At 40.7% G+C, this 118663-nt stretch overlaps 6 protein-coding genes and 1 non-coding gene across 9 annotated transcripts; 3 read left to right on the top strand and 4 right to left on the bottom strand.

Moving 5' to 3' along the window:
* Window positions 1–16494: 16494 nt before the first annotated feature.
* b3glctb (beta 3-glucosyltransferase b) lies at window positions 16495–44484 on the bottom strand. Of its 3 annotated transcripts, none has more exons than XM_049592388.1 (15): window positions 44311–44484; window positions 42568–42605; window positions 42430–42469; window positions 41927–42036; window positions 36765–36841; window positions 36524–36635; window positions 36231–36367; window positions 34916–34979; window positions 33265–33381; window positions 30818–30887; window positions 27963–28076; window positions 25755–25854; window positions 23922–24041; window positions 22587–22731; window positions 16495–16614 (listed from the first exon to the last, which is right to left on the bottom strand). In XM_049592388.1, the coding sequence occupies exons 1-15, from the start codon at window positions 44369–44371 to the stop codon at window positions 16591–16593; spliced, it is 1329 nt and encodes a 442-aa protein (XP_049448345.1). In that variant the 5' UTR covers window positions 44372–44484; the 3' UTR covers window positions 16495–16590. The 3 variants fall into 3 exon arrangements, with proteins under 3 accessions (XP_049448345.1, XP_049448344.1, XP_049448346.1); XM_049592387.1 differs by lacking the exon at window positions 16495–16614 and adding an exon at window positions 19421–21683; XM_049592389.1 differs by lacking the exons at window positions 16495–16614; window positions 25755–25854 and adding an exon at window positions 19421–21683.
* A 4295-nt stretch (window positions 44485–48779) lies between these two features.
* Window positions 48780–50840, top strand: LOC125898554 (mesenteric estrogen-dependent adipogenesis protein-like). Its single transcript, XM_049592390.1, has 5 exons — window positions 48780–49055; window positions 49141–49277; window positions 49595–49710; window positions 50117–50290; window positions 50383–50840. The coding sequence occupies exons 1-5, from the start codon at window positions 48853–48855 to the stop codon at window positions 50395–50397; spliced, it is 645 nt and encodes a 214-aa protein (XP_049448347.1). The 5' UTR covers window positions 48780–48852; the 3' UTR covers window positions 50398–50840.
* LOC125898555 (arachidonate 5-lipoxygenase-activating protein) lies at window positions 50780–57298 on the bottom strand. The gene is made up of 6 exons (XM_049592391.1): window positions 57066–57298; window positions 54433–54579; window positions 54253–54334; window positions 52609–52679; window positions 51177–51258; window positions 50780–51093 (listed from the first exon to the last, which is right to left on the bottom strand). The coding sequence occupies exons 2-6, from the start codon at window positions 54500–54502 to the stop codon at window positions 50931–50933; spliced, it is 468 nt and encodes a 155-aa protein (XP_049448348.1). The 5' UTR covers window positions 54503–54579; window positions 57066–57298; the 3' UTR covers window positions 50780–50930.
* A 25-nt stretch (window positions 57299–57323) lies between these two features.
* On the top strand, window positions 57324–57395 carry trnae-uuc (transfer RNA glutamic acid (anticodon UUC)). Its single transcript has one exon. It is a non-coding gene; the product is annotated as a tRNA-Glu (tRNA).
* Window positions 57396–58202: 807 nt separating this feature from the next.
* Window positions 58203–75660, bottom strand: uspl1 (ubiquitin specific peptidase like 1). Its single transcript, XM_049591663.1, has 9 exons — window positions 75504–75660; window positions 72820–72965; window positions 71884–72006; window positions 70806–71772; window positions 68829–68939; window positions 66695–66824; window positions 63888–64013; window positions 62979–63139; window positions 58203–60952 (listed from the first exon to the last, which is right to left on the bottom strand). The coding sequence occupies exons 2-9, from the start codon at window positions 72943–72945 to the stop codon at window positions 59127–59129; spliced, it is 3570 nt and encodes a 1189-aa protein (XP_049447620.1). The 5' UTR covers window positions 72946–72965; window positions 75504–75660; the 3' UTR covers window positions 58203–59126.
* Window positions 75661–79305: 3645 nt separating this feature from the next.
* On the top strand, window positions 79306–83414 carry LOC125898058 (high mobility group protein B1-like). The gene is made up of 5 exons (XM_049591664.1): window positions 79306–79456; window positions 81790–81950; window positions 82167–82312; window positions 82406–82580; window positions 82713–83414. The coding sequence occupies exons 2-5, from the start codon at window positions 81804–81806 to the stop codon at window positions 82872–82874; spliced, it is 630 nt and encodes a 209-aa protein (XP_049447621.1). The 5' UTR covers window positions 79306–79456; window positions 81790–81803; the 3' UTR covers window positions 82875–83414.
* Window positions 83415–92953: 9539 nt separating this feature from the next.
* LOC125898623 (serine/threonine-protein kinase pim-2-like) lies at window positions 92954–95931 on the bottom strand. Its single transcript, XM_049592468.1, has 9 exons — window positions 95925–95931; window positions 95366–95649; window positions 95227–95260; window positions 94868–94962; window positions 94729–94776; window positions 94357–94575; window positions 93446–93623; window positions 93150–93317; window positions 92954–93045 (listed from the first exon to the last, which is right to left on the bottom strand). The coding sequence occupies exons 1-9, from the start codon at window positions 95929–95931 to the stop codon at window positions 92954–92956; spliced, it is 1125 nt and encodes a 374-aa protein (XP_049448425.1).
* Window positions 95932–118663: the final 22732 nt, after the last annotated feature.

Genomic DNA, 118663 nt, shown 5'->3' on the forward strand with positions numbered 1-118663 from the left:
TGCAGCGAGTGAATCTACCTGCAGTGAAACCAGGGCTAACAGGTGCTTCCTCCTCAGGCTCCACTTCACTCAGCTGCCCGACAGACCCGCTGCTTCTTCCCACTTTAGCCTGAATAGCGTTAGCCACAGCATGACAGGAGGGAAACACAGCCAGTTAGCCTCCGCTAGCCTCTGAGCAAGCTGCGGCTCTCTGGGGCTAGCTGGGAGCGGCTAGCGGAGCGTTAGCTGCAGCATGACTGGAGGGAAGCACAGCCAGTTAGCCTCCACTAGTGTCCCAGCTAGTCCCAGCTCTCCGTTTGGATCCAACCGGAGCACCGAGCCCTGTTTTTTTATTCAGGTTAAAGTGGGAAGAAGCAGTGGGTTTATTGGGCAGCTGAGTGAAGTGGAGCCTGCGGAGGAACACCGGGACTGTCTGAATGTAATAGCCAGTGGAGGTACTGCGGTGCTCGGCTGCACCGATAGGAAACCCCTCGGCTGTCAGGATGTACCACTCACTCTCTCACTCTGCTCTCTCCCACGCAGGCGCAGAACGTACTACGTGCTACTTGGCTGTTGGATGTAGTCCGTGTAGTGTGTTCGAATGCAACTGACACAGGGCGACTTGAGGCGACGTAGACAACTCAACATTTGGCTTGTCGGTTTGGTGTGTGCGCACCCTTACAGTGTCAAAACAGACGGTGTGGCCGACAGCAGCACACAGGTTTACCACCGGTGCCATCTCTTTATCTCATATTTGACCCCAGACACTGACATGAATGACTTAAAAGTACCAATTCTCACTGAAAATGTTTCATTTTTCTACAACCAAATACTAACCTTCAAAGTGGTTTGAAGCTGTGCTCATTAGTATTCACACCACATGCCGTCAATCTTCATTCTGCCACTGCTGAGTTGTGTTGTGGTCCCAGTGTTCTGTGTGGACTGTTGAGTAGCCTACTGCAGGTTAATTCAACTCAGGTGGGGCACCAAGAAGATGAGATTAGTTTGACCAGAGAGGTCTCATCATCCTGCGCTGTGAAGCTTTTACTGCAAGATGCTAATAAAGTTCATAATGTGAGTCCACATGAGGCTGCTTTATGCTCTATGACTGTTTGCATGGATCCAAGCTGTCTCCTTCAGTCGGATAGTATCTCTGCAGCCTGTGTGAGCTTTTATGAGATCTGTTTCTCCGTGATCCTGTAAAACGGTAATAGCTTTTGTTAATCATCAACTCAACTGTGAGAAGTCTTCTGTCGGCAGAGCAGGAGGCAGTGACAAACAACTAGAGGAAGAGCAGGAGGGGGAAGAACACAAGTAAGGAATGCGGGACACGCTGCACCGATGCTGTGATAATGAGACTCCACAGTAGGTTACATGAAAGTGGAGCCAAGCCAGCTCTTTGACAAAGAATAACACGCAATTCTGTTGTGGCTCATGGGGCCGCACTATCCTTGGGAATAGTAGATAATATATAAGGTAAAAGAGAGGAGTAGAGGCCAGAGCAGTATACCTCCACTGCCACCTTATGTTTATCCGTAAATTTACAGTATTTTAAACAGCATATGATGAGGTACCTGTCAGAAAGTATATGAAAAAAAGATGTTTCAAATGTGCAAATTTAATTCCTCAGATTTGATGTGACATTGTCATCACATCAGATCATAGGGGGGGTCTGGGTCAGCTCATGGGGCAGCTACACTTAGGGAGAGATTTGCAGTAGTGGGAGCTAGTCAATGGCACAGACAGGCTGAACAAGCTGAGAAGCTCAGTTTTGAAGCTACTTTTTAGATCTGTAAAACATCTTGGAAGCGAGAGACTTTCACGGCGGGGTCAAAGCTATTGGGAAGGGGTTTTATGTTAGCCAATGATGGAGCAGACAACAAATGGATGTGTGATTAGTCCAGGGCACAGGAGTGGCTTCAGCAAAGGGACAACTGAATGACAGACACCATTGAAAATGAAATATTAGAAGGTTTGGCACATGCAGTCCTGAAAGAAATTGTGTCTGTGGTGTTGGAGCGCACATTATTTTGACTAACAGCTGATGTAACCACCAATGTAAGAACATCTGAGCAGTTTTTCTGTGGCTCCTGTAAGCCCGATCACATACATAGTCACTCAGCGAAATTATGTTCAAGCACACATGCTGCTGAGTCATCTGAAGCTCCCACAGTGCTCATCCCGTGTTGTATACATGAGCAGGTCCAGTTGCGGTGATGGCAAATGATCAGACTGCCAAAAAGCACAGCAACAATAGCTGCTGTAGGGCCAGCGTCATTTATATTTTTGCCTGATTGCATAAATCACAGATGGGATTAGGTTTGTTTGACAATTTAAGCTTCCTAGGGTTAGAGCAAAGAGTTGGAATTAAAAAGACAATATCTCTGATTCTGCTGCATCAATTTATATCCTTTGTTACTGTCCATCACAAGTCTCACAATGTTATAGGAGTGCTAAGATAAAATGTTGGAGTGCTCGTTTTAATATAATTTGACATGACAGTAACTGAGCAGTTAGACCACTTATCAGCCATTGAGTATGTAACCCAAATTATGGGACTACTAAGCCCATGGATAATCAGTTGGTCTCCAAAATATGAAAACCATGCTCTCATGCAGTTAAAGTAGTCCGACCATTCAAATTGCACTTTTAGGCAAAGCAGATAAGCACTGAGCTGATAGTGGGTCATTAGATCAGATGGGACATTAGCTGAGCTCCAGATAACTCTTCTATATGACGCAGTAAAACCCTTAAAGATAAGAACATCCTGATCCTTTTTTCTCCTCTGTCCATTCACTCCCTCCGCTCCTTTCTCTCCCTCAGACAGTTCACACTGCTTCTCTATTTCCCTCTGCCTCACACCTTTTTTCCACCACCTGCTTCGCTCATGCTCAGTGGCATTCTCTCTCCAGCTTTAATTTTATCTTTCCTATTTTAAGCTTGCTTTGTTTTTCAACACAAACCTCAAGCATTTTCAGATTCATGGCGCTGATGGTACTATGATTCAGTGGGATTTAAATGCTAATCACAGAAGTGTCAAATATAGATGTCTGGGATTCTGGGATAAAGCAAAGAATGGAAAATCCTCAAATACAGCGTAATCTTAGTCATTCAACCAAAGCACTTCTAAATTCTGTCATTGAAAAGCCTGGTCTTGTGTAACACATATTCCTTCAAACACTGTATTAAGAGTGCAGCTGTACATATGGGCTGTGCCATCATACATGTCATGCCAAACATGACATGAAACTGAGAAACAGCTCATTTTTTTTGTTGCCCATGTGACATTCAAATGTTTGTCCTCCCAGTGACGTAATCTCCGAGCTGTGGGGAGTATTCCCTGTGCATTTACATAGAGTGAAGGGACCTCATCACGAGTGCTTAGCCCCCTCCCAACAATACGGCGCTCTGCTCCTGAAAGAAAAAGACTAAATACAAAAAAAAGGTCAGAAACAAATAACCAAATAAACAGGCAAAGGAAATACAATACGGCAACGACGGCAATCCAGTAATCAATTAAACAATTAATGTAATAAAGTAATAGAATAAAGTAATCAAAATAGTCAAAATGAATTAAGGTATTCAAATAACTGGATACAATAACCCAGTAAAGTAAACAAAGGACCCAACCAAATCAGTAAACAAAGAAACAAAGAAATAAACTAACCAGGAAATAAACCAATGAACAATGTAATATAACCCAGTTGATTGTAACAGATATTTAAAGAGGATAACCCAGGAAACTGAACCTTAAAGAAAAACAAAGAAACCCCACTAAATTAAACCCTAACAAAACAAGAAAAATAAGGTAACTAAAGGGACTCAATTAATGAACACAAAAGGGGACAAAGCAGCAGTAGGCAGGGCAGGAGAGCCTGGAAGAAGAACAAACTATTAACCAGGCCCAAATTGCATTAAAAATTATTAAAACTGTGCTCCTACTCACCACCTCTAGCTAGGGCATTAAGTCACTTTAAGGGCAGGGAGCATACAGGGGGTTCCCAAGGTTGCAGCAAACACTCTAAACACAAACAAATCAACCTTTAAAAAAAAATGCAAATTAACATGGGAATTATGAGGGTTTCTTTACTAATCATACCTTGGGCACAGGACACCAGCCACAGCAGGGACAGAGCAGAAGACCAACTGACTGAACAATGGCACACAGGTGCCTCATATAGCCTGGCCTGATTAGGGATTTGGTTGGGGGAAGGAGACAGCCTCAGGCTGCGTTCACAATCGCCACACACACATACCAACACTAGGGGAGTATTCCCCACCACATTTGCATATCAAAAGGTGTTTTGATAGTCTTTACAGAACTGTGTGGAAAATGTGTACAGAGCAAACTTAGTAAGTGGCTCTGTTAACACCACATTTGGCATGGTTTATTGTCAAATCTGAATCTGAATCTTCTACCCATTAATATGTTTATATAAGTGTATAATCGCTATAAAATTAAATTCATTTGGTTTTCGCAGCCTTATAATTATGCTTTTATATATATATATATATAGCAAGGGCCTTGCTTTAGAGAGGTCGCCATCTTGTGCCGCCATATATGTACGGCAGCCCGAGCAGACAATCCAGCCAGCCAGAGAACGCGTTTCGCGTGTATAAATAAACCAACGAAGAAGACAGCGGAAGGAAGGAAGAAGGAGGAGGAAACAGCAGAGTGTTAGTAGTTCGTCGATAGAGAGTAATGAAAAGTTTTTTTAGTTATAAAGTTTGCGAATGGACCACACTTACCACGCAACAGGAGAGAATGAACCTGAACCGTCATCTGCGACGAAAAGAAGACGCAAAGAGGGGCAAAGAAAACGGGACAAGCGGCGGCAGAGAATAAACATCTGTGATGTTTTTCAGCGATGGAGGGGGTTCATGAAGGACAAAGAGCTTCAGTATGACGCTGAAGTGGCATGTTTTCTGCTGGACAGATAAACTACTAAAATAAACGCTACTATTTGTCAGCACGTAGTATAACAGCGTTACGTGTCGGACTCGACAAGTAGGGAGTGAGGAGGAGAGTTCGTAACGTTACATCATCTCCAGGTAGAGCAAATGCTGTAAAACACTTGAGAAAATTTTAGTCTTATGTCAAAGGCATAACAGACAATAGGATAGCAGTAATGTTACTCCTGTGTACCCTGCTGATTGGATTCAGGACAGCTCCAGCCTATTTCAAATCACCTGTGCTGTGGACTGTGTCACAAACCTCATGAAGCCATGGGCGAAATGCGTTGTTTTGTAGACTGATTAATAAAGTAGGAAGCAATTCAGCCATGTGCGGTGAATCCACTTTTGTTATCCTCGGAGGCCACCGTACCTTTGCCGACGGGAGGGGTGAGCACAGGTGAGCGAGTGAGCGCTGCAATCTAGAATCTAAACACTACATGTCACTGTTTTCAACCCATTTTACACACTGGCCCTTTAATAGAAAAGAAGTTTAGTTTGGAGAATAACTTTTCTCTCATCTCTAAAAATTAGCATTACAGTGTGGTGCCAGTTTCACGATGCACCCACAGACTTTTGTGTTAGACTATGTGTCATACTGTATTTCTAAAAAGACAAACATCACACTCTGCAGCATATTTATTGCTTCATTAGCTGTTGAATACAACACGTCTGTTTGTTTACCAATGCAACACGGTCATATTTTCAGCGTTGCACTTATAAATATTTATTCATAATATTACTGTGAAGCATATCATGCAATGTGTAATGTCACTGTTGTTATCACACAGTTATTGTTTAAGAAGAAATCTGTCTCAACATTTAATCACTTCAAAAGCTCTTCTCTGAACTATTGAGATAAAAACACAAAGTTCTATCAGTTCACAGGCAAAAGAGTAAATGAAGCGCCTCAAAAGACTTTACTGGTTTGCGTTCCTACATGGTTCTAATGTGGTAGACATAATACAAATCGGCAGGGTAATCCAGAGAAAAGACACTGATAAGCGTGTCTAATTATCAAGCGTATGAATACTGCCTGTGAATAAATAAAAAGAGCATCATGTTCCACTTTCAACTGAATGAGTAGTCCAATAATTATAATATGTGGCAGATGAGAGGCTCAGGGTGAGTTGAATTTGTTCCTCAATTTCTTTAGACGGTCACAATTTCAGAGGACAGTGTGTCTTTGATTTGTCAACATGAGTTTTTGTGCTGGTGAAACACTCCTGAGACTGAAATAACAAGTGGTTCAAACTCTGGGAATATGTCTGACAGAGAAGCAGAAAGAGAAAGAAGTCGCCTGGGAGAGATGACAGCTGGGGCTTGATTATTTTCCAGATGTATCCTATAAGTAATCAACCAAAAGTCTGCAGGGCAAGCTGAAGAACACGCGGATGTCGTCCATCCTTTTATCCATTCATGGAGTTGTCAAAGCCGTTTCCAACATCAGACATGTCTGACTTAATCAAAGCACAAACTTGCAGCTCAGCTGTGATTCAGTCTCTATAAATAACAACCATGGCGATTATTTAAATTATACAGCAGCGGGAAGTGGACACGGAGTCTCAGGCAGGATAAGACTGACTGATTCAATAAACCAGCAGTTGACAGAACAGATTATGCAAATAAAATGACGTAGATATATCACTGGAAGTTTTGTGTACTTTGGTCTGTGCTTGATGGTTTTTAGCCGTTCTGTTTAGTTCTTATGAAGGAAAATCTTAATGCTGTCACAGTCCTGCGTCTGGACCACCGAGAGGCCTTCAGACTTTTCCTTTATAGACTGGCATTATATCTTAGTTGGTATCTGTCTTTGTTTTCTCACGCTCAGTTGTCATGACAAGTTTGTTTTCTAGGTTTTGGGTTTTCCGTGTTTCCTGGGCGTTCAGTTGTTTTGCATCATTGCTTCCTGTTATATTTTGTTATATTCACCTCATGTGTCATGTCTTGCTTATCGTTCTGCCTGTTTTCTACCAAAGAGGTTAGTCTAGGTGGTTCAGGCATCTGATTAGGATGCCCCCTGAGGTGCTCTGGGCAACTTCCATTGGTAGGAGGGAGGGAGGGATTACATATCTCATCTGGCCTGGGAACACCTTGGGGTACCCCAGGAGGAACTGGAAAGTGTCACTGGGGAAAGGGACGTCTGGGGTGTTTTTTGCTTAGCCTGCTGCCTCTGCGACCCGGCCCTGGATAAGTGGATGGATCCACTGTATCCAATTTGATGAGCTGCAACGTTACATAAATGCCATCGAACGTAGCCGTGCAATTACAGTAGCGCTTACTGTAATGAAAGTGTCATGTTTTTTTGGGGGGGGGGGGGGGGGTTAACCACCCTAGTGGTATCCCTTATCTCTAAAGCCAGTCTGGCTCTGCTGAACTGGCTTCGTGCTACAGCCTTCTGGTACCATGAAGTCTTGTCTGTTTCCTTGCTTGCTTGCTTCCTAGCTTGCTGTTTATTTTCTGAACATTAAATCACCCAAATCATCCTGCTGCCTCATCTATTCATTCTGTGTTTGGGTCCAAACCTGCCATCCCCAGCATACACTGATATTTCAGACAAAAGTTTCAACATAACAATGTCCTTGTTTGCACAAAGTCAGGCCCATAAAGAAATTGTTTTATAAGTTTGGTGTGAAAGAACTTGACAGGCCTGCACAAAGCCCCGACCGCAACCTCATCTAACACCTTTGGGATGAACTGGAACACTGCTCAGAGGCAGGCTTTACAGTACATCCAAATGTCAGTGCCTGACCTTTCAAGGACTCCTGCCAGGTTCCAGTAAATTGGAGACTGTCACAGCAGCAGGTTAATGCAGCAGGGTTTTTGTTCAACTTTCACATGTGGGAATGTTTAAGTGTCTAAAAACTTTTTGGTCATGAGGTAAAAAATACACAGAAAGAGACAAAATGTTGTGCTGTAATAAGCCAGCAGATGACCATCAGTGCATGGATATAAGCTTATGTTTGGCTGTGAATAAGGCACAAAACAATGTTAACAACCTGTGAGAGAATATGCCACAAAAGGAGTTTAACCCATCATTTCTGAAATATCATACTCAAACATGAGGGTTTACATTTTACCACCATGTAAAGCAGCAGCATGAAAGCATCATCATGCACAAGCCAAACAACAACCAAAAAGCAAATACGCTCAGAAACAACAAGCACAATTAGCAATGCAAATACCCCACAGAGAGAGATGACAGCAGCCTTAGAGCAGAAAGCGTGAAGCCAACAGAATGACAAACAGATCAACAGTGACTTGTCGGAAGTGTCGGCTGTAAAAATTTGGTTACAATTTTCTCGCTGATGTATTTTGAATATTCAATTCACTTTCCTCCTATTTAAGATGGAAACTCATGTAAAACAACATGTTACATGTAACTGTGAACAGTATGTGTATATGTAAAACATAAATATTAAATTTAAATCTAAATGATTAATCTAAATGTTTAGAAAACATGCAAATATCCCACACTGGGTCTATCGTTTCTCCAACCTACTTTAGATGAAAACACGCCCACTTCCATATGACAAAAGTGTATTCTAGCAAGCCAGCACACCTCACAGTCTTCCTGGACTACTCCCCACAGCTCGGAGATTACCTCACTGGGAAGAGAGTAGGGCAGCATCTCCGGAGACAGACTTTAAGTTGACCCCAGACCACCCTGATTCCCAGATCAGCAAACTTTCTGTTGCTGCTGTTACACCTAACGACAACCAAAGAAAGTTTGCTGATGTTGGCTGTGCTAGCTAATTCTTGTCTCTGGTATTAGGATGAAACCCTTGCTGTGGTGGCGACAGCAAGTCATGCGACCATAGTGGTTCGTGGTTCGTTTGTCGCCTAATGTTAGCTTTTTACTTCTGGCGAATGTATTCAGGCTTCAAAAAGCATAAAAGTGATGTTCATTTGTGAGGATTATCTTGCTCAACATAAAGGTCTAATTATCAGCCTTTTGTTTGACACATAGAGCTTTTTTTTTAATAATCTAAAACACAGTGGAAAATCCCATTGGCTTTTTGATGAGGGAACCAGGGCAATGAAAAAAAAGAAGTGATCCCTGCAGCGCTCCATGGAAACGTAGCTGTCGAGGCTGCTTGTCATACAGTGGTGGGTGTGGTTCCATCTGTAGTAGGTTGGAGAAACGACAGAAGCAGCATGGGTTATATGCATGAATCTTTGTCTCAAATGTGAGGAATAAGCTAGATATTCCAAATATATCAGCAAGAAATCTGTAACTGAATTTTTACCTTCTGTGCCGCATAGTCACCGGCCATATTGCCAAGGACACAAACACAGAATGACAAGTTCAGCAAGAGCAGGAAGCACTTAGCTTGGTGAAGTGAAGCAGAGATCTCCATAAAGAGCAAATCAAACCTTTGGATGTACGATGGAAACGTGATTTTATTCCTCCACCAAGCCTCCTTAAAGTGACCATTGGCAGCTGTAATGCTTCCTTGAGCCGTAGCAAGTGTATGTTTTGACACTGTTACAGCAGAGTAGCAAATGAGCAGCAGAGCAGAAACACAGCAGAGCAAAGGGTAAGGTGTAAGAGACACATTCAGGTCTGCGTACGCCCTCCCGTCTGCCATCTTTCCTGTTTGTGTCTCTCTGTTTATCTCTTGGACTGAGTGTCTCCATCTGTATGACATTCATATGCTGCTGTCTCATTTGTCTCAGAGCCATATCTGAACTGGAGCGCTCTTTGGCCCCAGTTTTGTGCCCACAAAAAAAGGAAGTGCCAAGAAAGCTGCTAGTGGCGCCTCATTTTTAATGCAGGCCAGCCAAAGAGAGCAGACGGCTTAGCGAGTCTCAAGTACTTCAGATGTGACACCAACACTGACTGACGAGTGCTGTGTTTGCTTAGTAAACTGAGGAGTGTGCTGTGCTCCCTTCTGTCTTCTCTCATGTCAGTGGATTTCAATGAAACAACAGAAACGTGCACGTCGGCTTCTCTGAACCTGGGCCAGCTGATCTAAAAGACTCTGTGGATGTGCAGTGAGTACAGAACAGGACCATCTCTCTTCATGAAATCAGTTGTGAACTGGTCAATGCAGGTCATTTTTTAATTAGTTAATCCCACCCTTCCTCATAATGATCTCTGACAGCCTCTAGGGAACATATCTAAGCATTTTAAAGGATAACTTCGGTATTTTTCAACCTGGGCCTTATTTCCCCATGTGTATGTGTGTGTATGATTCATAGGTACAACTCATTTTAAAATTGGTTCAGTATTGAGGGAGGCGGATGCAGCCGGCAGCCACGAAACGAGCTAAAACGGTAACGGGGGCAAATGCGTCCCGTATAAGTTTGCGCATTAGAAGTGCTTTTTTTTTTTGCCACTGACCGGTTCAGATCGCCAGTGCTATCTCTGTAAATAGCATACCAAGCGTTTCCCTGACCCTTCACCTCCTCTTGGCTGTGGCGTCATCTCGCGAGAGCTTTGCTTGTTGACGGAAGAAAACAGGGTATGATATATACGAGGGCAAACTATGCAACAGTAAATGTGCGTCTCGGAAACAGTTCTAGGTATCAGTATTACATGCATAAAGACATATTAGTTATACTTACTCGATGGATAGTTGACCATTTTGGTCAACCATTTTTGTGCAGCGCTCCACATGGCTCCTCTGTTTTCTTCTGGCAACAAGCTAACTACGTTAGAGGATTTCCCCCCTCTGATCAACAGGGCAGTGCTGGATACCTTTTTTCATGTGCCCAAAATAAATTGGAGGAGGCGGACAAAACCACAGGGACCAAATGGTCAACTATCCATCGAGTAAGTATAACTAGTATGTCTTTATGCATGTAATACTGATACTTAGTACTGTCTCCGAGACGCACATTTACTGTTGCATAGTTTGCTCCCGTATATATCGTACCCTGTTTCCTCCCGTCAACAAGCAAAGCTCTCACGAGATGACGTCACGGCCAGGAAGAGGACAGGGAAACTCTTAGTATGCTATTTAGCACTGGCGATCTGAACCGGTCAGTGGCGAAAAAAAGCACTTTTAATGCGCAAACTTATACGGGACACATTTGCCCCCATATCTACCTCACGGCTGCCGGCTCCCGCAATACTGAACCAATTTTAGAACGAGTTGTACTATGAATCATACACACACATACACATGGGGAGAGAGAGTCCAGGTTGAAAAATACCGAAGTTGTCCTTTAAGTGTGGTTTAATTGATGTGGATGTCAAGAGAAATGAAAATTTCACAATTCTTTGCGCATGGATATATTTGGAGTTGGAAAAATATTTCATTCAATGAGATTAACATCTACAGGCGTTTTTATCATACAAGCATGAAAAAATATGGATAGAAACCTTATATTCTACACTCTGAAATGTGTTCAGTGCCAAATAACATGATTTTTCAAATTAATGTGTCACAGCAGAGACGGAGCGCATGTTTTTTTTAAAGTATTCTCCAGAAATACATTCTTCCAAAAAGTCACGTGACCCTGAAAATACTGCCACACAATGACACATAATGACACACACCTGGGCGCATGCACTAGCCTGTTCCAGTGTATGTTCATTGAATGCTAGGAAGGAGTCTTGCCTTGCCTCTGTAGGACCCAACTTGGAAGGATGCTTTGAGAAGCACCAGTTGCGTGTTTCTCTTGCTTAGGACCAAACTAAAAGCAACAAGCACCAAGAATGAGCAATAAGTGAAGATTGACAGAAGCCTGGCAGAGAAGCACCAGAGAAGCATCTGCTGATGTCTGTAAGCCAGTTAGTGTTTCCAAAAAAATCCGACCCTTTTTTTTTTTTGGTGTGTGTGCACAGCTCTTTAGCGTCCACTATTTTCTGCCTATCATAATACACACATTATTCACAGACAGCCACTGATCTGCTCAGTCACTCATAGTTGGCTGGGAAGAAAGGAACCAGGAAGCACTCTGACTGGGCTAATCTGTTTATGCCTGTTATTATGACTCCCAGCATGACAGGAACAAATACATTTTCAAGACTATTGCAACAGGAATAATGTGGTCTGCTGAGATAGGAAACTTAAAATATATCACACTGTTTCAGGGCGAGAATAAGCCAAAAATATACAAAAGCTTAAAAGACTGCCTTCTCAGAAGGTGCCAGAAAAATCACGCGTTTGTTTTTTTGTTTGCTAAAAACAAAAACATGAATAAATGAATGAGCCCGTCAGCAACTGAGCCCTGCAGTTATAAAAGTGAGCTGGAAATAAGTGTTATCAGTCAGTCTGTGGGTTAGGATCTATGAGGGGATCTGTGTGTGCTTTGAGAGCAAAAAAATTATCCCTCTGTTACCCATTTCAGCACTGTAAAAATAATGATAAGAATTTTAGACAAGCATCTTTCAAATTGATGTTTGCGGGTACAAATGTGTTTCCATGTCCTTTTAAAGCAGTTACAGCACTAAATGAATCATCTGAAAGGATTGATAACAGCTTCCTCACTTCTGTTCCAAAACTAGGCCAGATAAGTGACTGATGGTTGTTGATTATAATGCAGAAAGACAACTTCAGCTTGTTTTCCCATGTATAGAAATTAAGACAGACATTGAAGCTTTACATTTCAACAACACTTCGGGTAAAGTGCGTTTAGGTTAAGGCACAAAAACCACTTAGATATGGTCAGCCAAAAACATCTTGTTTTTGCATTGAAATATCCCGTTTGGGGGCAAAATCCACTCAGGAAAAGCAGCAATGTCTCGGTAGAAAATCAACCACTGTTCCAATCCAACACATTCTCACTCCAATCTCGTCACACATGGAAGTTTGGTCATTGACCTTCCATGTCCAGATACGACGTGCAAGGTACCCTGGGTGCATTGGTTGTTGAGGTTCTGGGATGCTGTGTCAAGTTCTGCCTGTTACATGCATTGTCCTCTTTCAAAATACATTTCCATTTTCACAAGAAATTTAGTTTTTCCATACAGTCTCTTTCAAAATAAAAGACGATGGAAATTGACTTTTTTTCCTCTCCAACAACTAACACTTTATAACCAGGAAATGTGTACCTACAGAAACAGCAAGCTCCGCGTCCATGGCGACCGCTCCACCCAAAACACTGTCTCGTCAACGTGGAAAAAAAAAAAAAAGGACAACAGCACGACTTACAAGCATTGTGCATCCACCAGCACACCTTCCACTCCTCACGACAGGAAAAAAAGGGCATAAGCTGCAACGTTTTTACCGCCGTTTGGTTCGAGTTGCAGGTAGGTGTGTAACACTGGGGGCACCGCCGGAAGTGAAGGGGGTGAGCGATCCCCGAGGCCCCTGCACTTCCGTTAATCGAAAAACTATGGGCAGTGCCTCCAGAGGTAAAGGAAGAATTTTTTTTTTTTTTTTTTTACAGATGGATTTCCAGATTGCTGTTTGTTGCCTTAACTTTTGTTCTTGTCCTGCTGCGTTTCCCTCTGATGGCCATGTCTAAGGCGGCTTTTTTCAATGACTTTGGAGTGAGACCGGGCTCACTTTTCTTGCAACAATCCTGGGAGGAAAAGAAGGGATGCATGGGTGAAACAACTACTGCTTTTCTTGACTAGAATGGAGCTGGAAAGACACTGACAAGTTGCTACAAAACTCAAGTTTGGTACCTAAAAAGCTGCTGGGACCACAGCAATGACTCACAAAAATCACAACTGTTTTTTTTTTTGTTGTTGGTCTTGAACAGCAGTCTGCAGCTTGGCAGGTGTCTCACCTAGGTGCCACACTATCGACAATTCGCTCAAATTCCTGAGGACAAAGTCAGCTCATATATGACGTGACTTTATTAACGTTGATATGATACGTATGAAGAGTAAAAGTGAAATGTGTGTGTGGTTAGCATTTTCTTCTGCTGACTGGGCATATTACAACTATACTTAACACAGACTTGACATTGGAGTCGTGGGAAAATGTAGTTATAGTATAAGCTATTATCATACAAAACACCACAAAAAGTCTGGAAACAATAAACAAAAGGTCAGAAATCCAATATCTAAACATGTGCTAGAGCTCGATGATAAACGGACAGTTGAAAAGGTCCCTGAAATCTCTCCAAGTGCAATGGTGAAGAATAAAGCTCATTTAGTCACACCTGGGAAAAGAAGCAAACAAAATCTGATTATCATGGGCGAGCGGTTCATAAAACGTGTGCAGCAAGAATATCATCATGAAATGTGCAAGGTGCTTTGAGAATATGAATTACACAGTGAGGCACAGTGCTTTGAAAAGAACAAGTCAGGCTCTGTACTTTCATTTTCCTGAACCATCCTTGAATGGCAAATTTAATATGAAGACATAAAATGTGATGTTTTTTAATATGATCAGGTCTGAAATTGAGCATTTGCTAAATCCCTTTCCTGAACAGCTGTGATAAGGGTTTTAAATGTGACCTGATGAGACAAACTGGATGTTGTAAACATGGTGATGATGTGTCTGTATGGTTTTTGTGTGAATGTATGTTGCAGATCACGCTCCTGCACCACAAAACCCACTGTACAATCTTTAAAAATATGCCAGCCTACACGCCCTGTGGCTCCTTCTTTTCCTGTAAAATTAGAATATTTATAATTTGCATCCACTAAGTCTTACAAAGCTTGTTGGAGGTCAGAGTATCTACCCGTGATTAAAGAAAATGGAGGGAGAGATGCATATTTAAAAACGCATTATAAAGTGAGCTGAGATCCCCACTCAAGGAAAGAGAGGACATTTTAGTCTAGAGGCTCAACAAAACATTCAGGTAACAGCCAATGGATCCACAAAAATCCACAGCGAAGCTTTCTAAATACCTCGGCTTTGATTAAAACATTGGTCAAGATGGGGCGTCGGGTGGGTAGAGCAGGTGCCCCATGTACAAGGCTGTTGCAACAGCGGCCTGGGTTTGAGTCCAGCCTGTCGCCCTTTGCTGCATGTCACCCCCCCATCTCTCTCTCGCTCTCTCCGAAAATCCGAGTATGAAATCATCCATCATTCAACTTGTGGGTGATGGCAAGCTCCAGTCCTATGTTTGCATCACAGATGGTATCTTAAAGGAGCAAAAAGCGAAATCGTTTCACCGCTAGGTTCGCTGTTGTGCACTGCCTGTAGACCAAAACAAAGTGTGTCATGAGCGACTCCTCCCTCTACCTCTGCTCTCCACCCTCCACCCCACTCGCCTCGTCTGTGCAGCCAAGCACCGCAGCATCTCCACGGACTATTACATCCAGATGGTCCCAGTGTTTCTTCTGCAGGCTCCACTTCACTCAACTGCCTGATAAACCCGCTGCTTCTTCCCACATTAACCCGAATAACAAACCAGGGCTCGGTACTCCAGTTGGATCCAACATTAGCTGGGAAGCTAGCAGAGGCTAACTGGCTGTGCTGGCAGCTGAGTGAAGTGGAGCCTGAGGAGGAAGCACTGGTTAACCCCAGTTTCACTACAGGCAGATTCACTCACCACAGGGGCGAGGAAATAAAACCTAAACAGCCAACTTAGTTTGGCTTAGTTTAGCAGTTAGCGATGTCTTTCACTCACTCTCGGTCTCTGCTGTGTTTAGCTATTTCCCTGCTTTCCTGTTAGCGTTAGCACTACTCGGCTGCCACGCTAACATCCCTACTCTTCTCCGTGAACCGGAGCTCACGGGCTCACGGCTCCGGCTCATGGAGAAGAGTAGGGACGTTAGCGTTAGCTTCTGGAGTTAGCACTAGAGCTACTATGGCTACTTGAGTAACTTAAAGCTATGGAGCGCTTCTACCAGCTCTTCTAGTCACTGAGCCTCGCCTCCATCTCAGCAAATATTTTACATTTATTACAGGTACCATCATCATTGAAGGGGTCCATGTCATTGGTTCGACAGCCCATTGGTTCGACATCCCAGTAGTCCGACTGTCCGCGGTGCTGAACGGCTCGCGGCGGGCGTATGGTGCGGCGCGACCGGCTTGAGGCGGAGCAGGCTCACGGCTTATGTGTTTGTCACTTTCTTTTTCATTTTAACCCACACCATGATCTTTTCCTGACCCTAACCAAGCGGTTTTTGTGCCTAAACCTAACCAGACCTTAACCACAGGGCATCATGATGATTTCGGAACGGACTTCGGAACAATGGGTTTAATATGGTCGGAACAATGGGATGTCGAACCAATGGGCTGTTGAACCAATGGGCAGTTCCCCATTGAAGTAGGCAGGGGAATAGCTAAACACAGCCACCAGGCTGCCCGCCGGGCTACATTTTACAATGCTAATTGCAAATGTTAGCTGGGCTGCCGGGCTACTCACCTAACACAACCGTAATGCCTGACCCATTGCTGGGACTGAGCCGCTAATAACTCAAGCTCCGGACATTAACCCATGCTACGATTGTAACATTAAATTTAAGTGAATCAACATAGCGACATGTGCCTAACGTTACTGTAACACTAATTAAAACAGACATTTGACTTTATGTTGTACCTGTCCATGAGAAGAAGAGCTGGCTCCGAGTCAGATTGTAGCCCCTTTAGCTCTCGCAGTGCTCTCCACCTTGGAAATGCAAGGCCAATGTTAATCTGAGTTCTGTCCCTTTCTTTATCCGACAACTTCTTCGCCAGCAACCGTTGTTTCTTAAGAGGTAATGTTGGATCCTCATCGTCTTCAGGTGAACATTTCATTCCACTCTCTGCCATTTCGCTTCGAAAATACACGCTGCCATTGCTCACTGGCTGTAGCCTTTTATAGGGAGGGAGGGCCAAGGGGCTGGAGGTCAACACAGAGAGAGGGTGTGTGAGGTCATGCTATACTCCAGATGAAATTACACCTCTAGTTCTACACATATCAATTTTTTAATTCCTTCAATCTAGAAATGATGAATTTCGCTTATTGCTCCTTTAAACAGTCAATAAGAAATGATAAAAGATCAGTGGTTAAAGAAGTGCTGGTCGATATTCTGGCTCTAAATCATTTCTGATACACTGAAAATTCCTCACAACCATCCAAAGATTGTATTTTTTGGCACGCTACTGGATGCAGCGTTGATTAACTGCGTCCATTCTCTGTCTCTTTAAAAGGTAAGAAAAATATTTAATCAAAGATGTAATAAAAGTTACGTAAACAAACGCCGGGAGTGACATGAGAACAGGAAGCCCAACAGAGTACGGAACATTTGACACGCAGTAACAGTTGACAGACTGAACGCGACCACAACTAAATCTTATTTATAATTTATGAGATGTCCAAAGTAGGCTGATAAGAACCATCTGTGTGTTTACTGGATCAGATTGATTTCCTGCTCATTAATGGAACTTGGACAAAGAGGGAGCACTGGAGGGAGTGTTATTTAGACTCAAAGGAACACAAGCAACAGTTTTCAGATAGTTTGTTTGTCCAGAGCTGGAAACATTGCGAGTGTGTCAATAAGAGGGAGAGCGCTCTGCAGTTTTTACAGTCGCACTGCATTAATGATGGCGGTGTGTGTGTGTCTGTGAATGAAAGAGAAACGGAGTGATGTCTTTTGTGAAGGTTGCACAGACATTTAACCATGAAAAATTGACAATTCATCTTCTAAGAGTCGGGGAGTGCAGAGAAGGAGAGTAAACTGAAAAACGGTATCAGTTACTTAAAGCAATTTATCTCCTTGTCGTGCTTACGAGACACCAGTAATAATTCAAGCGATGATTCCCGAGTGTTATAAATAATGCGACAGTGATGAATTTATTCTTTCTGCACGGACGCATACATGCTTCTTACAATATGTAATCTACCAAGCATCATGCAAAGCCTTCAAAAAAAAGACTGTCACTACTGGTAATGTCACTATGGACATTCAACGTCCCTGTTGCTGTAATGTCACAGTGACATGGCACTAAGGCACTTCAGGATTTGTTGGATTCTTGCTTCAATGAGAACAAAAAGTCTGGAAAAAATGAAAGACACACTGGCTGAGGCTGAGAAAAGAAAAAGTAATGTCATTGAGGAGTGGTGTCCCCAGCAGGGCAATGAATCAGTGACCTATAAGCTTCCTATTTACAACTTTAATTACATCAGACACTATGTCAGTCCGTTTTGGAGCTGTGCCGAGACAGACTAAAGAAATGAGAACAGTGTGACACAGTACCTCCACACTCCCCCCCAAATCCCTTTACGACTGCTGATTGGGTATTAAATCTTGGCTTTCATGCAACATCTTCAAATTTAACAGTGACTTAACTGATTTTCTCCTCATAGGTACTAAATCTACTCTGGCTAAACCGCAGTTTCTCTCTAACCACTGACAAGTGGTTAGAGTGCTGCTAGCCTCGTTCATTCTTTGGTTACATCTTGTATTGATTATTGCAATTCTGCTCTCTCAAGTGTCTCCATAACTCCAGTTGGTCCAGAATTCAGCCGCCCGTATCATCACCAGAACACCCTCCATAGATCATATCACTCCTAATCTCCAGCAGCTTCACTGGCTTCCTGTTAAATTATCACATCGACTTCAAGTTTCTGCTTCTCCCCTTCAAGCTCCTTCCTACCTGTCTGAACTCTGTCATATCTACACACTCTCCCACGCTTAGATCCTCTTCTGCAATCCCCCTCACATCACCATTTGTCTGTCTAACTACCATGGTATCTAGAGCCTTCAGCTGTTCTGCCCCTCCGCCTCTGGAACTCTCTCCAACATCCATCCATCCATTTTCGTAACCACTTATCCTCTTGAGGGTCCCAGCTGAGGGTCCAAGCTGACCCCAGCTAACACTGGGTGAGAGGCAGGGTACACCCTGGACAGGTCACCAGACTATCACAGGGCTGACACATAGAGACAGACAACTATTCACACTCACATTCACACCTACGGGCAATTTAGAGTCACCAATTGACCTGCATGTCTTTGGACTGTGGGAGGAAGCTGGAGTACCCAAAGAAAAAGGAGAGAACATGAAAACTCCGCACAGAAGGGCTCCCTCCTGGGATCGAATCAGGAACCCTCTTGCTGTGAGGCAACAGTGCTAACCACCACACCACTGTGCCACCAACATGAGTGCAGCAATATTGACCCCCTTTCCACTTTCAAGTCCCATCGGAAAACACACTTGTTCAGGCTGGCATATTCCGTCTAATTTAATGGAGACACACACGATGACGATGATTTTATAACTAATATTTATAATTAGGATTTTTGTCATTTTATTAACTTTTATTTTATATTACGGAATTGTGATACATTGCTACTTGTTTTTTAACTCTGCCTTGCGAGGTGTCCTTGAGTGCTTTGAAAGGTGCCTAAAAATAATATGAACTATTATTAGTAGTATTTTGGTCTCTTGAGATGTAATTTATTCTTTAAAAGAATCTTTGCCAAAATAGCAGCAGGGTTTTATTTACTACAACTTTGTGTAGCATTTGGTAGTGATTCATTGAAGTGCATCATTATTTTGAAGATAAGAGAGAAAAGTGGAGCATTTCTCTGTGTGTGATTGTGTATGAGTGCAGGTCCTACAACAGCATATGATTCTCACTTCCAGTAAACAATCTAGTCATGTGTCATGAAGCAAAAAACACACACACAAAAAGTTTTGTTCAACTCAATGAATACTTTATTTTCAAATCATTTAAAAAGATGTAATTTTCAGGTTTTCAACAAGCAAGCAAGTACAAGCATATCTTTCATTATCAAAACAGCTGCAAAAAGGCATTTTAGCACAGCTGTGGCTGTAATTACTTTTACACCAGTCCACACTGACTAACCCACAAACACACCGTTCTGCCGTTCACAGATAAAAAACAAAATTCTACAAAACTCGGCTGAAAATTCCCCCGTTTGAGATTCAGTCACATCATCATATTCCAGTAGTAGAAGTTCACATACAAACAGGAAATTCATAAAAATACTCACTACACTCACTCAACTCCTCACGCGGAAATTTGTTTCAAAGATAAAAAATATTACTGAAATAAATGGATTATGTTCATGTTATTAATAAGACTATTGTAAGTTTTTTGGTGAGTGATTTTTTTTGTTAATTATCTCTGTGCGCTTAACTTCCAGTATTTTAGCTGTGTTAGTATTGTTACCTGTTTTTATTAGTATTTTATTAAAGCTTTTGCTTGATTTTGTTTTGTCAGAAACTGTTCAGGCTGCCGTCATGGCCATGTCTCCCTTGTAGCAGTTTCCAAACTCTACGGGATGTATTTAGCTAAATAAATAAAATAAAACAAATAAACAATGGATGTCTCTTCACCAATACAACACAGAACATTCATATTCTCACCTTTCTTACTGTAACACTCAAGTACTCAAAAATGAGGAGGACATTTTAACTAATATATTAACATAATCTTTATTTTATAAATTAAACAGCTTGGTTCAAAGTTAAAATTTTGTTCGGGAGTAAAGTGATAGCAGTGTGGAAACTTGCAGGCTGGGCCAGCAGGAGAAACACTATTGCACATATTCAGTGGGACGTACACGGCGGAATTAAACCTGGAGGCGAGAAAACTTTTTTGGTGTATGGCCAGGCAGGCAACTCCACTGGAATGAGTAGGAGCCATCTTGGCGTCCAGTATCTAGACTATTACACTCTATGGGCTAAACTAAGATACTGACCATAGTAAAAGTACCAGCTACACATCGGCATGTTAGCACTGACATTTGGTGGATGTTAGCATGCTAGTGTTAGCATCATAGCTCAAAACACTGCTGTGCCCTAGTACAGCCTCACAGAGCAACTAGCACTGTTGAAGAAGCTTTTTCACCAGCTACTTTTACAGTTTTGAAAAAGTATCGTAAAGCTGCATTACAGTGATCAATATTTGGTCACAAGGGGGCACCAGTCGACAAACACACAGTCACCCTCATATGGCTTACACACTTGCTTATATCCATCCAGCAGAGACAAAGAAACATTTGCATCCACTTAGGTTGTTTATTTGCTGTTTGGTTTTATGTAACTTTTTTGCTTTGGCAGTTATGCCCTGGTCACACTGCCTAAGTAAGCAGCGCAGTGTGCGACAGCAAAAATGGTCTTTTGATAATCATATTGATGTTACATCACCATTCACTATAGTTTCAATGTTTATATCTGTCACAGACGTGATAAAATTATGATGATAAAAATGTTTCCATTTTAAAATAAAAGCCCTCTGACAATGTTTCTGTTGACAGAATCCCTTCATCTGTCAACAAAAGGCTTTTTATTGTGAAATATTGTTATGACCATGTTGTTGACAATGCAGTGGCTTGCACAGCTCAATAAATGATTGCCGGCATTTAATTGAGGAAATACAGTTGTTTTAGCAGCAGGCAGCTCTGCAGCAGCGGTGCAACAACAACACTGTATGTGATCACCGCACATGGGCAAGCCACAGCAGTTCAGCAAAGTCACCGTCATGCACTGTTCGCACAGGCAATGTGGTCTGGGTGTTTCTGTGAAGGCCATCAAACCAAAATGATGAGCTAAATTAAGCTAAAAACCTCTGTAGGTGAAAATTAAACAAACATTCCGACATTAAACAAAGTCTTTTGATTTAATATTGATCAATGCAGGCATTAAGGCTTGTAAGAACTATGTTTTAGGGCACGCTTGAAGAATTTTTGTGGACATCAAAGTCACTGTCGTGGTTGGTGATTGTTCTATCATCATTAGCTCTACGCTGTTGTGCAAATTATGATTCACTGTTAGTCTACAGTCCAGTACACATACTGTATACACACAGTGTTTCTACAGTTCATCTCTTGGGTGTGTGTCCTGCAGCCAGTGTTTGTAGACGTAGATGGGATCTATGTTCCAGTGCTTGTGGAAGGAGATGGCCTGCTCCAGTGTCTCAGAGTAGTCATACGGTCGGGCCTAAAATATCAAGAACAAATGGTTTGTCTGTATGCGGGTATGTGTGTGTGAGCGCATGTAAGTGTCTGCTTGAAAAATTATTTCACTGCTGGAGAGATGGTCTTTTTATAAAACTGGGCTGTCTGTGCACCAAAAAAAGCTAATACTTTTTAAATTGGTGCTACATAACCAACCAAAACAGAGAAAAAGCGATGTGGCATTTGCCTAATTCAAGAGGTAAAAAAAAAACTACAATATGAGCATAAGGAGATCTGGGCTCTGATATGACTGAGGGAAGTTGACCACAATTCATTTACATACACGACTCACACTATCATTAAACCAAGCTTGCTGAAAATCGGCACAGTATCCCTTTAATGATTTATGTTTCATTATATCAGAGGATTCCCAAGTTGGCTAACAATGTGACTATTGCTCCAGGGTAGTTAATTTAATATTCTGCGATTATAGCCTGCATTGACCAAAAAGCAGTCTTCCCTTCTTTTCCCACATTTAGTGATAACAAATATAAAGAGAGGGTCAAACAGAGCCTCATCTGACACTGGATTAAAGATTGATGCCCAAGTTGGGCTCTAAGAAACTGTTTTTGAATGTTTTGTTTATCTTATTTATTGGTTTCTGTGCAACACAGTTAGAACATTAACACTATGTGTGCTGTCCTGAATTACTAAACGATCAGATTTTTAATTTGTCGTTATGGAAGCTGATTTTTAAACGAACCTGGTGACATACACGTCATCAAACCTTGTTCTTATTGAATATTTTGTAACATTCAGGGGTTGAAAAGCAAAAGTAGCTAAGGGAGGTTTTTACAATTATATTAAGAACACGTTTGTGTGTGTGTGTGTGTGTGTGTGTGTGTGTGTGTGTGTGTGTGTGTGTGTGTGTGTGTTTTGTCCCTACCTGGTGGAACAGTGGACTGTGTGTGATGGGAACACCCAGGGAAGTGAAGCACCTGCCGAGCACCATGTCATCGGGAGCATCATCACTGTAGCAGCGACACCCACTGGAGAGTAGCCTGGACACCGCCACCCGACTGAGCACCATTCTACACACAGAAAACACATATTTAAAAAAGAAAGGGAATTCACAAAAATATATGTATATGATATAAGAGAAAAACTTGTGTTGTTTTTGTTTCAAATCACATACTCATTGCAATGAAAGTTTTTGAGGCAGTGTTCATTGAATTTTGGAGTGAATATATCCTTTTCTGCATGTATAGCATTCAGACTGTCCATGCATGAGGAACACCTGCTGTGTGTCAGTGTCAGTGCTCCCAACACTGTTTTTCAATAACATCATATGTAACCAGAAAAAAAGAATTAGCTGGAGAACATAGTGGGGCATTTAGCCATTAAAGAGCCAGATATTAACCTCAGGAGTCGGTAGAGACCAAAAACAGATCTAAAAGAGAGTGAATACTGGACAGAGACACAGCTCCCAATGAATAATGTTGCTCTGTGTGTGTACATAAGCTTCTAAGGAGTTGTCATAGCAGCACACAAGTAGCCAGTTGATCCATGATTATTAAATACATATGGATTATAGCAACTTTAACTTATTGCCATTGCTGTTTGACAAAATTACTAGATATGTCAAATGTGCAAAATTCTTTGTTCACTGTCCAAACATTTCAAACATTTTCAGGGTGCACTGAATAAAAACGGCTCTAAAACTTAGAATGTTTCAGTATTTGCTGGAAAGCAGCTGCAATGTAGTTTTGGGACAGACAGACACAGAATGTACTGTAAAATATAAGTAACGCTGTCATACTATATTGAGTTTTGTTTTACTGATGCACTGTTAAAAGCTTGCATAGCAGCTTCATTTCCCATAAGTGTGTGTTCAGACACAAAGCCAATTTGAGAGGTGGCACGGTTGGACACAAAGTCAATGGAAAGACACATATAGAAATTTGAGAATGTTTTAACTTGTGTAAAACATTTGGATCCTGGAGGTTAATCAATCAGATTTATACACATATATACATGAGAAGAAAAAGCTGGGAGGCTGGAGGGAAATAACAGAGACAACCAGAGTTCTTGGTTCAGTATGAGAGACGCAGACACATTCCCACAGAAATTGTCAGTGTGTCCATTGACAAGTTACAGTCTGAAGGTGAATACAGACAAACAGCCCAAGGGTCAAAATCAGGACGAAAACTTGATTGTTTTTTCGGTCTGAACACACCTTAACACCAACGGCACCAACACATACCCTGCACCACAGCCTTACCCCCCTCCTCCTGTGGTGTAGCTGTATCCGTTCTGTAGCAGACTGTAGCCGTATCTCTCCCCCAGGCACACCGCTTCCTTTGGGTCATAGCAACGCAGCAGTCGCCGCAGCCTGGGCAAACTAAAGATGGGCAATAATACAATGGACAATAAGAGACAGGAAGACAGAGGCATGCATGCATTGTTCCCAAACACAAACACAAACCATAACCTGTACAGACTGTGTGAAGACAAGCACAATAACATCCGAGATACATCAAATATCTGTCCTAAGAGACTTCACAGGATTGTTAGAGGAAAAAAACATTTATAAAGTTGTTTTTGTACTGCACAATAACAACTTTAAAAATGGTTTTGAGGCTTTGAGCTTTTCTCTTGGGCTTGTAGAGATATGTGATATCTCTCACATCCTGCTGCCAGCTCACAGTAGACGTCAGTAAGTTACAACTTTAGAATTCTTACTGGTCTCTGAACCCGAGCAGAATGATTAGCCAGTGTGTCACCTGTGTGTGCAGAATCTTCACATATATCACATCTTTAAAAGAGATGTAACACAGGAAGAAATTATTTATTTACTGTCTGTTGATGCTTTAAATTATTAGAATCAAAGGCCTTTATACACTGGGGGTGTTTTTTCATGCGATTATTACATGCACATCTTAATATTTGCACATTTTAATATCTTACTTTCACATAGAATGAGCGTTTGCACCTTGAGTAGAGGGATCAACCAATCACTTTGCGTGTAATGGATATATCACATCATGTCACATCGTGACAATGGCCGACCCACTGCAATTAATCTTTCGCTAAGCCCCGTCCCTTTGTGATGGTCCATATGGATTATTAGAGTAAGCATTGAGCCTACACTGTCACTAACTGCACTCCCTGCACATGAAACAGTGATTCCAGAGAGAAGCAGACAGAGGGGTCTACAGTCTGTGTTTGAAGGATATATCCAGGACGTCAAACTGACTCAGCAGCAACAACAGGTTAAAAAGACAAAGATAGTTAAAAGCTAAAGCCGAACTATAGGCTACAGATCACAGTGTAAAAGTGAACCACCACATCACTGCTGATCGCCACACAAGACAATGAATATAAAGGGAAACTTTGCTGATATTGAACCAGCTGTGTGGCATCGTAGTGTGTGCAGATGAACGGTGTTTGGCTTTGCCCCCGTGCTGCTGCCAGCACCTGGACCTCCGCCACCGGACAGGCAGGCATCTCCATGGGAGTCAAACAATGTTCATCTGCACACAATGTGATGACACAGAGCTGGTTGAATATGAGCAACGTTCCCTGCGTCCCTTCACTGGTTCCTGTACAGCAGGGTCGGTCTTTGTTTCACTGTTATAATCATTATAAAGCAAAGCAGCATGTGTATACATTCCGTAGACCTATATCTTCAGTAGCTAGCTAACCCTACACTTTTCAGGGTTTGACTTTGGTTTTGGAACAGGGAAGAAACGTATATCTTTTTCCAACCTCTCCAGGTAACGAGTATCAGCTTCAAATTCCTCAAAACCAGCCTGAAAATGAAGGAAATCTGAAATGACTGCATTAGGGTCAATGGATCACAGCTGTGTTGTTGTTGTACCCTGGTCTGAGCTGGCCTGATGTTACGTTATGATTGGCCAGTCTGCATCTGGGGGCAGGAGTTAGCAAAGGGTCAGTTGTCACAAATGTGCATCACAGCTGGTTGTGTATATTTTAGATGTGAAATATTCACAGGTGAGTATTTCACATTTTTTGTGTTGTTTATTCATCCATCTCCCGCCATGTAGAGGCCTTAACAGTAGTAAGTTAAAACAAAAACTTTTCTCTAAGTTACCTGATGAGCGTATCATCATCAACAATGAGTAGCCAATTAGCCTTTGGCACATCTTTGCTCAGGAACCGCCTCAAGATGGCAAATGTCTTCCCACAATGCCCTGCAGGGAGAGGACGCATCGACAAACAGTGCGAAAAAGTTGAAGCATGAGACCTCATCAGTCCCCCTGAAAGATTTATATCAGCGGTCTGTTTGTGACAGCTAGAATAAATGTATTTATGAAGTGGATTTGTGCTCATGCTGAAGAGATCAAGTAATGTGTGGGTGTAAAATGCAACAATGCTGATATTACTATTCATAGCAGTTTTGTCAGTATGTTTCTCATGCATGATCATAAGCTGTGAGATTTAAACCACAATGCTGGCACTGCACATATGGCAAAACATGATCTGTATCTACTGATAACATCAGGCATAAAAAATGCTGTTGACTGTCGCAAACATTGACACAGAATATATTTACATCAAGATAAAGTCCCTAGAATAGTCTGTAAACATCACAGTGAAAAGACAAACACAAGAACAGAAACAGAAAAAAGATGTGGTAGAAAAATGAAATGTCTGAGCCGATATACTGTACACAAGTATTCATAAGTGACAAAAAGAAAAGGAAGGTCAGACACTCCTGGGTGCTATAAAAAGGGCGAAAAAGAAAAGATCACACTACAGAAAGAGAGAAAAACCTTTTCCTAGAATGAAAAAATGAGAAAATGAACCAAAGCTTGGGTTTGTAAAGTATTAAAGAGTGTGGCTCAGAGCACATGAGAGGCAGTGTGATACTTCCATCAGCCTGAGAACAAGAGAAATATAAGAATGGATGCAAAGAAGAGATGGAGGTGTCATTGTACCTCTCCCCCTGCTGTGTGAATGGATTTCACAGCTCATTCGAGGGAGTGAAACAGACAGACCGGTGCTATAATCAGGGGTATCTCACACAAGAATGCAGGTAATACACAGATAAAAATAGGTGTCCTCCTCTCGCTGAAGCTGCTCAGTGCCGTTATTGTTTCTGGCTCTATCTATCACCTCCTCACTGGGGAGAAGACAGCTTTGTGGTTACAGTTATAATTTAGTTGGACTCTCCAGTCTTTTGATTTGTCTGTCCATACACTGACTCATCCGTCTGTGGTGTGTGAGGACAGGAAGTCTGCAGAGTTACAGTCCTCAATCTCCCTTTAACAACGATCTCACATCAAGAACAAACAAATGAAAATAAAAGCTTTAGTTTGAACTGGACGATCATGGACCTGCTAACGATGTCAAGATTCTGCACATGAAACAAAGGACAATAAGTCAAAGCCATGCTTGGCTAATGTGAGTTTTTACAGTTCCTTATGATGATGATGAATTGTCTTTCACCAAGTCAGTAATTCAGTTCATGTAAGCCAAACACACATTTATCTACTGAGCGTCCAGCAGTGATTGTAGCCTGAATATCAAGATTCTAATTAACTGGGGACAAAATTTAATTTTCTACAACACGTATCATAATGTATGTATGCACGTATGTGTATGGTCTTGCACTAAAAAACTAACCCTGAGTACTGCCAATGTTACAGTGGCCGGACATCTTCATACACCTTGTGGAAAAACCCAGCGTCTATACAAAAGAATAACTCAAGACATAGAAATCTCGCGATGCATACAGTTTTTTACATTGTGGTCACGTCCAGGATGTTAAATAACAAGATGTGTCAAATGATTTTTGTTTATTACGGACAGACGTGCTGCCGAGCCAGCAACAAGGACGAAAAACGAAGCTGTATAAGACAAAAAAAAAGTAAAATAACTATATACTGGCGACAAGAGGACATTTTCATTCAGGTATCTCAACTGTTTCTCTCCGGTGTCCGCTGTTTTTCTGCCACCAGTACAGGCGTGCAACTGCTGTGACGTAACTGTGACGTCCACTCAAAATTGGACTGATCCTCTATGAATGACCAGAATGTTGAGATATATCAGTCTGGACCAAGGTGGTGGACCAACAGACCTACATTACCATCCCAAGAGCAAACCACAAGAGTGTACCCATTAAGTTTCTGCACATCATCTTGTGTATCAACATCAATCCATGTGGCATTTTTCAGCATCCTATTCTGGTCAGGCCTGCAGGCTGGCTACACCTCCAACTTCTCCTGGTGTATTCCCCCAAGTGCTTCCAGGACAACTCTGTGATTCAATTCCTCCCACATATCCTACATCAGCTCACCTCTCTCAGTGTTGGGCACTCCCAGACTGATTGTGGGTATGGAGGCATCAGCGACGTCACTGTAATACTCTATAAACACAGCATCTTTCTCCCAGGTTGCCCTCACCACCGGTACTGTGAGGAGACAGAGGAATACAAAGAGACCAGGTGGGGGAGACACAATTAAACCTCAAACATTATTCTCTCTGAACCACACAGGGCTCATAATTAAAACTATCTCTGAGTCCCTACTGGAAACATGTAAACTCCACAGGAATCAAATGATGAATGACGTCTACGACATGTGACAGGACGGAGAGAAAACAATTAACCTGTCTTTGTATAAGACACTGGATAACTACAGGCTCACTCACTGCATGCTGATCTGGACAAGAGCACCATTTGCTCGCTACTGCAAAATGATACCTGCCAGTTGTAATCACACACAATTGATTTTTTATTAATGACAAGAATTCATTCTCAATCAAATCCACTAACTGATTGATTGTGGAGTAAATCACAGTGACAGCTCACTCTGCAATTCTAATAGCCTGAATTTAAAGTAATGGCCAACTTAATTGCTTTAAAATAGTCGGTCTATAACTGTTGGCTCATATTGACCCTAAAAACACACATCAGTGTTTTGGATAATTACACAAACTGATGCAATTTCAGCCGACAGCCTGGATGAGGTTGTGGATTTAAATGAGTAGTTTTCACCTGACAGGTTAACTGGAACTGAAGGACCAGCAAACTGTTCAGCGAGTGGCAGTGAACAAAAAAGGGCCATGAAAAAATACTTCTGCAGCTAAATGTTGTGGAATTTCCATTTAATTTACACTTCATCCTGTGACAAACATAAACTGGAAGGATTCATTTTGGCAATGACAAATGAAAGTTTTGCACCAGATGTACAGCACAATCAACATTTTAGCAGCGTAGAGTTCACAGATTTGGTTTTGGAACAATTTCTGCTCACAAAAAACTGGTAAGCAGACACAGTGATACATTTTTGCATGTCATCTAATACATACAGTGGTTCCCAACTGGTCCAGCCACAGGGTCCAGATTTCTCCTTAGTCCTTAGTTCAAGGTCCACACAGTTTAATACATTAGGCGTCATATTTGTGTTTGGCCATGACTCAAGCTAGTTTGCGTCTCTGTTAAGTAGCTGTCTGTTATTCACTCACTCTACAGCAGGAAACGGCACTTCAAAATAAAAGCTCTCTGCTGGAAATTCACTGTACTTAAAGCTGCAGTAGGTAGAAAGCCTGAAAACGGTTGATTTTTGAGTCTCATCTGAGTTAGGTCTCGTTCGTCTCCGCCCTGAGCCCCTCCTACCAGACGAGCACGCGAGTATTTTATCCTACTTAGTTCTATTTCTCCTTCTCTGGGAGCCTCGGCTCTCCCTCACCGCGCAGCAGCCCACCCCATCCCTCCCTCGCGGCCCCGCACATATACCCCCAAGGCTCAGCTCTCCCTCTCCGCGGAGAGCCCTCGGCTCCGCTCCCACGGCCGACCCTCGCGCCCTCCGGCCGGGCCCGGCCCCACCCCACCCTTCCCCTCCCTCCAGGGTTCCGGGGAACCGAGTTCTGTCTTCCTTTTTTTGGGTTGTTTAGCTGTGTAGGCAGTTGCTGTGCTGGAATAGATATTTTACCTGGTGCACTGTTCACCATTGCCGCTTGCTCTCCCCTTCTGCTGCCGGCACGGGATCGCGCATATGCAGTAGAACAGACAATAGGAACACAGTGGTCTGAGCTGACCTTTGATTGGTTGATGCACATCGGCACAATACTGATTCTTTAGAGGCTGAACACAAAGCCATTGTTTGTCTCAGACCACTTGATTTACATTATGCTTAGAGGATATTATAAAATTTTTACTCAGTTATACCAAAACAATGTTGCCTACTGGAGCTTTAAAATAAAGTGTGTTTTTTACAAATCTGACACGTTTGCAAGTTATTTGTGGTCCATTCAGAATGGACCAGTGACCCACTTTTGGACTGCGACCCACCAGTTGGGAACCACTGATCTAGTAGGTGTGCTGCATTGCTTAATTAAAAAAAAAAAATCTCTTCACTGCATCTTTACAATGGACAAAAACATGTAATATTATATTTAAAGCTGTATTTGGTAAGAATAAGAAAAAATAACTTTTTTCATATTTGCTGAAACTGTCACTGTATTCACACAGCACTACATGAGTCGGATAATCTATGAAAAAAATTATACTCCGCTGCCTTTGCCTTGTGGCATTTCTAATGGCCTTACAGCACCTGAATGAAAACAACCAATGGGAGCCAAGGAGTCTCCATCATGTCACTGCTTGTGAGCTGCGGTCAAACTGTTGTTAATTTCTTGCCTCAAATGTTTTCAGAAGCATATTTTTGTGAACTGTTGAGCTGTAAAATGAGAGAGTCGGTCTGGCTGATGAGTGGTGCTTGGATCAACTAATATGTATCAGAATGTCAGTGCAGTAAAGTCATTACACATTTATTCTTGAGGACTGTACTTCAGTAAAATTTTGAGGTACTTTATTCTTCAACTCCACTACATGTCAGGGGAAATGTTGTACTTCTTACTCAGCTACATTCATTTGACAGATATAGTTGCCTGATACTTTTCAGATTAAGATCCGTTACAGGTACCTGTTTTTCTGCAGAGCGAGTACTTTTACGTTTGATACTTTAAGCATATTTTGCCAATAATACTTTAAATTAAGCAGGATTTAGATGCAGGGCTTTTTTAAGTCAACATATTGGAACTTTTACTTAAAGTAAAGGCTCTGAAAATTTCATCTACCACTGCAGAATCTAAATTGTTTAATGAATAAATTTTGTCCTTTAAAAAGAGTTGGGAACAAGACACACCTACCTCGCTCTGAGTGGAATTTATGGCAAGTTTTCACAGCAACAAATACATCTTCCTTTGGCACTGGATCTCCCTAGAAAATAGACAAACCAGTTTGATTAATTGCTATAAAATGGAAAAAAGTACACAGGTGAGAACAAACACAGTCTGAGGTAAACCGTGTATGAGCTTTAATGGACTAGAAATTGAGTCGTAATGGCAAAATGAGGCACATTAGGTCCCAACAGTCATCATATGTTATCATCTGGCCAGACATGTCAACAATAATATCTCTTTTGCACTGCATCCTCATTTGTGTCATTTCTTATTCCAGAAAATTACCAACAGTAATCTGGATGTTATTACTTATTTACAGCTGTCATTTCTGATCTGCTCCCTTTGCAGAATATTCAGTATGAACACCAGACATTTCCTGTGATGCATGACAGTGATTAAAAAAGCTCGGGATAAATGCTGCATTATTCATGAATTCTTTGTGACAGGTGCTCTTTAAATTTATGTACATTTCAGGCACATTGGCCAAAGAATCTGGAGACAGAAGATTTACTTCATACAAAAGGCATAGTGTAATGTGTATTTTTATATATTTGTATATATTACATGCAGATAAATTAAAGGATCACAGAAGCAAAAGGAAAGAAAACACATGCAAAGTATGGGAAATAGAACTGTGTAAACGCGCATTAGTGTGCATGTAAACGCGCTCAGTAAGCGCATTTACAAGCACACTAATAAACCGATCATTATCTGATTTCTGGAGCTACCTGATTATTCAAGTGGTCATGTAAACAGCATAATCCGATAGGCTTTATCAGATAAAAGCCATTATCTGATTATGAGAAATCAGATAAACACACCTAGCTTTTTCCCCAATAGTCAGATTATTCGGTGCATGTATACCCTTTAATCTGGTTTCTTTCAGATTTTGCTATTTTATACTCACACTCCACTGCATTTTAGAGGGAAATATTGTACTTTCTACTCCACTACGTTAATCTGACAGCTTCTGTTTCCTTTCAGACAAAGATTCTACATAAAATAATATATTTTTATATTCTCAGTGTTTAAATTGTCACTTTTATTTTATCTTACTTATATGTTATGCACTTTGTGTGACAAGTTTATATACAATACACTTGTATATTGCACTTTGCAGTACTTTTACTCCGAATCTACCCAAAGTATGTAAAATTGGCTCCACATTGATAAACTACACATTAGAATGCTCTCACATGTATTTGTTAATGATAAAAACAAACAGTACTGTAAGAATATAAGCTGTCAGCATGATGAGTGCTTCATTTTGCAAATATATGACATGCGTACTTTGAGGTTTTTCAAAGATATGAGTACCTACTGTAACAGGAAGTTTGAGTTTTATGTCATGTACTTGGGGAGAAATCCAACTGATCATGTAAACCAGGTTTTTCTGATTATCAGATTATTGAAGTGCACGTAAACGCGTCAAATCGGATTATTACCATTACCCGATTATTCCCAGTTATGTGATTATTGTGCGCATGTAACCGTGCTCAGTGTCACTATACTGTTTCCAGCTACAGGGACATTGCAGAGATGCCGAGATATGCCATACCAAAAAATGCTGACCAATTTGAGTGGAAAGGGTTTTTTGGGGAATGGTGCTAAACACGGGTGTTACAGCACAGACAGTTAGAGGAAAATAAAGTGTTTATTGACCATCAAAGCATGTAAACATGTTCTAGTAGAAACCCAAAATACAAGTATGAGCCTGAAAATGAGCATAACAAGTCCCCTTTAAGATTTTATGAGTGCTGTCTTGAAGACGAACATTGTTTTGTGTACCGCCTTTCTTCTTCAGCCTTATATCAAACAAATGCTGCAGTGCTTCCTCATCCAGCACAGTGCAGTTAGCTGTGTGCTTAGTTTCCGTTTAGCACTGAGAGTGACTCTGCTCACTCATCCTTGCAGTCTGATGGGACTTGTCTATTTGTATTCCTGTGGAATAGGTCTTGGCAGTGGTAATGTGTGTAATGTGCTCACTGTTTGACATTTAAATAAGCTGGACAGCTGAGTTGTAAATGTGATTTAAAGTGATGGATCGTAAAAGCTACCATTAGAGGTGTCCTTTACGTCCTCTTCTTGATAATTACCTCAATCAGAACCTAGTCATGCCCATATGAGCTGTGCGTATTCAGTCTAGCGCAGTAACACCTGTCACAACAGTGTTAACTGTGTTTACCTACGAAATAATTAATGCTCCTCTGGGTTGTTACTTTTTATGTTCTGTCTGTAATCATTTCCAAAAGTAAACTTGTCCATACCACATACAAGTACACTTTTATCCACATACACCCATATCCATATCACTAATGCACGCTCTGGAATATTCACACACACATACAGGCACACTCTTGAAGAACTTACTGCAAATTTTGATGTCAACATTACTAAATAAGAACTGTACATACACAGTTGGGCAAGTAGGTTGTGAATGTCGTAGCACAGTTGTCTCTCGACTCTGTACAGAACTCTGGAACTGCTGTCAGCTTTGGACCTTTTCCCTCCTCCCAAATGTACAACGCAATCTAGAAAAACAGAGACAGACATGAAGATTAAAGTTGACCTAATGGAGTTATTTGCTGTGATAGGTACAACAGCTCAGTCTGGGTCGTCAAACAGTAAGTGAATTTATTTTTCTGGCAGCTTTGGACATCTTAATAACGCCATAAGCCATAAGCACTTACATACCTGGTAAATTATTTATTCTGTATTACCCAAAAGTCATTTGAGAATTCTTAAAGGGGACACACAGCTCACGGTTTAGGACTCAGACTTTGCATTTCAATATAAGAAGGAGTAACATTATGAATCAGCGTCTTTGATGTAAAGCAAAACACAACTTTACCTCAACTCTCATATAAGGACTAATTTAAAATTCTTCCATAATGTTATTTCAACCAATGCTAAAGAAAGATTTACCCAAGAAATACTGACAAAGCGGTATAATTGTCACAAGGTTGATGTGCACACAAAAACACACATTCAGAATTGTATCTTTTGTATTAATAATACGAGAGTAGATCTACCAAAAGCTGCAGGCACAGAAAGCTGCGGGGGCCTTTTCAACAAAAGGTTAGCCATTCAGCGGAGGGATACTGTCTATCATCATTATATGTCTAAGCTTTTAAGCTCAGCAGGCAGCCTGAAAGATGACATAGATGACACTTTTCACAGCAGTTGTTGAGGCTTGAAGTAGAATTAAGTCTTTACAATAATTATCCTATTAAAGTAATGCTTGTGGCAGTCCATCGACTTCGATGATGACATTGCTCCAAAATTTAAGTTTTTGTTATTGATTAAAAGATTAAAAGATTAACGTTCCACTGATTGTCACACACCTGAGTGTGTGAAATTTGTTCTCCGCATTTGACCCGTCCCCTGAGGGAGCGGTGAGCAGCAGCGGTGCCGTGCTCGGGAATCATGTGGTGATGTAACCCCAAACTCCAACCCTTGATGCTGAGTGCCAAGCAGGGAGGCAGTGGGTCCCATTTTTATGGTCTTTGGTATGACCTGGCCGGGGCACGAACCCACGACCTCCCAGTCTCAGGGCGGACACTCTACCACTAGGCCACTGAGCTGGTCCTGGGGTGCTTTCTGCCTATGCATAGCCATGAGGCTGTGCAGGCCAATGCGAGATCCGCAGATTTTGCCACAAGACAGGCGGAGATATCAGCACCAGCAGTGGGAGGCCCTGTGGTACGTTGGTGCCTCTGTGCACGCCACTGAATCCTCCTCTCTGTGGCTTGCTCCTGAAGATGAGCCAGGTGTTGCGGGGAGCCGCAAGGGGCTCAAGTGCGGATGGACTGATGTTGCACTTCTTCAGGAGAAAAGGAGGTGATCCTTGAAGCGCTTCTTCTGGCCACCAGCAGACCTGTGGCCTTCTAAAAGCTGGCCATAAAAGATCTGTCTGGGGAGGCGATGGGCAGGCATATGGATCACATACCCAACCCAGCAGAGATGTTTGCGTGCAAGGAATACTACAAAAAAGCATTGCATTAAAGTAACAGGCAGGAGACGACACACAGATTCACATAACTGCAGGAAATCATTTTACAGTACCTCATGTTTCAAGTCGATGGTAAAATCTGACTTCAGGTGATTGTGTTGGATCCGCTTGGCGAGTCTGAAATACATGAAAAGTAAAGATGTTGAAAGAAGAGACATCAGAATAGAAGTGGGAACTTCATTTTAAAGATTGGATTTTTTTGGGGGGGGGCTTTTATGGGCCAACATAAAAATCAGTGGAGTGCCTGTTTAAAATTCAGACAAAAATGTGATTGTGACTGACATCTTTTCTTTTTTTGTAGTTTGTCTCCGTTTTTTTTTTAAGGTCACTCCTCATGTGTCATATCTTGTTTTACTTCCTGCCTGTGCCACTGTCCCACCGCCCCACCCTCATTTTTTTCCACCTGTCCCTCGCTAACACCTTCCTTCGCTTGTGTATTTATGCTGCATTCAGGTGCTCCTCCTCCTTTCATTTAATTTGGCAAGTCATTCTTCCGATGTTGGTGTGTTCATAAGCATTAAATCATAATGTGGAAACAACATGAGTGCAAAGATGTGCTGTATTTTATTGCTCAGAGTTTAAACAACATGTTGATAACAGTTTGAAGCTTTATTTGATTGACTTTGTCCCAGACTTGTTGCTGCAGCAGTAAATCCCCGAAGATGACTGAAATATTGCTCTACCCGACTAAAGCTAATCAATAACTTTTCTAACTAATCTAGGTCACTCTGCGGTCAACGGTTGCGACTTAAAGCCATATTAAAAATTAAATGTGAGTAAAATATTGACATGCAATGTGAGAATTAATAAAAGTTTATTACTATCAACTGAACATTTACTTTTGTCCGCCATGTGTTTGACAGTTCTCACTGACTTTCCAGGTTGTTTTGATCTGAAGGGGTGTTCATGAAAATGTTCCCAGTAGGGAAGTATTTTTTTCAATTATTCTGACACCACATGAATGCAGGATTAGTCTGTGTGTTCACACTGTTTCAGTGTCAGATCATCTCTGTTTATTGCTGCTGTCCCTTTTGTTCCTTGAGTCATCCTGTTTTTTCCCCATTTTGTTTTTTGTATTTTTTTCCTTGTACTTTGATCTTATTTAGCCTCTTCCTTTAGTTTTTGTTCTCTGGAACCTGCTTGCCATTAAGGCTTGCTTTTGTTCAGTCATCATTCCTGCTTCATGTTCTGCATTTGGATCCTCCTCTGAACTGTGAATTGTGACAAGATGATGATAAGGCTTTCTTGTTGCCGCGGACCAACCCTCTCTAAAAGTCAATTATAAACATTAATGTCAACAAAGCAGAAAGGAAAGAAACATATCAGTGAGACATTCATGCTCACACATCTGCACACACACACACACACCTCTTAAGCAGTGGCGTGCTGAGAGCCCAGCCTGCTGCTGGGTCAGGGTAACTGAAGGAAGTGGGGTCTTCAGAGAAGGCATAGTGGTGGATAATGGAGGCCTCGTTGTCATGGAGACGCTTACCCAAAAACCATTCCTGTAAGGTGCAAAAAGACAAGAAAGCTGCTCAGTTATTTTCTCAGTATTGCTTGTTTAATATGTGCACCAGTGCAGTAAAGTAACTCACTGTGGAGATACTCAGACAGCACACAGGGTTGAAGACTGTATATATGTAAGTGTGTGTGCATCTCACCTCTTGGGCTTGATATCTGGAGAGGACCTGCAGCAGAACAGGCAGTGTGATGCTGGTTTCCTCCTCGATGAAGAAAAACCAGGATGCTAAGTGACTGTAAGTGGCAGAGAGGCTGAAAAGATCCACACACAGCCGTTAACTTTATGCACTTATTTGCCCCGTAGGAACCATCAAAGCTAAATTCAATTAAACCTGATTTAAATCATTGGTTTATATCTCTATATGTGAGTTTAACACTCACTGAGGAAGCGCAGGGAGGATACTCCAGTCCCCTTCATACTGCGACAGCTCATGGAGAAGAAGAAGAACTGGAACTGCCTGCATAAAACAAAATGACTTGAAAATGAGAACAAACTCTCTTTGTTTGTGTATGTTTGTGTGCACGCCCCTGAGGGATTTGAGATAAGAGTAAAACTAATTTTAATTTATTACACTTGATGAAAAGCTGGGGTTTACCAAAGTTATTCCAATTCAACCTGAGGTTACTGGAGTATCTGTGCAAAATGTGTTGGCAATCCATCCTCAGCATCCAGTGGCTGTTGAGATATTTCAGTCAGGACCAAAGTGTTGGACTGAACAACAGACTAACTTAACCATCACTAGAGCCTCGCCGCTTAAGACTCTGAATGTTTCAACTGTCACATATGTCCATGTTAAGCTACAATTAAGACAAAATAGAATACTTGATTACAATATATGTCATACCCACAGTTATCCACAGTTACTTAATGTCCACACATTGAAAGTTGACATGCAAGCAGCCCTCTTTTCAGTTGCACTTTAGATTCTGAGGGTGTGAGATGGGGTTATTACAATCTCTGCTGTAAGTGTTGTGGTGAGCTGTGGGTGAAAGGTGCTGAGAGAGCAGCATCCAAATGAGGTGACTCTATAATGAGGCTGGATGATGAGGCCGAAAAGATGCAGTACAGACACTGACGTCTTGGATTAAACGCCGTGTGACAGCTGTCACAGTGTTTATCTGTCCCCATGAAGTCAGGACGTGGATATGAATATGTGTAAACAGAGCACTAACATAAAACTGAAAACTGTATGACAAACCCTTCAAGCTTCAGCAAATAAACGAGAACACTCAGACACTCAGACAACTTCCTGTCAGGGTCTGAGTGTTTGGCACCTTTACTCTCTGCCACCAGTCGAAATAAACACCTGTTTATGCGTCAGTCAAAAAAAGCATGACGCACAACCTGACCTCATTCAAACAGCTCGATACAATCAAAGTCTATCTCGCTGTGATAAACATCAAATCTAGAGAAAGGTTTCACTTAGACAACACACACACTTCAGCACAAGCACACATGCAGTTGTTCACAGCACGTAAATCTGATTTCATTTTGACTTGACGCTATCGCTCTACTCCCACAAAAAAAATATACATTCATTCAGCTGAGCGACAGCTGCTTCTGTGAATTATATTTTAATGAATACAAGCAGCAGGAGAAATATAGCATGCCTCTAGTCACATAAATTATCTGTTGAATACTGTGGATGTCTCTTTTCTAAAACTTAACTTTTTACAGCAGAGTAAAGTTCCCCCACCCCCACCAAAAAAAAAAAACTTTACTTACATGGTATCAATAATCTGGCACAGTAACAGGAAATGCTATACACATAAATCTCTGCATTGTTAATGCTGCTTAAAATCACTCTTAGTTTTATTAATCTGGGCACTTAATTATTGATCATATTGCATTTACATCTTTGCTACAACACCCCTGTACATCAGTGCTTTATCTGTTATTCATGATTTAGTCCAGCAGCGTCCTATGAAGAACACTGAGATCAAAATATAAATTAAATTTTTCAAGAAAACTTTCAGAGAAGGCGGCAGTACTTTTTCAGCCCTGTAAGACGTCAGCAGACTTTAAAACCTTCTCCAATCTGCGTTGTATATCCTCAGAGACAGAACTGGGGGCGACTAGGTCCACACGGTGAATTATTTATAAAGCCTCTTACTTTAAAAAGTAAAAACCAATAACACTAGATGACATCTGGACCGTTATGAATAAAACTGACTTCTGAGACAGTCCAACAATTCTTGTTCAACAGTAAACTTTGAGGTTCAAGTTTTTTAGTGTCACATGCTCAATAGAGCAGTGAAAAAGTTTTTGTTCTTAAAAGCTTTGTATGAAGAGGATTAAAGTAAATTTCAGGAGCAAAGGTGTCATGATGGTATCACAGTTTCATGCACACTTGACATGATTAACATGTGTACATTGAAGCATGGAAGAAGAAAGCTTATTCAAGATATTTCCCCTAAAGTTATGTTGCCAATATGCTATTTGGGATAATATTAATAGAAGTCTTCAAGGTCTAAATTAAGGATATAGTAACCCTTTGAGGAGAGAACCATCTAATGTGGCCAGAGTTTTTATAGTTTTATATTTTCTATTAGTTTTTATTTTCCCAGAGTGGGGTTTGCTAGTTTTAGTTTAGTTTTTATTAGTTTCAGTTAGTTTTTCTCTTCGTTGTAATATGAGGGGTATTTTTCTGAGTCAATTAAGACATTTAGAATAGGTCCATAGGGCGCCTCCCATTAGAGGAGTGTCAGCCACGTCCCACTGGTAGGAGGCCCCGAGGCAGACCCAGAACACGCTGGAGGGATTACATATCTCATCTGGCCTGGGAACACCTTGGGGTCCCCCAAGAGAGGGATGTCAGGTGCTTTGATTGGCCTGTTTTTAACACCTACTTTTAGTGTTTAGTTAAATTTTAGTTAACTTTAACAACCTTGATGGGAGCCATATTTGTATGATATGATGATATGATAATCAAAAATCAAGAATTTTGTGGTTGTCATAAAAAATTGACCATTTCATTTATAACTTTATTGGTAAGTTTATTTTTTCAGAATTAGTTAAATCTGACATTTGATTTAACAAGTTATAAATGACAGAGTGGAGTTTGTTGACAACAGAAGGCTCATTTATTTTTGTGACTATTTTATGACCCAGGAACTAAACTTCAACCTTATTTATATAGCTAAACCTCTCATTTAAACATGAATCATGATGTTCTTCACTTCATAATAAACTGATGTTCCTCAACATTCTCACTAACTGCATTTTCTTTCCGTCTCTCAGGGAGAAATTGGTGCGGAAACACCCCAGACTGCCACTGCCAACACACGGCTTCAAAACAAAACAATCATAGAGATGTCAAATTCAATCACCGATCCCACTCTGTTCTTGGCCAATCGTTCACTGATGCGTTCACAAAGCATATACGCTTCAAGTTTTGCAGCTGTTTCACCACATTTGTTTGTTTACAGGCTGCAGTGTGATGGCAGAGGTCGCTTCAAAAAGAAGACAGACTCAGAGAGAGGTTGAAAGACGATCATTATCAAATCACTGCGAATGGAAAAACAGCTGAAACTTCTTGGATCGACCACATCCCCACAAAAACTAATGAAATTTGAAAAGTAAGACATTTTCAGTAGTCTAGGGAAATAAAGATTTCATAACAGTTTTATCAGCTCTGTAAAGGAGGTTGTGATTTCAGTTTGGTTTGTTTGTCAGCAGGAGCATGAAACTTGGTGGAAGGTGTAGCACGGGCCAAGGAGGAGAGGAAGCCATTAAATTTTGGAGCGGGACAAACACACAAATGACTTCTCACTTTGGTTCACACTGCAAGACACAGCATTCGGTCTGCTCTCTCCAAGTGCCCTTCTAGTTTCTAATACACTACTCCAGAAATGATTCCTCAGAGCCCCTGCTGACTGCCTTCTGACATTTTTTTCTGTCTGAACTGAACATGAGATTATATACCGCATGACTGTCTCTTTTTGTTTCACAGTAGCTGCTCCCATCTAAGGAAAATCAACAGTTCTGTATCTCTTCTGTAGGCTGTCTTGTCCATATGCCTGTCACCTCATTTCACAGAGCTCAATAACAGCTTCGTTTTCACAGCAACCCCACAGGCACATATTAGTAAATAATTACAATGTGAGAGTGGAGAGCTTGGTGCCTGTCAGCTCTGTTAGGAGAGCTCTATGGCAAGGAGGACACCTATTGGTGCCAGTGTAAAACCACAGTAACACATAAGCTCCAAAAGTCACGTGACGGCTTAAACTGCTTGCAGCATCATTCTCCTCCTTCTCTTCACTTAGCATATACGCAACATGAGCTCTTATTGTGATTACAATATTTGTTGTTCCATGCCATAAACAAAAGTGCTGTCTATAAACACACCGAAAGTACTAAGATAAGTTTGATGGAGCTAGGAGGACCACGTCATCCGCAAAAAGCAGGGATGAGATCCTCCCGTCACCGAACCTGACACCCTCCACCACTCCACTGGTGGCGGAGGGTTATTATAGTTGTCTGATAAAATTATGGTAACGATCCCTACAGAGATAAACCTTCTTGTAGATCATTTTTCTTTACCAGAAACAGCCCCAAAAGCGTTACACCAAACTCACCAGACTGCTAAATAAACAATAATTTTAGCGTATATAGAGCAGTACATTTTCACATCTAACTGTGTGAATTAAGGGTTTATTTTGGCCAAACCAGACTTGGTGATTGTTTGAGAGTTTTATTTTGTTTCTGTCGACTTGGAATAAAGTGTGTTTTACGATGATAAATAAGAGTTATTCAAATGGAATCTGGTGGGTTTCATGATTGTGATCTTGAGGCCGTTTTTTGTTCATCAAAAAGGATCATGTGGTCTATCGCTGTAGGAATGCTTTCCATAAATTGTCAGACACCTAAAATGATAATCAGAGCATGTCAGTGGCAAAAACAAGCACTTTTAGTGAACATAAATTGATGGTTCAAACATGCCCCGAGTGGTTGCATTGCAGCCTCAAGCCTCAGCCTCTCTCTCAATGCTGGACCAGTTTCAAAGATTGTTGTTCCCATTAGCGAGTTAGACACAAAAACATGAGAGAACATGATCCTGGTTGAATAGTACTGAACTTACCCTTATATTATATATATATATATATTTATTTCACTTAAAACCACAAATGTCATCCTCCAGGTGGTGCTAACAAAGAAGTCAGGGGATCACCAGCATCAATCCGATTCATCCTGTGGGCACCATGACTGTTTGTACAAAATTTCATGACAATTCATCAAAACAGTTCTTGAGGTTTTTCAATCAGGACCATCTGTGGTCCCCAGAGCAACACCGCTAGCATAGCATAAAAGCAGAATCAAATAAATTAACCAATGTATTAAGAATTTTAGATTAGATTTTTTTAATTTAGATTATTAAAATTTTACTAATTATTTTGAAAGGTTATGGTACTCCTCTTATTTTCATTGTGAGAGTTTTACTGGAGTTAATTTTCCCTATGGATACAATAACAGCACACAAGAAAGACCAGAGCTAAGATCTAAACCCAGTAACAGTGCTCGTCCACTGCCTGCCACATATTACCTGTCCCAGTTCAGCTGCCTGCTGCAGTATCTCCACCTTCCTCTGAGCACCTCGACGGGCATGGAAGGAGTTCCTCTGACTCTGGATCACTAACACCACCTCCTCCAATCCTGAAAAACATGCACAAAAAAGTAAGTAAGTAAAATGTATTCATAGAGCGCTTTTTGCAGACATAGGTCACAAAGTGCTGCACAAGGGCAATATACATTAAGAAAGGAAACACAGAAGACAAAGTGACTACGAAAGTCACATACTTAAAGTTGCTCAATTAGCAAAACTATTTGCACAAAAAAAAAAAAAAAAATCACAATACACAATGACACAGATGAATTTATTATAACCAACAATCTTAAAGATTTTGCTGTCTGGGTTGAGCTTTTCACTCACACTCTGTGAATCAAGTCAAACCTCCTTAAATGCACCACATATTCAATTTGCTTTCCCAAACAGTGCTACAGTGTGGACAAAACATCAGAGAATCTGCAGTGAAATCCCTCACTCACCAACAGAGCTGTGTGCCGTGTGCTCCTGGAGCTCTGCTGCCTGCGGGGAGTCAGAGGGATTCTCGTTAAGTCTGACACAAACTGCTGAGCCACATGATGAAGCCATAATCACAGCAAGAATCTGGGGGCAGCACTTACATGAGCACCACCTGTGTGATGGTCTCCAGCAGAGGCACCTTGCGGCAGCGAGAAAAGAAGCAGGAGCGTCATTATAGCATTAAAATGCATTAAATAGTTGTGCTGACATGAGTGGCCAATTAATCATTTAGTCAATTTGATGATCGGTGGATCAAAAGAAAATCAATTTACAGCAGATGCAATATATCAACAAAAATGGCTGTATCACTGTATCGTTGTACATTTAAAAAAAAAAAAAAAAAACTATTTGGGATGTGGACTGTTTATCAAACAAAACAAGGTCACAGATTATGTAACCTTGGGCTCTGTGAAATTGTGATGACACTATTTCCTAGCACCCTGAAAGGGCCAAATGTCCCCTTAAATGTTAGTGCAAAAAGTCTAAAACACGTATATGAACACAGAACAGGAATCACTTTCACCAACAACACATCATAGTATGACATGAATTGATGGTGCAAGCACAGCCTGAGCAGTAGCAGACCCAGCAGCAGTAAAGCAGTTGATTTCTTGTGCACAAACACCTCTTATCAGTAATTTAACAAGATAAAACAGAGACTTTGAATCCAAGAAAACTCCAAACAGACTTTGACACCACAACAGCTATAGTTGCTACCGCTCAGTGTGTGGGGTGCGTGGCAGTAAACAGTATAATGTGTAAGCAGGTCAATGCCAAGGGTACAGATAGGGCTGGAAAACATTTTTGGGCCATTCTTCGTGGGCAGTTTAAATAGGTATTTGATATCTAAGGTAATTAATACCCAATATATTTCCAAACACATCAGCCAAAAGGCCTCCTTCAAGGCAGACATTTTTAGTATTTATGGAAGTAAAAGCACAGGTGTAATTATTAAGATTAATGATTCAGTAACCCAGAAAGCCTGATAGTGGATGGAATGCAGCATCTTATACTTTACAAGTGTCTCTTTTAAAGGCCCTGCACAGCCATGTCACCCACACAGGTGTTTTCATTTTGCCTAATTAGGCCTCTCCTTAGGGCTGTTTGATTGACCTCACTCTCCTATTACATTTGTGGCACCTGTTAGGTGTGGACAACCTGCCCAGAGGTCTAACTGGGCAGAGTAACTGGGAGTGCAGGGCTTTTCACTTTTTATCATGCCTGCTGCAGTTTAAGAAATGGTTACAGTTGAAGCACGACGTTACAGACAAATGTGTAGTTCCATTTCACTCCAAATAAAATGAGCATGGGCTGTACCTTGCTTCACAATCACCTTAATTCTTCCCAGGAAAGCTTCTGTGTAATTTAATGTGTGCATACTTTTCCATGAAGTATATTTACAGATAAAAAAAATTATCTTTTACATGATATCTTTGATTACATTGACGTGCACCACTGTACTTTGAACAGCCTCTTGTTTGCAAACCCCATGGGACCACCTGCATTTGACTGTGGTGCGACAAGCTAGCCACTATAAAATCACCAGTTCCTGTTTTGAATGTCAAAATAAAACAAAATAGCCGACATTTTGTGGCAAAGCCACAACCATGGTATCACTAACTAATAAATTAAATAGTTAATGTAATATCCAAGACATCTTTTCATACATGTTACCACTGTAATACACCTCATGTCCTGTTATAGTACGCTAATAACTTTACTTTGAAGGCTATATCGAGTCAACTTCCGGTATCTCTCAGCCGGCCTGACGCAGTGTATTCTGCTTTGTGCTAGCGGTTTAGCTAACACATTAGCCGTCACAGCAGGGCATAGACCCCACTTACCAAGCCAGAGAAGGAGCACGGCGACCAGTTTGCATCCGTTCACCACATTATGGCGTGACATGGTTCCCGTGGCTGCAGTTTTTCGGTTGAAATCACCGTCTTCTCATGGCGGAGTGGAGAAATTGGTTAGCTGTTGGCTACATTCCTCAACTGGCAGAACTCGACTGTAGTGACTGTTAGTGCGGAGCATTAGCGACCTCTAGCGGTCAGTAGATTATTATGTTACTACAAGACATGCTGTTCATAAATACACCAGAATAAAACTGTGCCCTGGTCTTCTCTAATATAATATATCAAATATATCATGTAAGTTATATTAAAAGGTACTTTTTTCATGCTTAGCTACATTAAATTGTCATCAACTAAGACAGTTAAATTTACTATAGGTGGTACTTCATTAGAGTATTGTTAATTTCTTTATATTTCGACTTCACTTCATTTCAAAGAGAAATACTGTTATGTTTACTACCCTACAGTTTCCAGAAGATAATGATTTTACTCACAAATATGATGGCTTATAAATCTATGTTAGACTACCCAGCAGTTTGTAATATAAAGTAGTTACAATGATCTCCACCATGACCACATACAGCAGTAAAATGCTGCTCAGATACTGGTGTATAGGCGCATTCAAGGGTATCAAAATCATTTCAGTTTATAGGACACAAACAGCGGGCCGGACCAGTCCAACCATTGCATAATAACCTATGAATCACAACACCCACAAACTGTTTATTTTCTTTTAGTGTAAAGAAGTACAAGTACATTCATCCATTCACAAAACAGGTGATGAACATAAGTGCAATTTTCCATACGTTTCCACTCCTGTGTAGTAATGCTGGCATCACCACACCAAACTAAAGTGGATGCTAATGAGGAAGGACGCTAAGTTATACCCTCCCTTACAACCATTTACAAATACATTTTCTGGCAGTGCCTTGGCAATAGGGTTCCATTAATGTTGTTATGAGATACTGATACAGTCTGACACAGGTTTATTTGTACTGAAGCTGCTGATTGACACAAACACTTTGCACAGTATCCAGTATCTCTAAATATGACCACAATAAGTATTTATCATTATTTCAGAGAGCTGTATTTGGTCAGAATGGAAAAGCCTCTGAAGCAACATTTTACTGGACATTCCCTGTAGCGACTGCAGGGAACAAACTAAAGGCTGCAGAGAGGCTGAGGCTGGGCCTGGTTAACTTGTCATCCAAAAAATATGTTAAATAAATGTATTAACGAAAAGGAATCAACTTATTATAAGGCACAGAAACTTATAATCAAAATGATTACAAACAAAAAAAGCCTCTCTATCCAACCATAAAAGCACACAGGTGAACATGAGATGCTCATACAGATCATTAGTGTCACCGCCCATATCCATGTGACCCGACTCTCCTAGTAAAACATCCCAAAAGACTAACACATTTAACATACTAAAATATAAACCATTCCAAAACGTATTAATCTTACAAGATTTATTCTTTTCTTAATTAATTAACGGCTCCTACACTCACTGTTTAACTTGCTCCTGAAACCTAGCACCTCTTAGCCTTCGTAGTGCATCAGTATTAGGTGTGCAGAGTCATCCAGTGTGCCGGTTTGGAGCCATTGGTGGGCCAGTTTTGGTCAGCAGCCTGTATGTTTGACACCCCTTGCCTTAGTTATAATAACCCAGTATCCGGTATGATAAATGCTCTGGCCATTGTACTGCCTAATGAGTACTTTAAGTACACAGTGTTGTTAACACTGCGTTTATAATGAGCAACATTTTTAATAAATTGGATTTTTAAAGTAGTTAATCTGCTAAGAAGTAAATTAAATCATTACCTGTCTTGTTTACAAGCAGTAAGGAACCTAACTTTGTCTGCACATGACTGATACACACACACACACACACACACACACACACTTACAATCAAATTAAAGTAGTTATTATGATGGCTCGCTACCTCTCAATCCTGCCCTTTAATCCCTGGACTGATCTGAGAGCAGCTACTGGTCCATAGAAGCTTCACTGTCTGTCTCAGTCTGTGCCCTCCACAGGGAGGTCAGAGGTTAGCCACAAAACAGAAATGTACAAGTTTTACAAAGGTTGTGTTTGTCAGGAAAATTGTGTTTTGTTCCCAATACAGGGCGGGTATAGTATAGTCTCATATGAGGAAGACGTAGGCTATCCAGCGAGGAGGCTGAGAGCATGATTTCTGCTGTAGGCCGTGCAGACTGGTGGGGACATCCAGAACAAATGAGTCAACGGTCTGCTGACCACTGAGTCTGCTTCTTGGCCACAAAATTTAAACAGGCGGCTTGTGCTTGTGCTGTGAAACCACAGCTGTGAGTGTTCACATTTTTGTGCGACCAACTTTGAACTTTACGGAAAGAGATCTGAACAAAAGAGCTGTGCTGTATAGCTGCTTGGAAGGAGAACCGTGTAAATACTATATTTTCAGAGGGTTAACGCTGCTATGATTCACTCCAACACAACTGGGACACTTGATCAAACACTTATAGGCTGCAATAAAACCAGAGCTGTGATTTATGGATCTGTTTTGGACTGTCTGATGTGTTATTTGCTGAGGGAGGCTATAGTCAGTAAATGTCGGCCAAGTCATCTGAAAGGTCTGAGCAAACATTGCTTATGAATAAAAACTGCAACGTGATCAGAAAAGGTCGCACGGGGAATTAGGTTTGTTGATATGAAACACAAATATGAAGCACACTGATGTTGTCAGTGCACCACAAAGGCTCTCAGGTGACTCATGATGTTTGAATTAAGGTGCTGTACTTTTCCTGCTGCTGCTGTTTCTCAGCACAAGGCCAAATGCTGCCTTCAAGTGGCTTCTCGTAAAGTCTGAATGCACGGCTTTATGAGAAGCCATTAGTCTTTTTAAGTCTCAATAAACATTTAGGTTTTTTATTTGTTTGATGTTCTCACTGATTTATTTGTATAATAACGGTGTATTTTTGATCATCATTTACTTTATTTGCTCACTTACATATATACAGATATAGATATATACACATACACATATACCTGTTTAAATGAAGGAACGCTCTTGACATGAGTCTTGATAAATTATAAAGTCCTCAGAAGTATCTTTGGAAGAGCCGTGTCATAAATCCACACAGCTGTGTCCCTACAGGTCATGATACACATCATAAAACAGGAAGTTAATACATTTGCCTTCAAAATAAAGTTACCTTTAGGGAAATATTGATAGAAAATCTATTTATGATGTAACTTGTTTGTCTTCAATTACGTGCATGCTCTTATGTGTAGTTTTGCTGCCTCCACGGAGTACCACTTTGGAATTAGGTGTTTTTAGTGATGCTTTTAAGTGCTGTCCTCTGGGATTTTTTATGTCATGATACTCCTGTGAATCATGTGCTGTAAAATTCCATGTTAAAATCAATCATTAAAGCCTGAACATTATCAATAAATATGCTTATGTATATCTTTCTGAGACTCTGCGTCCGCATATTAGGACATCGCATTTTAGGTTTTCAGCACCTTATACTTTATTCTGCTTAACTTAGACCTGTTGTCCTAATTTTTGGACACTTTTATGCTCAGTGTGCAGCTGATCCCAACACAAAAGTGGACAGGGTACAAAACCTGATCACATTTTTATGCATGAAACTTGTTTATTTGTGCTAAATAAACAAGTTTGTAGTTAGATTTGGCATACACATTTGACAAGTATTAGCAACAGTAAGGAGCTAAAATGCTGTAATGATTAAGGAAGTACTTTTTGGAAGAAAAAAAAAACCTGTCTTCATATGGAGACAATGGGTTTATATTTAAAAGTCACAAGTGTGTGATAAAATATAAAACTGTTGATTTCAACACCTGAACACTGATGTGCAAAAACAAAATTACAAACAATGCAACAATTGTTTAATGTGTTGTAACTCTGTGGGTTAGAGGTCACTGCTCGAGTCTAAAACTGTTCATAACTGTTCATTTCAATGCCTGGACAGGGCAGTGCAAAAACAAAACTGCACATAATGCAACATATATAAAAGCCTTGTGATATATTTTTTTGTTTGTTTGTTTGTTTTGTACTAAATTTTCCCTGCTCCGTCCTCCAAATGTCAAATGTCCTTTTTGTCTGTAGGAACAGCATTTTAGCTCGTTACTGTTAAAAAAAAAAAAAAGGTCAAAATTGAATGCCAGATCAAACTACAAACTTGTTTATTTGCACTAATGAACAAGTTGCGTGCATAAAATGTGATCAGGTTTTGTACCCTGTCCACTTCTGTGTTGGGATCAGCTGCACACTGAGCATAAAAGTGTCCAAAAGTGTTTATATAATATATTATATTATATTATATTATATTATATTATATTATATTATATTATATTGCATGGGCGTTTTGGCCAGCGCAGACCGGAAGTGCTGTTGTGTCAACACATCCAACTTGACGGTGGTTAATAAAGTTGCGTGCCTGAGGCAGGGATTATAAACAGCAGCAGCCGCAGCAGCAGCAGCAGCAAGAGGAAGAGGAGGACGCACAGGAGAAATCTGAGGCATCATGACGATAAACAAAGTGTCCAACAACAGCAGGATGAAGGTGACAGAGGTGGAAGAGTTCCTGAGAAAACCTCCGGCAGGTTTCTCCGTGGAGGCTCTCACATCGGGTTACAGAGTCCACAGCGACCCGGAGACAAGCCTGGTGCTCATCGATGACTTCGACTCCTGCAGAGGGAGAATAGTTTTCCACAAGTCGCTGGGAAGGTGAGGAAAAATAAGACTGGATGGGATGATGCACGGCTCTTTAAATACACTTATTTACTTAAAAAACGGTCTGGTTTTATCACAGGAAAGTTAAAATGCACAATCTGTGGGAGTACACCAGCATGAGAAAGAGTCTGCTGTCCAAGAGGATCTATCTGCTCATGTCTGCCTGCGAAGAAAACCTCTCAGTGGCCAACAAGAAGGCAGCAACTGAACCCAAAGGTAACTGAAACTGCACCCTACCATTTCCCATAAGACCTCAGCATGACTCAAATCACACAAAGTGTAATTACACTGGAATAATGAAACAGTAAAAACAGTAAATGGGCCTTAAAGGCACCACTTGCATTGCCCTGCTAAGTGGGTCATGCAGTTTGGTGGCAGGGGTGACTCATGCTGGCTCCCTAACTTGGGATTGTTGCACTGGGTGGAGTGGGTAAATTACACTGGCAGCACAGTACTTGTGGCACATGACAGCATGTTTTTCTGCACTCTTTCCTCGCTCTTTTTCTCATGAGTTATCTTCGACTGTGTTTCAGTGCTGAAGCAGTTTGTGGTGTCTTTCGACGGCAGGGATCCTTTCATCAAGTGGCAGATGGAGAGAGGCCTGGACTGGACCATCTCCTCTGTTGCTGGGGAGAGCTACAGAGTGGATGTAAGCAGGGTTTTATGGTCCTTCTGTCACTTTTATGTTGTGCGTTGGAGCAGTAGTTCCCAACTGGTGCAGCCACAGGTCCAGATTTCTCCTTAGACATTAAAGGTCCACACAGTTTAATACATTCAGCATCATACTTGTGTTTGGCCTTGTCATCGAGCAAGCTTTCTGCCTCAGTGCAGTAGCTCTCCATTATTTAAGCACTCTACAGCAGGAAACAGCACCTCAAAATAAAACCTCTGTGTTGGAAATTCACTGTACTTCAAAATAAAGTGTGTTTTTGACTAACTTAAATTTTTGCAAGTCACTTTCGGACCTTAACCCACCAGTTGGGAACCACTGCATCAGACTCCAGGAGCTGCTGTGTTTGTATTCTTGTACTGAACATGACTTTTCCCCATGTCAGATTGACTTGACTGAAGTACTAGAGAGCTGGGCAGCCAAAAACATCATCATCATCACTGACGAACAAAAGAAAGTCCAACCTGTTTGGAGAGACGCCGCCTTCACCCTCAAATACTACTCTGATGCCCTGTTTGACTTCCCACACTGGTTTGGGTTCAGCAAAAGAAGATTTAACGTAAGTTTCCTCTTAACATAGTAACCATAACATTTTCTGTATGTTAGCGAACACCTGTCTAACCTGTCTTCTCTGCTCTGTTACTATTAAAGTTGAGACTAACATGAGCCAGCGGTGGATGGAGAGAACGAAAAAAATGGAGTTTACTGATGGAGTCTGCTTCCTCAAGAAAGTCTTGATCAGCAGACGTATGGTTGTAACCTGCCACGTGAAGGACCAGCCTACCTCTTGGGACTGCAGAAACTACTTTACAGTCATTTTGGGTCCAGATATTTTGCATGATCAGTGGGTGAAAACCACTGACAAGGACTGAGAATGAAATTCTGAATGCCATGAAGTTTATTTAAGCAACTTTTGTGTATAAACTGATTTTTTTTTTCAAGTGTTTTTTGCTAATAAACACGCATGTACCTCAGTTGATTTACATATGTTGTATGAGGGGTTGAAGGCATCAAATCTGTGTCAGACTTTTGTACAAAAGAATCAGCGTTTCTTTATGAGAAGTTTTTATTTTTTACCAAACTCAAACACAATAAATGTTCTTTTACAACAAAAAAAATCGAGTACAGAGTTTTAATTGAGTTCTCATAAGTTAAAAGATAAATGTGGGGTTGCCATTATGTGACACACACCAACTGGACTAAGGGATGAGGAGAAGAGCAGATGCAGCGTTGGCGATGGTCTCTACGTATTCCTTATAGCCGTTGCCGTAGTAGCGCACTAGCAGGTAGCTGGAGATGCCCACGATGCACATCAGGGACAGGAAGCCGAGGACGCGTTTTCCAAACAGGTAGCCCGGAGTGCTACAAGGAAATATGAAAATATATCCATTAGATACGTGCCTGTGAACACACACTCACAGCACAGATCACTTGTGTTAGTTTACCTTTGAGAGGTTTGTCCCATGTATCCAACAAAGTACTTCTGCCTGACTACAAGATAGATGATCCCGGCAAAGGCAGCAGGCGCTTCAAACACACGACAGAAAAAGATTTTAAGAGATATATCCTGTGCATGTGGTTTCATAATGCTCTACGTGACCAAAAGTCTACGCGCACCCATTTCCACTTTTGCCCAGGAGCTGCGTTTCACAGTTTGGACAAGGCCCCTTTTTTCACAGAGTGCAGTCATGTTTTTGTTTATGTATTTATCTTATCAGTGAAGCCAATGAAGCTGTTGGCAGAGGGCGAGCGCGGACATGACGACTGACTGTTTGCATTGTTTGTGCAGGAAATTCCTGCTCCCACTTCAGACGGTCAAACTGTAAGACTAAGAGGCTCCCTGTTAATTGTTTTATAATGTGTTTTATATGCTGGATTAATGTGTTGAGACACGGGCACTGGTGAAGCTTTCAGACAAGGGTGAGTAAGCCTTCCTTTGCAAGTAGAAAAGTCTCTTGTAAAAGTTGGTAACAAAAAAGTGGATTAAATAAGTGTTTAAAGAGCTGCTGACAGACTGTGGTGTATGAAGAAAATAAAATATGGATTACTGGGTGAACGCTGGGTTTCATATACATGTTGTAGTGTACATGTAAACTTATTTCTTTATGGCAAATCCGCTAAAGCAGCCTCACTACTTCCCACCCCACATAAAATATCTTTTACCGTACCTGGATGGCTTTTGCCTTTTCGTTTTCTCTTATTCTAACACTCTACACATACACTCCAATCCACCACTGCCTTTGCTGTTCTTAGTATTACTGGTTGAATATCTGTTGATCTTAAGAGAGTCTTCATGTGTCAAAGTTGCAGATGAAATAGGATACAGTGAGTTTAAACGTGAATTCACTATGTCAATAAATTCTGCCAAAAGCAACCCGTCTGACAGGAGGAGGAGGTTTATGAAGAACTGGTTTTCCCCAGTTACCTGACCTGCACAGATCCCTGACCTCAACCCCACACTTTTGGGATGAAGTGGGACTCCAACGGAGAGCTGTGCCAGATCGACCTCATCAGTGCCTTAAATCTCTCATGCTCACGTGGCTGAATGGGAGCAAATCCCTGCAGCCAGGCTCCAAAATCTTGTGGAAAGCTTTTTCTGAAGAGTGGAGGCTGTTATAGCAGCACAGTAATGTGCATGGTTTTGGCATGAGATGTATGCGCATGTGAGTGTCCACATATTTTTGGCCATATAGGGTAAGTGTTACTAATTTTACTATTGGTGCAGTTGGCTTTCAAACATAGGTTAAGAAGTGCAAACATAAAATGATATTTACAGAATATCAAGTGCTTTTTCTCAGCTGTATTGACTCTTTGGGGTGTGTTCTGATTACAGGGCAAAAATGTGACACTCTCATATGGTAACTGACTAATGATTACCTTGACTGAGACACAGACCGGCACACCACATCACTGCCAGGAAAGTGGGATAAGCATCCATGCAGTTGCGACTGAAAGAAGCGCAAACAAGAGGTGTCATTAGCACATCTCAAGGAAGTCACCTGCAAGACGAAACTATGAAGCAATCTGCAAACTGTTAACAGACAGCGTGGCCCATTTTCTTTGGCTGTTAGGAAATGTTTTAAAACTGCAGAGCAGAAGTGGCTGTTAAAAAAAGAAAAAAAAAAATCAACGGGATAAAACAGTGCATGAGCTAGAAACCCCAGTGAGGCTGTCTGGAGGAACAGAGTTGAAACGGGAAGCCAGGAAAAGTTGAGCCCACTCTCCCAGTCAGCACGCGCTGGCTGTTGCAACACATTGCAATAATCAGTACAGTGTGTTGCGCAGAGCCGTGTCCCTCAAACGTTTTCCAATCGCACGCATGTCAGGAGAGTCATCCAAAAAACATTAACACTCAGAGCAGGGGTTCTCAACCTGTTGGAGGGGACCCTAGAAGGGGTCAAGCTGAGTTTCTTGTAAAACACTGGACACTTAAACCTCTTTACACCTCAAAAACTATTTAACAAGAGACATGACATAAACAGGTAATTTTTAAACTGTCACCGAACGTTTGCATCATATTTTAAAGGCTAACGTTTGAGATCCTCACATAACCTTCAAGACAGGATGTGGCTCAGATGTTTCCTTGTAAAAACAAGAAGTGCATTGCTGCCTGTGGACTAACAGAGCTAATGGATTAAAGACTGAGATACTGTGTCAGTCATAAATATTAGATTTGAATTTCAAGCTTTAGCCCAATCTTTCAAACACATGTAAGTGACGCAGTGTGTGCTGCACCATGCTTTAACATCTCTAGTGCTGCAACTTATAATCATTTTCATTATGAATCGTTTTTGTTGACTATTTTTTTGATTAACTGATTATTGTGTGGTTTATAAAATGTCAGAAAAAGATGAAATAATTGTCAGATTGTCCGATCAGTGGTCCAAAACACCATCACATTCAATTTACTATGATAACAAACAGAAAAAATTTGAAAATCCTGACTGAAATAAGAGAATGTTTGGCTTTTTTGATCAATTTACTGACAAAATAGTTGACAAAATTCATCAGTTAATTGTTTGTTTGACTGTTGAAATAAGGAATCTCAGAAATTGGGTAAATTTGCTCTTCCTTTATGTGTCAAGTGGTTTTGCAACAAGCGTAAAAGTCACATTTTTTGAGAAACAATCTTGCTTTCATGCTGCACGTGATCCCTGGATGGTAATTTGACAGCCTAACCCAGGCCGCAGACTGCAAATACACGAGCAGTATTCACTCCTTTAACTCAAACACAGGATGATGAGTCACCTAACTGAGAGGCTGGAAGAATAAATGTTTTCCTAATGGCTATTGTTGCCTTCCAACATTCAAATGAGCTCTGTACCAGTTTTTTCCCCCCTATCTGGGAGCGCTCAGGCAAATGAGGGCTGCCTCGCACTGGAGGTGATATTAGGGGGAATGTAAAACCAAATGGAAAGTTCCTGGGTGTTATAGCAGGAAACAAAAATAGCACAATCCCCCATTGTTGTTCCTGGTACATGTTATGTTAGATTGACAGAGTATTGATGAAGGGTCACTTACTTGGCACAAGAGACTCGTTCAAAAGCAGCTGTGTTGACATTTTGAGTTTTGCACTCCTTCTCTACCTTCAGGGCGAAGAATGCTTAAAACACAGAGAATTAACATCATCACTACATTAGTTTAATTTCTTTACTGATTATTAATTAAAACAGATGATTGATGCTTTTTTCTGTTTCTCACCATTCTGAAGTACGCTGATGAGGGTGACAATGACCAGGAGGTAGATGTTTTCCACCACTACGAGGTTCATGATGACCTTGCGAGTCACGGGAGCAGGTGGATGGAGAGGTCGAGCTTCACGTCCAGAAGTGCGTCTATGCTGTGCAGCTTGCAGAACATAAACCTGATCTGTCCTGCTGTGACGTCACATGCTCCCCCCATCCCACCTCCATCCCACATACACACTCATTTGCGGCTTCCTCTTTATGTAAATGATGCTCTGGCTTAATACAGAGAGGTGCCAGCAAGCTGCCTGAAACTTCCTGTGCGTGTGTGTGTGTGGAGTGATACTCACCAGGTTGCACACACATGCATGAACACAGTTTCACACAACAAAATTTGCATCAATGTTACTCTATGATTTGGCGTTCGTCAAAGGGCCCTGTATAGAGTATCACTGGCAAATGAGCAGGACCTATGCGTGGGAAATCTGTAAATGTTATTTATATGACAAGATGTGTCCTCAGACAGGTTCGAACTTTTTCACAGCATACAGTTTTGACTTGTCATTGCAAAGGAAACCACAGTGTTCAATGGCTCGTTAATGTTATGAATTACACGAGTGGTGTTCTTCCTATGACAGGTCAAAGTCTCTGCTGCAGTAGTGAAGGAAGTATATTGAGATCTTTTACTTGAGTAAAATTTGTAATTCCAAACTGTAAAAATATTCCATCACAGATTAAAGTCCGTCATTCATAATTTTACTTCAGTAGAAGATATGGGCAGCATAATACCACCATCTGGGGTACCACAGGCCACACAGGTAAACTTTTTATCATATCTCATGGGTGCTTTATTGTCTCATGACTTAGAAAGATAGATAGATAGATAGATAGATAGATAGTTTACTTTATTATCATTGGGCATCGTAGCAGCCCAATACATTAAAATGTTTGCCATAGGTCCTAATTTAAAGTATATCACGCTGTCATGGGGGGTTAGGGGTGATCAGTAAGTCATTTTAAAGGATACAGACACAAATTTCCTCATGTGCTCTATTGACGGCCATAAATATTGCTCTTCCTAAGGCAGGATGATGTTCAAACTAATTTAGAAAAATAACACACACCAAGTTTTGTAGTGAGGTGCTATAACTGGCAGTCGACTAGAAAGTAGGAAACAAGTGTCACACACTCCAACCACATACAGCCCAATTTGATCCCAGATGATCCGGAGCAATAAAACCATTGCACAATAACCTATAGGTACAATCAGCTCTAATATTTTCCCTTTTTTTCTGTAAAGAATTACATGTACATTATGTAGACATTCTTCTTTCGCAAAACAGATGAACAGCCTGAGATGTCTACTGTCAGTCAGTCTGCTTCTCACTGTCATTACATGTGCATTTATCCAGACATTTCCTGATGCATCTTTAAACATGGTCACAGTGAGTATTCATTGTTATATCAGAGAACTGTATTCTGGTCAGGGTGGAAAAGCCTCTGAAGCAGAATTTTACATGAAGTACGCACTGTTTAACTTGCTCCTGAAACCTGCCACGTCTTAGTAATAATGGCCAGACTGGACCCTTTGGCAGGCCAGTTCTGGCCCATGTACTGTATGTTTGACACCCCTGATTTGGATCATGTTTCGGTCCTCTGCTGTCTTCAAGGTCAACAATCAAGCTAACAGCAGCTGATCTTAAGAGGGCCTGGGGGCCGAAACTCTCACCTAGATAAATGAGAAAAGCAGATGAAGCCAGAGTGTGCAAAACTTGTCCTATCAAGATGATGCTCAAAGTCAGATAACTGTATCTTAACTGTTCCAATCCTAAAATAATAATAATACGTTCCAGATGACATTAATTACATAACTAATAATGTTTTGAGAAGAATTATATTATTAATAATAATTATATTCTAATGTAAATTCTGTGTAAGTTCTTTGTAAGTATCTAGGAGGGTATCATATAAATGTAGTCAAGTGAAGCATAAGTGGCTCTACAGTGTGTCCAAGTACAGTACTTGAGTTAATAGTGCCCTCCACCACCTGTGAAACAAGGCCTTGGATGTATAAAGACTGTGGTGTGTAACTATGCACAGGCTGTCTCAATGACTTGGCCTATCAACAGTCAAACAGCACCTGCATGTGCTGTTCAATGGTAATGCAGCTGCTTTTACCTCCAGTGATTGTTTAGTTGAACTGTAATTTCTCCACCACAGATTTTGTAGCCTATACATTAATAGCTGCAAAATATTTATTATTACTTTTGAATGCATGAATCCCATTAGAGCCACTGCCCCCTCTCCAAAATACAGTGTTAGGATCAGTTATTGAGATGAACATTTAACAAAGATCATATCAATTAATTAATTTAATCGACCAGCGACAGATGGCATAGAGGAAAGAGAAAAAGTTAAGTGTAAATTGTTTGAAAATAAATAAATAAATAAACATTTAATCACTTTCAAAGTCAAGTCAAATTAGTAACTGAAGAACTGAATCATCTTTTCATGATTAAATTATAAAATTATATTAGAATACAGTGCAATCTGCATTACGTATGTCACAAGTTAACTTAATTAATGCATTAATTAATATGATTAAACACTGTAAAAACCCTTATAATTACTCTGGCATAAGATACTTACCAATACACGTGAGAGGATACACAGGAACGTTAAGCTAACTGAGGTGCTAGCTTAATTAAAGGCCGTGTTGGTACAGTATTTAAGCTAACTAGCATCAGTGCTAACATTACTATCAAAAACTAAATAAACGTGATGGTACTGAATGTAAACGGTTCTTGTGAAACAACCTGAGGTCTGCTGGTGTAACCCATGAAATAAGTGTAACGATATTTGTCGCTTATTAATTTAAAATAGCTGCTAATTAAGTAAGCGAACATGTCCCATATGGTCTAGCGGTTAGGATTCCTGGTTTTCACCCAGGCGGCCCGGGTTCGACTCCCGGTATGGGAACATCTGTTTTGACTGTACTGTTCTTGAAGTCCGTACATCCTGGTCTGATACGTGTTTCTATCTATGTAGTGTGGAGCTACTAGCTTGATATAACAAAGCTTGTGGTTATCATTATCACACAGGGGCAGTTAAGGTGGCTTGCTGGCACCTGTGTAGATCTCTGTATCTGTTGGTTATGTAAGCATCATGGACTAATACTGGGTGCTATTTTGGTTAAACAAACTACTATAAGATTACTCAGCAGGTGCACTGTAAGGAGGACTAAATGCAGCTTGTTTATTAATAGACTGCCCATGTCTCATTTAATGTTTGTTTACATGGCTGTGACGAATTAACACCTGAAAATTACACCAAGGCTGTATTTATTACTTTAAAAGTAATTGCTTACAGGTCCTAAATGGGAGACATTTTGTTTGCCTTCCAGCCATTAAAGGTAGATTTCTATTATTTATTTGTTCTAGGTTGTAATTTTGCTAGGTATTCAAAGCCACTTTAAAAGATTTGCTGGTTTTAATTTTTGTCTTCTATGTTGCATTTTGTTTTCAACTTTCATTTTAACCACAGAAATAACGTTTTTTTTTTTAAATTTAATAAAGGGTCTGACAGTCAATCATCTGAATTTTTATCCACACTTTTCAATATCTTTCTCCTGTTGTCACAGATGTCAACACATTAGAGCAGTGATTCCCAACTGGTGGGTCGCAGTACATTCTGAATGGACTCTGAAACATGTCAAGTTTGTAAAAAAAAAAAAAAAAAAACACTTTATTTTTAAGTACAGTGAATTTCTGGCACAGAGCTTTTATTTTGAAGTGCTGTTTCCTGCTGTAGAGTGAGTGACTAATAAACAGCTACTTATGAAAGCAGCAAACTAGCTCGATGACTTGGCCAAACACCAGCAGGACGCTAAATGTATTAAACTGTATGGACCTTGAACTAATGATGAAGGAGATATTTGGCTTGACCAGTTGGGAACCAATGCATGTTTGATGTCTGATTAAATGTACCCTAAATTATGCTGAATTTTGTTAATATTCCTCATACTTTAAAACATTCACAAGATTATTCATCTTTCACTTACAGTACATTAACAGGCTAATCAGTACTTAGACTTTTAGTGATCTATAATATGTGCAAAACTTTGACTCACAAATAACTTGGTCTTTGAACGACTTCAAACATGTGACTTTCGAAAAACAGAAAATATAAATATTTTATTCTCTCACTGAGAAAGCTGAAACAAAACTGCACACATTTTCTACAATTTGTACAACACAGACGCTAGAGTCACCTAAAGTATTTATTAAATGACATTTTAAAAAATTAGATTCCATGAGAATGTTCAAGTAGTTTTTCAAAATAACAAAACAGAGCAAACAAACAGTGCTGGCTGTAAACATACAGCCCATTTACATACAAAATATACACAACTAAGTGCCAAACTTACACAAAAGAATTTTAGGGTTTCCAAATGTTCCACATAAATAATACTAAACAATCATATAACCTTCATTAATTCATCGAAATTAGTAACAGCTACACAGAGATTCAATAACCATAAACTACATGTTCATGTGGGAAAGGCTGCTCAGGACATGTCTGAGTGACAGATGAGGTGTACAGTCAATTTCATATAATTTCTGTCATGATTCTAACTCATAGAAGTTATGGTTCATGATATTTGTGATTGGAGATCGCAAAAAACACCCATTCCCCCCCCCCCCCGACAGCTCACATGAAAAGTTCAAGTGCAGTGAGTGCCTCTGTCTCCATCTCCGTCGGTCTCTGCGCCACAGCCTGCGAGAGATACTCCTCCAGGAAGTTTTCAGTGTTGTGCACGTTCGTCTGTGACACCACACCAACTGCACTGACTCCACAGTCCAACTGCTCTGCTCCATCTTGCCCGTTGGCGATCATCTCAAGGAAGCCTGTGCTGTCTGGTGAAAGGTTGCTGGCCGTCGTTGCCGGAGAGAGCAGGTCCGAGAGGATGTCATCGCAGACAGAGCTATCGTAAGTGCTGGAGGTGACGGAGTTTGGGGAGCCCAGGGCGGTGCTGTCCGGTCGGAGATGGGCTCCCCCCTGATGACCCAACAGTTGATTGAGCTCAGCGAGCTTCTTCTTCTTTGCCCTCAGTTTCTTCATCAGCTTGTACCTGAGGACTTCTGTTTCGCTGAGACCTGGAGGAATCTTTGAGGAGTGGCTGCGGTGTTTCTTTGAAGAGGATATTTCAGGTAGCCACTTCGCTCCAGGCACAGGAAGCGTTGTACCAGGCACCACTGTAGTGTTTGTGAGGGGTTTATGGTGGTTAGAAGGTGAGGGCTGAACCAGCTTTGATCTGCCATTGAGAAGTGAAGGAGATGGGAGCGGACTCGGGGTGTTTGAGCTCTTTGTACCGAATCCTCCGTACATTTCTGCAGCTTTAAGCGGGAGACCTCCGTCCTCCTCTGTCCTGAGTTTTGGTTTAGGGAAGAGTCCTGCAGATGTCTGCTGTCTTCTCACGGGGTTGGGCGTAGAGTGAGTGGGAGGCGTGGGCTTTACTGTGGTGGCAGAGGTAGGTGTGTCGGTGGTGGCAAGTTTAGCATTCGACTTGTGAAGTGGGTTTAGTGGGTGTTTGCTGAGCAGGAAGGACCAGCTTGATTTCTGATAGGGCACTGTGAGAGTTTTCTGAGCAGTGGCGACGGGTGAGGTATCTGTGGAGGAGACGGGGGATACTTGCTGTGTAGTTTCAACAGGCGGTGGCTTATCCTCAGCAGCAGCAGTAGCAGCAGCAGTTTCAGTTTCACTACCGACTGCTTTGGAGGGCTCTGAAGATGCAGGTGGTGAAATATGTGCTGCTGCTTTTGGCGCTGCTTTCCTTTTACCCGTTTGTCTGCTGACTGTTTTGCCTCTGCCAGCTCGTCTTCCCTTCCTTTGTCCCCTCGTGCCACCAGGCACAAATGTAGGATCACTGGACGAGCCATCCCCAGAATCCGATAAAGAGGAGGTGGAGGGGAGCTCATCAACAGGGCAGCGAGACATTTCACTCCCTATTACAGCAGAGGAGCTATCCGGTGTAGAGTCAATTATTTCATTCTTGTTGGGAACACTCAAATCCTCAGTTTGTTCTTTTTCATTTAAAGGCTGCATCTCTGAATCGGGATTTATTTCCACCAGTGTGAGTGTGATGATGTCATCATGGGAAAGGCCCTCGAAGGTGTCGAGCAGCGTTGTGGAGCCTATCGATGTGTCAACAGCTGCTCTGACAGTTGTGTCCATGTTGTCTTCAGATGGTGAAAGTGCACAGACGATGTCGGTGTCGTTGTGAGACATGAGTAGAGAATGATCTGAGGTGTGATCCAACAGTTCATCTGCTGTTAAGCCTTCATCACCCAGACTGGGGTTTGTTTCATTTTTGGATGTGGGAGCTTCAGCAAATGTGCTGGAGGGAGAGCAGGCACAAGGCTCTTTATCTTCCTCCACCTCCCAGAAGATGACGTGTATCTCCTGAGCAGGGACCGGGAGCTTCTGATGGGTCTGACAGTCTGGATGTTTCAAGTCGTCATATTCCAGCCATGATCCTGCAAGGAACAGGTATGACATCACATGTTTAGAGAACAAAAAACAGCATGAAAATGCCTCACTAAGACAAATAATCTCTTTAACACCAGCCAAGACAGCAGCAATACATAGAAAAGAACATACATATTGCAAAACAAAATGCAGACTATTAATTGAACAAATAAAATGTGGAAAGAATAATTAAAAATTGGTAAAAACCTTAACCGACAAGAAGAAACGATCTGTGAATGACTAAAACAATCCTAAATGTCTGGAGTCTCCTGCAGTTTAACATTGCATGAACTGACCAGCAGAATGTGCTGTTTGCAAACTACAACAGAGAGGAAGAAAAATATCAACATCCAGTGACTCAGCTCTGAGTTCAAGTGTTTATGGTTTCACACCAAGGATAAAGCATCTTACAGATTGATAAAGAGAGGCTAAAAAACAAAAACAAACAAGTTCTGATTCAGTTCAGTGATTCATGGAAAAAAATACTGTAACAAAGACATCCCCTCAGGATGGTTTAGTAATTAAACATATTCTAAAAATAAAAATACAATCTTATTGATCTACCTACATTTTGTCATGTCATAATGACGTGGCCAGTGAGTAGGGCTGGGTGTCATTTAAAAAAATACAATACTAGTAGCAACTACATAAAGTACACTCAGTAGAGTGCAGATCTCCACAGAGCTGATTGTGGCCACTCTACACAATTAATGTAATTTCAGCAGACACGGTGCAGCACATTGCAAAACCTAATAAAAATACATGCTTCATCTATTTTTGACAAAAAAACAAAACAAAACAACAACAAAAAAAAAACAAAACAGGCGTATTACAGAGCAGATTGAGTTTTCCATCTTACAGGAAGTGAAGTGTCAATAGAATATGATTATGAGGATAAAATGTATTTTTAATAACTAAAACACAGTCGGAGATCTTTGATCTGTGTCACACAACAACATTTAATTACATAACCTACTTACTTATTAATGGTAGAAGCACAAATATCAAGGAAAAATGACCAAATCAACAAAATCTGTCACGGGAAGATAGAACAAAACCTCCTAACAGCTGCGCCTGAAGGAACTGTCCCTCCTGGCTTCCTTACAGTCAAGATGGAAGTGAAGGTAACATAAAGGAGACTATTTCATCTTGTAATGTGCCTAACTTTTCTGGGTTGTAACATATCGAGTATGAAAATAATCTGCAGATGCTCTGGTTCAAAATGAGACCAAACTTTTCGATGAATGACAGTTTTCGAGCCATGCTGAAGGCCAAAATGTGGCCTGCAACAGATGGTAAGGACTGTTGTTTTTAGCTGAGATTATTTCTAGAAAACTTGCAGCCCCTTCTAGCCGGTTAGGAAGAGTGAGGAGTCGGGAATCAATGACATTATAAAACACTCAAAAAAACAGGTTTATCAACAACTGTGACTCCTGGCAACAACGTGAGACGCTTAACCATACAGTCATAAATGTACACACAAAATATGAGGCTGATTGGTCCGGTAGTTTGCAAGATTAGCTGCCGACAGACAGATACACACACTAGCAGAAGCACACACAGAATCAAACGCATGATCCCCTACAGGCTTATGGTCGTAGAGATAATGACAGTACCCTTAGTGATACTGATACCGATAGAGAACTTCATTTGACACCTTTTTTCCTATTTCATTCGATATTCATCGTGTGAACTGAAGCACTCAGCTGACCAAAATGCCACAACTCATCTGGTGGCATCTCACCATGCTGAATCGCCAACTCTATCAAACACACCACGCTTGACTTCTCAACACCAGACTGTATCGGCTGTAGCTGCTGTGGTTGTGGGCCAATCACACGTCACATTAAACTGAAGAGTGCTTGCAGTGATAGGCTGCAAGCAATACCACATGAAGAGTTGTTTTTCTACATCAGGTTACAAAAAGGACTGAAACCAGGTATCGTCTGACAGAAGGAGTTTTGAAGGTATTGAGCATTGACACCCAGCCCTAGAGGTGAGTGTATATACTGTATATAATAACGGATCACTTACCATCAGGATTACAAATCCAGGTGACAAAGTGCTTGAGTTGTTGGTTGTACTGTATGACAGTGGTGACTGAGTAGCGTTTCCCCTTGAAGGTGAAGGTGTAGGTTCTGACATCGTTGTGTGGAAGCCCCTCTACAAAGTGCAGCTCAAACACCGGAGGCACACTAAACAAAACACAAACCACAAGTCTGGTTAGACTGATGGAAAAGTTAATGCCTAGGAGGGACTTTATTAAAACAACATGTCGTTCTTACTTCTGCTAACACACAGACATGTTATCATCAGAGTATATTTTCTATTATAAGATGGGTACTTTAAATATTTGATTGCAGAGTGCTGAGTTAGAATTACCTGGTTAATTTTATTTGCCCTGAGAATCACTGACAGTAACCTTAGGGTGCTGTAGGGAGACAATTAAAGATAACTAGCTGTAGATGTGGAGGTCCACGTACAACAGAGAGGGTTTTTTGTTATTCTGACAACCTGCACATTTCTGCTGAACCCTCCAATAAATCTTTGTATTTTTTACCCTCATACAACTGAATTTGTTGGAGATAATCTGGAGAATACGAGATAGCCATTTAGCTCCTTCATAATAATTAATCATTTGAACAAACATTGTTTGTCAAAAGGACATCCTTTGTTGACACAGTAATCAATTAACCCTCTGTGCTTTTACAACTGCAGGATAATCACTTTCTAACAGTGGATATAATTACTTTGCAAATGCAAATTTGAAATTAAAATCACACCACTGAAATACAATGGTCTTAATTTCCAATTGTGCAGTTTGCTTACACATATACACCAATCAAATTATTAATTCCAAAAGAGCTAGTGATTGTAAAACCTTTGTTATAATACAACATTTTTAAGACCAAAAGGAAGATGCAGTAACAGTTTATTTCTTACTTCTCCAGCATCATAGTCCTCCTCTGATTCTGCTTGCAGCACACATTGCACGGGGCCAAGTGGACTGCATCAAGTGGACTCCAGTCAGGCAAAACTTTTGTGAAGGTGGGGAGAGTGTTCATAACCCTGAAAGCACAGCATTAAATACAATTAGGATTTATACACTTGCACAAAAGAGGAGTGGGTATAATAGGACAATTACATTTCCATTACAATGTGGTGTTCAAATGTCAACACTGAATATTAGTTGTTGTATCTTGTATATACACAATGACCACTAGCGGAGCTTGTACCACCTTTTGATTTACCGTAAAACTTCTGTTAATAAGCAGGGCAATTATTAGCTTAAATCAACTGGCCACTGCTGGGGAGGCAGATGGAAATACTACCAACCAACCAAGTTGCCTTACAGCCCCTCTCTCTGTCTTCTTTCCGTCTCTCTCTTACGTATATATGCTCTTTCTCTCCCCTGGTTCTCAACTAGGCCTATATTAGTCCTTTACTCCATCACTTCACCTGTCTTTAGCACGAGACCTGCCAGTTTCATTGAGAAACAAACAAACAAAAAAAGCTAAACTGGCAAGGACCCGATTCAATTCAACACAGGGGGCATTTATGAGAAATTACAGCTCAGCCCAGTTTGACCCCGGCCAAACCTTTGGGTCGGGCAAAGAATCAGAGCTCTGGTGTCGTCAAGAGTTTCTCATAAACAGAAGATTAATGAAGACTAACAATGTACCACTGTAAACAATCCATCAGAGCCATCTACCAGATTACTGCTGAACTGTTTAGTGCCTTAATCATTTAGTCAACAGACAAAAAATAATGCAGTCATTTTGATTGATTCAAGAGAAAATTAATTCACTTTGGGCTCTGTAAAACTGTGATGGGCATTTTCCCACTGTTGTCTGGCAATTTTTTGGACGTAATGAAAAAAGATAACTGACAGAATAATTAATTTGAAAAACTGTTAGTTGCAGCCCCTACACTTGATTCTCCCAAAATATTTTACCACAACTGAAGGGGTTAAGTTTGCACAGACACAGAACCACAGTTGACTTGTTGCATTAAGTCATGACCATGCACTGGGGTGTATTCCAGAAAGCAGGTTTGGTAAAAAAAAAAAAAAAAAATCAGTGCAAATTTACCCTGACATAAGGTTAACTCTGGGTTTTCTGTTCAGAAAGAGGGTCATTCACTGTGGTAAGTGACTCTGTGGACCTAACCTACTCCCTGACAGGTTTTCTACACCAAGCCCTGAGTTTCTCTCCGTCTCCTCCCACTGACAGAGCCAGACCTGCCGTTTTATTTCTTTATTGCTTCAGTGTGTATCAAAGGGCATTATTTAGCAGAGGTTTACTGTGTGTCAGAATCAAAATCCTGGTTGGATATTAGTTTGTTACTTGGGACGATCTAAAGTTACTGCTCCTATGCACTGTCAGTCCTTTCTTTGAACAGTGGTTTTCACACACTCTCATTTAAATATTACGCACCATCAAGTTGCCCTCAGCTCAGAGTCAAACCTCTGCATGTCCTTTTTCATAAAACTGCAGACAGCTGTCAGTGGAGCAGCACCAGTAAACTGTTTAGTGCACACAATGAGTAATCTAGGGTTAAGTTGTTGAAGTCAATATGAAGCTTTAGAAAAGTAGGATCAGTGAATAATTATCTATATCACTCATGATGTGATTTGTTGCACCAGTGGAAAATAATTCCTATAAAATTGGGAATTATACGTTAATGTTTCAGAGTTAAAGGGATCATTATGCAACTGCAGAATAGTTTTAAATAGACTATACATAGTCTGAATGTTTTTAAAAGCATTTCACTGACAATGTTTAAATTTACTACATTTATTGAGGTAGCTAAAATAAAGCTACTGAACACTGTTGAAACAAAATCCAAAACATATGGGATGTTTTTTTAATCTATTGGATTTTAATATAAATTATAAGTGTAAATCACCAACCACATTATTAGTGGATCAGATTGTGAATGTACAGTCATGCCTCTATTTGTTGAGCTATACATTGTTTTTAACCATTTTTCATCCTCAGTTGCTGGCCATGTTTTATTCTCATCAGATTAAAGATGAAGAAATAATCTAAAATATAATGTAAATTACAGCCTGGTACACAATCAGAATTCACTTTAATTAATCTTTTGTCCGACTTACATTTCATTAGGCCTAATAGATGATAGAAGACAACCCTGAATAAAACTTTATTGTAGGGCTTAATTTATTAATTTTGTTAATTTATTATGTTGATCTGTTCTGTACGACATCTATTGCACGTCTGTCCGTCCTGGAAGAGGGATCCCTCCTCAGTTGCTCTTCCTGAGGTTTCTACCATACCTGTGGTCTGGAATAGACCCCTGTTCTGTACTGGTTTCACATAGCTTTCCTGGACACATTTTTTCCCTTTAAAACTGTCGCTAGTAACCAAAAGTTAATAAACTGAGAGATTTCAGCAAGCACTTAAGTTCAGCCCACTAATGACAATCCCTTGTGGATAAATGAGCCAATGTGTAAAAAGATTAAAGAAAAAAGCCACTTATTACAAGGAATGTATACCAACTTGTCTTCAGTGATTCATTAATCTACATATATTCCCTCTCCAAAACAAACCAGAGGCAGAGTGGGCCCTAATCCAACTGCTATGGTGAGCGATGAATCAAATCCCAGCATGATTACTTTCAACAAAATTACTTTCTCCGTGCTTTCAATCTCTGAAGTTTAAAAAAGACAAAACACTCCAGTCAATCAAGTAATATCTATTATATTTATCATGTATTTCATCATCTACCTTTCTTTCGTGGTGGTTTTGCATCCGCTGCATTTGAACTCCCATGAAAAGGTTGACTGGAAGAGAGGCTCCACCCAAGAGTCCATCTTTAGCAGAAGCGGCATGGCAAATACAGGAGTTTCCATCTGACCTGGAAAGTACAAACATGCAGCAGTTAGAGCATTGTTATGGGCGGCAGTGCTAACAGAAGCTGCGGTTCACGCTCCACTTCCAGGTGATTTCAAAGAACTACTTCTGTGGGTGAGATATGGGCTAAACGTTGGTGACCACATGTGGCCGCATGCCTGAAAATGAATAGTGTCTCTCTTCTGCCTGTATCTAAACTATGTATGCATCGCTCCCCCCCCCCACTATCTCACCCCAACCCTTTGTATTTTCAGAATGCAAAGAGTGACAACCAGTAAGCAAGTTTTCCCACTTCAATATAAAGCCGAGCAAAATCCAAGGTTTGCGTGTCTGAACTTGTCACTTTGTGTTATCAGGTGATAATGGTCGCTTTGAAATCGCAAGATTAACTTTTGCCTTGGATTCTAAACAGGGCCCCGCGCCAAATATCTGAAGCACAATACATCAAGGTGGGAAAAACTAAAACACTGATGGTAATTAAGCAATTTAGCTGTTCAAAAATCTAACATGGAGCGTTTGACGCTGTGCCAAAGCTATGTGATTACATTTAGCAGAATCAACTTGCCAAAACAAGACGGACTCCTTTATATACTTCTTTTTGTCACTGCAATCTGTTTGGCAAAAAAGTGGCATTAGGCAATGTGACATCTAATATTCATGAACAGAAGGCTTGAGGGGCCCTGGGAGCACTGTGTTGCTGAGTTTGAAAAACATTCGCTCAGACATCTCTCCCTTGCTCTCAGTCGCTTGGCATAATTTGCATATAGTTGATCTAGCACTGGTTTCCTATCAGTGCTGGTGGCTCCAGAAACACAGTCCAAAGAAAAACTTTATTTATTTATATTTATTAACTTTTTGTTGTGTCTATAAATGTCTATAAACTTTTCCACAGCTGTGTGGGACAGTCTGGTCTTACCTCTTCCACCTCAGAAAGTGAAACTACAGATTCGTGAAACGGAGTCCAAAAATTACCCTAAGCCAACCTCCGATCTAATTTCAATATTAACCTCTTTGCAGTTTCACCAGTGTATACTCATATGGGGAGAACAGGTGACTGGGAAATTACTAATCTGCTACTTTGTGCACTTTGTGCAAGAGAAGAACAATGCAGCAACGCTCAACAACTTAAATTTCTTCTCTTGCCTTTCTCACTACAAGTAATAAAAATTTATTTTTATTATGACGAGTGCACACTGTGAATAAATCTCAGGTATGACACATAGCCTTTCAGAATACATTTCTTAATTGATTTCTGGGTGGTAGTATCATCAGCTACAACAAACACACAGATTTTGGTCACACCACTGTCACTGGCCTGAATTGGTAAGAACACTGAAACCACACAGGGTCACATGATGACTGTGAAAACCTGCACTAACAGTTTAAAAGTCGAGACCAGCATCTAGGCATCATGGAGACAGACACTAAGAATGTCCAAAATCGTCACTTTTTCACACTCAACTCATTTCAGCTTGGCTGATGCAGGGTTTCCCATATATTGATTTATTTATGGCCGCTTGCCACAATTTTAACATTCACCGCCACATATTGACTCTTTTTTTTTTCTATCTAAAATGGGTAAAATCTTATTTCATTATAGAGCTACAAGCTGCACATTGATACGCTCAGCCCCTCCTTGCCCCGCTCTTTCGATTTCTATTCATCAGACCACAAATGAGAACAGAATTAACTAGTGTAGCCAGCGGTCCCACTGCACCACTTCCCGCCACTAGGAGACTACTTTGCAGAAGGAGAGAGGGTGGCAGTGCCGGTGACTGACTCTCAGTTAGCGGCTGTAGCAACTCTAATTCATTAATCTGTTTAAGGACAGCAACAGAAAGTTTGCTGATCAGGGAATCCTGGGGGGCACACCCCTGGAGCTGGGGTTTACACTGGCTGAATTTGAGCTGTTTTAGCCAACTGAAGGTCCGCCTTACCCCAAGTGACCAACAATACTAAAATGCAGTTCTTTGGGAAACACTGGTATGTCCTCAGTGACTGAGCTTACCCAGTTGGCAATGCAGCTTGGGCTGAAGTAGTTTGAAGGTTGACATCCTGAGGTTCTGTAGATCTGCATTGGCTTTTTGGAGCACATGACTTGGCACCCTCACAACACCATCTGGACACAAACAACACACATAAAAGGCATTTCAATATATTATTAAAACCTATTAACAAGTAAATTAACCTTTATCGTGAATGGGATTTGCATATTTTCATTGATGGCAGCAAAATATTTACAGTCTGATCTGTATGAGTCTGAAATAACTTTCATTTCATGCAAACACGTCAGGGTCCGCCACCCAAATCACACACAAAAACATTTTCTCACTGAACCCTCGTGGTATGTAGCAATGCAGACTGTTTCAGTTTAATGCGCCCAGATTTTGATGTCTCCACCTCTGCCACCATCCAAATAAACAGTAGTCTGAGTGGGCGGAAGTTCACTGCAGAGATCAGCCTCTCATTGGGCGGAACGAGCCACCCGCTGAAGTCCCGCCCTACCACCTCCGGTTGTGTAGCAGTTTTCAACCGTTTTCAACACGTCCTTTACTAACTTTTGAGGTGTTTGATCTTGCGGGGATGTAGCCATTTTTCTGCCATGGTTCGTGTCCTGTAGGCGATATTTTTGTGGGCGTGTTACACCAAAACCTGTTTCCCCCCGGCAATATTTTTGCAAGCACACCGTTGCTGTGGCACCGCCCAGAACGACTGTGATTGGTTGAAAGAAGTACAAGCAGCTGGGCGTTTTTTCTCCAATCTCAAAGTGAGAATCGGCCCAGCCAGACCTTTCTTTTCTTGAGAAAAGTCTGGTGAGCGAGACTAAATAAACAGAGACATGTCAAACTGCTGTAATATTTCATGTTCAATGTTATGTTTCAGCAAAAACAACCCCACCAACTGAGGACACAGAAGGAAACTCAGAGACGGATATATTATAACCTGGAAAACTCAAACCAAAACAATCTGCAAGACTACTTGCCACTGGCAGGGCTAAAAATACCAAGTGCATATGCATGGTAGTGCATGTAAAATCTGAGCCGTGCACTCATTTCTCAGCTCAACATGCACCAGTGCACGTAACTTGGTCCAGAAAATGTGTTGTGACAACAATACCGCCAACTCTCATGCATTGATAGTGAGATTCTTGCAGTTCTCATGGCACACATCTATTTTCTCACACAATGGAATTTTTTTTAGAACCAATAAGGTTGCGGCACAAAGAGAGGACACTGACAGCGCACAGAAGACAAGACGGAGCAGCACAGCGCAACAGCAGCACTGTAAATAACTGTTGTCATGCCAGTTGCAGCCACCGCGCCACAGTGAAGTTAGTTTTAAATTGGATTTTTGACACACATTCACTCCGGACCCAGCAGCGTCTTCTTATCAGTTTCACCCGATGCTGACAGTAGGAGGACACTTTGCCCACTTCCCAGCCCTCCGTTTAACTGCCAGGGGCCGACTTAGGGATCATCAGTGTATTACAGTACAAGATAGGGATTCAACGACGGGGCCGATCTATTTAATTCAGTTGTTTTATACTGGAATTTTAGTTATGTGTTTGACCAATTTGTTTCTGCATTTACAAGGTCTGCACTTGAATTGTAATTCCTGTTAATGTTAATGTTTAATATCAAAATGTATCATGGTATGTATGGATTCTAGTGCTTCTTCTTTTCTACATGATGTCGGTGCATTAAAAACAATGATGCAGGTAAAACATTTTGGTACAAGTTATTTCAAAAGTAACATGCACCAGTGCATGACATATGTACCCATGAAAGTATTTTGAGCCCTGACTAGAGTTACTGAAAAGGGAAATTATAGTTGACTCAGCTGTTTAAGTGACATCAGTGGTTTAGGATTAGTGTATTTTTACAACCAGACCATTAAAGGTTAGTTGTAGATGAAATACCACAATATAAAAGTAGTGTGATTACAATACACTCACAGGCAAACTGTTGATTATCTGTTGACTTACCTTTGCCAGTCTGCTGATGGACCTGGATGGCAGCACAAACGTCCTCATATCCTCTCAGCAGCTGCCAGACAGATGGCCGCTGAGGCTCATCTTTAGGTTTACACTTTCTCAAGCTCTTACAGTTCACCAGAGCAACAAGCAGTGAGTCCAGCCAACACAGGTTGTCGCTGTTCCTCCAGAAAAGCTGACTCGGAACAGACACAAGCTTCTCTGACTCTGTTATCGTGGTAGAGGACAAATCCTCAGTTTCTGACTTAATGACTCCCGTGTCCTTAGACGCAGTGATGTCTGCAGTCAGTGATTTGTGTTCCGGCCTTGCTGTCTGCTGATTGCGCTGAGGTGATGGAGTATTAACTGCAGTGGAATAAATGTCCTCATTTGTGGGAAAGGAATGATTGGGGTCCAAACTGCAGCATCTGTTCAGCACCTCGGGATGACTTTTGAGATTCCTGAAGTCATCCTCTGCCTTTAATGTACCAGGAGCACCCTGGAGAGGAGAGAGCACAGGTTCATCCCCATCTGCAGTCAGCAAGGCTTCTGGTGAGCACTGCAGGGGCCCAAGTGGTGTCAAGCATGTAGGAGGCGCAAAACCATTTGTACAAGAGGCATTCTCTAACTCCTTGTCCAGAACATCATCCTCATCTTGTAGTGACTCCTGCCCTGTTGCCTCTGCGTATCCATTTACCTTTTCATCATCTGCCTTGAGTGCTGCAAGTTGGCCATTGCTGACGTTTACAGCACCGTGCTCTGATTGGCCGATTAATGTGTCCGTATTACTTTGTGAACCAACACCATCAAGTTCACATGACTGCAGGTGTTTGTGTGCGGGGCGTTTGAATACCGGTGTAATCAAGTCTTCCTCTTCCAGTGCCAAGGCATGTTTTCTTTTCTTCCCAACAGTGGGCTCCACAGGATCCAAGCTAGCCAAAATATCCTCCAAGGACCGGCTGACCAGAGGGAAAAGGCACTGTGTGGGAATGGATACAGAAAGGTTAACATGGCAGCTAGCAGAAAAGGCATAAAACATGGTTGTTCAGCCGAATATGTGTGCGTGTGTGACAGCAGCACTGGGACTTACCTGTGGGTTTGTGCAGAGGGTGATGGACTCCTGGAGGTTGATGCGGTAAGAGCGCAAAGCATAGGTCAAACCCTTTGAAGTACACCAGGGACAATACTCCAGGGAGGCAGCTCTTTCCTGAACCTTTAAAAAAAAAAAACAAACAAACACATTAAGATCACAGAAACTTGGCATTAATAAAGAGCACAGACCTCTACCAAAAAAAGGACGGGTTGTTTCACTATTTCATGTTTAACCCCCAGTTATCAAACAATTCTAAAGAACATGCAAAGATGGACAAAACGTCATGTACATTACATTTTTGCCTGCATATATTTTCATCAGATAAATTAGACTTTTTTCCTACCAACTTTACTGCAAAGTTTCAGCATCTCTTTCATTTCTCACCACAATCCACAGCATTCAACATTCATTACCATATTCTTCCAATCACATTTTAACACTCATCTGTAAACATGCATTAGAGTAATAAATGAAAATTGGGAGGGGTTTGCTTGATTTATCTTGCAGAAGTGGAGCATAAAAGTAAGAGTATACAGTGCTAATAAAAACAGTGTGAATGACAGTTTAGTGTGGCTGAACTGTACATGTAAAGTAAAATTTTATCAATATAATTAGGTGTGAAGTACATATAAAAGTATAGTAAACCATTTATTCATTTCAAATAATTACACTGTTTTAAGAAAATCTTATTCTATGTAGTACACAGTTTCTCATATAACATGTATAATATACATACAAAATCTTTAATTCCACACATCAACCCATGATTCAAACCAAACCAAAACTTTCGCCTTTTACTTTAAAAGATTTCCATTTGTGTTTTGTTTTCTTTTGTTAAATTTGGATTGGTACTGCCCAGTCACAGTATTTTTCAATTTCAATTCAGCTTTGCGCAAGTGACAACAGTTGGAGGAGAACAAGAGCTCTACTGACTTTTCCCAAATACCCCACCAGTGGCGAGGCCAAAGCACCCAAACCAGTGTCTTCACCAGTCATTGGCAAACCGCTGCTGTTCTTCTGTTCCATAGCTGTCTGGTACCATTCAAAAAATATTACCATGTCGCTGCAACGTGGTTCACCTGAGGAGAACAATACAGCACCACATAGGACATGTTACTCGATGCCTACAAGTTATTGAACTACATGGAAATGCACACCATTTTAGAATAGGACTATATGATTATACATACCATCAGATAATAGGAATTTGTCAACCAAGATTTTAGTATGTTGTTTACACAGTGATAACTTTCACTGTCTTATCTCTAGCTATATTGAAGGCAACGCTACACATCGATGAGCAAAAAAATGTATGGCAGTACTGGATTTATAGGATTTAGCATCCATGTAATAAAGTACCTTAATCTGTCAGGTATTCATTTCAGCAAATTGGCATAAGTTTATTTGGAAAATAGCTTGTTATTTGATTTCACAAAGTTGGGACGCTGAGGTAAACAGGCGAGGTAAATAAAAACAGAATGCGATGATTTGCAAATCTTTTTCCACCTGTTTTCAATGGAATTCAGTACGAAGACAAGATATTTAACGTTCAAACTGTGCTCACAAAACACATGGAATATTCCTTAGGTAAACAGATTGATTGATAACAGGTGATAGTATCATTACTGGATATGAAAGGGGCATCCTTAAAAAGCTCATTCACAAGCAAGGATGGCATGAGGCTGACCACTTTGTGAAAAACTGTGTGGACAAACACTCCAACAGTTTAATAATAACATTTCACAATACACATTTGCAAAGAATTTAGGCATTATTCATCTGTAAGCCATAATATCATCAAAAGACTCAAAAGAATCTTGAGAAATCTCTGCATGCAAGGAGCAGGACCAAAAACCAACACTAAATGCCTGTGACCTTTGACCACAAAAGCAGCACTGCTGTAAAAACCAATTTGATTGTATAAAAAAACATTTCTTCATGAGCTTGGGAACACTTCAGAGAACCATTGTCAGTAAACACAGTTGGTTGCTGCATCTTTAAATTTAAGTCTCTACCATGCAAAGTGAAAGCCATATATCAACAACATCCAGAAATGCCACAGACTTCTCTGAGCCTGAGCTCATCTGAGATGGAGAGACACAAAGTGGAAAAGTGTGTTGTGTTTTGACGCATACACAATTCAAATTGTTTCTGCAAACAATGGACAACGTGCTTACAAGGCTAAAGAGGAAAAGGACCATCCAGACTGCTACCAGCACAAAGTTCAAAAGCCAGTAACTGTGATGGTGAAGGTTGTGTTGGGGTGCCATGAATGAGCGCCCATGGCATTGGTAAACTACACATCACTAAAGGTACTATGAACGCTATAAAGTACAGACAGGTTTTGCAGCATAGTGCCATCCAGACAACGCCTATTCAGGGACGTCCCTGCTTAATTCCAGCAAGACAATGCCAAGTCACATTCAGCACATGTTTTAACAGTGTGGCTTATACAGCGCAAGTGTGCAGGTCCTAGACAATCCTGCCTGCAGCCCAGACCTTCTCCCAGTGAAAATGTGTGGCGCATTATGAAGCACAAAACACAGCTACAGAGACTCCAGACAGCTGAGCAAATGAGGTCATACATCAAGTAAGAATGGGAAAGAATTTTACCTTCAAAGCTTCAACAATTAGTGCCTTCAGTTCCCAAATGCTTATTGAGTGTTGTAAAAAGAAAAAGTGATGTAACACAGTGATAAACATGTCCATGTCCCAACTGTTTTGGAACATGTTGCATGCATCAGATTCAGAAATATGTATATTTACAAAAAACAATACAGTTAATCTGTTTGAACATTAAATATCTGGTCTTTGGACTTAATTTATGTTGAGAGTTTACAAAATGTTGCATTTTGCTTTAATTTACAGTGTCCCAACTTCTTATGGAATTGGGGTTGTAATACTAGTAATAATATGAAGTGCTGTATATTGTGGTTCAATATTTTATTAATACTGTTAACCCCCCACTTCACATTTGTCTATACGTTTTGTATAAATATATATATAAGTTTAGGAGTTTAGGATTATTTGTGTTCTATTACAAGAACTTTTTCTTTTTTGCTAAGGTATTAGAAGAAATAAACTAGGGCCCAAGATGTTTCCCTGTCCTTAACATCTGCCTTTATGCTACATGTTCTGTGTCCATAAAAGTAGCCTAAAGGCAGGTGTTAGTTGACACACGTGGGACAACCAGGACAGCCACCAAAACAGCACCAAAAAGTGCAAAAAGACAATACCATGTGTTAAAATCAGCCAAAAGAATTCACTGAGAGACACTGGATGGTTAGAGCAAGGTCTAAAGGTGATAATACAGTGTGAAGAGGCATCTCCAATGTCAAATACATCGGATAACTTAAACTACTAGTAAATTATTTATTTAATTTATGAGACACATAACGCCTATTCCCATTAGCTAGCTAACACAATAAGACACTTATGATTTGTTTTTAAACCAGTAAACCCGTTGTTGAGATAAACACTATGAAAAAGCCTGCATGTACTAACTGATTTCTGCACCTGGCGGCTAGCATGCTAACATTTTAGCCTAACGCCGGGTATTAATTTCAGTCGCTACACAGTCTTATTTTCTGTTTTCGTGAATAAAAACGTATACGTACCGACATTAAATTTAAATAAGATTTTAAATTACGATCCTGGCTGTCGAAATCCATCCAACAAAGCTGTATTTGTTACTCCTTGTCTGCAGAGTAGGTCCATGTGAATCCTTTCGCCGCTTCGTCTTACCAACGTTCTTTTTCCGCTCGCCGGCGCTCGTGCAGCGGCCTTTGTCTTCCCCCCTCTGACGGACAAAGGTTCCGCTGGCCCCCGCTCGGTAGGTGTGTGAACTGCAGTGACTGTGCACTGTTGTTCACGTTGGCACTGTCTGCAGACTCTGCCCATGAAACGGAGAGTAATCAGTGCGAGAACATAAACCTGGACGTGATAAAATATACGCTGCATTTAATCACGGCATTAATTATCATTAACGTTATTGTTTAATTGTGACAGGCTTCAGCAATAATTATTATTTAATGTCTTTAAAGGCATCATTTTAGAAGGGAAATAAAAAATTGAACGCCATGTTTTCAGGAGTGAATTATAAACTGCTTGAAAGTAGTCTAAACTGTAACAAGTTCATTTGCTAATCCAATTTTTATTCTTTCCAACTTTATGATTAATATTAATCAATGTATTATTATTATTATTATTATTATTATTATTATTAAATAAAGGTTAGATAAATACTTAAAATGATTATTATTAGTATTGGTAGTAGCACTGTTATCAGATGATCCTTTATTTACCCCACATTAATACGGAATTGCCTGCCACAAGTTAGAAGGCCCCATGAATGAATAAATAAATACATACATAAATAAATAAATAAATAAATAAATGAAATGATGTGGGGAGTATTAGTATCAGTGGTACCAGTGGTAATTGGAGCACCAGGGAATATATACATACATAAATATATATATTTATATGTGTATATATATATATATATATATATATATATATATATATATATATATATTGGAGATACTTCTATTCTGATATATAAGCCTGAATAAATTCCTCCTTCTGCTCTGTAGTTTACTCTTCTGGTGTTGTAAATAAGGCTGATTTATTGTTTTATTTGAGAAGGGTGGAGTTGGTTAGATGGGGGTGGGATGGGGGTTACATATGTCCCCCACTCTGGTTCTACAATACAGCCCAATTCTCACACCTCCTGCTCTTGAACCCCCCCAATCCACACACACATTCACAGAAGTGCACACACACGTCTCCCTCCACCCAATCCCGCCTCTTGCATGTGGCCTCCTCCCTTAAGCCCCTCCTGTATCTGCTGCTCTCCTGTCCTCTATTTTCCTCTTGATGACAAAATGAATTTGCATATCTTTCCCAGGGAGCGCTCATTAGAATGCATAAACCGGCCGCCTCCTAGCCTCATGAGCAGGCTATAGCTTTCTGCCATGGCATCTCCTGATGCAAAATGAGACACAGACAGGCAGCATCACAGGCAGACATGTGGCCTGAGTCTGGGTTGTGATTGGCATTTGGAATCAGTTCACCCTTCCCATTCTTAATTCAAGGATAAGAATAAACTCTGTGTCAGCCATTTTTCTTTGTTTCTAAATGATCTGCTAAGCAGTAGCATATTTATTAGGGATCCATTTCCTTATTAAATGTGTAGAGAAACAATCAATCATTCATTAAACACATATGATTATCTTCAGTGGAGATATCGCTGTATTTTACAAATCATATGAACAGGGACATCTCTTTCTTTTAGCACCCCACCCCCCACCACCACATTTAAACACACAGAGCATTTAAAGTCAGATAACTGCATTACCTCCACTTTGGGCAAAAATGAGCAAGTCATCTTGATAAAGGCCTCTTTTACTGTCTGAAATCACTGTCCTGAAATGACACATTCAGACTATCCTGCTAAATGGACGTCCATTCTTCCGCTGTTTATGTGACAGTTTTACCCATGGTGGTGCTAAGGCTCAGGTCACAAGGTCAAAAACAGCAGTATTCTACCTGCTGGAAATGTGAATCTATAAACAGAAAATTTATATGCATGATTCATATGTAAAATGTAGGTTATAATATAACCCTAAGTAATGTTTAGTTAATGCACACAGCAAGTGTGGTGTCTGCTTATGTCATGGGTCAGGAGATACCACAACAGCACAGTTAATGGGAGACAGATACACATATGAAATATTTTCTCATCTTTATCTGATGGTGGCGCTACAGCAAGGTCACAGGTTCATCACAGGATAGCATGCATGTGCTCAGCAATATATAGATGTGTGTGTGTGTGTACTATTAAAAGATCTGTTGTTGATCTCTGATCAGACAAACAAGCAAATACACAGTCACATGTCTTGGCATCTACTGACAGAGCTAATGGGCTGTATTTTTCATCAGCACCACAACAAAATGTGGTTTAGAAAGTTTGTATCAGATATGAGGGGTGAAAAAAATGTAAAAAACCTTATTGCATGTAATGTAGTTTATATTCTGTGTTATAAGAAGTATGAAATTATCAAAAAAGTTGGACATTGATGGTGTGAAGTAAGATTTTAGTCCCTACACAATGCAATTGCAATTTCATTAAAAATAAAAATCCGTATGAACTGCTGTAAAAGCCCTGACTTTTAAATATATTATAATTGGTAGCAGTAGTTTTCATTAAAATGAATGGGTTTTTAATCAGTCTTTTTACAATGCATGTATATTGCAATTTAGGACTTTAACTATTTCATTGCACAGAAGAAAAATGTTTCTGGGGCTGGCTGTGAAAAGCCCAATGCTGTGAGGCTACTATTCAGTCCTGTTATATATAAATGGGACCTGTAATTAGCAAGTTTGAATGTATTACTGCAAACAACAGATCTGAAAGCAGTGTTTAAAATAAATAAATAAATTTTAAAAAATCATGTCAACATATATTATTGCCAAATCCCTTCCTTCCAGCTATAAATTGCTTGTCCCACTACCTTTGGCTTGAATTGCACAGTAGCTCTTTGATCTCCATGAGTCTGTGTTTTAATTAGGGATGAGGACACTATCATCTTTCAATCAGCTATCAAAATGAGGCCAAAATCATATTGTGCTGAAAAAAATAAAAACACTCCGTTTTGAGACCTAGAATGCATATTTAGTGCATTTATTATGATCTGATGCCTGCATGATACATTCCTATATGAGCCTAATAGGGACTACAGGCTCATAAGCAAACATAGCAATAGCACTGAATGAGTGCCTGCTGAAATTAAGTGTATACTTGCCGGAAATACTAAGAAAACACTGTGTGGTGCAGTCAGAGGAGTGACGTTTTCTTAATAAGAGTCTAAAATGAAAATAAAGGCTTATACAGTTATTAATAGGCAGACAATTAAATGGATTGTTATTGTGTTTTCATTCCAACTCACAGCCAAATCCTTTAAAATTTCACATTCATAGCGTAACTGTACCGTACGGGATGAGCAACCACGTCTTCTGTCGTTTGCACGTGAAAACGCGATGTTCACCTTATGCATTTTCAAAGTCACAATTTGCAAATAAGCTCACGTGTATTGAGGTGAATGCACAATGGGGCTGGTTGATGAAGAGGTGGACAGCCCGTCCAAATCAACCGCACAGCGTTTTACAGCCGCCCCGTTCACTGACTACAAGCGCTGCACGTTGTCTCATTCATTTAACTTGCCTACTGTACACTACACTGAGCTCAACGTAGTGAATTCAATACTATGGCAAACACACTACACTACTACCAGCTCCAGCATGCTGGGACAGAAATATTTTTGTATCCACGCGCCTCAGAAAACTTCAGTGACGTTTCACAAAAGGCAGCCAATGGGACCTCGTCTTCTATTAGGACAATGAAAAGCTGCCGGTCAATCAGAGGAGCGCCAGACTGGGCGCTGGCCAATGGCGTGAGAGCCCCTCCGAGAGTAATGTTAGAGAGCTGAAGACTGAAGACACTGCGTATCGCCTGTGTTCCCTCACACACAGCCATTGCAGAGCATTGAGATCCAGCGATAGTCCCTAGGTAAGTATCACACACGAAAATTTTAAGTGTTCGTAACGATGAGAATGACGATAACATTTATTAATATCTCACGTATGTGTCCGCCATGATCAAATAAGAAGCCTTTCGCCGCTTGTACATAATTTTATCACCGTGAAACGTCAAGAAAACAACAAAAAATAGCCGGCGCTGAGCAGGTAACGGTAACGGACATTTACCCTGCCTGGGAGTGTGGACCAGACGCTCCATAAAAAGGCAGAAATTAATATTAACCTTGAGTGAATTCGACGAAAACTGTCGATTTCGCCAAAAAGGAATAATTCCGAATATTACTGTCGTGTCATTTCCACAAAATGGAGTCAAACCCAACGGTAGATATCGCGTAAAAATTCAGGAATGTCTAGCGGACAACACGGTTAGCGACAATGGTAGGAGACTCACCGTTTGCTAGCCATTGCAGTGCATTGCGAAGCTGAACGCCTGTCATGTGAAGGCTGGAGAGCGTGCGGGTTTCTGATACAAACACAAAAATTTGCAAAAACCTAAGAAAAAGAGAGACCGAATCAGAATATATGTAGGCATATGTTTGTTCGTCACAATTCACCCGAGAAGACGGTGAAAAAATTACCTCACGATCTGCGCTTTACTGTAATGGCTGACTGTATTCGCATAGGAGGCAAGGCAGCGAGGCAAATGGAAAGCTAGTGACAGAGGCGCAGTTCAGTTCAACTTTTTCTAACCGTGTTTTCTCGCGAAACAAACCCGTAACTATTAAATGTAACGACGGCAAAAGAAAGTTCAACCCTTCGTGCTTCAAACGACGCCATTGCGGGATTTTTCCGATGCTTTTAAAGGGTTTTAATCGGGGGTTGAAATGAAGTGGTCGCCGCGGTCGCTCTGCCCTCTATTGCATGCAGTGCAATGGCTGTGCGTTGACACAAAGAGAAGGAGCCATATTCTCCATGTTAGTGGATGAAGACGAGCGGCCATTAGGAGCTCATAGAAACCAAGGCAGTAGCACAGCCCGCTCATAGACACAGTGCAGACCCAATGTATTACTATACAAACCGGCTAGTGCAATAGGAATCAATCGGGGAAATATTTTGTCAAGATCGCCGGCTTTCCAGACATATTTGTCGTGTTGCAAAGCGAACTGAAGGGCGGGAGGAGACATTTGAGGGGGACTTTCTTTCATGAAGAAGGCATTCTCACAAAATGGAAGAAGAAATATTGCCGTCGTTGTTGACCTCCTTTTCCTCAACGAAAGCCTATGCGCCATTACTACTTCGGTCGACACCGCTTTACTGGGAGTTACAGTAGCATTTAATAGGAAAATGTAAAGGAAAAATGAACAGTTTTAAACGTTTTCGCAAATGTTTCGCGATTATTTCCAGAGTAAGCCTGGATGAAGACAGATGAGAGAAGATTGTCAAATCACACTGAATCGCAGTTATGAGTGTTTTTTCCAATAAATACGCCTTTATGTGTAATTTGTGTCTTTTTGTGTCAAAGTTATTTGTGTGATGAAAACATGCACATGAATGAAACGGGGAGTTTCCAGAAGGCCTATTCTTGTTGCAGATGGGGTTTGAGGGTATTTTTTTTTTTTTTTTTTTGTGCAAAAACACGAGTCATTTTGTCTGAGAGCCAGGTCCTCCGTTATAGTCCCACGGAGGGCTAAGGTTTATGTTATGCAGTCGCACTTGGGGAACTTTTGTAGTTTCATGTCAAAGTGCATCGCTGCACGGAAAAACACATTTATACACGTTTATGTGGTTTTTATTATTGAATACGTAGCGAAGTGCGATGCCAGTTTTAAAGCACCAGAATGGGAGTTGACCACGGACCACTGAGTTTTATGTAAAGGCCACAGCACAGATTACATCAATAAATAAAGTCATTTTCGTCGCATTAGCTTCGTCTGCACCGGACGGCTTTCTTTCAGAGGACTGGTCTTACGGGACCTAACTTAGTGCCGTTTGACAGCAGGGAGGGCGGGACACTTAGGTGGTGCCATCAATGCCAGTGGTGGATGGAGAGAAATGAAATACGTGCCCATTGTATTGTGAGAGGAACGTGTGAGGCGGTTTAATCTTACCCGCTGTATGATTAATATTAATAATTATGATTTTTAATAGATAATTAATTAGAATTTTTTTTTTTTTTTTTTAGAAATCCACTTATTGAATTTGTTTTTAAAAATTTTAATTTTATGTTTATACAAAGCTTTTAGTATATAGAATCTAGGCAATTGTCCACTTGTTCCTCTTTTCAAAGTCACACCTAACAATAAAATTCATACACTTCTGAATACCTGTGCAGCTGTATGCTTAATCTCAACATTTGTTTTTTAGATACTGCCGCCAAGATGGTGAAAGAGCCAGGAAAGCCGAGGGGCAAGATGTCCTCCTATGCATATTTTGTCCAGACCTGCCGGGAGGAGCACAAGAAGAAGCACCCCGAAGCTTCGGTTAACTTTGCCGAGTTCTCCAAGAAGTGCTCTGAGCGATGGAAGGTAAGGATGGATTTCATTCTTGAGAACTGACCATATGTCACTTTACATTGGTGTACATAAAGATAATTCAGGTGCAGGATGTTGTTGGATAGTTTTACAGAGATGCTCACATTGTGCACTAAGTAAGACATTGCAGCACCCTCCCAGACTCTAAGGAGTCTGAGGCAAAGGGAATACTCAGACAGTACAATAAACAAGTCACCTTTCTGTTTTCAGACAATGTCTTCCAAGGAGAAGGGAAAATTTGAGGACCTGGCCAGGCAGGACAAGGCTCGCTATGAGAGGGAGATGATGAACTTTGTCCCAACCAGGGGAGGCAAGAAGAAGAAGTACAAGGACCCCAATGCCCCCAAGAGACCCCCGTAAGTACTGCAGGTCAACACTTGATCTTACAGCCTCTTGAAATGGAAAAACACAATATGAATCTCTCTTTATTTCCCCATCTTGTCTTCCAGATCTGCCTTCTTCATCTTTTGCTCAGAGTATCGCCCTAAGGTGAAAGGCGAGACCCCTGGTCTGTCTATTGGAGATGTTGCCAGGAGGCTGGGTGAGATGTGGAACGGCACTGCTTCAGAGGACAAGCAGCCCTTTGAGAAGAAGGCAGCAAAACTGAAGGAGAAGTATGAAAAGGTAAAGAGATGGTGATGTATTGAGGCGACAAGATGATTCACGTTGTGTGGTTCGTCCTTGTGAGCTTAAATTACAAACCAAAGTTTGGGCTCCTGCATTAGTTAAGTGTTTATTTTTACTCTTTTATTGCAGGAGGTCGCAGCATATCGTGCTAAGAGCAAAACTGGTGGCGGCGGCGGTGCAGCAGCAGCAGGAAAAGCCCCGGCCAAGGCAGAGAAGAAGGACGATGACGACGATGATGATGAGGAGGACGAGGAGGAAGAGGAGGACGACTACGACGATGATGACGAGTAGTCAGCGAGCGGCATATGTAGTGGTCATTTTCTTGTTTATAAAGCATTTAACCCCCTTGTACACACTTCACTTACCGAAAGAAAATACGTTAGTATGCAAGGGGTAGGAAAAAAAACAACAAAAAAGGCTGTGTATATCAGTTGTTTTTATGCTGTACAGTTTTTTTCTCCTTTTTGTATAGGTGACACTACACAAGTATCGTGTCTGTATCTTTCTGCCAGTCTTATTTTTTCAGTGATAGTTCCTAGACCACTATCCTGCCTGGTACAGTGTAAAGGGGTGGGCTTACAGTATTTACCCTAGCTAGTGGTGCACAGCACATAAAAATGTTCTGAGTTAGATCTGAGTGTTTCTTCTTTTTTTTTTCTTCTTCCTGTGTGTTTTTATTTTAAATGACATGTTATCAAAATTGACGTATCACAGTTGTTTTACTGATCTTTATGTACCACTGTAATAGCAAGAATAAGAGAAAAAAACGCCTTGTTTATTGTTGAGATTTAAATTGCTTCTGATGTCAATAAACATTTTTTTTTTAATAAATCAGTTTTGTGTGTGTGTGTGTGTGTGTGTGTGTGGCAGGGGGCACTTAAAAGGTATCGCTAATTTTCCTGCAGGTTTCCTCTTCGAAGATTAAATGGGTCTTTTGGTGAGAGCAGACTTAATTTACGTGAACATTAATGCACAATTCCTCTGAGTAAAAACTGTATAATGTGCACGGTCTGGAAGAGTATTCGTAGGATAAACAGCAGCGTGTCAAAACAAACCTGCTTTTCCACTGCCAAAATCAATGCTAACAAAATGTAGTAGATGATTAAATGTACACCAGTTTACATGACTGACAATATTGTGGACGGTAAAGGTTTATGAGAGTCTCTGTGTGCTAACTTGGATTGCTGTAAAGTAAAACTGACATGACATGATGATGCTGGCAGACAATTGAACAGAGTGGGGGGAAAAACAAGCGACTCAGGCCTTGATAAGCTGTGCCTATGAAGTATGACTCATCACCAAAACTGTTTATGCATCATATGTGTTTTAGTCTACTGTGGTTGTATGCAAACAAGCTATATACCGAGGCTCCTTGGCCTGGTGGAGATGCACTGAAAGTTGTAGCATGATTGCTCTGCATGCCTACATGCATCACTGACTGTTCCTGTTTTATTTAGATACAGCTGCTTCATCTCTCACGTACTCCTATCCAGGGCAAAAAAAAAGCATTTATATAAGAAGGATTATGTGCTTTGAAAAACCCAGTGACATAAGAATATGGCTGATGTGTACGATGCACTGCGGTCCAAACCTAAAAGGCACACACACACTCATTGTGTACATTGTGGTGTCAACAACACAGTTTCCCCCCATGGGAGAGAGCCTATTCAGACAGGGGGTTACCAACTCAGCCTGAGCGTACACAAGTATTCATAGGAATGAGCTGAGCAGCTCAGACATGCCTGTGATCTATGGTGTAAATTACAGGGATGTATTTTCTTCTGTGCTGCATATCTGCTCAGTCTCAGCACTAATGTCAGCCTTGGCCTACTAAATGAGCCTTAGTATCAAGTAGGCGAGAGAACAGGCAGACACAGGGCAGCAGCTGACCTCTGCACCGCTCTGAAGAAGCCCAGCCAGTCCCGGAAGGTGACATAGCCTCTTGCTATCATTCCTCACACCTAACTAAGGATGCTTGCTTTTCCTATCAAACTTGAATCCAGCAGATGATGGTAATCATGGCAAAATGTCCTAAACCTCCAACCTGGAGTCACATCATGGATGTATATATCAGTTATCTTTCCTGAAAATAGGAAAGCTAACTGGAGGCAAACATATACAATTACCAAACATGTGACAGCTGCAAGCTGCTGTCACTGCTGATTATTATTTCCCCCCACTGTTCCTGTGAGCAGTGTGCAGTATGGCCTGCCCACAGTTACAACAGATTGAGGGAAGCAGTTAAAATGGTGAATGTTTACACTCACACCCACTGAATTGGCCAACAGATTGTGCTTTTCATATTGCGGTGGATCACGCAGGAAAATGGGAAACTAAGCCGGAACAGTTGCAGGGCCTCGTGGCTGCACTCAGCTGTTGATCAGTGTCTGTATGGGCCTGTACAGGCCAGAAGTGCGCATACAGTATAGCAGGTTTAGCTACACAGCGCCACTGCCGGCTCCACAGCCCGTTAATCCCAGCCACCTGGTGTCCGCTGCACACACTGCTCCAATCAGTGGTCTCCGGTGACACCTAGTGGTCTTATACTGCAACTGCATCAACACTGGTGATAAAATCCACCATCAGAGGTGAGAGCAGAGGTGTTTCCAAATTGTAGGTAATTTTCACTCCATATGTAATTAAAATAATAGGTAAAATAAACTGTCAGGAGTGAAGGAAGGATTGAGACATTTAACTGAATCATAGTAGGGATTTGTGACTTCACCTGTGTCCGAGGTAGGTTGTTCTTTATACATTAACAGTTGCTGGAGTTTTGACTTCTTTATCTCTGTCTTTAAGTAAAAGTTAAAATACCACAATATCAAAATAAACCTGCTTTCATAGTTCCACCAGACTGTTAGCAGCAAAATGATTTTTTTGCACAATATCTTTATTGGGTTTTTTTTTTCAAAATAATGCAAGACATACAAGAAAAATAAGGATAAAGGTAAAAAAAAAAAGGGCAAATAAAAAGAGTGAGTAAAACAAGAGCAGAAACTGAACAGGGCATACACTTCAAGCAATGACATACATTGTTGCATCGCTAGTACTCTAAGTTCAAACACAAATTCTCAAGGAAGAGGTGAGTGGCCTATTATAGATCTTATCAATCATCAGGGTCCCCATTAAACTTAGTAAGATGGTCTAAAAATGGCTGCCAAGTCTGGTAGAACTTCTTAAGATCGTTCATCATGCTGTATCGAATTGTCTCCATGTGCAGTACAGAGGTAAGTTCTGTCAGCCATATCTTGAAAACGGGTTCAATTTCTGACTTCCAGTGCATCGAAATCAGTCTCTTTGATATTATCATTCCATACATAATAGTGTTCTGGACAGGGAGGGTATGAGTCAATAAAGACAGAGAATAGCCAAACAGTGCCACCTCTGGCTCGGGCTTGAACACACAATTACACATTTCAGAAAACCATTTGAACACTTCACTCCAGAAATCATGCAACTTTGGACATGTCCAGAAAAGATGGGCTGGGGAGCCATCAGCAGACTTACAGCGATCACATAAAGCAGAGATTGTAGGATAGATTCTATGTAACTTAGTTTTTGAGTAGTGAAGTCTATACGTGACCTTAAATTGAATTAACTGATGTCTGACATTAATTGAACAATATTGAATCCTACTGAGGCACTCCTCCCAAACATCATCAGTCTGTAAACCCAACTCATCTTCCCAAGCTGTCTTTAAAGAGTGAGTGGAAAAATTCACTTGACCAGAAACTACCTCAACAAAATCAGAAATCAAATGTTTTGCATCAGGAGGGCCGAGCAACAGTTTATAAACCATACTATCCTCAGGGAGAGACTCAAAATTGGGCACATTTTGGCGCACATAGTTCCTGATTTGTAGGTATCTAAAGAAGTGTGATGATGGAAGAGAAAACTCGTCTTTGAACTGAATGAATGAGGCAAACTCTTTGTTAATGTACAGATCTTTTAAAATGACTATGCCTTTTAGCTTCCAACTGTAGAAAGTTGGGTCAGAGAATGAAGGGGGAATGCATGGTTATGACACAATGGGCTATAAACAGAAGTGTCAGGCAACTTGCAGCATTTCTTAATTTGCTGCCATATTTTCAGGCAGTTGAGAATTATTCAGTTAGCAGCAAAATGATTGTACAAAAGTAAAAACACTCATTAAGGAGACAAATATATACTTTATTAATCTCAGAGGGGAAATTCAATTTTTTTCATTCTGTTGTCATATACACACAGGCCTGAATTACACACACATGCACAAACAGGACTTATACATGCATTAAATGGAGAGATGTCAGAGCGAGGGGGCTGCCCAAGGACAGGTGCCCCACGCAGTTGAGGGTTTGGTGCCTTGCTCACTTTGGTAGTGCCAAAGAGGCAAACTGGCACTTCTCCAGCTACCAGTCCACGCTCCATATTTGGTCCAGACAGGGACTTGAACTGCCACCCTGGAGTCTGATTGGCTCCTGTAAGAGTGTGATATGATATTACTGGATCATTATCAATGTATAAATGTTTAATCTGCATTTTAATGCTGCTGCAGGTGGAGGTGGAGCTTTATATGTTACATTCAATGTATGAAAATGCATCCCATTTTATCAGCTTATCAAATGTTCTGAGTGTACTATATCAATCTGCAAAATAACTGGAGCTGTTAGATAAATGCAGTGAGGTAAAAAAAAAAAAAAAAAAAAAAAAAGCAATAAATACTACTTAAGTAAATAACATGTTCATCAATAAGTGTTAATAAATAAGTACAATACTTAAGTAAATGCACTTAATTACTTCCCACGGCTGGATAATTTATAATTGTGCCAAAATGTGAAAATATGAATTGTATCAAGTAAAACACTGTTGAACCAATTAACATAAAAATGGCTTGAAAATTAAACAGGACAGCAGAAGAGATACCTGCACACCAATGCAACTGGACTGGACAGCCACAGAAAAGGTTCACATGCTGAGATCACTGCAAAGAAATGTCAGTTTATTTAGGACATTCGTGCGCAAAAAGAAGGGTGCTCAAAGTGCAGAAAAATAACTGATAAAGTCAAGGACTGAAACGTTTGCTGCAGTTTTTATGAACTTTTTTGTATTATTAATTTTTCTCTTCTGCCGTCCTTTCTTGGTTATCCATTGACTGACGCACCCAAGATTAACTTTTTGTTGCCCTAAGTAGGTGCAGTTTCACAGTTGCACTAAAACTTTGAAAATTAAATAGGAATTTTATTTTTTTTATTTGTAGTTATTTTGTGATTATCACAGGCTGACCACTCCAACATGCATCACAGATCATAAAGACCTGTCATAGAATTCCAGTGCTGGCCTAACCAGTTATAATTACCAGTTATATTTATGCAAATGGGTTCTTTTTTATTGCAAACAAACCTTACATGATGCTCTGCAACAAAACTGGACAAAAATAAGGAATTAAGTCGCCCTACTCTTCCTTTGTGTGTTATAAACAAAACTGAGACTGATAGTCAACAGGTGGAGGTGATTTTATGGTGACCCACACACACACACACACACACACACACACACACACACACACACACACACACCTCCACACTATATACAACTTTCACTTATGCACATATGGAAAAAAATAACATGTATATATGAATATATGTATGGGTATATATTGACAGCTGTACAGGATAATTGCACATCAGATGTAATACATGGTGTGTGGTATCAAAATTAAAAACAATGTAAGAACAGTTTAAACAGTGTTGCCCTGCAAAGGCAGATACCATAGAGAGGCATACTGCAAAGAATATTAGTAAAGGATATTTTGCAGTGAGGTTCACTTTGGGGAATAAATAAATATTGCACAGAATTGACAGTGTAGATATACTGTGTTGTGTTGATATACATGCTGTTTTCACTGTGTAAACAAACAGAAAGAAAAAAGAGCCAGTGTTTTTTCTCGCATTCATTTTTATTTTGTCATCATTTTTACCTTGTAGACAGCCACCTGAGCTGTTTGATTCCCAAGCTGGGTTTATTTTCCAGTTTGTAAAACTGAACCAGTTATTGACTGATGCGCTTTCTTTGTCCTGTACAGCAGCGACCCCCAGAAATTTCTCAGAGGGTTGGTCAGATGGGGCCACAAAAAGAAAGCCATGATTTCAGGAATTCTTTTATGCTGTTGAAGTAAAGGTTAGTTAAAAACCATGTCTGTATTAGAATTAATGAATGCATACTGATATACTTTGGTTTATTATTTTACTGCTGATATTATTTATTATCTGATGTGCGTAGACTAATACTGGTATTTAACATTTTGAGTTCCAAAACAATCCCGTTTTAATGTGTTATGTATCTGTATATGTGTCAGGTTGTTCTTCAAATAGGCTAGTTGTCCTTTTCCTTAAAAAGACAAATACACAGCTTTTATTTGACGGCGTTCACTGACTATAAGGAACTAAACATTTACTGGGAACAAGCCTTCACAAGTTTATAACACCACACAGAGGCAGCAGTTTCATTAGGCCTTTGCAGCTTATGACTCTATTATTATAAAGACAGTATTCTGTGTTGGGAATATGATGCCTGATGAAGGCCCAAGACTGAAATGGAATTCAACTTTTTTTCCCCACCTGTGTGGGCAGGAGTTTATGCATTAGACAACACTTAGTTTGATTCTCTTGCGGAGAAATTAGCCACTAAAAATGCACAAAGACTCAGTTTGTATAAAGTGCAGAGCCAGCAGAGACCAAGGCACTGTGATCAGTCACCCCCTAATGAAGACCTAAACCTGATGATAGTAATTTCTACTCAAACAACCACTTTTCTCAAACGGCATTTTGCACAGCCAGGAGTCAGGAGCCAGCGTGAGAGGCACATCATAACCCTGTGCCTATCGAGTTTGTGTTCACTGAAGTGAGCATTTAAGAGATGGCCCATCCGGCGTGGGAGAAGGAAGAGGCTGGCGTCCACGGAGACCAGAGACTCGCCTGTTCACCAGGAAACAGACCTGAACATTATAAATCTTTCAAGTAAGGTCCTCACCTCTGACCATTTGAGTTTGTTGAGTAGAGGCCTTAGTTTTGTCCCTACTAACCAATCCAAAGACTTTGATGTTAAAATTGATTTGTTTCATTTTTTCAGAAGCATAAGACTGAGAGAATTTTTTCTCTTCTACCAGTACTATTGAACCCTTCCCACAGACTAGTGTTACCTCAGACTCAGGGCGGGAGCAATTAAGTTCAAGCACGCCCTTTAAAGGGAAAAGCCATTTTGTTCCCCCCTCTAATCGTAACTCTTCAGTAGAAACATTCTGCAGACTAGTAGAGAGGGGTGCTGAAGATTTACTGTGCAACAAAAATGACTAACTTATAACAACCTCAGCAGAGCGGAAAGACAAGCCTTATTTGACCTTGAATCTGACCCCTCTATTATAATTCGCTCAGCTGACAAGGGTGGGGCCGTGGTCGTCCTTAATAGAGATGACTATGTTACAGAGTGCTCCAGACAATTACAAGATACTAACTTTTACATCTCCTTACTAGGAGACCCCACCCCCCAATTTAAAGCTACTGTTTCAGAGGTCCTTGAAGGTTTTCTAAGTTCAGGAGAAATTACGAAGAAGGAATATGATTATTTAACAGTTCAATACCCCAAAATTCCCGTCTTTTATACCCTCCCGAAAGTACATAAAAACCCTTTACACCCACCTGGAAGACCTATTGTGTCGGGTATTAACTCCCTTACTTCTGCTAATTCTACCTTTGTTGATTATTTTATGAAGCCCTTGGCTGAAAAACTTCCCTCCTATGTTAAAGATACTGGTCATACAATTTCTATATTGGAGTCCTTAGACCCCCTTCCTGAAAACTCCATACTAGTTACATTTGATGTAGAGTCCTTGTACACTAATGTTCCTCACGAAGGAGCCATCCAAGCCCTTGAGTATTTTTTAAACTCACATGACCCAAATCTATGCCCTTCAAATCACTGTATTCTCACTCTTACTGAGATGGTCCTCACTCACAACTTTTTTATGTTTCAGGATGATTTCTTCTTGCAACGTAACGGCGTGGCTATGGGCTTCAATATGTCCTGCAACTTTGCTAGTCTTTATTTCGGTTATTTGGAAAGACTGAGAATACTAAATAGTGATAATAATCCTTTTCTGCCTAACATTCTGGTATACAAAAGATACATAGATGACATATTTTACATTTTTAGTGGCACTAGTGATCAGCTACAGTCTTTTTGCAACTTTCTGAATTCTGGCTCTGAACATCTGAGGTTTACTATGCAGTTTGATTTGGAGACGATTAATTTTCTTGACACATGGATCATTCGGAGAAATAATACATTGTACACAGACTTATATACAAAACCCACTGATCGCAATAGTCTCTTAAGAGCTGACAGCTGTCACCCTCTTCCCTTGAAAACCAGTTTACCCTTTAGCCAGTTTTGTAGGTTGAAATGCATTTGCAAAGATCCTTCTGATTTCTCTAAAAATATGCAAAAAATGAAAGGTAAATTTAAAGAGCGTGGTTACAAGGAGCTACAATTGGACTCTGCTGTTGAGAAAATAAATAAAACTTCTAGAACTAAAACTTCTATTGACTCTAGATTGTCCTATGACTTATAGGCATCGTGATGCATTTTCTAATCCTTTATCCTTGACTTCCTTATATGTAGATTGTTCTAAATCCTTTAACATTTTTCCAAAATTCCCAGAATTTAACTTTTTTCTATTTCAATTATTTACCATTACTATTGTAAATAGATTTTCTCTACATTCAATTTTTTCCTAAAAATTCTTTTTCTAAAACTGTATTCAAAATTTTCCACTAAATCATTAACAGTTATGTTTCTTGTATCTAGAGGTCTTTTTTCAAAGTCCTAACAATTGTTTTGCAGACTCCCCCTCCTATAGGAATTCATTTTTCAAAAAAACAGGGGTATTCTGTCCTTTTCCACTGTAAGTGGTGTCTAAATGCATTTTTCTCTTCCTGATTTGACTGTATTTAAAATAATGGTACTTTTTATTGTCTACTACTTTTTGATAACTGAAAAGAATGTATGTGTTTTTGAATTGTACTTTTGAATTGTCTATATTCTGTCTTTTTTAGTCTTTAAGATTATACTTGAATGGAAATTGAGCCTTGATCTTATTGTGCTTTTTTTCCTGTCTCACCTGTGTGGCAATTTGTGTTGATTGTCAGCTCCTCCCATGGCATGTGCCTGTAATTGAAGACACTCCCTCTCATCATAGAGCTCACATGTGTGTCCTATAAATGTTTGGTAGCTCAGTGTCTTGTAAAACCCTGATGAAGACAGTCTAGTTGAAACGTTGGTACTTGAATAAAAGAAAATATTTTTGCATCGGGTCTTAGAGTGTGCACCTGACATCTTTTTTCAAATTTGTATTTTTTCATCAACGGTCAGCACCTCTCCAACCCTGGTGTGCGCTCCTCCTCTCTTTTCACTGAAGTGAGCATGTCAAGGCTCTGCAGAAGACTGCGGAATGGTTTGATTAATTGATTTTTTTCTGGATAAGAGGAGTGACATCCCATAGGATCGTGATTCTGTGATTTTTTTTCTTTCTTTTTATCTATTTTCTTTTCTAAGGCAACTCCTTGTTATAACAATGTGTGTATTATTTCATAGTATTGTGCGCATGCATGTGTGCAGGACCAGTGTGAAAAAATCCATATTTTCTATATTAATGACATATTTTCAGTGTTTGAAGTGTGTTAAATTTTAGTCTGTTGTATGGGGAAAATTGCCCACACACTGACAAATCTGTTTTCAGATGTTTATTACAGATATACAACAGGGAGAAAAATATCACATAGGTATACATTGTGCACAGTACGACAGAATACATGAAATATATCCTTTTTCACGCACTGTCAAACTATGACCTCACATCATGTCAATCACATTTAAAACACCAACTCCGAAACTTATCATCAAAGTTTCACAACACATTCAATTTTCTGTGTGTTTTTCACATCTGTCAAAAGCCTTTAGACAGCTGTTTGACCAAGAGCAGTTTAAAAAATGTGCCGTAACCTGCGGGTCACATACATCTGCAACCAGAGAGAGGAACAGGGCAGGAGTGGACGGCAGGCCAGCAACAAAAAGAAGCGGAAATACATAGGAGCAGTGTCCTTCTTATGCTCTTCCACGACAAAGAAAAGGCAACATAAACATATACAGAAATGTACAACAGCAAGTATGATGCTTGCAGCAGAGTGCAAGTGAATAGCAGCATAGTCGTCTTTCAGACTCATTAATAACATTCATAACTCATTTCATCTTGCATTTGGCAAGATGTGTTCAGAGAGCGGTGGCAGCCCAGGCAGGTAGGCCAACTTTAGTGGCCTTTAGTGGTGGTTGTTTCAGGATTATCTGAGCCAGGGGAGCTGCTGCATCTGCTCCAGAGTGGGGCGATCCTCTGGGTCCACAGCCAAACACACATTCAACAAATTCAGGCAGCCTTAGAAGAGAGAGGGCAGAGAACGAAGCAGAGATTAGGGTGGGAGCTGCAGTTATTGTCAGTAGCAAAACTCAGGTGCTGTATTGACAACAGCATTGTCTTACTTCTAGACAACTGCCTGCTGGACTTTAAACCTTTGCGGAGAAAGCTGTAGGTGGTGAACTGATCCACCAGCATGTCATGCAGCAGCGCGCCCAGCTGCCAGACTGTGGTGGGACCGGCCTCATATGTTCTGTGTCTCAGGTACTCTGGTGGTACGTATGCAAATGTTCCTACAATACACAGACACACACATGGAGACAGAGAGAAACAAAGAATGAGGAGTGAGTTTTCAATGAAGGTCATCGCTCCAGAGATCAACAGATGGATGAAGAGCAGGAGCAGAAGGCAGACATCGTACCAGCAAAGACACGGCAGGGTTCATTCTCAATGAAGCAGCCACATCCAAAATCAATGATCCGCACTCGGGGGACATCGGAGCTGGTCTCAATGAGGACATTGTCTGTTTTGATGTCCCGATGGAAGACTCCCACCGAGTGCATCTTGATGCATGCTTCCACCAGCTGCTTCATGATGTTCTGAGACAGAGACAAAGACAAACAGATGAGTTATAGTGGAGTGACGAAGGGAGTGTAGGGTGGTACTTTCACATTATGTGACAATGTTGCAGCTTCCACACAAAAGTGTTGCTCAAAGTTCAGTTACGTCCATTTGAGAACTGAGCTGAGAACAATGACATTTAAACGCTGGTGACACCAAAGATAACACAATGTAAGGGCGCCTGGGTGTAAAGGTGTTTCTGAACTGAGCGTGAAGCCGGACTGCAAATAAAGTCCATGTTGATGCAAATTTGGATCCACAAAGGGTTGCACAAAGTGAGGCAAGAAAATGTTTCTGCTCCAGCAGAAGCTTTGCTCTCATCTTGAGGCTTTATGACTCCAATTCATGGACTTACAGAGACAAGACAAAAAGGATTGCTGGCAAGCTTAGAGCTAACATTGGCTGTTTGGGACGACTCAATACACACTGCAAAAACAGTCCAGCATCACTATATAATCTATTAACTAATAATAACGTCATTACTTACAACTTAGGAACCCTTTATAAATGTGGACTATGAGACAGTGGTAACTAAATATGAAACAAGTTTAAGATTTAGGTTTTTGTATGCACCAAATTTTAAAAATGTAGGTGTGATAGCAGCCCTCAACTCTCCACAGACACTGACAACACTGAAAATTGTAAGCTTGGCACAGTTTTAAGGGAACACCACACGCAGATATGAAAACATGCTCCAACCAGTTTCAGTACCTTAGCCTGATCTTCTGTCAGAGAATCACAGCTGTTGACATAGTCCAACAGGTCCATAGAGGGGACTGGTCTCTCCATGACCAGGAGAATCTCCTGGCCCAGATCATACCAGTCCAACAATGTGACAGCAGCAGACTGTCCCACCAAATTTTGTCGTCCGACCACCCTCATCATTAGGACCGCCTCCAGAGGGAGTGAGTACACCATTCCGTCTATCATCTGAAAGAAGCAAAATGCAGAAAAACATTGTGTTTTAATAGAGGTGGTTGTGAATGTGTGTTTTCCTCGTCAACAACAGAGTAACAACAAAGTGAAAAAAGTTCAACCATGATTTTAACAGTTGATGCTGAGACATCAGATTAAGTCACTCACCACTTGCCGATATTTGGCACGAGCTTTAGGGATGCATTTGATCGCCACCTACAGGACAGAATCACCAGTGCTTTGGTTAGTACAGGGAGTGATGACTTTGTGTGTATGTGTGATGTGAGAATACGGATGTTATACTGACCGGTAAACTGTCGGACTTCCTTACTCCAGCATAGACCGAACCAAAGCCTCCTTCTCCGAGCTTATGAAGCTGCAGGTACTTGGCCTCAAAGTTGGCTGCACACACACACAAACACACAACAGTCAGTTGTGAGCAACGTCTAACACTGAGCCTGTTTATATCTGGTATTAACATGTATCTCGAGTGATCTGATCACAAGTGGACAGGGCTGAATACAAGTGTAAACAACCAGCAAGCAAGCAATTAGCGAGAGTGTGGACATAGTAACTGTTCATGGGGCTGTCTCGGCTGTCCACTTCACAAACACACACTCACATACAGTCATCTAATTATTTCTCACACTATCAGCTTACCTCTGCTGGAGCTGACTGAGTCGGACGCACTCCCGTTGTTCTGTTGGGAGGCTGAAGGGCTGCTGGAGCTCGGGGAGACTTCACAGCCGCTGTCCCTTCTTGGCGTCCTGGGAGTCTCTGTTGCTGGCATGTGCTCAGCAAAGACCTCCGTCCGACCCTCAGTCTCTGTGACGCCCACCACTGACACCTCAGTGGGCTTGTCAGTGTTTGCGTCACAGTGGTCACCCCTCTGTTTCTTACTGGGGGTCTTGGTTTGGGTGCTGGCCTTCCTCTTCGTCCCCTTGGCCTGCACAGTCTCCACTGCCACTTCAGTGGGCTCACTGCTACCTCGCTGCCTTTTTCTGGGTGACTCTGGGTGATCCAAGCTGATCTTTCTTTTGTGGCTTGTCACCTCAGAGTCTTCTCCCTGGCAGATCTTGGGTTTGAACTCTACAAACAAGAGAAATCCACTTTACATCAACTTGTTGATCTTAAATGATTCTGTGAAAGTCTGTATTAAGTTTAACAACATTGTTTTGTGATGTTCAGTCCCACCAGTTTCAAATTTAACTGTTTTACCCACAACATCTGCACATGTAAAATACTGTATGATAAGGTCAGGTAGAGACTGTTACAAGGTCACAGTTTACAAAGTGAATTTCAGGTCTGTGACAAGACACAGAGTTTGATCTCCTGCATAAAAGTCAGATGTCCTACATGACTACCCACCATCGCTATGTCTACACCGTTATCAGTGTCAGCAAGTGACTAAGTACATTTAAGTCACTGTACTTAAAGGAAGACTCAACCCATTAAATGACCATTTGTAAATCAACTAGTCGTGCTTTCTTACCTTGAACTCGTGGAGCTGTTTTCCTCAAAGGCGTCCACAGAAAAGGACAAACAAATCGGTTTTCTGATGGACCAGGGAACTTATTCAGCATCAGCACAACTGTATCAAACATTCAGAAGAAATCAAGTTAATGACTTTGTAAACAGGTTAAAATATTTTGACTGCACTGACAAATATTCAAATTTTTGCATGAAAAACACGCTGAACTACAGAAAAAGTGACAATAAGTACTTTTTGCATGTAAAAACAGGTGAAGCTGTTTGACAGGATTTCACACTTACATGAATCGTTCTCTGGGTTCAGAGAATGTAGAGTTTTTGACGTCTCAGCGTCCATGTTGTTTTGTGAGCGTACTCGATAGGAATGTCTCCGAAAAATCGTGTGTGTGTCTCTCCAATACTTGTGTAAAACTCTGCTGAATTGTGGAGAGAGGGTCTACTTACCAGTTTCTGTGTGTTCCGAGGTCTTTGGTGGTGATTCCGAGTTCCATTTTGGAACATCACGTTTCGATGTCAGGCTAAAATACCATGGCAACCAAAAAACTACCATTGGTTCTAAAACACAGAGCAGGCAAATTCAAAAAACCAAAATCAAACAATAACAAGATTATTACACATTTATAGTGTGATTATCATGATGTTATTTGTTTATTGATGATAAATTATTGATGAGACCTGCATTCATTGATTTCTTTGGTCGCTCCTGGACAGTGCAACGAGCTGTATGCACAACATCATCATCTTATAAACTTAATATGGCGAATGTGTTGGGAAGTTACTGAGTTATGACACATCCAGCAGTTACAGACATGGGCAGATTATGAGATAATGGGCCCCTGGGCAGAGACATGCAAAGGGACCCCACCACCACCAATCATCATAGCATCATCATCATCATCAGTGCAAGTCTTTTTTGTGTGTCACTGTTTGACTAACAGCGTCTTCAGCAACAGTTTTCTATAAAAATGAAGGTGTTTTTTTTTTTGGTATTCCTATTTGGACATTCAGTGGCACAGCCATACAGCCTATGAATACAGCAAGACATTTTTCCTGGGTATCTCACACATTTGCAGTGTTTTCCTGCCATCCTGAAGCACGCACAACTACTGTGACTATACTGTGACATCCACCCAAAATCAGTCTATAGAATGAATCACAATGCTTGTTTACAATAACTTCCAGGTAGAAAACTCTCGTGCCAGACACATAAAATCAAACTGCACTGAGCAATTGGGTGGTGTTTGGCTAACTAAGAAAGTCCCACTTAAAAATATATTTAAGTATCAGTTTAAGTTAACGCTATATGATGATTATTTTCACCACTTTATCTTTTCATCAGGCAGTCCTCCCTAGCTGAAGCTGTTATCTTAAAGCCACCAGACTCCAGTGACAGGAGTTGCTGGTCTACTGCTGTCTCAGTCAGTTCGTGTGTAAAGTAAAGCAGAGAAAATATTCCAGATATAGCATAAAATTAAACCTATACAAGTTTTTTGGTGGGTCTTTTTGGGTGGCTGAAATAAATATTGTTGCGGCCCCTGTCCACAGCAGTACATTATTTAGCTTTCGTGCTGGTAGATTTGGTTTATCAAAGATGATCGCAAAGCAACACAGTGGCCTACATAAACTAGGCACAGCAGAAATGTAAGATCAGTCAGACCACATGTTTAATTATATATATGTTAGAACATTACAGTTACGGCTGAAAATGACAAAAGAAATAAATAAGTTTGTCTGATATATACACAATGCGAAACAACTGTCAGTCATCTACCAGGAAGTGTTAGAAAAACATCACAGTGATTTGGTCTATAGGTGTAGCCGTAGCTTTTGCTGTTTCAGTTCAGGTATTTCAGTTCAGGAAAGTAATTGTAATGTTTTGGTCATCTAAAAAGTTGTTGTTCAGAGTTGTAGTAAAAGACCCTCTACAAAGACCCCCTGTTTTCTGGTAAGTACATTTTTAAGCCTGATTGGTAGCAAAAATTAGCATTAGCATTATCACAGTTAACTATACCTAGAAATATCTTTGGCGTCGGCTAAAGTGCCAAACTAGTGGCTTTAAAATGGAAGTCCACAAACCAATGGGAGGCCCTGGTGCTGTTGTCCATTATTTTATACAGTCTATGGTTAGGATCCATGACCACAGGGAACATAAGGGCCTTGCATCACATCTGCCATAGGCCTAAGTGCGCTTAATATTTTCCTTGTCACAAACAGACGACGACACTAGAATGGTTGTGGACGTGTTTGTTACCTGGAGTTTTGCTTTGCTGCTGAAACTTTTGTTTATTTTTCATGCACATGTTTCTTTGTGTTGGTAATGTGCAAATGTAACAACAAAATTCAAACAATTAGAGAGTCTCCATTGTGTCACTCATTTAAATTTTTAATGCTAAGAAATGGCTTGTTGACACCCAAAGATGTGAACACTGATACACTGCTAATGATTAACTCTAACATGTGATAGGGGATTTTGTCTGTCACTGTATTATATGTGATGTGTGTGTGTGGGGGTGTGTGTGTGTGTTTATATATCATCAGTGTCTCCAATTAAAAGGCACTGCAGTCATTCTGCATTTTGCCTCTGAAAGTCAATGTGATTCACAGCGAGGGACCAATCGGATGCATCTTCTGAGTACCAGCCCACCTCTGCACCAATCACGTGAGGGCTGTTTCCCTCTGGCCTGGAGCAGGAGGGTAAACACTGTGTCTGAGCTGAGTGGCTTTAAAGAGAAACAACAGTTTATATTTGAAAGACCCGTGCACGAGGAATTTATTTTATGGGACATACATGCTGACATGATCTGAACAAAGCAGCCTTTCAAAGATGGTTCTGAAACATAATTTCACATTAGTATACTGTAATAAACCCTTAACTCCACTGGGTGATGCTGCTGCAGAGGAAAAGGCTAGCCTGTGTCAACATGCATCTCATTATTATCATAGCCCTTCTGTGATTTCTACAACCAGCTCATTAGAGGAATATAAAACTCTCACTCATATTATGTAAATCTTCTGGGTTTTTTTCTTTTCTCTCAGAAGCAGCGGAAAGTAGAGACGTTTCAGGTAACAGTCCTTTGTAATGATCATATTTATATCGTACAATAGGCATAACAAATAAGTTTATTCAGTCACTTCATTGCTTTTAAAGAGACAGAACGTTTAACAAAGAAGGTGCTGAAGTTAAAGTGCATCTAAGCTCATCTGTGTATGTGATAGACAGTGGTAGAGCGTGATTGCATGTTCTTGTGTTTTGAAGCAGATACCGTGTTGCAACGCTTGAGTAGGCGGCCACACAAATGTTGAGTTCTTGTGAAATCAGATTTGTCATCCTGCACTCATGGTTGAGTCATAATACGCCTCTTTTCTGTGTGTGTGCTTGTGTGTCTTTTGTATGAGACAGTATTTGTGTTTTGGCAGTGAATGCACAAGCGTACGTGCTTGTGTTTATACATGTTTATATGAACTGTGTGTGCGAACTGTATGTTGACTTGCAGCCGGTTATACAGGAGAGAGAATTGTGTGCTGTAGAAAAAGAAAGACAGGCGTAGGCAGAAAGACAAAGAAAGTGACTAATGCCACATGGAACAGCACTAATCATGATGTGTCCTCTGTTGAAGTACAGTCAAATATCACACAGAGACTTATGTTAAGAAAAAACAAAACATGAAAAGACTCTCTGGTACTGAAAAACTGGATTAGTCTTTATTAACACTGAAGGATAAACTGGTGAACAACATATTTCTTAAAAAACTGCAAATCATACAAGGTACAAAGAATAAACTAATACAGGTGTACAAGCTCATTCTTTATGACTAAACATATTTAGTACCTGGATGTGACATGGGATACATACAAACATACATACATACATACAGACATACAGACATACATGGGCGGCAGTAACTTCGTCCATAGGGACTTAGCTTGGGAACTGGAGGGTCACCGGCTCCAGTCCCCACCAGGACCAAAGATGGAGCGTGGACTGGCTGCTGGAGAGGTGCCAGTTCGCCTCCTAGGCACTGCCGAGGTGCCCTTGAGCAAGGCACCAAACCCCCAACTGCTCAGAGCGCCTGTCGATGGGCATCCCCCTCACTCTGACATCTCTCCATTTAATTCATGTATAGGTCCTGCTTGTGTGTGTGTGTGTGTGTGTGTGTGTGTGTGTGTGTGTGTGTGTATTTCGGGCTTGTGTGTATGTGACAACAGTGAAAAAAACTGAATTTCCCCTCAGGGATTGATAAGGTATATCTTCTTCTTCTTCTTCTTGTATAGATATTTTATTCTTGTAAAGTAACTTGAACTGACCTGCACTACAGAATTTCTGCTGATTAATATTTATGGGGTTTATTTGATCAACAGATTCATTTAAAAATCTGTCCATTGTTTCATGTCTTTTTTTGACGATCCTCCTCCAAAACATGACTACATGTAGGCAACTTTTACAAGCAGAAATTAGGACCCATACTTATGTTATTTTCCCAGACAGCAGTCTTATTAGGGAACTATTGTGAAGGATTGGATGGGTCAAACAAGCACAGGACTTTCATTCAAGAGACCAGCGTTTGTGTCTTGTGTGAAACAAAAGTCAACTTTGACTTATTTCAACAACGTAATATGTGATGTATGAGACATCATGTCATGGGACATTATCTTAGGAACAAATGTATTTATTTTAAGCCAAACAATGGGCTTTTATCTAAACCTAACCACATAGTTTTGGTGTAACTTCAACCGTTTCACAATGCTGACCAGGAGTTTAACACTGCGACTGTTAACGGTCATAAATGAGCTCTTCTGCTGTCTATCAGTAGGGGTCCTAACACTCCGGTGGGTCATATTCAAATGGTGGGAGCATATGATCTACCACTTGTTGGTATTTTTAAGTGATATGATGCTGATTCTTTGCTACATATGATGGTATAATGATAATACTACTACTACTAATAATAATAATAATATTAATACATTTTATTTATGGAGCACTGTCTGTGGTACTCAAAGACACTTGACATCAGTTAAAAATGATCATAAAATAGAATACAGTAAAATTCACATAACATCATTCACACATTTCAAACTGTCTTGAAAAGGTGAGTTTGGATGAGTGATTTGAACTGAGAGAGGTCAGTGCAGTCTCAAATGTGTTTGGGGAGGTGGCAGCTATGGAGATGGCAGTGGAGGGCTTTGTTAGAGAGGAGGAGGACTTTGAATTGGATGCACCGTGGGACAGGGAGCCAGTGGAGGATTCTGAAGGACAGGGGTGATGTGATCGCAGACGGCAGCAGAGTGTGATGTATTGGAGTTTATTTAGGACTTTGGATAGAGTACCATGAAGAATGCTGTTACAGTAGTCAAATCTGGATGTGATGTAGGCATGGATGAGAGTTTCAGCAGCAGAGAGGGAGAGTGGTGGGTGGAGATGAGCTATGGTTTTTTAGGTGGAAGAAGGCAGTACTGGTGATTTGATTGATTTGAGAGAGGTTGTTGTCAAAAATGACTCCAAGGTATATAATGAACAAAGGTTGGTTTCACTCTGTATTTCTTTATACATCTTGTTGTTATGGTTTAGTTATACAGCAGTGCAAATGTGACGCCAAACCAGCAAGACACAAATTCTCTGCAATCTCCATTCAGAAGATGAAATAAAAACAGTTACCATCAGTTCCGTGCACCAGCCTTTATGAATCTGTTCCTCAGTGTGTGTCTAAGCTCTGACCAAGGTTGTACTCCATTTACCATGAATGAATTGAACCTCAAGTTAGCAACCTTCATGCAGACATGGAGGAATACAAGGCCTGGATTGATAGGTTTAAATGTGTACAGGGAAAATAATTACATTCCTCAAAAGATGACTTTGAAGTTTTGATGACAGGCAAACAATAAAACATCTAATTAAACATCTGCACAGTAAAATGTTGACAGACATGTCAAGCTTTGCTTCCAGGATCAAATATGCACAGAACAGGCTCGAGCTTCATAGCTGTCAAAAGAGAAAACAAATCATAATATTTACTGACTGGGTGGTATTTGTGTTTAGGTTGTGTAGGTTGACAAGAACAATAGCGACAAAAAAAGCTCAACTGCGATGCTTTATTATAATGATGATAAACGCTGTGTATTAAATGGGATAGTTGAGATTAGCGCTGACAAACTGGAGGGAAGCAGATTAGAAGTATTGAAAAACACAGAAATGTGCTCTTAGCAGTGTCAAACATCCCTTTATTGATATGGAATCAATACCTTTGTCTTTTACATTCCTCACTGAGTCTCTCCATCTGTTTTTTTGTGAGTGTATCAGTGCTGCTGTTTCATTATTCAGACAAACAAATCAAGCTGGAGATGAAACGAAAATGTCAAAGGAGCTGCTGACTATTGTTTCCATTTAATATTGAGAGAAGATTATATTAAGAGAAAGAGATGGGAAGGGAGAAGAGAAACAGGATGGGGAAACAAAACTGCAGAACAAGTGTGAGTGGAATGAGGTTTGGTATGCTGCTGCCTCAGCGTGCGGAGCATATTGAGACTGGAGAGACTGACTAAGGTAATCAGGTCATCGGCACTTTACAGGTTTGATCTACACTGATTATACTGTAATCAAAGAGCCAATGTAAAAATATTTCTCAGTTGGGAATTGCAAATGAGGCATTGCTCTTGTTCAGCACTTAGAAGACTGGCTTGGCTTTAACAGACTGAACAAACAAGATGTTTTCATCTTTTGGTAACCTTATCATTTCTTTCTTAAAGCCTAGACACACCAAACTGGCTTCAAAGAGCTAGCGGCAATGAAGGCTGACTGATGCATTGCCTCATGTCGCCTGTGTCTTGGCCAAACACATGAACGCACCACAAAGACTACAGCCGATGGTTAACCAGCACATACAAAAATTAACAAATTGACAACACAATCCAATGTTGAAAGAACAAAGCATATTTACCATGTGCTAGTGAACAATACAAACCATCGCAAAACGTTTCTGCTGAAGAGCTCAGTGGCTGATGAAAAATAATCTATGTAGCAAGTATGTTTTGATGTCACTCCCTTTTGACTTTAGCTGTTTGTTTACTTTCCTCACTTCCATTTCTCTTCTGTTGCGCTGAGTTGAACTGCCAATCAGAGTGAATTCATTCACGAAAGGGCTCTGCTGGCTCTGACGCTTCCACAATTCAACATCTTGAATCAGCCAAAAATAGCCGACAAGGGATGAGTGCCAATGGTGCAGGACACACTAGGGCAACTAGGGTGACAGACACTCACCAACGGCCCAACATTGACAGACGGCTGGCTGTTGGCTGTCAAGGCCTTTAAACCCTTTTCATACGTGCACAGCAAGCCTAAAATTATCTCGACCTTACCCGGGGGAGCTGTATGTGAGTGCACAAATCCATTTGATTGATATTAAGAACACTTTACCCTGTCAGCTCCCTAACAGAAAGTCTACGTAATATCCTGTTGAGCCTATGTGTAAACAAAGCAGGTAACTGTCTGGAGAATTCACAGCAAGCGAGCGGTCTTGTTGATGATGTTTCTATCATACAGCTTGCTCGAAACGGCAGAAAACAAACATCTGAAGGTGAAGAAGGGTCATTCACACAACGATGGCAGCAAAAATGTCGAGCTGGAGAGATGACGAGATTCGGGAACTTCTGTGGAGAAGGACTGAAGCCGAAATCGTCAGACAAAAACAAGGCACATCAAGAGACTGTGTTGTTTATGACCAAATTATGAAATGGCTACGTGACCAGGGTGTAATCTGTATACTACTAAACTTCTGCACGCAGCACTTTTTATTCACAAACAAAAAGATTTTTTCCTGCCTAGGTGAGAACACTTCTGACACAGGCAATCTCCTGTTGTGTGCTACATGTGTGAAGATAATCTCCAGACAATGCCTGAACCAGATTCTCTGAACATTGTCCCCAGTTTACATGAGAAAACAGCTTGAGATGGCTGGGATTGTTTGCATGACAAGATAAACAGAAACATGTCACTCTTTGATACGGACAGTATATTTAAACCAAGCAGTTAAACCATTTACAGCACTGTACAAAGTGTACACGACACTACATCACTGATTGGTTGAATAAGATTACACATGAAATATTGCAAAGGTTTTACAGACGTTAAACCTACATTACTCCAAATTACGGATACTAACACTGAATGACAACGTATAATATGGAAGAGGAAACTCATCCTAACAAACCCACAGAGAATTAACTCCAAGCTTTGCAGCTCTGCATAGCTTTGAAGCTTTTAGCTCTGATAAACACACTGTACACTACCTGCAGCACCAAACAGCAGGCGGATAAAATTAGCGATGAGCTGTTGTAGAAAATTATTATGACTGCAAATACAGGCCCTTATCAAAGCAGACACTTTGTCCTGTCGTAGAGGTAAAGCACAGGTGTTACTAATAACATTAACAGTCTCTGTTATATTCAAGTGTCCCAGTGAGCCAAGACAATGTGACAGTAAGCCAGCATGCACAATCCAGAAACTGAAGCAGCTAAATTGAATTCAGCTATCATTCTTTCTATTGCTTACAGCTGTGCTCTTCCTACATGTCAAAACGTCTTCAGTGAAAACGGCCTGTGCTGCTCCATGCCTGCTGTTACCTAACATTTTAGCCTAAAAGGCGTTGTATACGACATTTGGTGCATAATTATGATTTAGAGTCTGAGCTGTGATTGTCTGCACACGGCTCTCAACATGGAGGTGGCTAAGCACGCGGCTGGCAACTAATGGTGCTAAAAGCATAAGGAGTGCGAATGTGGTATATACTTCTGCATTGAATGGATGCCGTAGCTACGGTGTAGGCTCCATGTCGACGTGGAGCCTACACCGTAGCCTGACGTGCACCTCCCCAGAAATGTAACTACACATGACGGCAATGCAGACCTTCTGTCTATTATTGTAAGCTGAAACCATTTCCCTCAGTGGAAAGGAAGCTTTTATCTACTTTTATTTCACCGATAAGAAACAATAAATTATGAAGACAATAAAGCCTCCACAAAAATAGCATTTTAAGTCTTGTGTGTGATTTATACTTCGGGATTTATCCTGGCTTCATATGAGTAGAGGAAATCTCTGCTCGTTGCTAGGCTAATTTATACAATGTAAAATACCATATGCATGTGCTAATAATGTTAGCGCGTTGTATTTGTTTGGAAGACATGTTTAGTATGACAGTTGTTCTGTTGGTGAACCTTGTGAGTTGTAATAGAGCCAAATTATGTAATGTTACCTTTGTTAAATGTTGCTGTTGTCCCTGGCTTTATATAAGAAGACGAAAAGATTGCTAGCTGCTAGGCTAATTTATACAATGGAAAATGCCATAGGCTTGTACTTATAACATTAGCATGTTGTATTTGTGGGTGATTAGCTAGCCAGTGGGATACCGACAGGAACTAACATGCACACACGGACCGTACCATCTACCATAATGAAGAACAGAGGAGCTCTGATTACAACACACACAGAGGGAGTGTTCATCATTCTTCATGTTTTCTTCAGGCCATTACCTAGCAAATAGTGTTTTTTTTGGAAGATTATGTTTCTGGGCTTTTGCCTTTAATGGATAGGACAGTGTGTGAAATGGGGAGACAGAGAGAGAGAGCGGGGACTGACACGCAGCAAAGGGTTGCAAGGCAATGCCTCTGTACATGGGGCGCCGGCACTATCCACTATGCTACCAACGCCCAAAATAGTGTGGTTTTTTTTCACTATGTTAATTGGCCATAGGTGTGAACGTGAGCGTGATTGTCTGTCTCTATGTGTCAGTCCTGCGAAAGTCTGGTGGCCTGTCCACAGTGTACCTTCTTGCCAAATGTCAGCTGGGAAAGCCCACATTCAGACCAGCTCTAGCCCTGCGTGGAAAAACATAGCCCCGTCATTTATTTGAACTGAGTCACTCTTTACACTCACACTTTATCCTGCTTACCTTGTGACTGTCATAATGAAAAACTGAGTTACTGTCACGATGTTAACCTTTCAGAGTTGTAAAATCATCTCTATTATAAACCACAGTGCAGTCTTTTAGTGTCTGATAAGCCTTCAAACTCATGGATCTACTCCTCAAACCAACATGGATCATTTTTTATTGTTTCACCACTATGTGAAACAACAAGCTCCCACCAACCTCTTTCTTTCTTTCTCTCTTTCTTTGGCTGTTTTTGGTCTACTAACTTCACGCCTCCATGCTGAGAAACAGCATTTCACTGCCTTCTCTGGTTGAAAGTCTGAAAGTCTTAGTACCTCTGAGCCCAACAAGCATCTGTTAAGTTGCTCTTTAAAGATGCAGTAACTGATTTTGTTGTAGCGCCCCAAGGAAACCCAGCTTTCCTCCCAGCTCAGTGATGATGTTTTGAAACTTAACACACTTCACAGTTTAATGTTAAATCCTTCAAAGTGAGCTGGAGGGAAGATGGAGGATTTGGGCACTCTCACAAAATCAAAGCATGGACTTTGAAATGGGTATTATGAGTAAATGCGTGCCAGTGGGTTTTTGTTATGGGACTTTCATAAACCGATGTCTTCTTTGTAGGATTAGGAGGCAGATTTTTGGCACATTCATTAATGGAATTGTTATCAGCTAAAACCATCATACTGATTAAAATTTACACTTGATTGGAAATTAGTAGAAAGCCATTATTATTACAGTGCATTCATGTTAAGGACCCACTGGCAATGTAGCTTCACCATAGGAGTGAATACAATAAGATGAACAGATGACAGGCTGTCTGCTGATAGTGTCCTCAGCTCCTTAGTCAGATCCAGCCCTCACTCCTCCCCAGCATCAACCTCTCACCCAAATACAGTCACCTCTGGCTCCAAAAAAACAAGAAGGCGAAGGCAGAAATGCTGAACCCAAGGCTTCAAAATGGGAGTCCACAAACCAATGGGTGATGACATGGTAGCTACATCTATTATTTTTATTTTTACAGTCTTTGGTCATGAGGCCGTGATCATTTAATTTGGGATTTGTTTTACTGGGTCATCTTGGAGAAAAGAGTTCCTCTGTTAAAAACCCTGAAACACTCATGTCATTTTAGGCCATCAGTGCCTAATCAACTTTGTGTGTGTGTGTGTGTGTGTGTGTGTGTGTGTGTGCGTGTGTGTCACTGTGCTAGTAGACACACACACATCCTCCCTTGACTGTAAGCCAGTGAATTTCAGCTGATGGAAAACAATGCAGGAAGTGAGGTGCTGACAGCAGACACAAACATCCCTCCCCATAGAGTGCTGCTGGGATTACAGTTTTTTTTGTAGGCCATCCTGGAAGTTAACATCATTCTGGTTTCCTCAACAAAAGGTCAACGATGTTTATATGAAACAAAGCTAAGAAATGTGCGCATATTTACTGCAAACGCATACAGACAGCGTCATGGTGACAGCTGGATTTTTCTTTTATGATATCATTTTACAGGTTTAGTGGTTTCCTGGTGTCATATGACTCCTCTAAACATCTGTTTGTCCCTGCAGAAGGAGAGACAGACAGACAGACAGACAGACAGACAGACAGAGAAAGTCTGGACTTTTTTAATGAACATGTAGGACAAAACTAAAATAAAGGTGCACAACATAACAAGTCAAGAAATTTACTGTTGTCTCAAAAGAAAACTAAAATCTACAGCCTTGCTAGCAGCTCTGTTAAATAAGTGTAGACATTGGTCAGATGGTTGTGTCGGAGTAGAAGTCTTTGGTAACCTGTATGTAGAGGATTTGTGCATGAAAGTATATAGACATGTGTGAGACAGTAGGATCAGAAGCATAAGGTAGTTACGGCAGACTCCAGTGCGTGATATGATGATGGACCCTAGTACACACTATTACTAGTTATGAAGATCACATACACACCATTAGACAAATATGTATTTTACTAACAACCTACCTTAATGTTTCAAAGGCTTGCTTGGCTTACAGAGGCACTCAGCTTGTCAATCTTGACAGATTTGCACTTAAACCAGCGACCATTCACCATCAAACAGAGACTTAACATTGGACAACATCAACATACATATTACCCAGCAATCATGATCGCGTATCTGTATATGATGTTCTGGTTCCCTCAACAAGCCTGTTGTATTTTACCATTGTCAGTCATTTCTGATTGACTTTTGGATTATTGCAGAAAATAAGCTCTGTGGCAAACAAAAGTTTATGATACTAACACTTTTTGTTCACGAATGAACACCAAGTTCTTGATTTCTAAAATGTAAGTGCAGTCTGCAGAGGTTAAAAACTAACTTTAGGCTACAAACAAACTACATCACGGTCACATGACTTCACCACTACCAACACTAAGTGTCACGGGTTCACCGTCTTATATTTTTCATGCTGTTCACCTGCCTGATGACGAACTCTCCTGTCATTGCAGATCCTGCCACACCCATCTGCCCTGCAATCACCTCAGAGGCCGTTTACACATACACGGTGATTTTGATAAACAGAGACATCTTCCTTCGTTTGTGCCCCTTTGTTTACACGTAAACGGAGATTTCTCCTCTGAAAACGACCGGCCAGAGTGGAGATTTTGGAAAACTCCGGTTGCGGATTTGCATGTAAACTGAGATAAACGGAGATAAACGGAGTTATAGGCAGCCAACGTCACAGTATGCGCCGGAACTTGCGCCTGTGTCAAAAGTGCGACCTATGTTGCTATGGTGACAATGGATACATGGAAGGCTTGAGCTTCTCGTTACGCTGCCACCTACAGGTTTGGCATGCTCTTGTGTAGATATACACGGGTAAGTGTAAACGAAGATCTTTTTGAAAACGGAGACGGTGAAATGTCCGTTTATGAAAATAGCCGGCCACGTGTAAATGGCCTCTCATTCCCCTCACGTGAGTTTTCCCCGCCCATCTCCTCACCTGGATCCCATTATGCTCATCGGTCACTCCTCATATACTGGCCCCGATTCTCATGCTCCATGTCAGATTGTCTAGTGTGTTTGCCTAGCGTTCCAGAATTCTTTGTCTATCTGTCGGCTCGCCTGTTACCTGTTACCATGCCTGTTTCCTGGTTTGAAGATTTTGCCTAGTCCCTTGGTTTTGTCTGCCTGATCTGCCTGCCTGGCCTTGGACTGATTAAAGAATATTGGACTCTGCTCCACTCTCTGAGTTTGTGCTTTTGGGTTCCTTGATTCTGAGTAATTACATTAAGCTTGTCATTCAGTGTGATGATGCTTAATGTCCTCTACAAACCCTTTAGTTTAATTTAGCCTCTTTTTATCAACCGCTTTCTTAAGACCCGTTAAAACTTCAAAATTAACACATGGAGTATTTATTGATGCATTTGATGTCGTAGAACAAAAAGTGAAAATATCTTAAGCTTGTGTTAACCACAGACCTTATTTCAGGTATCTAAATCCCATTCAAAAACCCCACTGACTTTGAGATGAGGGAACTGAAAATATAAAAATGCTAATTAAATTCTGGGTTTAAGGACTCATTCCTTCACCACTTTATTGACTACTTATTGAGGCCAGGTTAATATAACATGAGAATAAGGTTTGTTTCTGTGTATTTTAGTATATTTCTATTATACTGCTGTTTTGATGTAGTATACAGCACATATATGCAGATAGAATAAGGAAACTAAAAGAAAAGTGAAAAGCTGCTCCTGAAATCACAGGTGTGTATCATTTGACTTGTCAACACCGTCTGAAGTTTTTCAAAGTGTGAAATGTTTACTGGGACCAGGAGTTTGTTGACTTACCTGACAACTTACCTTGTATCACCCTTCAGATTCTGTTCTTGTCATTGCTGGTGAGTCACGTTTGGATTTGTTTACCCCAGGTGACTCAAAGCAACATCCTGGAACAAACACCAATCAAGTCACCACCTGAAGAACAACAGAGGACTGAGCCCAGCAAGAATAACCCTGCACATGCTCATTGAATGAATGCCAAATGGAGCAGATGACACGGTCCTTTTGTTTTATTGAAGGTGAGAATCTACTTCTCTGTTGTATCACAAAGTAATGTGACCAAAAGATAAGCACGGAAGAGAAACAGCCTCTTGTTTTTGTTTTGAGCTCTATAGGGAAGACAGCAGCTCATCTAATCACAGCTATTTTGTGCCATAATAACTGCCTGACATCTGCATAGTAGCTACAATGCCGGCCATGTAGTGCTGATAACATCGCCTCACCCTCTACTTATACCTGCCTAGTCACCGTGAGAGAGGAATGGAAAGAGGAAGAACAAAAGTAGGGAAGGTGGAGAAGGAAGTGGAGGCTGACTCAGGTACACAGAAACTGGAGCTGCCTGTGGTTTACTTAAAAAATGTGTGTTTGTGCCAATAATGTCTGACTATAACCAGAGACAAACACTGACACACAATCACAACAGACACTGGGAGTTTGCCTAGAAGGAAGGTAGGGTGATGATATTCATTGCAGGTGCATACAGGCTCAACAGTGTCATAATGACAGCTGGATTTTTCTTTTATGATATCATTTTACAGGTTTAGTGCTTTCCTGGTGTCATATGACTCCTCTAAAAATCTGTTTGTTCCTGCAGAAAGAAAGACAAAGTCTGAACTTTTTTGATATATAGTAAGAGACCTTTTTTTTTATATAGAAGACAAAATTAAAATAAAAGTGCACAGCATAAGTCAGAAGGATATTTGCTGTCTTGTCAACAGACTTGGCAACAGCACGCCACATTGGTTGGAGGGTTATGTCAGAATAAAGGTCTTTGGTAGCCTATGTAAAGAATTTATGCATAAAAGTAATGTGTGAGACATAGTTACACGTCACATAGCTTCTTGTGTCAGGATCAGGAGCGTAAGGTGGTTACGTCAGGCCCCATTGCACAATATGATTACGTGCCTTAGTGCACACTATTACTAGTTATGAAATTCACACACGCACCATTAGACATATATATATTTCACCAACAATCTGTCTTACTGACGCTTTTATGCTTGAAGGCATGACTGCTCGCTTGATGTGCTCAGCTTCTCAGGCTTGACAGATTTTCTGCCTAAAACCCGCGATCATATTGTCTGGTCTCCACACATGATCAAACAGAGACTTGACAACATCAACAAACATGTTACCTACCAATCATCAGTGCATATCTGTACATGAGAAAAATACCACAGGGAATCTGACAAGTTGATATTACTTAGAAAAAATCTAGGAAATCGATTGCCTTAAAAAAGATAACTACTTGTCTTAAGTTATGTTACTGATAAGTAAACATAACTTAAGAGTAATAGTTACATTTACTAACCTTATTCTCGGCAATAGATTTCCTATATCTACTTTTCAGATTTCAGAGTGAACTATTAATTTAATTGAATGGTTTATTTATAGTTTTTTTTTTAAAATAGTTTTATAGTTTATAGTTTAAAACAAGATTTAGATTGTTATATGATTTACAAAAAAGCTCTTCTTCATAGGTTCTGTGTTGACATAGAGCCTATGACGTAGCCTGGCATGAACCTCCCAAATGTAACTACGGATCACAGTGACGCAGACCTCCTGTCTATTTTTGTAAGCTGAAACCATTTCCCTCAGTAGAAACGCCAATTTATACAATGTAAAATGCCATAGGCTTGTGCTAATAACGTTAGCATGTTATATTTGTTTGGAAAACGTGTTTAGTATAAGACAGCTGTTTTGTTGGTGAACCTTGTGAGTTGTAATGGAGCTGAAATTTGTAATGTTACTTTTTGTTGTTGCTGTTGTCTCTGGATTCATATGAGTAGAGGAAAAGTCAGCTAGCTGCTAGGCTAATTTAACAATGTAAAATGCCATAAGCTTGTGCTAAAAACATTAGCATGTTGTATTTGTGGGGAAAATGTGTCCAGATAAAGACGAGTGCTTCGTCAGTGAATGCTGTGAGTTATAGTGAAACTTATTTGTGTACTTGTGTTTGAAATTTTCGTAGTTAAGCCATGTTTAATGTGTGTTTTGGGCATGTTTTGAATCAACAAAACCACACAGCACTTCACAGAAACCCCGACGCTGACCAGTGTTTTAGAGGTGTAACTGCAGAGTGACACAGACACACCATCGCACAAGTATAAAAGCTCACAACGGCGTAGGCCACGTGCGTCTGCACAGAGCTGATGCTCAAGTATAAATCCTGCTTCAGTCATAACGGCCCGTTCTCCGCCCAAAACATTGTGGAAGGGCCTGCTCCCTCCGTGGTCGCCCCCACCCCACAGGCCCAAGTGCAAACACACTGCCTCCACTCTCTATATTTACCCCCCTGGTGAGGATGGTGCCAGCATTAATCAGATTTTGTAAGATGTTATTCTTACACAAAGCTCATCCTGTGAGGAGCATTGATGCCTGTACCAAATATCTGTCAGTTTTTCTAAAAATTGTTGAGACACACACACATACAGCTAACATACCTTTTCAAAAAGGCTGTCTCTATACTGCCTATAGAGACAGCCTTACAGCTTTTACAGGCAAGACGTTGTAAAGAGCTGGTTAATGTTGGCTGAACAGAGCCTCTCTGGAACATATTGAATAAACGCAAACAGAGAGACACATAAAATGCTAAATAAGTCCCACTCAGGTAAACAGGAACAGAACAGAGGAGCATCTAGACTCTCAGAGGCAGGTGCACAGAGAACAAAATACAAGCACTGAGCATGTACTTTATTCCCCTTCTGTGGCAGACAGATGGTAAAAACGTGAGATGATGACAAATTGTTATCGCAGCAGAGGAGGAGGCTTTTAACTGCGACTACGAGTGTTGTTTCCCTCCTCGTATATCACTCAACATACCACCAACTGAACTCGACACAGATTCAAAACACAAACACTCAAACGCAGTTGCTTGAAACCAACCTGAGATACAACCTGTATCTCAGATTTAGCCTCCGGCAGAAAGGTCTATCAGCGGGATCTCGGGATAAATCCCTGTGTATATTTACCACCGAGTGTATTCGACAGGTGGGCAGATTAGAGGAGCACCCACCTCCTCCTGATCCCCACAACAACAGTTTGTTGCAGATAAGCTCAGTCTCCTGGTAAGTCTGAGCCAAATCCAACTCAGGTTTAGACTGTTGCTTTTGAGAAGGATGTGATCCTGAGTAATAAATGCGGCTTTTTGAGGATTGGTGACATTGTACCGGAGCTGTCAGTCATAGAAAAGAATGGGTTCATGAGAGCTGTTCATGACAATGACAGGAGAGAGCATTTCAAATGCAGGCTGTAGACAAATGCTGCAGCTCATTTACAGTTCAGTGAAAGTGAAAGTAACCTACTTTAGCTGATGAAGGTAGATTAGCAATATCATGTGAATAAGAATATCATTCAGTCATTATTCACTCATGATAGCTGTGAGATAAACTCATGCTAGCTAGAGTTATTTTTAACCTTTGTTTATTCAGGGAGGTTTCACTGAGATATTTCATTGCAGGAACATCCTGATCACATTCAGTTACACACATAAACCTGAAGGCTGCCCAGTACAACCCCAGTCTGATGTACTGGCCACAGAGCAGTTAAGGGCTTTGCTCAAGGGCACATCAGTGGTGGTAATGAGAGAGGGGCAAGTGCTTCTTTTCCCGTTTCTCCAGCCAGATCTGTCCTGCTGGTCTGGGGATTGAACAAGGGCCCCAAGAACAGCACTGGGCTTTGAAGCCAATTTGACATAGTTTTATTAATTTTAAATAGTGACAAAACACTGGATTACAACTTCGGGGTCCATCGTGTGATGCCATGGGATCCAAAAACACTTTTTGTGAAAGGCTTGCATTGTGAAAGAGACATGTGTAAATCAGTTGACACTTTTTTTTTTGAGCCTCACAACAAATGACTTGTTTCACTATTAGGATTTGATCCATTCAGTCCAGTAACATTGCAGAAGTCTAGAAGAGCCGCATGATTAATCATGTAGCAAATTAGCAAAGTGCTAAATGCTGAAGTTAGATGCTTGACTGACAGAGGCTGCCAAAAGTCTCTGGTGCACTTCCTCTATGGTCCCCATGATGCAGAAGATCCAGGTATTTTCATATGTCGGAAATTTAGCTTTTTTGGCTTCCTGGATCCAGACTTTTTCTCATAGACTTGCATTGTGAAAAAGACGTCTGTAAACCAGTGGATACATTTTTTTTAAGCATCTCAAATGACTTGTTTCACTATCAAGGTTTGATCCACTCAGTCCAATAACATTGCGAAAGTCTAGAGGAGCCGCATGATTCAATCACTTTATCCCCATTTAAGTTAGCAAAGTGCTAAACCGGACGTTAGCCACTTTACCGGTGGAGTTAGCCGGTCAAGTGGCTAACTTCCAAAAATCTCTGGTGCACTTCCTCTATGGGCCTCACAATGCAGAAGATCCAGGTATTTTCATGTGGTGGAAATTTAGCTTTTTTGGCTTCATGTGCCACTGAGCAACTTTAGTAGGAATGAACAGGGTCCTGTTTCCACAACATCCATTTCTCTTTATACATCCATGGGCCCAAAAATACTTTTTCGCAAGGACTTATATTGTGAAAGAGATGTGAAAATCTGTGGATTAACTTTTTTGAGCATCACAGCTCCTGCGAAATGACTTGTTTCACGATCAGAAATTTGATCCACAAGCCACATAACTACATCATTTTATCACCATTCAAGTTTGTGAAGGTCTAAAGCGGAGGTTGGCCAGTTTGGTTGGCTCTGGTGTCTCTGGTATGCTTGCTCTACAGACTCATGGATGCAAAAATATAGATAATCTTATACCCGGAAATCAAAAATGTTTGCCTTCATGCACCTTTGAGCAACTTCCATAAAAATGAAGAGGGCCCCACCTGCAAAGCTGTATCCAGTTCTCTTTATACATTCATAGACTGAACCAACAACGTCCCAGACACAAGCTTGATTCTCTAACCTTTTGGTTACCACTGGTTAGTATTTGGACCTAATTCATATTAATGTAAGGGTGAAAGATAACAAATGCATCCCCATTGCAACACAATATACACGACCAGGAAGTAAAATCATGTGGTTAAAACCTGGGTTTGTATAGGTAAAAACAAGAGTAGTCTACATCACGCTCTGTGATCCTTTACGTAGGAATAATATTGCTTTCAGGTAAATGTTAATGTTAGCATGCTAACATGCTGAAAATGACAATGCTAACATGTTTAGCATGTTCACTATCTTAGATAAGTTTGCTAGCATGCTAACATTTGCGAATTAGCACTAAACACAAAGTACAGCTATGGCTGATCTGAAATTTTATTAGTTTTGGAGGTAGGTAGCCATAAGCCAATAAGTATAAGCCAAAGTATGACACAAATTAAAGTTTGATGTCATGATGACACAAAGATCAAATATCACCAAAGTTATTTCCTCATAATTCATCCTAAGGGGGGCAAGAATGTCGTGACAATCCATCCAATGGCCGTCAAGATATTTCAATCACTTTGTAGAAGAAATAGTCCCTGAGGTGTGTAAGTTATACAGAATTGTTATGAGTGCCAAAGACAAAATTTCATTGACTCACATCGTACTGAGGATGATATTTCACACATAACACCAAAAGTATCTGCATGGTTGTATACCACTAGAGGACAGGGAGATTTTGTTTATTATTTGGGTGACCTTATCCTTTCAGAATAAGACTGCCAGTGTTCCTGTCATTGATCTCTCTCTCAGTCAGGGACTGAAGGGAATGAGGGAAAGTGTAGACAAGCAGGAAGGGGACATAAAACAGTCGGCCTACTGTGTTTATGGGGGGGAAATAATTGCTTACACCTCCTCTGGGAGAGCTGTGCTGAATCGTCCTCTCAGTCAGGGGGTGTGAAACGTCATGCTGGGTGTTGCGTTGCGTTGGTGGCTCCCAGCACCAACCTTTGCGCCGCAGTCTGAGCTCAAAGTCTGCTGCAGGATCTCTCAGAATAGCTGATGGCACACAGTGCATGTTAATAATCTGTGGGAAACATGGGGAGGCAGTGGAAGCAAAGCAGTGGGATGTTGGAGTGCTGCTATGCTGAGCGTCAGTGTTTATATATGGAGCAGTGGTAACCACCAAGTGTGTCCTGCACGCTGCCCTTCAAAGCCAAAATGCAGCAACTGTTTTGTAGTGACACTGCAAACAGAAATAGATCAAAGTTTATTTTCCTCTCTGACAGCATGCATGTGAACACAATATACTGGTTAAACTCTAATCACACCCTTTGACCTTTCAAACATTGAAAACTCATTCATGCTGATTCCTTTACATGACCGGTACTCTATGTAAGTGTTTCATGTGCACTATATGTCCGTGTGTGTGGTCTGAGCGAGACGGCAGGTGCTCAGATGAAAACCTGAGTGAGAGCCGAGTCAAGAGGCTTAGAGGATTACAGAGTTGTATTCTCTTTACACAAAATGTAACGTTTATGTTTGATCAGCAGACCTTACAGAGAGGAACTGAGGGACTGTAAAGGTGACCTGGTGGTTCATATTACACAGACCTGCACTGTCGAACAAGTACAAGCCAGTGCGCACATACACTCTGTACACATACACACTTGTATTTGATCTTGATACACTTTGGTTTGATGTTGGCTTGGGTTGAAAGACATGAGACAGCCAAGGAGTCAGATATTGACGTAATCTACATGTACTATTATGTCCGAGACCTTTGCATTGGGCATTAAGTTTCCATTAAGTTGACATTGTTGGAACCTTGAAAAGCAGGAAGACAAAATGTTTTTAAGATTAAAGTTGTATACCCTGCTGAACATTGTACCTGGGTTATTTTTTACATAGACTATTCTTTATTTAAAAAAAAAAGACCACAATGACTGAAATAAGCGAGAGTCTAACATAGCAACACATGTTCATATTCATGTAACCTATTATAGAACTAGTCACCAGTGAAAGATAAACAGAGTGCTCGCGGGTGGAGCTGTGGGTGGTACAAGGTTTATTCACTACTCATAAGCACAGACAAGTCAGTCTTGTTTGAAAGTGGTGGAACATGACTGTGTTTCTGTAGTCATTTCATATACAGTGTGATACAGTTATACCATATGTAACAGGGTCAATTGTGCAGCAGTAATATGTGTAACAAAGTCAAATGTACATTTTTAATATAAAGTACACAAAATTTGTTTCAGTTGTTATTACCCGACACACTTAGGCCTCCATAGTCAATATATGGAATGTTTGTACCCCTACGTTCACCTTTGGGGGTACCCCACCTATACAGGGGTGTCTCCTACCTTACCTCTCTCCACTTTCGCTGTTGTACTCCATGGGAGAGGTAAGAGACATTACTCCTGTTGTTATTTCCGTGTTTTAGAGCTGTTAAGATAGGTTTTTCAGCCTATAAGAATACAAAAAAGTTTGTTGCCCCAGCTGGACGAATTCTGTACCTTTCCAATGGGTACGTTTTTATTCCCGGACCTAAAAGTACATTTTTGTCAGTAAGGGTCCAGAAATGTTCTTTTAGAGGTACAAAAATTTGCCAATATCAAAGCTACCCTGCTTGGGTACAGCTGCAGTGACAAAGCATTTGTAGGTCCATTCCTGTGCCTTGATTTCTTAGTGTGTAAACGTATTGTATAATATGCTAACATATTCCTGTGTCCCTTAATTTGTGTAGGGGCTTGAGTTTATATGGTCGTATTTGACGGAGGATTTTGTTTGTACCTCTTGCTATCAGAATTGTCAGGAATAAAAGAGCAAAAGGACCATCTAGACTGTAACCAGCGCCTCCAAAGGTATCCACGGTCTCGGCTTCTTCATATCAACACAACGCAGACATCACTAGAGTCCACCAGTTACACACATACAGAATATAATGTAGACCTCATTCTGTCATTCTTGTGGCACCTTAAGATGTGTCTAAATGCAGTTATATTAAGCTATATGAACTAATTAATTACTTGGGCATACGTGTATTTTTGTGATGGATGCACACACACACTTTAGTTTAGATTTTAGTACTGAAACGATAGTAGATTAGACATTTGGTCTATCTACATAAAATAAATCAACAGCAATTTCGACAACCAATTAATCATTTATGGCATTAATGCCAAGCTTCTCAAATGTGACAGTTTGATTTTCATTTCTGTTTTCTGCCTTTATTATTGAATACTTTTGGTTTTAGGCTGTTGGTCAGACAAAACAAGTGATTTATTTCTACCCTCAGGCCACAAGGATCCTAAATGAAGACCCTAATCCCAAACATTTACTTTAATTTATTATCACTACACTATTTTGACTGTAGAAATTGATGGAGCTGACAACTGCATTAACTAAAATCATATTTTATGATTTTATGTGACAAATTAATCAACTGACAGATTGATTGACAACATTTTCCAGTATTTTCTGACAATTCATAATTTTCAATGAGAAAATAATCAAGAGATGATTTAATAATAACAATAGTCATTATATAGTAGTCGCTGCCCTACTTGGCTCACCAGCTGAAAGTCATACACTGATTTTTATTTTGAAAACACAGACAACAAAAACACATTCACACCTCACTTGTGTTTGTGCAGGCATGCTTATGCTTTTGTGTGTATGTGTGTGTGTGTGTGAGTGTGTGACAGACTCACTACCCCCTCTCCACTCTCCCTTTATGGTGGGGAGATTAGGTGGTTAATCCTGTAGATCTCAGAGAAAAAGCCACTCCTGATGCCACAATGGATTTC

This window comes from Epinephelus fuscoguttatus, linkage group LG12 (genome assembly GCF_011397635.1).
Source record: "Epinephelus fuscoguttatus linkage group LG12, E.fuscoguttatus.final_Chr_v1".
Lineage (NCBI taxonomy): Eukaryota > Metazoa > Chordata > Actinopteri > Perciformes > Serranidae > Epinephelus > Epinephelus fuscoguttatus.

Coding starts and splice junctions, on each gene's coding strand:
- b3glctb (XM_049592387.1), bottom strand. CDS start 44,371: ATGTCACGCCATAATGTGGTGAACGGATGCAAACTGGTCGCCGTGCTC. Junction 42,470..42,567: donor ATCACACAGGTGGTGCTCAT/GTAAGTGCTGCC, acceptor GACTCCCCGCAG/GCAGCAGAGCTCCAGGAGCA. Junction 42,037..42,429: donor CACGGCACACAGCTCTGTTG/GTGAGTGAGGGA, acceptor CATGTTTTTCAG/GATTGGAGGAGGTGGTGTTA.
- LOC125898554 (XM_049592390.1), top strand. CDS start 48,853: ATGACGATAAACAAAGTGTCCAACAACAGCAGGATGAAGGTGACAGAG. Junction 49,056..49,140: donor TTCCACAAGTCGCTGGGAAG/GTGAGGAAAAAT, acceptor GTTTTATCACAG/GAAAGTTAAAATGCACAATC. Junction 49,711..50,116: donor GGGAGAGCTACAGAGTGGAT/GTAAGCAGGGTT, acceptor TCCCCATGTCAG/ATTGACTTGACTGAAGTACT.
- LOC125898555 (XM_049592391.1), bottom strand. CDS start 54,502: ATGAACCTCGTAGTGGTGGAAAACATCTACCTCCTGGTCATTGTCACC. Junction 52,680..54,252: donor GAACGAGTCTCTTGTGCCAA/GTAAGTGACCCT, acceptor CGCTTCTTTCAG/TCGCAACTGCATGGATGCTT. Junction 51,094..51,176: donor ATGGGACAAACCTCTCAAAG/GTAAACTAACAC, acceptor ATTTCCTTGTAG/CACTCCGGGCTACCTGTTTG.
- uspl1 (XM_049591663.1), bottom strand. CDS start 72,945: ATGGTAATATTTTTTGAATGGTACCAGACAGCTATGGAACAGAAGAAC. Junction 71,773..71,883: donor CCCTCTGCACAAACCCACAG/GTAAGTCCCAGT, acceptor ATTCCCACACAG/TGCCTTTTCCCTCTGGTCAG. Junction 68,940..70,805: donor CCATCAGCAGACTGGCAAAG/GTAAGTCAACAG, acceptor GTTTGTGTCCAG/ATGGTGTTGTGAGGGTGCCA.
- LOC125898058 (XM_049591664.1), top strand. CDS start 81,804: ATGGTGAAAGAGCCAGGAAAGCCGAGGGGCAAGATGTCCTCCTATGCA. Junction 81,951..82,166: donor AGTGCTCTGAGCGATGGAAG/GTAAGGATGGAT, acceptor TTCTGTTTTCAG/ACAATGTCTTCCAAGGAGAA. Junction 82,313..82,405: donor AATGCCCCCAAGAGACCCCC/GTAAGTACTGCA, acceptor CTTGTCTTCCAG/ATCTGCCTTCTTCATCTTTT.
- LOC125898623 (XM_049592468.1), bottom strand. Junction 95,261..95,365: donor AGACTGAGGGTCGGACGGAG/GTCTTTGCTGAG, acceptor GCCTCCCAACAG/AACAACGGGAGTGCGTCCGA. Junction 93,046..93,149: donor CAGCAGGCAGTTGTCTAGAA/GTAAGACAATGC, acceptor CTCTCTTCTAAG/GCTGCCTGAATTTGTTGAAT.